General features: G+C 34.7%; 5 protein-coding genes, 1 long non-coding RNA gene and 2 pseudogenes across 8 annotated transcripts in view; 6 read left to right on the top strand and 2 right to left on the bottom strand.

Moving 5' to 3' along the window:
* Positions 1–45,317: 45,317 nt before the first annotated feature.
* On the top strand, positions 45,318–48,202 carry LOC120186380 (annotated as a pseudogene).
* A 16,289-nt stretch (positions 48,203–64,491) lies between these two features.
* On the top strand, positions 64,492–65,892 carry LOC120186391 (annotated as a pseudogene).
* A 2,881-nt stretch (positions 65,893–68,773) lies between these two features.
* Positions 68,774–85,235, top strand: LOC120186413. Its single transcript, XR_005522199.1, has 3 exons — positions 68,774–68,911; positions 84,675–84,677; positions 85,219–85,235. It is a non-coding gene; the product is annotated as an uncharacterized LOC120186413 (long non-coding RNA).
* Positions 72,304–75,492, top strand: LOC120186412 (protein ABA DEFICIENT 4, chloroplastic-like). Its single transcript, XM_039190350.1, has 6 exons — positions 72,304–72,498; positions 73,271–73,493; positions 74,243–74,343; positions 74,721–74,849; positions 74,987–75,075; positions 75,180–75,492. The coding sequence occupies exons 1-6, from the start codon at positions 72,454–72,456 to the stop codon at positions 75,328–75,330; spliced, it is 738 nt and encodes a 245-aa protein (XP_039046281.1). The 5' UTR covers positions 72,304–72,453; the 3' UTR covers positions 75,331–75,492.
* Positions 76,192–82,040, bottom strand: LOC120186410 (zinc transporter 5-like). Of its 2 annotated transcripts, none has more exons than XM_039190348.1 (11): positions 81,850–82,040; positions 80,829–81,021; positions 80,623–80,708; positions 79,250–79,334; positions 78,937–79,015; positions 78,635–78,765; positions 78,423–78,509; positions 78,188–78,297; positions 77,717–77,847; positions 77,021–77,147; positions 76,192–76,537 (listed from the first exon to the last, which is right to left on the bottom strand). In XM_039190348.1, exons 1-10 carry the CDS (start codon positions 81,894–81,896, stop codon positions 77,035–77,037), a joined length of 1,062 nt encoding a protein of 353 aa, XP_039046279.1. In that variant the 5' UTR covers positions 81,897–82,040; the 3' UTR covers positions 76,192–76,537; positions 77,021–77,034. The 2 variants fall into 2 exon arrangements, with proteins under 2 accessions (XP_039046279.1, XP_039046280.1); XM_039190349.1 differs by having other exon boundaries at positions 76,192–76,494.
* On the bottom strand, positions 83,949–88,589 carry LOC120186409 (mannose-6-phosphate isomerase 1-like). 2 transcript variants are annotated; one of them, XM_039190346.1, is made up of 6 exons: positions 88,017–88,572; positions 87,345–87,512; positions 86,528–86,740; positions 85,569–85,680; positions 85,190–85,344; positions 83,949–84,465 (listed from the first exon to the last, which is right to left on the bottom strand). In XM_039190346.1, the coding sequence occupies exons 1-6, from the start codon at positions 88,323–88,325 to the stop codon at positions 84,148–84,150; spliced, it is 1,275 nt and encodes a 424-aa protein (XP_039046277.1). In that variant the 5' UTR covers positions 88,326–88,572; the 3' UTR covers positions 83,949–84,147. The 2 variants fall into 2 exon arrangements, with proteins under 2 accessions (XP_039046277.1, XP_039046278.1); XM_039190347.1 differs by lacking the exon at positions 85,569–85,680 and having other exon boundaries at positions 85,190–85,456; positions 88,017–88,589.
* A 14,263-nt stretch (positions 88,590–102,852) lies between these two features.
* Positions 102,853–106,969, top strand: LOC120186363 (elongator complex protein 5). The gene is given in 10 exon segments (XM_039190317.1): positions 102,853–103,106; positions 103,203–103,295; positions 103,441–103,552; positions 103,555–103,612; positions 103,731–103,777; positions 105,309–105,378; positions 105,685–105,911; positions 105,999–106,085; positions 106,277–106,352; positions 106,517–106,969. Coding segments are annotated over 10 exon segments (1,131 nt in total). The 5' UTR covers positions 102,853–102,939; the 3' UTR covers positions 106,711–106,969.
* A 10,516-nt stretch (positions 106,970–117,485) lies between these two features.
* The window catches only part of LOC120186423 (pentatricopeptide repeat-containing protein At3g12770), a 2,328-nt gene continuing 332 nt past the window's right edge, over positions 117,486–119,481 (top strand). Inside the window, exon 1 of the mRNA XM_039190359.1 lies at positions 117,486–119,481. This exon is cut by the window's right edge and continues 332 nt beyond it. Within this exon, the coding sequence (XP_039046290.1) occupies positions 117,545–119,481 (1,937 nt within the window). The 5' untranslated portion in view covers positions 117,486–117,544.

Genomic DNA, 119,481 nt, shown 5'->3' with positions numbered 1-119,481 from the left:
CATTAAAATAGTTAAACTATTATAATATAATTTTTTAATTATAAAATAGTTTAAGGGGTGTATTTTACAGCATTAGTTTTTTAATCCGTTGATGCAATAGTTATTAACTTTATCAAATTTTATAAATTATAAAATAGTTATTAACTTTATCAAGTTGATATAAAAGGATGCAAATCTCTCATCTTAATGGTATCTCAAGTAAAAAGAGATGATAACGGGTCAAGTGTTCAACCAATATGACTCGACTTAAGAAGTATACCTCATCCACCATAATTCGATCTAATCTGATAAGCATATCCATTTCACCAAAATCTAACATGATTTCATTCAACACAAGTATATAAGAATAATAATAGTTTTTGGGTAAAATACACAAATTGTCCCTCGACTATAGAATATTATTTTATTAAGTCCATCGATTATTAAAAGTTACAAAAGGTCCTCCAACTATAGAGTGTTTCTTTGTTGAGTCCCTCGACTATTAAAAATTACAAAATGATCACTCGATTATTCATTATGTTCCAAACTCGTCATTTTTTTGTAAAAGAATTTAGCGTTTGTCTAAGCTGAACATTAGCACTTAGCATGATGATTGACATATGATAGTCGTTCGAGATTATGAAATCAGATTTTACCATATCATAGTCAGCATGTTAATGTTCACTCATAATACCATCAATTTTTAACGAAAAAAATGAATTTTGTAACTTTTAATAGTCGAGGGACTCAACAAAGCAACACTGTATAGTCGAATGATCATTTTGTAGCTTTTAATAGTCAAGAGAATTAATAAAGTAATATTCTATAGTCGGGAGACCACTTATATTATACCCTAAATTCTTTTACATAGTTTCCTTTGAATCTTATCGGTTGGAAAAAGAAAAGAAAAAACAAAAGTTTGGTAGACATTACACAAATTTGGGGGCTCATTCATTTGGTGGACTGGTGACAATTAAAAGCATACTCAAAATTGAGTTTTGCATCCTTAATTTTACCTTTGGCTTTTGGAAAAGGAAATTCAAGTTTTTCTTCATGCTTTTCTATTACTATTTTTTCTAATGCACGCCAATGCATATGTAAGGAATAGATATTAATAAACTATATATATTTTTCTTAGTTTTTTTTAGTAATATTTTAATAATTTAATCATTGTTTTCTTTATATATATATATATATATATATATATATATTAAATCAATTTAATATCTTTATCTTATTAATCTTAAATAATAATTCTATTACTATATATTGTACAATAGAAAAAAATTCACACAAATTTTAGTTTAAGTAATATTTTTTTTTCTGCTTATCTTTAAGTTTAGAATTTTATAAATTAAAACTCAACTTAAAAGATTTCTATTAAAAAAAAGAGAAAATAATCTCAATGATCGAAAATGCCATATAATATACGATTTTAACCATTTTTTTTGGAATTTGCGAAAATAATCAACAAATTCACAACGCGAACTCAATTTCACAACTCAGTTTTAAAATTCGCGATTCGCAACGCTAATTCCGAATTCGCGACGCTGATTTCGAATTCACAATTCGCGACGCTAATTCCTAATTCACGATTCGCAACGCGATTTTATAATTCGATATTAGGGTCGCGAATTCGGAATTAGGGTCGCGAATTCGGAATTAGCGTCGCGAATTAGAAAATCGTGTTGCGAATTTTAAAACTGAGTTACGAATCTGAAAAATTCGTGTTGCGAATTTGAAAACTATGTTGCGAAATTAAAGTTCGCGTTGCGAATTTGTTGATTATTTTTACAAATTTAAAAAAATAATTAAAATCATATATTATAATGTATTTTCGGTAACTACGTTATTTTCTCTAAACATAAAAAATAGAAAAGTTCACGGGGGAGATTATTTCACTACTCTCATTAGGGTTTTTTTTTTGTCGTTTTTAGCAAGTTCTGAAGATCTTTTGTTCGTTAGAGATTTCGGTGATTATTGTGACTTTGTGAGTGAGGATTTGTCGAGATGGGAGATATTGTTAGTGGATTGGGGAAGGGTTGGAAATAGGAGAAGAGGAGGAGATTCTTCAATTAGAGAGAACGGGTTTGGAGGCTTTGGTTTCTTTCGAGAACTGCTTGGTAGGGAGATTCTTGACTACGGGAAACGTGAATTTCCAGGCGATGAAGACAATGATGGTGAATGTGTGACACCCAATTGGAGGAATCACCATTACTAAATTGGAGAATGGGAGCTATCTTTTTCGATTTTATAATGAAATGGATGTGGAGAGGGTGTGGTATGCAGGGTCCTGGTATTTTAATTCCCATCTGTTGATGGTTCATAAGCTAAAAGAAGGGGAAAATCTGAATATGGTTGATCTGATTATGGTGGAGTTCTGGGTTCTGGCGAATGATCTTCCGATTGGATTTATATCGGAGGAAGTGGCTAATCAGTTGAGAAATTTCCTTGGAGAATTTATGGATTTTGATGCTTTGGCAATAAATCTGGGTAACAAGGGTTCGCTTCTGGATTCAGACTAGGTTGGATGTTAGGAAACCGTTGAAACGTAAGAAAAAGATTGCTTTGGCAAATGGGGGATTCACATATGTTATATTTGAATACAAAAAATTGAGGGTTTTTGCTTTCTATGTGGAAGATTAGGACATGGGGAAGGTTTTTGTCAACTATTGGTTATGAAGCAGAAACATGAATTGGTACCGCAGTGGGATCTTTCCTTGAGAGCTCTAACACGAAGACAAATGTCGGCACACAGCCCATGGTTGCGTGAGGAAGGGGAAGTTACTGGAGTTGGTAGAAGTCTGGGTATAGGGTCGAATTCGACAACAAAACAGAGTGGGTCAAGAGGATGGAAGCCCCAGCGCTGGATTGATACATCGAGGATAGGAAGTGGTAGCATGCAGGTGAATATGGACATCACAATGACTCTGACAGATGAAGGTATTCCATTGCACAAAAAGGAGGTGGAAAGAGGCAAAGGGGTATTTCTAATGATTTGAGTATAATTGAAGGAAATGAAGTTGACAAAGAGAATTTATCGGCAGCAGACCTGCATACACAGGCCAGCTGGTCGCAATGAGGATCTTTAGTTGGAACGTTCGGGGGTTGGGGAATACCCGGAGGTTCGTCTCCAACATACGTTGAGAGATGAAAATCCCTCTGTAGTTTTTCTGATCGAGACAAAACTACAGTAAGAAGGTATGGAAATGGTCGAAAATCTCGTGGGTTCACGTAGTTCGTGTGGAGGACTTTGCTTAGCTTGGAAAGCACACTGTACTATTTCTTTACGGTCTTTTTCGGCATCGCATATTGATGTTATGGTGGTGGATGATGCAACTGAGTTTTCATAGTGGTCAACGGGTTTCCACGGGGCCCAGAAGAAGGTAGACGTGTAGATTCCTGAAATCTATTACGAAGTTTGAATGACATGTCGGATGTACCTTGGTTGGTTTTAGACTACTTGAATGAAGTAATGTTTTCTTTTGAGAATGAAGGCGAGTTAATCAGAAGTGAGCGACAATTGAAGAATTTTTGTGAGGCTTTGGATGACTGTGGATTGAGCGATATAGGGTATACGGGTACTTGGTACACATGGGAGAGGGGGTTGCGGGTTAAAACAAATATAAGAGAAAGATTGGATTGTGGAGTTGCTACTGGTTCTTGGAGATCGAGTTTTCCTCAGTACTCGTTGCGTCATTTAGCACATAGTATGTCAGATCATTGCCCTCTTTTACTTAGTTTGGTGACCAAGGCAGTTGTTCTTAGACGGTGGCATTTCAAATTCAAGGCTTCATGGTTATTACTTATTAGAGGACTCATGTGGCGATACAATTTCTCGACTTTGGAATGAAGCTTCAGGTTCAGTTTCGGAGAAACTGAATTTCGTGTGTCATGGATTGGATAAATGGTTCAAAGATATTTGCCAGACAAAAAGACTGACAACAAATGATCTGAAAAAGAAATTAGCAGATTTGGTGGAGTTGGCTCCAACAGATGAGGTTATGGGCAACATTGTTGATACGAAGTTGCAATTGAATTTGGAGATGGATAAGGAAGAATTGTATCAGGAACAACGAGCTCGGGCAAATTGATTAAAGAACGAAGATAATAATACGAGGGTTTTTCCCCCATAGGTTTGCCTCTAATAGAAAAACACAACCGAATTAGATCTCTTGAGAACGAATGACGGTGTGATGATTGATGAGGAAGGGGAATTGGAACGCTTGGCAACCCGGCATTTTCTGAATTTATTTAAATCTGATTTTATTGTTGTCAATAATGATGTGTTTGAAGGTATTGAAGCGGTATAAAGAGTGAGATAAACTCAATTTTACTTCGGTCTTTCGCAATGGAAGAGGTTATGACGGCAGTGAAATCCCAATGTCCTTTGAATGCATCGGGAGAGGATGGTTTGAGGACGTTGTATTACCAACGATATTGGTATCTGATCGGTTCAGAGGTATCCAAATATTGTATTGACGTTCTCGAAGGGAGGGATGCGATAAAGGTAATAAATCATACCCTCATTATTTTGATTCTGAAGATTGCATCTCAACTACACTAACTCAGTTTCGCCCAATCAGTCTACGTAATGTCATTTACAAAATTGTGTCTAAGATAATTGTTCTTAGAATGCAAAGCTACCTGACTGCCTGTATTGATGAAGCTCAGAGTGCTTTCGTTCCTGGGCGACTGATTTCTATCATCATCGCCTATGAATTTTTACACTCATTCATGAAAAAAAAGTGATGGGAGAAAAGGTATTTTTGCTCTGAAATTATACATGAGCAAAGCTTATGATAGAGTTGAATGGGAGTTTGTCTGGGTAGTAATGAGAAAGATGGGCTTTGATTTGAATTGGATTGAAATTTTAAAATGATGCGTCACTATTGTCTCTTATTCGATTATTTTAAATGGGATTCCAGGGGAACATTTTGTGCCTCATAGGGGTCTTAGGTAGGGAGATCCTCTCAGCCCTTACATTTTTTTATCTGTAGCGATGGTCTTTCGACTTTACTAAAAAGAACAGTGCAGCGGGGAGATTATAAAAGGGTGAGAATTAATAGGTATGCTCCGGTTATATCACACCTATTATTTGCTAATGATAGCCTTATTTTTGGCGAGACCACTTCTCATATGGCAGCTCAGGTCAAGAGGATTCTTGCAGTTTATGATGAAAGTTCCGGGCGATTGATAAACCTTGATAAGTCCAACATTTTCTTTAGTTCGAATGTTATTGAGCAAAATCGAAGAGATGTCAATCGTATCCTTGAAGTAGAGAGTTCAGCGAACCTGGAAAAATATCTTAGGCTTCCGGCTATTGTGGGGAGGGATAAAAAGGAGCTTTTGCAAACTTGAAGGACAAGTTTGAAAACAGAATTTGGAATTGGTGTATTCGAGCATTGTCTCAGGGAGAGAAAGAAGCCTTTATTAATCTGTTCTCTAGGCAATCCCAATGTATGTTATGAATTGCTTCCTTCTACCCAAGACGCTTTGTAGAGAGTTAGAAGGCATAATGACCCGATTTTGGTGGTAGAAATCGGAGAATAATCGAGGCATTCATTGGTGTTCGTGGTAGGTATTAAGCAGGTTAAAAGGAGGGTTGGGTTTTCGAGACAGAGAATTTCAACATTGCCTTGTTAGCAAAACAAGGGTGGCGATTATTAATGAATAATGTGTCTCTGGTTAGTCGTCTGTTACGGGCGAAATATTTTCCCACTGGATGCTTTATGGAATCTTGACTTGGTTCTTCAGCGTCCTACATATGGCGTAGTATTTGGAGTGCCCGGGGATTATTAGAGAAGGGCTTACGGTGGAAGGAAGGTAATGGGAATTCCATTTCAGTTTGGAACGATTATTGGCTGCCAGGGTCTAGGGATCAGCAGGTGGTCTCGAATCAACAAGATTTGATCGTGAGGGTCTCGGATTTAATAATTGAGAACGAAGGCAATTGGAATAACTTATATAATATAATTTGTGACTAAATAAAAGTAAATTTTTTCAAGGTCGAATCATAATCTAGTTTAAAGTGTGCGTAAACTTATATTATACATTATCAACAATGAATCATAAACTTATTTTAAATATTTTGGATAAACATGTTTAATTAATCTGGTATCTTGATTTGTGAATAGAAAATGTCTATGTTCGGTAGAAAATCGTTGTTCTACTTAATTGACTAAACAAATAGGAACAGTATATTTTAAAATGCAACGTGTTTTGCTTTAATTAGGAAGAACAATAATGCTTAAAATTTAAAATCATCTAAAAACGTGGCCGCTTGACTTTAAAAAAGTGGTAAGTTGGAGGTCCACACACGACTGATGTCCATGATTCACGAAGGCAACCGGCAACACAAATTTAACAAAAAATAATAATTAAATGTTGACATCATCTATAATAAAATGAAGGTATAAAATGTGCTGAAATTTATACAAAGATAATATCGTCATATTTCACAGATATTTAAATTTATTATTATTCTTACAAATATATTCGGATGAATATCCTAATATCAGTATTTATATATGTTTTGATGGATAAAATTAAAATTCGATCAAAACATATGCTTTTAATCCAAATAAACAAATCCTAGTATGATAAATGATGTGAGGGACAAGTCAAAGCTGACATGGAAAAGTCTAAAAACTTAAGGGACTGGATTTGGATTAGCATATGATGTGGAGAAGGACCGGCTGCTAATATGGTTGGTGCGTGCACCTATCCCATTAACTTAAATAGTTTATACATGGATATATTATCTAGTGAATATTAAATTTGTGGATCACGCCAACAAATGGTTGGAAATGGAAAGATTACTACTTGCCGTTTAAGTACAAATTCACCTTTTTATTGAGGATAAATTATATAAATGGGTCACTTAAGTATGAGTAAATTTCTGTTTTTGACATCGAAGTTTAAGAATTAATGAAACAATCAATGACGTTGTCGTTTTTTAATCGGTTACTCATTTGTTATCGTAGTCATGGAAGTCTGATGTGATATATTTGAACGGTTGAGTTGGCATGTTTGATCACGTTGGAGTAACTCATATTACTAAAGCGGAGGTAACTCGACCCCCTGGTGGATTTAGAAAGTCGTAAGCTGAGGTGGAGACAAATCTACGTCCTTGTAGAGAGATTGTAGAATGTGCAGAGGTATATCGACGCTTTTGGAAGAAATGTTACATGAAGTGAATGGAGACATCTCAACGTTACTTATTCGTATTGGAGGCATCTCAACTCTCTTGGTCAGACGATAGACAATGAAAAATCCTTTAATAAGAGCATATATATATATAACGGAGGCAACTCATATTCTTGACCAAGGAGGAGACATCTCGATGCTCTTGGAGAAATAATGTAGAATGAGCGAAGTCATCTATACGTTATGGCTACACAGTAGAGGAAATTAAAATTTCTAGAGAAATAATGGGAAAATATCCTTGAAGAATATCAATTCTTAAACGGAGGAACTAGTACTCCAGTGTTTGCGTGTATTGGAGATGCTTCACTGTTAGACAATATGTTAAGAGGAAGTTTTCTCCGTAAATAAGTGAGGAGTGGCCTAGAGAGCCATTGAGGGAGTTGTTCTTGTCATTAGAGACCAAACGTCGATTACCAAGGTTACCCGTACGAGAAGTAGTATAGAGATCCATTACGGGAGGTTTTCATGTCATCGTAGGTTAGACCTACGTGTCTTAGAAAATTTCCTCATTATATCTATTAGGAGCGTTTATAATTCAATCTCTCGTGTTATAGTCGAATGGTATAAACACATATGGTCAAATATGAAGCCAGAATCAAATATTGGAAGAGGCAATATACTTAACTTCAAAATAATAAGGACAATCTATTTAATTTAAAAATTGTGGGAGGCAAAAATCCAATTTTACTTAAATTTAAACGGATAAGGACCTAAAATTCTACAAAACCAAAATTTTTTATAGAGGCTCCCTATATAGCTCGGACCCTGCATACGGTAGAAACATCCATTAAGAAGTGATTAGCTCTAGAGAAGTGAATTTTGCATCGCCTTTTCAACACCAGAATTTATTTGATAACTCCTGGAGTAGGTCTGCCTCTATATGCCTCCAACTGGACCGCATTCTTGTGCCTGTCACTTTCCACAAACTGGTCTAGCTAATTGCCTCTTCCACCACGTCCTTGAGGGGTTTACAACGCTCGATAACATGATCATCCCTCTGCTTATAATGTTTACAGTGGTGGGTGGTGTCCTCTCGGGGGGTCACACCTCATAGGGGGAGGAGACTTGAGAATACCAAAGTCCTCAAGTTGACAAATGATCTCAGTCAATGATGTGTTGATGGGGTGTATTCCCCTAGCAAACTCTAGCTAACTAAACAACGAAATGTAAATTTTTCTTCTTTTCTTTTCCTTTTTTCTCAAACAAAGTAAGCTTGAAAAAATTTACTAAGTCTGCATGTCAATGTAGTGTGTAGTTGAACTCCTTAGAAATAAAACTAGACATATTCTAACTAATCTTATAAAGATTACTCAATTCTATTTTATCAACACCTAAAAGTTCTATTTCTTCATCAATTATCATCAGTATTGTGCTTAGGCAATCAATTTCCAAAAGAAAAGCAGAATTCAAATTCATTATAATTGTCATAGCAGTGTTTCCAATGTAATGCAATGCAACAGTTCAATACATCTCCCAAACTTGAAGAATGCATTATCCCCAATGCATGATCATACTGTTGACGAAAACGGGTAAAGAAAACGAAAGAACACGAGAATTTTACGAGGTTCGGCAATGTGCTTACGTCCTCGGTGCCTAGGCGGCGCTAGAAGTTTTATTCAATGATCTTTTAGGTCTAGGTTACATCTCTATTTATAATAGAAAACCCTGGTACATAATTACAAAATCAACCCTGTACCGTACCGCGGGGGCTGCGCCCCCACACCCCCAACCCACATAATTCGTAACCCCACAACGAGACTTTTTATGAGCCATACATAACAAATCTCCACCTTGGCGAATATCCTGCCCCTTGGAAACTTCAATGTGGGTTGGGTTACCTTGCTTCTTTAACAACTCGAAACATTCAACAAGTCCAAGCAATGCTTGAACTTGTCTGTCGTAACTGGCTTGGTGAACATATCAGCGGCATTCTCATCAGTATGTACCTTCTGAAACAAAACCTCTCCAGATGCAACCAACTCTCTGATCTTGTGGAACCTTACATCAATATGTTTAGTTCTAGCACGATACACCTGATTCTTAGCCAAGTGAATAGCACTTTGATTATCACAAAGCAACTGAACTCCACCTTGTTGAACACCCAACTCCTTCACTAAACCAGTAAGCCATAAAGCTTCTTTTGCAGCTTCAGCCGCTGCCATGTATTCAGCTTCAGTTGTAGATAGTGCCACGACAGATTGAACAGTAGACTTCCAGCAAATAGGCCCTCCACCAAGAGTAAACACATACCCTGTCGTAGATCTTATATTATCCAAGTCACCTGCATAATCTGAATCCACATATCCTACAACCAAAGGATTATCCCGCTGACTCCCAAAAACAATTCCATGTCCCACAGTACCCTTTAAGTACCGAAAGATCCACTTGACTGCATCCCAATGTTGCTTACCAGGTTTAGACATGTACTTACAAACTTGACTAACAGCATGAGCTAAATCAGGACGAGTACATACCATCGCATACATCAAGCAGCCAACAGCATTAGAATACGGAACCTTTGCCATATTTTCAGCTTCCTTATCTGTCTTAGGGCACTGTTCTGATGAGAGCTTAAAGTGATTCGCCAATGGAGTGCTAACTGGTTTCGCGCTGCTCATCGCAAACCTTTCTAGCATTTTCTCAACATAACCCCGTTGAGATAGCCGCAGTTTCCTTGAGTCTCTGTCCCTGCAAATTTCCATTCCAAGAATTTTCTTTGCAGCACCTAAATCTTTCATATCAAATTCCTGACTCAATAAAGTTTTCAAACCGATAACATCATCCATGTTCTTCGCAGCAATCAACATATCATCAACATACAGTAATAGAAAAATAAAAGAACCATCATCAAGGCTCTTAACATAGACACAACAATCATACTCACATCGGTTGTAGCCAATCTTGATCATATAGGAGTCAAACCGTTTATACCACTGTCTCGGAGACTGTTTTAACCCGTACAAAGATTTCTTCAATCTGCAAACTAAATGCTCGTTTCCAGGTTGAGTGAAACCTTCAGGTTGCCGCATGTAGATCTGCTCCTCTAAATCACCATGCAAAAAAGAAGTTTTAACATCCATCTGCTCTAAATGCAAATCCCAACTAGCCACCAATGCAAGTACTGCTCGGATTGAAGTGTGCCTGACCACAGGAGAAAAGATTTCATCATAATCAACTCCTTTCTGCTGTGAAAAACCCTTCGCTACCAAACGAGCCTTGAACTTCTCCCCCTCTTTTTCTGTTACTGCTGGTTTCTTCTTATACACCCATTTGCAACCAATCGGCTTCTTACCCTCAGGAAGGGAACTAACTCCCATGTGCGATTGTGATTCAAAGACTCCATCTCCTCAACCATGGCTGCCATCCACTTGTCGTTTTCCTGACTAGTAACGGCATCATGAAAAGTAACTGGATCATCACTGCTAACAGTAAGTGCAAAAGATACCAAGTCTTCAAAACCCAATCTGTTCGGAGGCTTTATATTCGTCCGTCTCACCCTGTCTCTGGCGAGACTATAATCCTGCAAATCATCCGTAGTGGAACCACCAGAAGTCGGTTGAGAAGTTTCTGGTTTCTCAACTGGAAACTGCTCGAAATCTACCACTGTCGTGTCTTGCTTCTGCTGCAACATAGACTGTTCATCAAAAATGACATCTCTACTAATCACAACTTTCTTCGCAACTGGATCCCAGAACTTGAATCCTTTGACACCTTTCTTGTAACCCAGAAAAATGCACTCCTTCGATTTTGCATCAATTTGGATCTCTCATCAGCAGGTACATGCACATAAGCAGGACAACCAAAAATCCGTAAGTTATCAAAACTAACATCATGACCAGTCCATACCTCTTCTGCAACTTTCCCAGCCAGCGATGCCCTTGGCGATCTGTTGATAAGGTAACACGCCATGTTAACAGCCTCAGCCCAGAAGTGTTTGGGAAGCCCCGCATTCAACCGCAAACATCTGGCTCTTTCATTCAACGACCTGTTCATTCGTTCCGCAACACCATTCTGTTGTGGTGTCTTGCGCACTGTAAAATGCCTCTGAATCCATGCTCCTTACAGAATTGTAGGAACTGTGAATCTGTGTACTCCGTACCATTATCAGACCGCAAACACTTGATTTTTCGTCCTGTTTGGTTTTCTACCTCAGCTTTCCACAACTTGAACTTCTCAAAAACTTCAGATTTCTGTTTCAAAAATACACCCAAACTTTCCGTGAAAAAACATCAATAAAAGTAACATAGTACCTAGATCCACCCAAAGACGATGTCGTGGAAGGCCCCATACATCAGAATGCACATAATCAAGAATCCCTTGAGTTGTGTGCTTACAGTCTTGAAACGGACTTTAGTCTGTTTACCAAGAACACAATACTTGCAAAAATCGAGCTTACAGCTTTTGACACCATGCAACAAGTTTCTCTTGTGTAATTCTGCCATACCACGTTCACTAAGATGAGCAAGGCGCATATGCCACAATTTTGTCGTATCATCACAGGACTCAACAGAGTGAACTCCACCTGCAACGGTACTCCCTAACAATCTGTAGATATTCCCTGCAGTCATCTTGCCTTTCATCACAGTCAATGCTCCTTTAACAATCCGAATGGTTTCCCTATCCTCGTCAGCCTTAGGGATAAAACCATTCTTGTGCAAAGTGCCCAAGGAAATCAAATTCTTCTTCAAGTCTGGGATATGTCGAACACCACTCAACGTCCGAACGGAGCCATCGTGCATCTTAATTCTGACATCACCAATACCAACAATATTGCAACATCGATCATCACCCAAATAAACCGAACCAGAATTAACCGGCCTGTATGTCGAAAACCATTCCCTATTTGGCATGATGTGATAAGAACATCCAGAATCAAGAATCCAAGCATCCGTCAATTGTGTCGTTGAAATAGAAAGCATATCACCCTCACTGCAATCAGAAGTATCATCCTCGACCACGTTCACAGACTTGGATGAGCCATCACGCTTCTCATCGGTCTGCTTTTTCAACTTCGGACAGTCTCGCTTCATATGTCCCGCCTCCTTGCACTTGTAACAGTGAATCGTCTTCTTATCCCTGGATTTGGATCTGGAATTCCGCTTCCCGGACCCTGCCTTCTCTGGCTTCCGTCCACGATCTCGATTACCCTTGACATATAAGCTATCGGCTTGAGAGCTTTCCCCTGCATTCTGTTTCCGCTGGTTGTGAGCCAACAAGGCTGCAGTAATCTCCTCAACGTTGATAGTCTCTTTCCCATATGTAAGAGTAGTCACCATGTGTTCGTAAGAGGAAGGCAACGAACACAACAGAATCATCGCTCTGTCTTCATCCTCAATTTTCACATCAAGCCGAGCCAGATCAGAAACGATTTGATTGAAGACATTCACGTGTTGCGCCAAATCGTGATCGTCCTGCATCTTCAGCCCATACAGCCGCTGCTTCAGATACAGTTTTGTCGTTAAGGATTTGGACATAAACTGACTTTCCAACTTCCTCCAAATTTCGTCTGGAGACGATAGATGCATGACGTGATACATGACCTCGTCCGCCAAGCATAATCGTATGGTTCCTGCCGCTCGCTGCTGCAATTCTTCCCAATCTTCCTCATCCATCGACGCCGGCTTTGTAGGTCGCAAAGCCTTCAAGATCCCTTGCTGCGCCAATAGATCCTTCACCCTCGTTTGCCATAATCCGAAGTTACCCTGACCATCGAATTTCGCGACTTCGAATTTTGCTCCTGACATCTGATACCAATTGTTAACGAAAACGAGTAAAGAAAACGAAAGAACACGAGAATTTTACGAGGTTCGGCAATGTGCTTACGTCCTCGGTGCCTAGGCGGCGCTAGAAGTTTTATTCAATGATCTTTTAGGTCTAGGTTACATCTCTATTTATAATAGAAAACCCTGGTACATAATTACAAAATCAACCCTGTACCGTACCGCGGGGGCTGCGCCCCCACACCCCCAACCCACATAATTCGTAACCCCACAACGAGACTTTTTATGAGCCATACATAACACATACAGAAAAAATGAAAAAACAAACATAATTACCAAGGATGGTTGACACCGCTGACACACTATCCAGTAGGCTACGACCATGGATGAAAAGGATGGTGCATGATGAACTTTTCAGACAATGGATGGTGGCTGCTAGTCGTTGAAGGAAACGATTGTAATTAAGGAAAATGGCAGACTTTGTGGAATTAAGAGTTATTCTCATTTTGCAATCCTGCCAATCCAAAGAATTTGAAATCTTCTATACAAGAGATAACTTCAGCTGTGGTAAAGATCACTTCATCCCAGGTTTATGGTAATAATGGTTAATCCAGGATGGAGGTGGCAAGTGGTTCAAATAGTAAGGGAAAGAACAAGGTTATTCATAAAGAAGAAAATATAGGTGCATTAAATGTGCCCATGCATGACGTCTACGTAGAAAGAAAGAAGAATGGGACGAATTATGGACTGCTTACCTACGTAGAAAGAAAGGACAATGGGACGAGTAGGCTGGTTACCGTGCCTTCTGTAGGGCATCGTTGTTGCACCAAGGTCCACGGGGGATCATAACAATATCTTACATGTTACGGAAGGTGAGAAGCAAATAAATTTTTTTGTAAGGTGATAAGCACAAGGTATTTTCATGCATGCATAATGTGTGGAAGGCGGAGTAACTCGATTTTGGCCTTAAAAATGTAAAATGGCGATTGCTGTACTGATCAATACAATTTGAAACAACATGCCTTGCAAAAAGTGAGGATCAATGTAAGGTTAAAAATCTTCTTTAGCTGGTGCCTAGTGGACTTGGAATCAAGTGTATTGGCTTGACAGAATGAGACTTCCCTTATGAAAATTTTGTCCATATTTTTTAAAAATATCATATTTAGGTACAAGTTTTGCAGTCCAAATGTGGCGCAGCAGTAGAGGATATCACCAAAGGACTCTAACTCGATTAGCCGGAAAGGAAAAACCATGCGACAATTATTGATCAAATGCGTAAACAAAAATAAGTAATAATAATGATTAAAAAACAAGATCCAGACTGGGATCGTACACCTAAAGTTGCTATAAAACATGTATCAAATGTGGTGCTGTAACACCCTCAACCCGTACTGACCCGGATACGAGTATGAGGTGTCACATTGACTTTTCAACCTTTGACTCTTGACGAAAAATCAAGGAAATTTAAAACTTTCATTAACATAAAAGTGGTTTACTTACAAGACATGACTAAAACAATCAAAATTGATCAGAGCAATCATAACTGACACTTTACTTACATGCCAACATACTATACACGACAAAATACATACTTTATCAGTTACTTCTGATCTGATCTTCTGGCAGTGCTGCTGTTATTGCCACTCCTTTTTCGGTTCTGCTCGATTCTTGGTACCTACGTGTAAATCACTTACACGCTAAGTCATAGACTTAGTTAGGCATAACGTAAATATATATATATACACATGTATAACAATGAATTTATGAACATGCATCCTTACCATTGATCATGACATCTTAACTTGCATATATTTACTATACTATAACATATATGATGATAGTATGCACATATAATACATATATTTTTATTCTGATTTCGCTTTAATTTATCTTTGGATTGCCCATGTACATTATTGAGAACAAAAGTATGTGAGTACATAGAGGTTGTGCACTATGTTGTCACCACAGCTCGTATAATTCCCTCAAGGGGCACTGAATATTTGTCCCGAAGGACCACTATGTCCCGAAGGACCACTGATTATTCCGAAGAACCACTATGTCCCGAAGGACCACTGTATATGTTTCGAATGACCACTCCTTAAGAACCATATACATAATACAATGGACCAAATAAGTGTACCAAAGTACCACATATATATTCCACAGAATTACATATATGCCCCGAAGGACCACGTAGAACCCTCGACTCTTGGCATACCAATTATACCTACAGCTCTCATATTAACTCACATGGGCTTAAATATGAATACATTTCTCATTTTTCATATATTCTCATCACTTTTCATATAAACATGTATTTCACTTCATATACACACATGTGATCACTTTCATTATTTCACATACCTGGATTGATCCTCTGACAATTTTATTCTTTCATATAATATCATATTAAAGTATACATGAACTATACATGAAATCAATGTATCCAATATATATATGTGGATGCATGCACATGAATATGAAATCAGGAATTCAACTATAAGAGATAGACTTATCGCAAGTCTTATCTCCATACAATTCTATCCAGTATGGGCACTCACCTTAGCCTTGCTTTGACTCAATTCTAATCTCTCGACTATTCCGGAACGAGATTACGTTCTAAATCTACATAGTAATACATTGATACATATCAGTATACTAATTGATATATTCTAAACTATCACTCCTTAGGCTAAAAAGAAAGCTATTTTTATCTTTTAATGAAGGTATGTATCGATGCACTACACCATGTATCAATGCATCCCTTGACGGGTGCATCGATGCATTATCTATGCATCGGTGCATAAATCTCATTCGAAGTTTATATTTTAAGTAGGTGCATCGATGCACTCCTCATGCTTCGATGCACTCCTTATTCATCGATGCACTAATTGCATTCGATGTTCAATTATTTGATAGTGCATCGATGCACAATGTGCATCGATGCACACAACCCAGAATTTGTATTTTAAGCCCGAAAATCATCAATTCTTCACTCAATTCTTCTGTTTAAACCCATATCATGTCATTAAACTCAACCATCATTACTTAAATCAACTTATATCCATGAAAATCATCTTTAACCTCAAAATCCTATCCCTCATATGTAATTCAAGAATCATACTCAAATTTCAATATGTTCTAAATACAATTCTAACACTTCATATTCCTTAATTAGCATGATGACAAGTCAAATTTATCTTCAAATTCAACTTATCAACTCTTTTCCATAAATTCAATTAAAACCCATTTTCTTTAATCTCTTATAACTTGTTCATCTGGTTACTTTAAAACAAATTAAGCTTTCCATAAGCTTAATTAGCATCTAAAGATCAAAACCAGACTTAAATTTCATCAAACCATTAGCTTTTAAGAAATCTCACCTTTGTTTTGTCTTCTTCACGTGTGGAGAAAGAAGAGAAGAAGAGAACTCTGGAATCTTGTTTTTCTTTATTCTCTTCCACTTAGAGTTAATATATAAATATCTATTCTTTAATTATTTCCCATGCAAATGACCATTTTACCCTTCTATTCATTCTTCCTTGTAATTTAACCCTATACCAATTACAATACTATTCAATTATTATGCTTTATTCACCAAATTCTAAAGTTTTACAATTTAGTCACTAACCCGGTATTGAGGCTATTACAAATCTCCCCCTTAAGAAAATTTGTCCTCTAATTTTCATTATGCAAATAGATGGGGGTACTGAATCCTCATGTCCTCTTCACGTTCCTATGTTGCTTCCTCTATTTTACGATTCTGTCATAATACTTTAACTAATGGAATGGTTTTGTTTCTTAGTTGCCTAACCTCGTAACCTAAGATTTTAACCAGTTCCTCCTCATAAGTCAAATCCGATTGAACCTCAACCTTTTTTGGTGTCATAATGTGGGAGGGATCAGATCGATACTTCCGAAGCATTGAGACATGAAAGACATTGTTAATTTTCTCTATTTCAAGTGGCAACGCCAGCTGATATGCCACTGGTCCAACTCTCTTTACAATCTCATATGGTCCAATGAATCTAGGACTAAGTTTTCCCTTACGTCCAAACCTCAAAACTTTCTTCCATGGAGATACTTTGAGAAACACTTTATCTCCAACTTGATATTCTATCTCTTTTCTCTTTAAATCTACGTATGATTTCTATCTATCAACTGCTACTTTGAGATTTCTTGAACTTTTTCTTCCACTTCCTGGATCAACTTCGGACCTAGAATTTCTTTGTCTTTAAGCTCGAACCAATTTAAAGGCGTACGACATTTTCTTCCATAAAGAGCTTTATAAGGAGCCATTTTGATGCTTGATTGATAATTATTGTTGTACGCAAATTCAAAAATAGGCAAGTGCCTTTCCCATGATCCTTTAAGCTCGATAACACAAGCTCTCAACATATCTTCCAAAATTTGGATTGTTCTCTCCGATTGCCCATCGGTTTGAGGAAGAAACGATGTACTAAAATTCAACCGGGTCCCCAACTCTTTATGTAATAATTTCTAAAACCGTGAAGTAAATCTAGGATCTCGATCCGAAACAATAGAAACAGGTACTCCATGTAGATGTATAATCTCCCTGATGTATAACTCTGCATACTTGTCCATGGTAAAATCAACTCGTACCGGAATAAAATGAGCTGACTTAGTCAATCTATCTACAATCACCAAGATGGAATCTCTTTTATTCGTAGTCAAAGGTAACCCCGTTACAAAATCCATTGTTACATTCTCTCATTTCCACTGAGGAATAGACATTGGTTGCAATAATCCTGACGAAACCTGATGTTCATCTTTGACTTGCTGACACGTCAAACATTTAAATACTAAATCCGTAATGTCCCTCTTTATTCCAGGCCACCAATATCGACTCTTGAGATCCATATACATTTTATTTCCTCCCAGATGAATAGTCAATGGACTACAATGAGCTTCCATTAACAAGTCTTTCTTTAACTCATCATCATGTTGAATCACCAACCTCCCTTGATAATATAAGTTCCCATCAACTTTCATTACATAATCCGTGACCTCTCCATTCCTTATCTGCTGTAACTTCTTTAAACACTTTTCATCTCCAACTTGCAATTCTTTAATTCGATCTAGCCATGATGGCTTGAGAGTCAATTCTGCACATATGGCACCATCTTCTCTTAATGATAGTCTGGTATCCAAAGCTCGTAAGGCTGCAACCGTCTTTCGGCTTAAGGCATCCGCTACCACGTTCGCTTTCCCCGGATGGAAATCAATCACTACATCATAATCCTTTAGGAATTTCACCCATCTTCTCTGTCTTAAGTTTAACTCATTCTGAGTCATCAAGTATTTCAAACTCTTATGGTCTGTATACAAATAACATCGTTCACCATACAAGTAGTGACGCCAAATCTTAAGAGCAAAAACTACCGCAACCATCTCCAGATCATGCGTTGGATAATTCTTCTTGTGCGGTTGTAGTTGCCTCGAAGCATAGGCCACCACTTTGCCTTCTTGCATTAACACGCATCCCAACCCGTTATGAGACGCATCACTGTAAACTACATAAATTTTTCCAGATTCAGGTTGAATCAATACTTGAGATTCTGTTAAAATCCTCTTTAGTTTTTCAAAACTCTCATGGCACTCTGGAGTCCAAGCAAATTTTACCTCTTTTCTCAATAACTTGGTTAGGGGTAATGCTATTATTGAAAAGTTTTTAACGAACCTTCGGTAATAGCCAGCTAACCCTAGAAACCTCCGGACTTCTGATACATTCTTTAGAACTTCCCATTCTAAAATGGCTTTGATCTTTTGAGGATCCACTCGAATTCCTTCCGCAGAAATCACATGTCCTAGGAACGCCACTTCCTTCAACCAAAATTCATATTTAGAGAGTTTGGCATAAAGCTTCTTTTCTCTCAAAGTCTGTAGAACGATCTTCAAATGCGAACTATGCTCTTATTCTGACTTCGAATACACTAAAATATCGTCAATGAATACCACAATGAATTGATCCAAATAGGGTTGAAATATTCGATTCATCAAATCTATAAAAGCAGCCGGTGCATTCGTAACTCCAAAATACATTACGATAAACTCATAGTGACCATATCTCGTTTTGAATGCCGTCTTTGGAATATCTTTATCTTGAATCTTCAATTGATGATAACCCGAACGTAAATCAATTTTTGAAAACACTGAAGTTCCCTTTAACTGATCAAATAAATCATCAATTCGGGGGAGTAGATATTTGTTCTTGATGGTCACTTTATTGAGTTGCCTATAATCAATGCAAAGACGCATGGATCCATCATTCTTTTTGACGAACAAAACTGGAGCTCCCCATGGTGAAACACTCGGTCTGATAAACTCTTTGTCCAATAATTCTTGTAATTGAATCTTTAATTCTTGTAATTAAATCTTTAATTCTTGTAATTCTTTTGGGGCCATTATGTATGGTGACAAGGCAATAAGTGCAGTTCACGGCATGACTTCAATATGAAATTCGACTTCTCTGTCTGGAGGCAAACCCGGTAACTCTACAGGAAAAACGTCAGAAACTTTCTAACTATAGAAATTTCTTCAATTCCCCTCTCTTTTGCTCTCACATCCAGCACACTTGCAATAAACCCTTGACATCCCTGTAGCAATAACTTCTTTGCCGACATCACTGATATTACATTAGCCAACGGATTCCATCCTTACTAAATACAATAACTTCTATACCTTCTAAACTTCTCAACGTTACTCTTTTCAGTCTACAATCAACATTAGCATAGTAACGAAATAACCAGTCCATTCTCAGTATCACCTCGAATTCATCAAAAGGTAATTCCATCAGATTAGCAGGGAATTCAATTCCCTGAATCTGTATGGGACACCCTCGACACACCATATTGACTCGAGCACTGCGTCCTAACGGATTAGTCACTATTACCTCACTGCTAGTAGATTCTAACGAAATATTCAATTTTTTCACTAACTTGCTACAAATATAAGAATATGTAGACCCTGAATCAATCAATACAAACACATTCTTGTCATACAATTGGAATATACCTTCTATTATCTCTGGGCCATCTATATCCTCGCTAGTCTTGAGATTATGCACACGAGCTGTAGAACGTATTTCTTGCGGAGCTGACGACTCTGATTGACTTTTGCATTTACCTCTACCTCTTCCTCTCTGGGTAGCCAAGGCAGACCTCTCTGGTTGAGTAGATTCACCAGCTAATATGGGACAATCCCGAACAAAATGTCCGGTATCCCCACATTTAAAACAGGCTCCAGAAATCATCATGTATATCCCTGAGTGATTCTTTCCACAATGTGGATATTGTCTGACTTGGCTCGGGTTAGATCTCCCAGCTCCAGATCCCACTAACTGTGTTTGTCGACCCCTCATCTGATTTGATCCCCTTGCAGAAGATATAATTGACTTTGATCTTGTTTGGGGTCGAGAACTCACATCTTTGCCCATTTTTTACGGTGCAGTACTCGATGATGCTCCCGATCTTTTTGAAGTCTAAACTCGAGAATCCCTGAATCTCTCATTTTAAGCTATTTCCATAGCTTTAGCACGGTTTACCACTTCTTGAAATAAAGATAAATTCAACACAATAAGCATCTCTTTCAGGCGAGGACGCAATCCCTCAACAAACCAATCGCAAACATCCTTCTCTGTAGGAATTAATTCCTCAGCGAAGCGGCTCAACTTGTTGAATTCACATTCGTACTCATACACTGTACGATTCCATTACTTTAGGTTCATGAACTCTTACTTCATTTGTCGAATGAACTGATCTCTGATGTATTTATTCTTGAATTCTTCTAAAATCAAAGAACAAGTTACTTGATCACCGAGTATTCTCAAGGTAACGTTGGTCCACCAAATCCTTGCTTGCCCTCGGAGCAACGAGACTATTCCATACAGTTTCTTTGGATCGGAACAATGAAGTCCCTCAAGCATGATTTTTACATCATTAAGCCAAAGGTTCATAGTAACAGGACCTTCTTCGGCTTCACCTCTAAACTCTAGTGCTCATAAACCCTTCAACTCCTTTACAACATTCATTCTCGGAGTTGAAGTAACAGAAGGTTGAAAACGCGCCAATACCGCGTCCAGTGTTCTGAAGAACACATCTTGATCACTTACAGGCACTTCAGAGGGTGTCTGATCTTCACTCTGCCTGGCCAGGGCAGGTGAATTATAGCTTTCAGCAGGCCTATCCTCTCTCGCTTTACTTCTAGAGGTACCATGTCCGAACATCTATAAAAACATACTCATATCATTCTATCAGCAAAACATCATACTTACTATTGTATCAGATCATAAGTTTTCACTATTTTGTTGGCGTGTATACTTCATAGGACACTCTAGACTTCGGTTTATGCCAAGAATCGACTAAACTGTAGCTCTTATACCATTAAATGTAACACCCTCAACTCATACCCGACCCGGATACGAGTCTGAGGTGTCACATTGACTTTTCAACCTTTGACTCTTGACGAAAAATCAAGGAAATTTAAAACTTTCGTTAACATAAAAGTGGTTTAATTACATGACATGACTAAAACAACCAAAATTGATCAGAGCATTCATAACTGACACTTTACTTACATGCCAACATACTATACACGATAAAATATAGACTTTATCAGTTACTTCTGATCTGATCTTCTGGCAGTGCTGTTTTTATTGCCATTCTTATTTCGGTTCTGCTCGATTCTTGGTACCTACGTGTAAATCACTTACACGCTAAGTCATAGACTTAGTGAGGCATAACATAAATATATGTATACGCATATATAACAATGAATTTATGAACAATCATCCTTACCATTGATCATGACATCTTAACTTGCATATATTTACTATACTATAACATATATGATTATAGTATGCACAAAATACATATATTTTTATTATGATTTCGCTTTAATCTATCTTTGGACTGCCCATATACATTATTGAGAACAAAGGTATGTGAGTACATAGAGGTTGTGCACTATGCTATCACCACAGCTCGTATAATTCTCTCAAGGGGCACTGAATATTTGTCCCGAAGAACCACTGATTGTTCCAAAGAACCACTATATCCCGAAAGACCACTCCTTAAGAACCATATACATAATACAATGGACCAAATAAGTGTACGAAAGTACCACATATATGTTCCACAGAATTACATATATGTCCCGAAGGACCACGTAGAACCCTCAACTCTTGGCATGCCAATTATACCTACAGCTCTCATATTAACTCACATGGGCTTAAATATGAATACATTTCTCATTTTCATATATTCCCATCACTTTTCCTATAAACATGTATTTCACTTCATATACACACATGTGATCACTTTCATTATTTCACATACCTGGATTGATCCTCTGACAATTTCATTCTTTCATCATATTAAAGCATACATGAACTATATATGAAATCACTGTATCCAATATATATATGTGGATGCATGTACATGAATATGAAATCAGAAATTCAACTATAAGAGATAGACTTATCGCAAGTCTTATCTCCATACAATTCTATCCAGTATGGGCACTCACCTTAGCCTTGCTTTGACTCAATTTTAATCTCTTGATTATTCCGGAACGAGATTACTTTCTAAATCTACATAGTAATACATTGATACATATCAGTATACTAATTGATATATTCTAAACTATCACTCCTTAGGCTAAAAAGAAAGCTATTTTTATCTTTTAATGAAGGTATGCATCGATGTACTACATCATGTATCGATGCATCTCTTGACGGGTGCATCGATGCACTATCTATGCATCGGTGCATAAATCTCATTCGAAGTTTGTATTTTAAGTAGGTGCATCGATGCAGTCCTCATGCATCGATGCACTCCTTATGCATCAATGAACTAATTGTATTCGATGTTCAATTATTTAATAGTGCATCGATGCACACAACCCAGAATTTGTATTTTAAGCCCAATCATCAATTCTTCACTTAATTCTTCTGTTTAAACCCCTATCATGTCATTAAACTCAACCATCATTACTTAAACCAACTTATATCCATGAAAATCATCTTTAACCTCAAAATCCTATCCCTCATATGTAATTCAAGAATCATACTCAAATTTCAATATGTTCTAAATACAATTCTAACACTTCATATTCCTTAATTAGCATGATGACAAGTCAAATTTATCTTCAAATTCAACTTATCAACTCTTTTCCATAAATTTATTTAAAAACTCCATTTTCTTTAATCTCTTATAACTTGTTCATCTGGTTATTTTAAAACAAATTAAGCTTTCCATAAGCTTAATTAACATCTAAGGATCAAAACCAGACTGAAATTTCAGCAAACCATTAGCTTTTAAGAAATCTCACATTTGTTTTGCATTCTTCATGTATGGAGAAAGAATAGAATAAGAGAACTTTGGAACCTTGTTTTTCTTTCTTCTCTTTCACGTGGAGTTAATATATAAATATCTATTCTTTAATTATTTCCCATATAAATGACCATTTTACCCTTCTATTCCTTCTTCCTTGCAATTTAACCATATACCAATTACAATACTATTCAATTATTATGCTTTAGTCACCAAATTCTGAAGTTTTACAATTTAGTCACTAACCCGGTATTGAGGCTGTTACAAATCTCCCCCTTAAGAAAATACGTCCTCGAATTTTCATTATGCGAAGAGATGGGGGTATTTAATCCTCATGTCCTCTTCGCGTTCCCATTTTGCTTCCTCTATCTTGTGATTCTGCCATAATACTTTAACTAATGGAATGGTCTTGTTTCTTAGTTGCCTAACCTCGTAAGCTAAGATTTTAACCAGTTCCTCATCATAAGTTAAATTCGGTTGAACCTCAACCTATTCTGGTGTCACGATATGGGAGGGATCAGATCGATACTTCCGAAGCATTGAGACATGAAAGACATTGTGAATTTTCTCCATTTCAAGTGGCAACACCAGCTGATATGCCACTGGTCCAACTCTCTTTACGATCTCATACGGTCCAATGAATCTAGGACTAAGTTTCCCCTTACGTCCAAACATCAAAACTTTCTTCCATGGAGATACTTTGAGAAACACTTTATCTCCAACTTGATATTCTATCTCTTTTCTCTTTAAATCCGCGTATGATTTCTATCTATCAGCTGCTGCTTTGAGATTACTTTGAATTACTGACTTTTTCTTCCACTTCCTGGATCAACTTTGGACCCAGAATTTCTTTGTCTTTAAGCTCGAACCAATTTAAAGGCGTACGACATTTTCTTCCATGAAGAGCTTCATAGAGAGACATTTTGATGCTTGATTGATAACTACTTTTGTACGCAAATTCAGCAAGAGGCAAGTACCTTTCCCATGATCTTCTCTCTTCCTCTACAAAAACAGAGCAAGAAACAGGGAGGACCTAAAAGTTCACCAAAAATGGCAGGGACAAGGAATTCTCTACGGCTAACCCATCAGCCAAATACATATTTACGGTCTGTTAGTCATGTACTTGACCCAATTTTTCTCATTCTCTCTCTGAATTCAACCCAATTAACCTGATTCCTTTAAGGCTTACAACAGACACTTGTATATTGGAAAAAGGTCCCAGATATAGAGCATACGCAGAGTTGAGAGAGACAAGGCTGAGATGAAACGTGAGAAGCAACAAGAAAGCGAAGAAATCAAATTTCAACAAACTCATATAAAGAACCTAGTGAAATCCATGTCAAGTTTGGGGATTCCTAAGAAAGTTTTCTCTGCTTTGGGTCGACCAGTGCCTAAATTTTCAGCAACTTTGAGGAAAGAGAATCGGAAGCAGCCAGTCAGCCGGGAGAGAAATGGTCAAAGGGGAATGACGTTTCGTTGTGAAATTAGAGGGGGACTAAGTCAGGGGAGAAGAAAGGAAGGTTGACGATGATAAGAAAGAAGAGTAGTGCAAGTATTGAAGAATTGAAACGGGTTTCATTATCTGCTGCTAATGCTATTAATGGTGAAAACATAGGAGGTAAGACTACTGGTAACAGGTAGAGAGTATTGAAAAACAAACAAGACGTTGAATTTCAAAGTTGTTTTCTTCTTCATTTGGTTTCTTGATTGGATTTGTTTTAGAAAAGGGACAAGGAATAATGGTTTACTTATTGGTTAGAAATATAAGTAGAGAGGTTCCATTTATCTCTGCAATTGTGATCCTGCACATAATCCATAAACGAACCGAACGAATACGAATAAGGGTATCTTCATATTCGTTCGTTTAATTTTAACCGAACAAATGAATGAGTACGAATAATTGAACGAACAAAATTATTTATTTGTTCGTTCCTTAAGGAAAGTAGCTTGTTCATGTTCGTTAATGTTAATTCGTTAAATGAAAAACGAACACAAACAAAAAAACGTAAATGAACATAAATGAACGTAGACAAATAAAACAAACGAACATAAATAAATATAAAAGAACGTAGACGAATGAACATTAAATTAATTGAATTTATATTTTAGAATAGCTTATTCCCTTCCAAATAAATTTAGAATTTATATTATTTTAATTGTGAATACACTAAATTTCGTCCTTATATTATAATATATATATTTATATTATAAATTATATTATATATTTATTTACAGGGCCCAACAGTGGACCAAACCCAAGTCCCACGTGACCCAACAGCAGCCCAAGTCAAGAAACTCTATGGCAAATTAGGGTTTCAGCCGCCTCTCTCCACCAGCGCAACAGTCCTCCTCTCGCACGCCTTTATCACGTCCCCAACAGTCCGAGTCCTCCGGCGCAAGAATCACAGCCATCATCAACAACCCACATTAGTATTTTACTCGAATTAGAACACTAAATAGGCTGGTATTTTCACTATAAATAAAGATGTAAATAGAACACTCAAAAAAAAAAGAAGGGAGGAGATACGAGTGATACACAAAATACGCAGAAGGAATACTGCAAAATACTAAGGGTTACACAATTTCAGAGCACTTTGCTGTAAACATTCCGAGAGAAATAAAAAGGTAGTGTTTTATTTTTACCTTGTTCGTTCGTTTGCTTCCCTTGCATGTTGATTTTGCGTGATATTTGGCTCGAACTAAACCAAAACCGAACGGTCGAGGATCCGGGGAAGGGGGTTTCTTCCTTCGAAATCCCTCTCTGGGGCTATGTATCTTGAGAAATAAAATGATTTTTAGAGGGGAGAAGGAGCTATCGAATTTTTTTTTTAAAAGAAAACTTGAACGTGAAGAACCCAGTGCTTGTTCAAATAACCAGAGAATTCTCAAAACAGGGAGGGGTTTTTTAAAGGTTAAAATAAAAAGATGATTCTTTTTTTCTAGGGCCACACGTTGGGCATTATATGACCCATAAAACATGTGTGTGTCTAAGCCAAAGTGGGATAATCCCCATGTAATCCCCTGTAGCTTTTTAAAATCTTTAATTTGGCCATTTGATTTGTTTTGCTTTTCAATTGAACCCTTTTTAAAATTCAGTTTATGTTTTAATTTTTTTACTTTTTATTTAATATATTACGTTTTATTATCTATTTTATTATTATGGTATGTGTATATATATATGTATTTTTATTTTCATTATTTCTTTTACGTATATATTTAATTAAACATTTCTATTCGTCTTCTATATTTTTGTTTACTACTATTATATTATGCTATTTTTTTTACCGTATTGTTATTCATTTTTGTCTTCATTACTTATATATTTTTATATTACTATTATAGATTATATTAAATATTTATTTTATATTTTATATTTTAGGTTATTTTATTTATTTATTGGTTTTCTCATTTTTGCATTTTCCGGTTTCTTTTTATTAATATATATATATACTTAACATTTTATGTACATGCATACTAATTTCATCTATTTACTTACCTTTGTTCTTCCCCTTATTCCGTTTATTTATCTTGCACTTTTATTATCATTTTATGTATTTCTATTACTTTTTTTCCTTTCTTAATTGTATTATTTCATCGCCTTTTCCTCTAATGCTTTTCGTGACATATTGACATATTAAGGGTATATCTTTAATTCATCAGAGGTAAATAATTCGGATCGTTATTTTACATTTTACTTTAACTTACAATTTTCTTAATTAAAGACAACTGGAAATTACGTAGTACCGAAAGGACGGTTCAAGGGTGCTAATCCTTCCTTGACCGTAACCGACTCCCGAGCCCGACATATTTCTGGTAAGACGCAGATCAGGCAAGAAATAGGGTATCCGATCAACCCATTTATCTTTAAATAAATGATCGGTGGCGACTCCAATCCATATTTTTCAAGTCGAAGCCCAATTCCGGGGCCCAATCGAAAAGACGGTTACGACAGCTTGGCGACTCCGCTGGGGAAAGGTAAGTGAGTCAGGCTAAGGTAATTTCCAGTTGTCTTTTTAACGAAAATGGTAAGTTTAAATTTTAAGGTAATATTTCGATCCTTTTTACTTACTTTTGATTATATTTTCGAGTAAATAGTTGTACTAATCGTTTTCTCATGATTTCAGACTTCAAAGTTTTTTTTTCCATCTAAGGCTCTATACCCGAGCTCCAATTCCTATTTTAAGTGGGGGTGAAAGCGACGCCTTCGTGTGAATTTATTCACCGTGCGGGCCTAGCAAGTAGCCTTCGGGATTCATATATCTTATGTCTTCGTGTGAATTTATTCACCGTGCGGGCATAAGGGAATGTGTCCCCTCGAGTTTAACTTAGTCCATACAAGCCTGTGATGGGTTTAGGACTAAGGGTCTGGCAAGCCCAAGGGGGCACCGACAAGGAGAACTCGGGTACCGTTTTTTTAAAACCTAAACCGGGAGACCATGAAGAATTAGAGCCTACCCCGAAACCACGTTCCAAAACTTAGGATATTTTTACCCTAACCATGTTTTTTTTTTTTGCGCTTTTTCCTTCCGTCATTTTTTGTATTTTATTTTACTAACGTTTTTGCCTTTGTGTTTGTTTTCTAGCATTTGCACCATTACAAGAGGCTATTGATCCCTAAAAAGCGTTTGTTATACACAAAATAATTCGAATTAATGGACAAAGGTGTTGTAATACAAGAGATTGAAAACGCTGAGGCACGACTATGGTCCGAGAAGGCTCAGAAAGAGAAGGGAGACAGTCTTCAGGGAAACTATGTGTCAGAACTGGTTAGTTATGCCGCTGTCAGCCTGAAACAGAATAATGTCCAAGAGCTGCGAAACATTTGGGACAGTTGGAAGAATGACAGAAAGCAGAAGTTTAGCCAACGATATGGTGATATCTCCCTCTTGCTCCATGTCAAGACTGATGAGCCCTTACTCCGAGCATTAATTCAATTCTGGAACCCGGGATATAGTTGTTTCACCTTTAACCAGGAAGACATGGTGCCTACTATCGAAGAGTATACTACTCTATTGCACTGCGAAAGCATCAAACTAGAGAGGGCATATATTAAACATATCAAGAGTCAGCCCTTCAAGAACGGACTGGCCAAGATTGCAGGGGTTGATGAAAAGTGGGTGACTGATCGACTCCGGCATAAAGGTAGCGGGGAAGGAATCGAGTGGATCCATATAAAGCAACTAATGAAAAACCACCCTGATGAGTGGAAGACTATAGACCTTTTTGCACTGGGTCTGTACGGTTTAATCATATTTCCGAAGGCTTTGGGGTGCATTGATGCTGTCGTGGTGGAATTATTTGAGCAACTTTCTAAACGAGTTAACCCAGCACCAGCCATCTTGGCCGAGACCTTTCGATCACTCAACCATTGCCGAAGAACTGGCGGAGGAAGATTCACCGGGTGCATTCAGCTCCTTCAGGTCTGGATTCACAGCCACTTCTGGAAGACTGACGGGGTTGCCTACCGCCGTTTCAGCACCACCTATTCACCTCTAGGTGAATTTATTACCTTAAAATGGCATGAAGGCGCTTCAAAAGAAAAATGGATGAAGGTCTTTACGCATCTTCAAGACCGAGATATTGTCTGGAGAGCCCCTTGGTTATTCCTCAGTGATGTTCTTTTTCGATGTGGTGACTCCGACACTGTGACCTTACTTGGACTTTGGGGAGCAGTCGGGTATGCTCCGCTATTAGCACTTAGACAATATGGAGCACGTCAGTTTGTCCCAGCAACATGCGGGTTGGCTAGGTCAGAGTTTGAGTATCACGGCGACAGCTATAAAAAGATGATCAAAGAAGCAGCCGATTCGTGGAGGAAAGTATTCCGGATGGATGTTGTAGCTGCCAGAAGTATGCTCACTCCGGATTATGTGGAGTGGCGAAGATTGAGAAAGAATGACAATATCCCTGTGCCAGACTGTGATGACACCCGGACCATGGAGGAACATCTCAGGCATGTCCCTTCTGAACTAGAGATAGCCAAGACCGAGTTTGAAGCAGTGAATAATGAGCTGAAGCAAAGGATAAAGGAACTTGAAGCTGAACGTTATCAGTGGAAGCTTGATGCTGACTCTCAAAAAGATCGGGCAGAAAAATTGGAAAAAGAACAAAAAAGAGTCCGTTTTGAGCTCGAAGACTTGAGAAAGGGGTATCAAGATAAGGTCAAGGACAACTCCAAGTTGAAGGTAACCTCTGAATACTGGAAAGACGAAGCTCATAGCCTGAAAAGGAAGTTTGAGGGGCCTGATGAGAAAGCTTGGAAAGAACAAACAAAGATTGCCCAAAGACGCTTGGCAGATAGTCAATATCAGAACCAACGCTTGAGAGTTCGGGTAGCTGACTTAGAGAAACAGCATGAGAAAGATGGCAAGACGATAGCTGAGTTAGAAGCTATTATAGATGGGTTCAACAGGCAAGCAAACGAGCTTCAGATGGTGCCCTTCGACGGAGGACTACAATGGCGTTTCCGTTGGGAACAAGCACAACGAAGGGTGAGGGCCCGAGACGCAACCATCCGAGATTTCCTGGATCAAGTGCAAAAAGCAGCCCGTCATCTTCACGGCCTAGCAAGGGAAGCTGGTGTGGTCCGACAAGGCATCCTACCAGTGACAGAGGAAGGCAGAAGACTTGTCAACCTACTGGAAGCTGTTCGGGGTCTAGAGGATTTAGTCCGAATGTACCTTTAATCTGTTTTTATGTCTCTTAAAAGATAAGACATTTTTGTCTGAATAAGGGTTATTTATAATAATGAACACTTTTCTGGATCAATGCCTCCAATTGCATACATCATGCATTGCATTTCTTGCATTTTATATTTCATGTCTATTTATTTTATGTTTTTCCATGTTTTTACATTCGTATTAACTAACAGAACATGTCTCAGACACCGAGCTTACCACCACAAGCATCAGATACACATCACCCGCACAATACTCGAGCAAAAAAGAGACAAATGGAAGCCAGAATGGAGAAAATCGAAGAGCACATGGCAAGACTTCAAAAGGAACTAGAAGATAAGATGGCTCAGAACAGTGAAAGCACTCTTGAGTCCATCAAGAAAAATCAGGAGTCCTTGGTCGACCAAATCGTAGCCAAGTTGTCAGGTCTACAGCAAGCTAGTGCATCAGGGGGCATCTCTTCCGAGGGGGTGACCATACCACCAACCCCGCAAGTGGTTCTCTCACCCGAAATATTACCCGGGGACGCATCTGCTACTAAGGGGAAAGCAGCATTACCCGGGGACTCATTCGCTACCAAAGCGAAAGTTGCACCTGCTGTGAAGATACAAACTTCTACAATCATCCCTGATGATCATCCGGATGATTATAATGTCCCAGACTTTGACGAGGAAGATAAATCCAAAAAGATGGAAGAAAAGATAAAAATATTAGAAGATCAAATAAAGATGGTCCAGGGAGACCATGATTATTATGGAGTGGACGCAATGGAGCTAAGCCTAGTTCCAGACTTGGTGCTTCCACCAAAGTTTAAATTCCTGAGTTTGAGAAGTTCGACGGGAACAGTTGCCCTTCAGCCCATATCACTATGTTCTGTCGAAAGATGACAGGATATGGCGGGAATGACCAACTCCTGATCCATTGTTTTCAGGAGAGCCTGTCCGGTTCAGCTATTCGGTGGTACAACCAGCTTAGCCGAACTCATATCAAGACGTGGAAAGACTTAGCCAAGTCTTTCTTGGAGCAGTATAAGCATATCAACGATATGAGACCAGACCGGGTCATGTTACAAAGCCTAGAGAAGAAACATAATGAGAGTTTCCGACAGTACGCACAGAGATGGAGGGATTTATCTGTGCAAGTTCATCCACCCTTGGATGAAAAGGAAACAAGAAAGCTATTGTACAGACCTTGAAGGCACCTTACTTCGGGCATTTGGTAGCAATCACGTCAGGGAGTTTTTCAGATTTAGTCATGGCCGGTGAAATGATCGAGTTGGCCATTAAACAAGGGAAGATTGAGGGAGGAGACTCCAGTAAAAAGCCTCCCATGAAAAACAAGGAGCGAGAGATCAACAATGTGAACACCTACAATGTCAGCAAAGGGGTTACGATCTCAAGCTCAAATTCCACAGCAGCTGTACCATCCGGTACTTCTAGACAGAACCAGAGAGAACCAAGAAGAGAAAGGGAAAGGGAACAGTTTGACCCCATTCCCATGACGTATAAAGAATTATACCAACAGCTCTTCGACACTCATGCAGTGTCGCCTTATCCTATGAATCCAATAAATCCCCCTTACCCGAAATGGTATGACGAGAGCGCCCACTGCGAATACCATGGCGGTGTGCAGGGGCATTCGATTGAAAGTTGTCTCGCATTCAAGAGACTTGTGCAACGAATGCGTAACAAGAATTGGATCACTTTTAACTCCGGAGCACCAAACGTCGCCCAGAATCCCTTGCCCAATCATCAGGAGACAGGAATCAATGCCGTTACCACCGAGGGGGGCAAGAAGGTTAAATCAAGTGTTTCAGAGATCAAGTCTCCTTTGGCTTGGGTATGGAGCCAAATGGTGAAGGCAGGGCTTCTTGCACCATATCCAGATACGACAGAAAATGAAGATGGTAACCATTGTTGTTACCACAATAAAGAAGGGCATAAAGTGCAAGATTGCCCAGAGTTCAGATTGTTAGTCCAGCTCATGATGGATCGAAAGGAGCTGGAGTTTTATGAAGAAATTCAAGATTCTTGGGAAGCAGATGTTTGTGCCACCGGAGAATCATCAGATAGAAAACTTGGTAGGGGTAGTCCTTTGATAATTACCCCTAAGGCAAGCATGACAGTGACAACACCAGCCAAGGTGGTAATCTCCGCACCGCGGCCTTTTCAATATAAGGACAATCGGCAAGTGCCATGGAAGTACGAGTGTCAGGTGAGCACTTCCGGAGGAGGTAATAGTAAAGTGGGGCAAAGACCACTGGAACCGTTCAAGGAAGATGTGCTAGTTGTCAATGAACCTATAAAGGAGGAAGAAGCTAAAGAGTTCCTCAAGATCTTGAAGCACAGCGAGTACAACATTGTAGAACAGCTCCACAACTTACCTACACGTACTTCAATGCTAGCGCTATTTTTAAGCTCGGAAGCACACAGAGAAGCGTTGTTGAATGTCCTTAATCAAACGTTCGTGCCACAAGACATACCAGTCAGCAAGATGGATCGACTGGTGAACAATATTCAAGCTGATAATCTCATCTCGTTTTCAGATGATGAGATTCCATCAGGAGGAAGAGGCCGAACGAAGGCGTTACACATTACTACCTACTGTAAGGGGCACGCTTTACCAAGTGTCTTAATCGATAATGGTTCAGCCTTGAACGTGATGCCTTTGATTACATTGAAGAGGCTACCAATAGATACCTCTCATATGAGAGCTTGTCAGAATGTGGTCCGAGCATTTGATGGGACCAAAAGAGAGGTAATCGGAAAGATTGAGGTACCATTGACCATCGGACCAGCCACCTATGATGTTGAGTTCCTTGTGATGGATATCATGCCGTCCTATAGCTGTCTTTTGGGAAGGCCGTGGATTCATCAAGCAGGTGCAGTACCCTCCACGTTGCACCAGAAAGTTAAATTTGTCATTGACGGGGCCTTGGTAATTATCAACGCTGAGGAAGATATCGTGGCAAGCGTGACCACGGAAGCTCCATACATCGAAGTAGACGAGGAAGCGGTAGAATGTTCGTTCCGCTCCTTGGAGTTTGTGAATGCCACATTTGTGGCAGAAGGAAAGAGAATCCCAAGACCTCGACTCTCCGAATGCACAAGGATGGAGATCAAGCAAACCCTAGGCCGAGGCGCCAGAACCGGGAGAGGTTTTGGGAAATATTTGCAAGGGATGATCAATCCTGTCCGTCCTATCCCAAAATTAGACCAATTTGGGCTCGGTTTTCAGCCCGGTTATCATGAAAAGAGAAAGGAAATTCAAAAGAACCGGGAGAGAAGGTTAGCCAGATTGACTGGAAACGAACTCCAATGGAAGCCTATGACATTCCCGCCGCTCTTCAGAACATTCAAGTCAGGTGGTTATGTGTTTGAGACCACCATGTCCGAGTTACAAACGGCTCTGGAAGATCTGAACGTTAATGCCGTGACCACAGAAAATGTTGACAACGGAGATAGATCTGAGATATGCCTTCTGCCACATGGGTTCGTGCCTAGCAGTTGGTCGGTGGAAGAACTACCTGTGGTTTACAAGAATCTTTCAGAGTAATATTCGAACTATCCCTATTTGCCTATACCCGGGGCAATAGGTGATCTTTTGTAAGGGTGAATAAATATTTTGTTTAAGTTTAATAAAAGATGCATTTTTCTTTTCCATGGCAAACAACTTTTTTTATTTTTGAATTCATTCTCTATCTCCTTCATTCCAGTACTTCATTTTCAGTTACTCTCAAAGTTAGTTCTTGACCGTTCCGTGTGGGATATTATCCTCTCACACATGCACATTTTCCTTCTTTCAGGTTCCCAGATAACGATAATGGGGGCACTAATGATCCTGATCCGGAAGTGGATTTTGAATCAACCATTTGTCTTGGGGAATTTGAAGAATGCGATAATGAAGAAGAATACAACTTGCCTACTGAATTGTTGAGAATGATAGAAAAAGAAGAAAAGCAAATACTGCCACATGAGGAGGCGATCGAAATATTAAATTTGGGCACTGAGGAAGATCGAAAGGAGGTTAAAATCGGCACAACTCTTTCGACTGAAGCAAGAAAAAACCTGATAGCCTTACTTCAGGAGTACGAAGATGTGTTTGCTTGGTCGTATCAAGACATGCCGGGACTAGACACAGATATGGTAGTTCACAAACTGCCAATCAAACCAGAATTCAAACCTGTGCAGCAAAAACTGAGAAGAATGCGACCAGAAATGCTCCTTAAGATCAAGGAGGAAGTCAAGAAGCAATTTGATGCCGGTTTTCTCCAAGTAGCCAAATACCCTGAATGGGTGGCCAACATAGTGCCTGTGCCGAAGAAGGACGGGAAAGTACGCATGTGTGTCGATTACCGGGACCTTAATAAGGCCAGTCCCAAGGACAACTTTCCTCTGCCACACATAGACACTCTGGTGGACAACACGGCCCGGGAACGCCTACTTTTCATTCATGGATGGATTTTCGGGGTACAATCAGATCAAGATGCATCCCGAAGACATGGAGAAGACCACTTTCGTCACAATGTGGGGAACTTTCTGTTACAAAGTGATGCCTTTCGGATTAAAGAATGCTGGGGCAACATATCAGAGAACTATGGTGACCCTGTTCCACGACATGATGCATAAAGAAATCGAGGTTTATGTCGACGACATGATTGTCAAGGCACAGACCGAGAGTGAACATGTCAAGAATCTGAGGAAGCTCTTCCAGAGATTGAGAAAGTTCCAACTGAGACTAAACCCTAGCAAGTGTACCTTTGGGGTAACATCTGGAAAACTACTAGGCTTTATAGTCAGCGGGAGAGGCATACAGGTCGATCCTGATAAGGTTAAATCTATCCAGAATCTACCTCCACCACGAACCCAAAAAGAAGTCCGAGGTTTTCTGGGCAGACTAAACTACATAGCTCGGTTCATCTCTCAGTTACCGACAAATGTGACCCTATCTTTCGTCTCCTCCGAAAGAATAGCCCTGGAGCATGGGATAAAAACTGTCAGATCGCATTTGAGAAGGTAAAAGAGTACTTGTCTCACACTCCTGTCCTGATGTCCCCTATCCCAGGAAAACCTCTGTTTTTGTATCTCTCCATATTCGAGAACTCCATGGGGTGTGTTCTGGGTCAACACGATGAGTCTGGGAAGAAGGAAAGAGCCATCTACTACTTAAGCAAGAAGTTCACCGATTGCGAGGTCCGATATCCTCCTATTGAGAAGGTTTGTTGTGCTCTGATATGGGCTACAAAAAGACTTCGACAATACATGTTGTATCACACCACTTGGTTGATTTCCAAGTTAGACCCTCTAAAATACATGATGGGTGTACCTGCTCTATCCGGAAGGTTAGCCCGATGGCAGATGCTTTTGTCTGAATTTGACATCGAATACGTGAGCCAAAAAGCCGTAAAAGGCAGTGCCATATCCGATTTTTTGGCAAGCAGAACTGATGAGAGCTATGAGCCGCTGGACTTTGATTTCCCAGACGAGGACTTAATGGCCATATCTTTAGAGGAAGCAAGCATTTCAACGGACGGTTCCTGGAGAATGCACTTCGATGGGGCATCAAATGCACTAGGACATGGCGTCGGGGCAATTCTAGTCTCCCCAGAAGGGAGTCACTACCCATTTACCAGCAGACTGAACTTTGATTGTACCAATAACATGGCAGAATATGAAGCCTGTGTCTTGGGAATTCGGGCTGCACTGGGGCAAAATATAAAGACTTTGCGGGTGTATGGAGACTCAGCCTTAGTAATCTATCAGCTCCGAGGAGAGTGGGAAACCAAGGATATAAAGCTGTTAGAATACCGAAAACTAGTGTTGGATCTGCTCGAAGAGTTCGACGAAGTCACCTTCCACTACGTGCCTAGAGAAGAAAATCAAATGGCTGACGCTTTAGCTACCTTGGCTGCCACATTCAAGGCTGGCGGGGAGTCTGAAATGATGCCAATTAACATGCAGTCGTATGAGTATCCAGCTCATTGTTACCAAATTGAAGAAGTGAAAGATACTAAGCCTTGGTACTACGACATTCTGCAGTATATCAAGCATCGGAGTTATCCAGAAAAAGCCACCGAAACCGATAAGAGAACCCTTAGAAGATTGGCAGCTGGATATGTCCTTGACAGAGAGGTTTTATACAAGAAAAGCCATAACCAAGTTCTGTTAAGATGCGTCGACGTTGAAGAGGCAAAAATGATAGTGGAAGAAGTACATGATGGGGTTTGTGGAGCACATGCAAATGGGCATATGATGTCAAGACAAATAATGAGATGCGGATATTTTTGGTCCACACTGGAAAGTGATTGCATCAACTATGCTAGGAGATGTCATAAATGTCAGATTTATGGAGACAAGATAAATGTTCCACCCCATCCACTTCATGTAATGACGTCACCATGGCCTTTTTCTGTGTGGGGCATGGACGTTATCGGGCAAATCCATCCGAAGGCTCGAATGGTCACGTTTCATTCTCGTAGCAATTGATTATTTCACGAAATGGGTAGAGGCCGCGTCATACGCCAGTGTCACTCAATCCACTATTTGCAAGTTTCTGAAGAAAGAAATTATATGTCGGTATGGTCTACCTGAAAGGATTATCACCGATAACGCAACAAACTTGAACAACAAGATGATGAGTGCTGCTTGCGAACAGTTCAACATAAAACATCACAATTCCACTGCTTACAGGCCAAAGATGAACGGAGCAGTAGAGGCAGCAAACAAAAATATTAAGAAGATAGTGGAGAAAACAACTGAAACCTACAAAGACTGGCATGAGAAGTTGCCTTTTGCTTTGTTCGCCTATCGAACCTCGGTACGTACATCGACTGGGGCAACTCCATTTTCACTAGCCTATGGAATGGAAGCAGTGCTACCCATTGAAGTCGAGATTCCGTCTCTCAGGGTCTTGTCAGAAGTCAAACTAGATGATGCAGAGTGGGCACAATCCAGATATGATCAGCTTAATCTGATAGATGAAAAAAGACTGAAAGCCATTTATCACGGTCAAATCTATCAGAAACGAATGATCCGAGCACACGACAAAAAGGTGCGCCCGAGAATATTCCGTGAGGGGGATCTAGTGCTAAAAAGAATTTGGCCAGTCCAGAAAGATTTCCGAGGAAAATGGACGCCAAATTGGGAAGGACCTTATGTCGTGAAGAAGGCTTTCTCCGGAGGAGCCCTTATCCTGGCTGAAATGGACGGACCTGAGCTGCCACATCCCATTAACTCGGACGCAGTCAAGAAATACTTCGCTTAGGATGAAAACCCGAGAGGGCGTCCTAAGTTGAAAAAAAAAAAAAAAAAAAAAAAAAAAAAAACGTTTGGGGTGAAAACCCGAAAGGGCGCCCTAAATTAAAAAAGAAGAGAAAATAAGGTGGGTTCAAGATGAAAACCCGCAAAGGGCGTCTTGCAACTAAGGATGGGTCCAAGTTGAAAACCCGGAAAGGGCGATTTGGATATCAACGGTGGAAACATCCCGGCACATGAATCTTCTACGAACTCAACAAATCGGAGAAATGTTGCACCCTCCCAAACGTTGTCGCATTTTCAAAGATCCTTTGGCAAAGGCTGCATTCAAAGTCACCAAATGGCTTTTCAGCTCAGAAGTGCCCACGTTATCGAGATCTAAGACATTCATTTACACATCATCGTGTATTCGTTTTTAGTATGTTTTCCATGTATTATTTGTCCTTCTCCTCCCTTGTGAATAAAGACAATATTTCCTCTAATTCCTTCTGAGCATCTTGAATTAGATTTAAACCTAATGATTTATTTATTTTTTGTGAAAGATAATCGCATATTACTGTACAAAGATTCATTGAAAAGTACAGGTACCAGAAGCCGATCAAGGCTCATGCACATGCTTGAGATAGTTGAGAAGCATCTCCAAAAAAAAAAAAAAAAAAAAAAAAAAAAACCAGAATGTGCACATCAGATTCAAACATTTGAAGAATTCAAGATCAGAGATCGGAACTTCAAGCTTTCAAAATCAAGAGTCAACAACGACAGGCCACCGGAAATCAAGATTTCTCTCCAGAGCCCATAATAACATATGTTGCCCATACATTTTAGGCATACCTAAGAGCATGACATCCATACCATCGCATATATGCATATCTTTGCAGGTTTTACCCAGAGCCAATTTCAACTTCACAACGAAGGATATTGGACTCCAGACAACGCAAGTTCAACTTCACGACGAAGGGACCGCTGGTTGTCAACAAACATTTCTCAAATTCAGAGCCAATTTCAACTTCACAACGAAGGATATTGGACTCCAGACAACGCAAGTTCAACTTCGCGACGAAGGGACCGCTGGTTGTCGACAAACATTTCTCAAATTCAGAGCCAATTTCAACTTCACAACGAAGGATATTGGACTCTAGACAACGCAAGTTCAACTTCACGACGAAGGGACCGCTGGTTGTCTACAAACATTTCTCAAATTCAGAGCCAATTTCAACTTCACAACGAAGGATATTGGACTCCAGACAACGCAAGTTCAACTTCACGACGAAGGGACCGCTGGTTGTCAACAAACATTTCTCAAATTCAGAGCCAATTTCAACTTCACAACGAAGGATATTGGACTCCAGACAACGCAAGTTCAACTTCACGACGAAGGGGCCGCTGGTTGTCGACAAACATTTCTCAAATTCAGAGCCAATTTCAACTTCACAACGAAGGAGATTGGGCCCTAGACAACACAAGTTCAACTTCACAACGAAGGGACCGCTGGTTGCCAACAAGTAATTTCCCGGTTTTAGAGCCAATTTCAACTTCACAACGAAGGATATTGGCCACGAAACAACGCATCTTGCATTGGATTTCAACTTCACGACGAAGGATATCCAATTCTCAGGCTCAAATTCACGACGAATGAGCCATATACAATTCCAACTTCACAAACAGATTGACTCAACTTCACGACGAGAAAGTCATCTGTGACACCACAACACCAAAGTCTTCAGGTCAAGTTTCACCTTCACAATGAAGTACCTTGAGCCAGAAGAGGATTCAGAGATCACTTGCCAAAAGCTTTGAGCTCGTTCTCAACCTCACAACGAGGGAATTCGTGCTCAAAATATTCCAGTTTTGACTCAACCTCATGACTAGGGAGTCATTTCGTGATTTAAAAACCAGTTTCAACATCGAATTTCAACTCTACGACAGAGGATATTCGATATGGACGAAATTTATGTCTTTTAATCTTTGCTCTATTTCGTTACACGACAATGAGCAAAGAGGGGCAGCTGAATACACTAAATTTCGTCCTTATATTATAATATATATATTTATATTATAAATTATATTATATATTTATTTACAGGGCCCAACAGTGGACCAAACCCAAGTCCCACGTGACCCAACAGCAGCCCAAGTCAAGAAACTCTATGGCAAATTAGGGTTTCAGCCGCCTCTCTCCACCAGCGCAACAGTCCTCCTCTCGCACGCCTTTATCACGTCCCCAACAGTCCGAGTCCTCCGGCGCAAGAATCACAGCCATCATCAACAACCCACATTAGTATTTTACTCGAATTAGAACACTAAATAGGCTGGTATTTTCACTATAAATAAAGATGTAAATAGAACACTCAAAAAAAAAAGAAGGGAGGAGATACGAGTGATACACAAAATACGCAGAAGGAATACTGCAAAATACTAAGGGTTACACAATTTCAGAGCACTTTGCTGTAAACATTCCGAGAGAAATAAAAAGGTAGTGTTTTATTTTTACCTTGTTCGTTCGTTTGCTTCCCTTGCATGTTGATTTTGCGTGATATTTGGCTCGAACTAAACCAAAACCGAACGGTCGAGGATCCGGGAAGGGGGTTTCTTCCTTCGAAATCCCTCTCTGGGGCTATGTATCTTGAGAATAAATGATTTTTAGAGGGGAGAAGGAGCTATCGAATTTTTTTTTAAAAGAAAACTTGAACGTGAAGAACCCAGTGCTTGTTCAAATAACCAGAGAATTCTCAAAACAGGGAGGGGTTTTTTAAAGGTTAAAATAAAAAGATGATTCTTTTTTTCTAGGGCCACACGTTGGGCATTATATGACCCATAAAGCATGTGTGTGTCTAAGCCAAAGTGGGATAATCCCCATGTAATCCCCTGTAGCTTTTTAAAATCTTTAATTTGGCCATTTGATTTGTTTTGCTTTTCAATTGAACCCTTTTTAAAATTCAGTTTATGTTTTAATTTTTTTTACTTTTATTTAATATATTACGTTTTATTATCTATTTTATTATTATGGTATGTGTATATATATATGTATTTTTATTTTCATTATTTCTTTTACGTTATATTTAATTAAACATTTCTATTCGTCTTCTATATTTTGTTTACTACTATTATATTATGCATTTTTTTTTACCGTATTGTTATTCATTTTTGTCTTCATTACTTTATATATTTTTATTATTACTATTATAGATTATATTAAATATTTTATTTATATTTTATATTTTAGGTTATTTTTATTTATTTATTGGTTTCTCATTTTTGCATTTTCCGGTTTCTTTTTTATTAATATATATATATACTTAACATTTATGTACATGCATACTAATTTCATCTATTTACTTACCTTTTTGTTCTTCCCTTATTCCGTTTATTTATCTTGCACTTTTATTATCATTTTATGTATTTCTATTTACTTTTTTTCCTTTCTTAATTGTATTTATTTCATCGCCTTTTTCCTCTAATGCTTTCGTGACATATGACATATTAAGGGTATATCTTTAATTCATCAGAGGTAAATAATTCGGATCGTTATTTTACATTTTACTTTAACTTACAATTTTCTTAATTAAAGACAACTGGAAATTACGTAGTACCGAAAGGACGGTTCAAGGGTGCTAATCCTTCCTTGACCGTAACCGACTCCCGAGCCCGACATATTTCTGGTAAGACGCAGATCAGGCAAGAAATAGGGTATCCGATCAACCCATTTATCTTTAAATAAATGATCGGTGGCGACTCCAATCCATATTTTTCAAGTCGAAGCCCAATTCCGGGGCCCAATCGAAAAGACGGTTACGACAAATTGATTTGAGTATTTTTTTTATTTGGCCTTAAATCAATTGAGTTTAAAATATTAATGGGTTTAACGTTAAAATTTATTACGTCTTAATATTTTAACGAGTATAAGATTAATTTATTAGGTTGAATATGAACGAATGAACTTAAACGAACATAAACTAACGAATTATCGAACATTCACGAATGTTCACGAATGTAACATAAACGAACGAATTATCAAATGTTCACGAACGTAAATGAACGAAAGAGTCATATATTCGTGTTCATTCATATAATTAGACGAACGTAAAATCTTATTCATGTTAGTTCGTTTAATAAATAAACGAACTTCTTGCCCAATGGTTCAAGAAAGATTCGATTCGTTTACAGGCATACTTGCAGAAATGTTTGAGAAAATAATATCAATATATTTCATGTTTTTATGAAAATATAATTATCTATTAAATATATTTTAGTTTCAAAAATATATTTTAAAAATTAAAAGATCTTTCCATCTCATCCACTTCCTTCAATTTTCCCATTTAATTTTCTCTTTTATAGATTTAAAACTAATCTATGGTTTATGTTTTTGTTTTAAATAATATATTCATTTTTATGAAAATGTTGAAACTTTAATCCTACTTTTGTAAGTATTTCTTCTAAGGTTAGATTTATTGTTGTTCCATCATAATGGATATTCGGATTTTTTATTGATTTATTTTCTTTTCTAAATTCTAATATTGATTCATTCATCTTGATAAGTATAATACTTTAAATATCATGTTAAATTAAAGAGTCATTTGTAATACTATATTATTATTATTGAGATTAAATCTTATTAAATTGACGTCACTTATTTTTTACTGTTAATAAATAATATTTGTTATATATTTTTGAAATATTTTATTGTTTAGTTTTATAGTGTCTTTGGTCATACTCTATAAAGGAACATTGAGGGCCTAACTTGATTACACCATAACATGACTTGTTTGAATGGAGATGGTCGATCTTGTTTGACAAATGAAAATGGAAATATTAAGTTGGCCTATTCAATATATATATATATATTGACCTATTCAATAGTGAATGTGGAATTGAAGTCGGCAAACATTCAGTCAACTTTGCATTTAATTTGTATAAATTCTTCTATTTTTGCCACCTGGATAAACAAAACACATATCAGCGTATCTTACCTTCAATATATATTGAAATTAATTTCGATGGTGACCTTAAATATTATTACGGTGAGGTTAAATACGATAAAATAAAATTAAAAGACAAAATAATATTCAATTATTTCAAAAGAAGAAACAATGTTATAAAAGCAAAGATGGTGGGTGTGGAGGGGGCTGACATGGACAATATTATTAAACCTGGGATAGCTGAGAAGTGTTGAGGTGATGGATTTAGGGGCTGATGAAGGTATCCTGGTAAATGGGCTACTAACATAGTGCAAAGATTGTTTAGATTTATCAGGTATGGGCTTAAGGGCTGATGCCTTAATGGATTTAAGTGTCGGTGGCTTCAGAGGGGAAGTGTGAGGGTATTATTAAGGGGATTTATAGTCAGTCCACATGAGAGAAGTTAAGAAGAAGAAAACAAAAGTTAAGTGTCTTGTGGGTGATTTGAGGAGGAATCGTGCTTTCCAAACTCTCCCAGTGAAAAAATAAGAATTTAAGAAGTATGGTTCTCTATTGCACATTCAGGACAAATTACTTTCGAATGCTGAGCGAAGAAGAAGAGACCAGGCGTTGAAGAAAACCAATCTGAAGAAATCTGATGTAGTTTTCATTGAATTGTCGGGGAGATCGCTCTCTCATTCCGACTGAAAAAAGGAGTGGGCTGCAACCAAAGAGGCGACGATGTACAAAAGCCCTATGTTTTCTTCTTTTCACAAAATACCCCAAATCATAAACCCCCCAATACTCCCAATCTCTACCCAAATTCCGCAAACCCCACCCCCGACAGCAGAAACCACTACCGACCATCCCTACCAAGTCCGATAAAGCCCACCCACCGTCTTGACCGATTTACGCATAATTTATCGTCGATTGGGTTTCAAAATCTTACGAGTCATTTTGATAATTTGAAACATTGAGGTTTTTTAATAATAATTTGTTGTTATTTTTAATAAAAAATTTAAAATATGAGGGTAATACTTATCAATTAAGAGTTGATTAACAGGTTATTACAATCTAAATATTTAAAAGTACAAAAAAAACGATAAATACTTATTTAGGGCAAAAAAAATTAAACACATATATCAATTCTAGGTATAATTAATGATTAAAAGTATATTAAGTTTAAAATAAATATAAAAGTTATAAAATATAGGTAAATATGAGTTTATCATTTAAATTATAGTTTTATTTGTATTAGTATAAACTTTTATTTTTTAAAAATCTATAGTTTTTGTTTTATTTTAATATTTTATTAAAATTAACATTAATTTTTAAAAAATAAAAATTTAAGTACTAAAATGAAACAAAACTAATAGATTTATGTACTAAATGCATTAAATTTTTAATGACATTATATTAAAATAAAATAAAAATTAAAATTATATATAATTTAAAAAAATAAAAATTTAAATATATAACAAATTAAAATTAATAATTTATATAATAAATACGTAATTTCTCTAAAATATATCATTAAAAGTTTGGCCCGCTTATTCATTAAGTGATTTGATGAGTTGCCGACACCTATCTAATTCATAAATGAATTTGTAACACGTATTCTTAGGAAATAAAAAAAAGATAAATTATACGCTTAGTCACTAAATTTTTTTTTATTTCACTTACTATTTTTAATTTTTTTAATTTATTCACTAAAATTTAGACATTGAATTTTTTTATTACTCGACCGTTATTCAGTAACAACAAGAGACATGATATTTTATTAAATATAATGATATTTATATTTTTATTAATATTAAATATGAGTGTAATAATTAAATAAAATAAAAAAAACTTAATCACCCCATTCTCCCACCCCACCCCACCCCACCCCACATCCTATTCCGAAGACCATCGTCCCAATCAAGCTTTAAAAAACCCCTAAATTGTATCATCACTATCTCTCAATCGAACCCACTGTTTCCATTTCCCAACAAAATCTCCAAAACACAAGCATAAAAACACAACAGAATCACTATTCTCTCAATAGAATTTTTTAACATTAACATATTTATCAGCATCAAAACACAACAAACTCAACAACTAAATTCAAAAATCATACACTGAAACACAAAAGTATCCAAAAACAAACAAAGAGAGATAAAAAAAAAGGCAATGAACGTTTGCCACTCTATTGTTTAGCCTTCGTGATGGCGGACGACAATGTGAAATGGTGATGGTGAGAAGTAAAAAAAACAGAGGGGAAATCATAAATAAAAATAGAAGAAGAAAAAAACAGAGAAAGTAAAAAGGTTGAAAGTTTTACCTTCGATTTTTTTAACGTGGTGGTCGAAAAACCATTCCACATGGTGAGAGAAACACAACCGTGGAGGGAAAGCGACGTGATGATCGGGATTTAGGGTGTTCATGTAGAAGACAGAAATGGGAGGAGAGAAATGGGGTAAATGGAGTGATTTGGAGATAGAGGAGGGAAGGAGGTGGAAGAGAAAGGCATAAAATGAAAAAGAAAAAAATTAATTTTTTTATTTAGACCAAAACAATGTCGTTTCATCTAAATTTTACTTTCAAATATTCAAAACTACAAACTACGTCGTTATAGTACAAATTGTCACGTTATAACGCCGATAATATTTAACAGTAGAGTGGTCAAAAAAATTCAATGTTTAAAGTTCAGTAGCAAATTGAAAAAATTAAATTAAGATGAGTGAAAAATAGTGTAAAGCTGGACGAGTAAGCGTGTATTTATCCTTAAAAATATTCAAGTGATATAGTCCTACGTAGTCAACTCTGATGGACATTAAACGGGTTAAATGTAAATGGCAAATACAACTACTCTTGCATAAAACTTTCACTGAATTTACCGAAAATCAGAAGAGTAGAGGTAAAGAAAAGAATCCACTGAGTTTCTATGTCAGTAAGGCCATTCATGGACAGCTGAAAACTTCGTTTTCCCATATGTAAAGTAAAACTACCAATTGCAGTCAAACCTTTCATGTTATTATTGCTTCTACCGTCCCATTCCCGGTTTCCCATTTAACTAATCAATTTGAATTGCATATTTGAAACCATGCTTATATTAATTTTCCATTTCATCCCTTCTTAGTGCATAAACAATGTGCTCCATACTCGTTGGTCGAAAATAGCACGGCTAGTTGTACTATAAATTGTTTCCTAGCAACATTAGTGAACCAACCAAGAATAATGAGATCACACCATGGCTGCTATGGTAGTGTGTTTCACTACCCTTTCGGTTCTATTATGATTTCCTTGTTTAAACTTGTGTTGAACACCATCTCATGTTACCTGCTAATTCCCAGACGAATAAGGAAAGCCATGGAGAAACAAGGAGTGCATGGCCCAAAACCCATCGGCTTAACCGGTAACATACTCGAAATGTTCAAACTAACATCGGAATCGATCTCGAAAGACATGGAAGCCATCCACCACGACATCGTCGGCCGGCTTTTGCCTCATTATGTCAAATGGTCCAGATCATATTGTATGCACATGTATATCCTTAACTCACACCATGCTTGGTTTCAGTCTTATGGTTATTCTTTCTGGGAACTTTTGGACAGGCAAAAGATTTATATACTGGCACGGGATCGAGCCGAGGATGTGTGTGACAGAGACTGAATTGATCAAAGAACTGATGACCAAACACCACCTGGTAACAGGCAAATCATGGCTACAACAGCAAGGCTCGAAGCATTTTACTGGGAGAGGTTTGTTAATGGCTAATGATCGGAACTGGTACCACCAGCGCCGTATCGCTGCTCCGGCGTTCATGGGGGATAAGCTTAAGGTACTCTATTCTAATCCAATCCAAGTTTTCCTGTTTTTTTCTCCCTAATGTACTTTGATGATTTCAACAGAGTTATTCCGGATACATGGTGGAATGCACTAAGCGCCGTATCGCTGCTCCGGCGTTCATGGGGGATAAGCTTAAGGTACTCTATTCTAATCCAATCCAAGTTTTTCCTGTTTTTTTCCCTAATGTACTTTGATGATTTCAACAGTTATTCCGGATACATGGTGGAATGCACTAAGCAGATGATCCAATCACTGGAGAATGCAGTACATTCAGGCCAAAGCGAGTTCGAAATCGGAGAATACATGTCTCGTCTGGCAGCAGATATAATCGCAAGAACAGAATTCGATAGCAGTTACGAGAAAGGGAAACAAATATTCCATCTTTTGACATCTCTGCAACACCTTTGCGCTCAAGCAAGCAGGCACTTGTGCTTTCCAGGAAGCCGGTAAGTAATTTTTTCCTTTTTTCCGATTCTTTCCAGGTAATATGAACTTAAAGAGAAAATGTATTCAATATTTTTCCAGGTTTTTCCCAACAAAATACAACAGAGAAATGAAATCCTGAAGATGGAGGTGGATAGATTACTGTTAGAGATAATACAAAACCGGAAAGATTGTGTTGAAATTGGTCGGAGCAGTTCACATGGAAATGATTTGTTGGGTGTTTTGCTTAATGAGATTGAGAAGAGAGGAGACGAGTTCAAACTAAACATGCAGTTGATAATGGATGAATGCAAGACTTTCTTCTTCGCCGGCCATGAAACGACGGCTCTTTTGGTTACGTGGACTGTCATGCTGTTGGCCACAAACCCTGCTTGGCAAGATAAGGTTCGAGCTCAACTCCAACAGCTCTGCAATGGCGGTGTCCTTCTCTCAGCAACTCAATAAACTAACTGTGGTGAGACTTCTTCTTTCATGTCGAAACCCTGTAGGGAAGGAGATGATTTTGATTTTATTTTATGATGTTATTTATTTATTCATTCATTTGTTAATGGCATTTTAATATGAGGTGGTTTTCTTGAAAGACTCTTCCACTAGTAAAGTCATACATAGCGATAGGCATTTTATTTAGATTTTATAGCTTTTGATTTAATTTAATTAAATTTTTAAAACTTTTATTCAAATAATGTTAGATTTAAGTTTAAGATTAAAATTTGATTTTATATAACTCAAGATAATAACATAATTATTTTATCGATAATAGAGATAATTACAATAATAATTTTTTATATTTTTAATTAAAATTTTATTTTAATTTATGAAAATGAATTATATATATATCTAAGTAAAGCGTAACTGTAGACTTTAACTTTAAAACAGATCAAATTTCAAATAAGGTAAATCTCCATTTTTCATTATTTGATCCTATATCTAGCCGCCTAGCGGAGAATATAGCCATTTATTTATTATTATTATATGAGGCCCAAAGCATGCATAATCTATTTTTGAATTGAAAATCGTAGGAAAAAGATCTTTCGGAATGACAAACAAGTCTTAGACAAACACTTAATTATAATGGTTTATACCCTTAGATATCGCTCACGGCGAGGATTTAAGTTATGGTTATAGTTGCATTTTCAGTAGTATTACGTTTATTGCAATTGCATTTATAACAAATGTTAGTGTGATCACTACGATATCAAAATCGTGTAATAATGATTTCAAGCGATATCTTTACCGTATAAATAGTCGTATTTTAATACCGAACCTCTATTTAAATCTATATTCAATGGCTTTCTTTTAATGTTTTTTTTTATTTTGTAGCTACACATGGTTATCAACGAGTCGTTGAGACTGTATCCACCAGCAACGGTGTTGCCAAGGATGGCATTCGAAAACATTAAAATTAGGCGATCTTTCATCCCCAAGGGACTATCGATATGGATACCAGTGTTGGCGATACATCACAGTGAAGAATTGTGGGGGAAAGATGTAAATGAATTCAATCCTGATCGGTTCAATTCGAGACCGTTCGCCTCCGGTCGGCATTTCATACCCTTTGCCGCCGGCCCTCGGAATTGTATAGGCCAATCTTTCGCCATGATGGAAGCTAAGATCATATTATCCATGTTTATCTCACGGTTCAGATTCACGATTTCAGAAAGTTACCGACATGCTCCGGTCGTTGTCATGACTCTAAAGCCGAAATATGGAGTTCAAGTGCATTTGAACCCATTGGAACCTTGAAACAAGCAGAAAGTTACCTAGTTTTGATACACTAGCATTACAATAACAAGTTTATGAAATCGAGCTTATAACATAATATCATTTGTATTTTTAATAGTATGGGTGATTACAAACATCCGCATATGTATGTATTTTTATGGTGGCGGGTACGTGTCCATTTTGAAATCCGAATTCATTTATGTTAGTTGTCTATTTACTGAAAGTGTTAACTTGAAGTTTTATTTGTGTCTACCCCATACAAAAAAATGTTATTAATACGTATATATCTACTTTGAAAAATATTTATGGATCTTTCACTGATTTAAGGTAGTATTTGTTCAAAAATTCTTGACAATGCACACACATCTTGCAAACATAATTGTCAAACCTAAACCTCTAGAGAGAATATTACTTCCTATTACTAGTGAAGTCTTTAATGGGTTTTATAATATAATATTAATTAGGGTAAATTACACAAATGGTCTACTAATTATAAGGAGCTATTTTTTTAGACCCTCGACTATCAAAAGTTACAAAATGGCCTCTCAACTATAGGGTGTTGCTTTATTGAGTCATTCGACTATCAAAAGTTAAAAAATGACCATCTCACTATTCATATATTCCAAACTCGTCCTTTTTCGTTAAATAATTGGTAGTTGTCTGAGCTAAACACTAACATGTTGGTTGAGATACGATAAAATTTGATCTCATAATTATTTGAGTTGTATTTTGTATATCGACTCTCTGTTTATATTATGTCGTCGAGCCAATTCTTAAAACATTATGTCGTCGATCAAGCGTTTGAAAGTAACGACAGTGCTAGTAGACATCATTAAAATATGATTTTATCATATCTCAATCAGTAGGTTAACGTCCAGCTCAAACGACCGTCGATTTTTTAACGTAAAATGATTAATTTGAAACATATGAATAGCCGAGTGACCATTTTATAATTTTTAATAGTCGGGGACTCAACAAAACAAAATCTATAATTGAAGAACCATTGATTTACTTTAATAGTTAATCAATTATGGTCCATAACATATATTCATCCCCCCTCTACCTTCATTTAAATTTTCACAAAGTGCCTAGCTTTACATTATATAAAAGATATTGCAACTTGTATTTCAATTTCTTAGCCACCCCATATCTGCTTGTGAATATGCTCCTCCACTCTCCTTTTCCCTTTCTTCAAATCTCTTATTTTCTATTATCATTTTGTGTCATCGTCCACCAGCACTGTGTACGAGAAATTCCTACGCACACGCTCGTCTTTTCTTCTATACTCTGACCCATTGATTCCTTCATCTTCACGTGAATATACACATAAATTTATTTTGGGACAATCTCAAATGTACTTAATTGTTTGCTGCCATGGATCAAATATTCATATTGATATTGAATTGTACCAATTAAATTTACGATTTGTGGGCGTATGTAATAATGCTCTCCTACAAACGTAAAGACATTATTTGGTTGGTAAATTTCATGAATAATATAAACTTACCCTTATTATCATTAGTATCCCACTTTGACAGTTTCTTTTTTTCCTTTTATTTAATCTCTTTATGCTTATATTTTTATTGTACACACTAAATAAATAGAAATTTATAGATTTGACAAACCGGATTCAATATGTATAATTCTATATTAGTGAATTGCGGCAACTAACTTAAATTTTATAAAATAAACGCAAGCTGCCTTATTTTTATATTGTGTTTTTTGTTTGTTTTATATATAAAAATACACTATCAATACATAGGATAAATATCATTAGTGATGACTTATTTTCAGCTTGTTCGATTTTGATTATCAATTTTGAAAAAAATTTGGTTATAGTCACTTTTGTTTTTTGTGTCTTATTTTGGTCACTGAACTGTTAACTTATGTTACTTTGTTGACGTGGTACGAAAGGAAAATTTGTTAAATTTTAACTTGACCCCTGAATGTTAGACAAAATACTAATTTGATCTTAAACTTTACATAAATATTAATTTAACCCTAATTTTTATATAAAATATCAATTTAGATGTTGAATCCAATCAAAGTTCACCTCCATGGTCTCCACTCATCACCTTGGCCGGTTACCGTCGAGTCTCGTCACTGAACCATTTGACCCCAAATTTCCAATTTATCCCTTTTTGACCTGTAACACCCCCAGCCCGTACCCGACCCGGATACGAGCCTGAAGTGTCACATTGACTTTTCAAACTTTGACACTTAAAGAAAAACATGGAAATTTTAAATTTTCATTAAAACAAAATGCGTTAATTTACATAAAAGAGACCACAAAATACAAAATTGATCAAAGCATTCATAATTAACAACTTATTACATGCCAACACTCTATACACAACCCAAAATACCTACTTTGTCAATTACTTCTGATCTGATCTATTAGTAGTGCTGTTGTCCTTGCCACTTCTAATCCTGCTCTTCTTGTTTCTTGGTACCTACGTGTAAATCATTTACACGCTAAGTCATAGACTTAGTGAGGCATAATCAAATATGGAAGAAAACTCTAACTATTTAAACATGCATGAACATGTAATCTTGTAATGTCATATCAAACAATTATAACATCATAATGTAAGGTATATTCATATCACATCTGTATCTTGTAATTATATCCTCTTGTACCTAACCTTTTGATCAACATCTGATTCATTTAACCGAGCAATACATATACCATCCGATAAATCATACAATTAATATCACAAAACATATACAACACATGTTATTTATTCATTAGCCCATGTACACACGTGAAAACTGTAGATATGTGAGTCTATTGAGGTTGTGCACTATGCTGTCACCACAGCTCGTATGGGGTCCTACTAGGGGCTATGAGATTTGTCCCAAATGACCACTATGAAATATCCCGAAGGATCACTGTATGTCCCGAAGGACCGCGTAGACCCTCAACTCTTGGCATGCCAACTATATCTATAGCTCTCGTATCATAACATGGGCATATTATTTATTATTTCATATCTTCACATGTACTTATCACTGCTCATACGATTTCATATGCATATATTACGCAACTTATAACACTTCTCTTGTGTTCATCTAACATGTAAATCATTGTTTATTGTTCACATATGTTTCTATAAATCTCATAATACTCTTATATCCTTTTTCATATCATCATGTGTTCACATATACTATATAAATTCATCATATATCATATGAACCTGTATTCACACATATCATTTAGCATATGCAATAACCAATAACACACATGTATCATGTCACACATATGCTCATATTAATGTGTTCATGCATTCTATTATAGGAAATAGGCTTATCGCAAGTCTTATTTCCATTAAACATAACACACTATCTAATATGCACTCACCTTGTCCTCACTGATTACTAATTATTCCTATGACTTCCTTTCGATCGAATTCTAACTCGGTGATCGTTCCAAAGCTTGTTCGATTTCGGTATCTACATAATCATACATGGATCCATATTACTATTATAATTGATATATTCTAAACTATCACTCCTTAGGCTAAAAAGAAAGCTATTTTTATCTTTTAATGAATGCATGCATCGATGCACTACCTCATGTATCGATACATCCCTTGACGGGTGCATCGATGCATTGTCTATGCATCGGTGCATAAATCTCATTCGATGTTTTTTAAAGGAGTGCATCGATATACTTCAGGTGCATCGATGCACATTGAACAATTTTTGGGTTTTACCCTGATGCATCGGTACACATTGAATGTGCATCGATGCACATAGCCCAGAATTCCCATTTATGCCCGAAAATCCACTCTTTTTAGCTTAATTACTTTATATCATCCTCTTTCTTATTCTTAACTTACATACTCATATTCAAATTCATTTCTATTCATTAATCACCTCTTTAACATCAAAATCGTATTCTCCATATGTAATTCAAGAATTACACTAAATTTTCAACATGTCCCAATTCAATTCTATTGCTTCTAACTTCTTAATTAGACCCTTGACAAGTCAAATTTAACTTCCAACTCTAATTATGAACTCTATTTCACGATTTCACCCAAAAATATCAAATCTTTAATCCCTCCTAACTACATCATACTTTGATTTTAAGATAACTTAAGCTTTCCTTAAGCTTAGTTATCAACTAATAATCAAAACCCAACCTTAAAATCAACAATTAATCCATAAACAAAGAAACTCACCTTTGAGCTTGGTGATACGGGAGGAGGAGGAAGAATAAAGAAAACTCTGGATAATTCTCTCATTTTCCACGTGGTTCCTTATCTTATAAAAGGAATATAAAAAAATCTTACTTGTCAATTGACCATTTTACCCTTTAATTCATTCAATAATTAAAAACCTTCGTCACATTTCCAATAAATCATTGAACTATTCAATTATCCTACTTTAATTACCAATTTCTGAAACTTTACAATTTGGTCACTAACTCGGTATTGAGGATGTTACATGACCTCCCGAAAGCGAATCTAATGTTCGTTCATTAGTGGTCCGCCTTTTGATTATGATCTCTTTTAGAAAATACGAATGAAAACAGGAATTCAAAATTGATGTAGGTGGCCTCAATATTTGAAGTGTGTAGGAAGTGACTCCACCTTTCTGTCTTGGTGTTTGTTTTGCAGCTATTACGGTGTGATGGGCCGCAGCTGCAGCGCTTGTACCCGCAATGCAGAAAGGGAACGAGACTGCAAGGAGCTTCACAATGCCTTGAATGCGGTTAATGTTATTCTCTTTATCTGGCAAATCCCACGGGTATAGAAATAGGTTTTTGAGTTCACTAAACGGCCTTGATCTTGCCTGGTACCGTGTTATTTTCTCTGCTTAGGAGTTTGTATCATCAAAAACTTGCCCGTTAAGCATATAGTGGATAAGTAGGGGAGTTATGATTATTGTGCTTCAATCTTAGTACGAAACCAATAAATAGTGCTTCATTCCTCACCTTGAAATTTCATGGAAAAAATACCAGCATGCTTATTCGGTACTTGGATTCCTCAAAGGCACCTAATCACATGATTGAAATACTTAAATGCACAGAGCAATAGCTCGAGTCGATACCATGAATTCGTATATGAACAGACTATATTGCTGAAGCTTGTTATTAGTTGACATTTAACCTGCAAATTCAAGTATTTTCTCGAGTAGAAGTGCTTATAATGCAAGAATCTTTGTTAAAGGTTAGTTGTGGCCTGTGGGACAAAATATTCGTTGAAAAAGTTTTTGTTAAGAATACATATTAAGTGCAGGAATTAATATGCCAGCCAGCTCAACGAGAGCTTCATCAGTGTAAGGCTTCAGCCATTGCAATGGACCAAGAGCGAAAGCAAATATAAAGTTAAGGGTAAATTATGTTCACGTGAAAGCAGAAACTTGGGTTTAAAACCAACCTGGTAAGGAAGAGTATGATATCGTTTCCAATTTCTCTAGCTTTCAGCCTTTGCAATATTAGGTGTATGCACTCCTCCATTTGATCTTTGTATGGATCCCCGGCATCTGCGACATAACTGATGGGCACGCTATCAACACTAATGAAAAAACACTGGATTCAAATTCGGGAGGCTTAAAAGGGTGTGTGACGAAAACCAACGGTGACCTATGATGGTGATGGCCATGGTCAATAACATCAACTTTTATTGGATTTAAGGATCAAATTGATATTTTATATAAAATTTAGGGGTTAAATTAGTATTTATCTGAAGTATTATGTTTGAAGTTTAAAAGTCAAGTTAAAATTTAATCATTTTTAGTAACATGTCATGTCAGTAAAGTAACAAAAGTTAACGACTTAGTGATCAAAATAAGACATAAAAAAAGTGACTAAAATCAAACTTTTTCAAAATTGGTGACCAAATTTAAATAGACTAAAATATAAGGGAACACCAATGTTTTTTACCCTTGTATCAAAATATACATATTTTTTTTTGAAAAAAAAGCAACTAATTTTATTCAAAATAAATCACAATCGTAAATTAAACACATAATTAAGAAAATTTCCTATAATCATTGAAACAAAACTAGTAACTTAAGATCACACAATGACCATACAAGGAAAGATTAAATCTAACAAAAAAACTCGAACAAAGATAAATACAAACAGATTTGATCGCTTTGTCAAACAAACCACAAAAACGGATCAAGCTATTGAAAGATCGTCAACAAACCACAAATCAAACTCGAGCGACGTGAAAAACTATCCATGAACGTAAATCGGGTATCCAAATCCAATCTGATGGTCCAAAGTAGGAAAGATCACAATATATTAGAGAAGTGTCATCTTGATCAGTCGGGACGATGTCAAAACAACCCTTAGAAAAAAAATAAATGAAAATATGGTCAAAGAACCGAAAAATGTCAAGAAACATAAGAAAATGTGCCATAAAGCCAGATGAAAACGTGAAACACACGCAAACTTATTGAAAATAAAAAAGCAAAAGAAAATAAAGATACGATATAGAAAAGAAAAAACAATAAAAAATATTGACGATTGACAACTAACATTAAAATTCATGTCATCGTCGATTAAAAAAAGAGATAAACGGCATAACAATTAAAGAAAACTTCAAAATATAAAATTTCAATTTATATACTTTAGTAACAAATAATATGAATAATTCAAAAATGAAAATGAATATAGTTTGCAAACATTATATAAAGTGAGCAGTAAAAAATATTTTATTAGAATTGTAAATGAATAGTGTTTGATGAAATTGCGTGAATAAACCATGCATTATTCGTTTAGTAAGCTAGATAAATAAGTATAGACAAAATAAATTGTGTTCATTTATTAAATGAATAAATTAGAATACAAACGATTATGTTTAATCAGGACAGAGCCAGAATTTCAATTTGAAGGAGCAAAGTATAACTTTTCTAAAATTAAGGGGATAATTTTATAATTATCCCATAAATATTTAAATTTTACATATAAATTAAAGGTATTTTTTTTTGGCTGGGTGGTGTGAGAACCACAGCCCTCCCAAACCCTTAATGGCTTCGTCCCTGTGTTCAATAACAATCTCGTTTATTATCTCGTTAATTTGTTAGGGTATACGATCTCTCCTTATGAAGGGACGTACATTAACGATGGAATACCATCAAGAAAGATATTGTTGCTCATAGATTATCATGAATTTTCTTCTTGACTTCCTTAAAAAGAGGAAATTGGGGGGAATAAAATATGGATAAAATGAAGATGTTAAAAGACAATCCTCCCGGACATAGGTCGGTATAAAAGCTAATATAGTTTACGTAACAATTAACAAGAAAGCAAGTAAATACGGAAATCATTATGTGGATAAACTTAAAAGTCATCCGTATTATTCAAGTAATTTATTAACTTTTCTAATTTGGAAATAATTATAATTAATTTAGCATGACATGGGGTTGCCAAGTAGATCCCAAATGTGTATTATGTGACGATGACTTGAAAGTTAAGGATCATTCGGCTGTATATCGCCCATTGTTAGGGAGCTATGGGAAAGATTTTACAGATAAATAGGGAAAATGCAGTTGGCAGGATGCCATTAAATGGCTTGAAAAGAATAGGAAAGGAAAATCCTTAAGACTTTCGGGGAATGCATCTGTGTACATTGTCTGGCAGGAGAGGAATGGGAGGATTCCTGGTGGTTCTTAAAAAACAGGTTTAATTTTTTTGTAATAATTTGAGGTAAATATAAAATCATATTTATTCAAAATGATTTTCTGTTGTTGACAATGAGTACATTCTATAAATACAGTTGCTCGAACTCAGGATCAAAGAACGATATTTCTTTTAACCATTGAAATCAATTGATGAGTTTAGAAGGAAAAAACAGGTTGAGTTTCTTCTATGACAAATAGTACGGAAAATAAACACAAAAAATAGATGAAAAAAAACAAAAGCCAACGGGATGGATAATTGGGCTTGAGCTATGCACAGCTTGCACCCAAAGTCGAGAGAGTTGGGTCCGCATCAAATACTTATCCTTGATTGAAGCGAGGGAAGTGCTGTTGGAGGCGATGCTGAATTTCTCAGGAAAAGTGTTGATTAGTTTGGGTGAATATAAGGGTAGTATTGTTAGAAAAATTCTCAACTATTAACAATATACACTTATACATCAATACATAGTCATGTTTGAATATGAGGTCTTGAAAGAAAGAAAGAAAAAATTATAACTATTGAGATCATTTGGTTCGTGTTGGTTTCTAAGTTAAGGTATGATACGTGAAACAAGTGTGTGAGCTTCTAATCCAACCTTAGCCATTACCAAGAAACGTCCAAAATCTTGGACCCAACTTATAACATGTTCTTTAAGCACTTATTGTTGTATTATGTAAAATTCAATTCTACTTGGAAAATTGATTTTTCGCTATACTCCAATCAATTTAGATTTTTTGTTCAGATTGTGTTCGAGTCAAATTTAAAATTACAAAGTTCAAACATTTGTAATTTGATCATTTAATTTTATATTCAATTTGGCATGTATTTGCAACTCTTTCCAAATTCTTTTTCCTGTCAAATTCTTATGCTTTTAGTACTCTCGTCACCATTTTTCCTCAAAATCTCCTTTTTAGAATAACATTATAAAATTATATAATCTTAGATGAATTTGATTTATTAAATAACATACGAAACTTTTACACGTGTGAAAAAGTATATATATTCTCAATAACTATCATATCTCAGTTAGTATGTTAACGTCAAATTCAATTGACTATTAATTTTTAACTAAAAATTATAAGTTTGAAACATAATTAATAGTTAGGTAACCATTTTGTAACTTTTAATAGAATGGTGAATTCAACAAAGTAAAGTCATATAATTGAGGTACCATATGTGTATTTACCCTTATTTCTTTAATAACTAATACATGATGAGGCCAAATTGAAGTAATCTAAATTGAAAGAGTGTGTGAAAATAAATGATCTGACGTGGAATAGTTAAATATGAAATAATTAATAATTGTAAAGCAGTTCCAAGTCCTAATCCAAAACATTTTAGAAGCCAAAACCAGCTGAGCCACCGCCATCGGTTTTCGTCAATCCACCGGTAAATAATAGTAGTAACTCTCCTAAAAATATGGAGCTGCATGATGCCCACGTGGCGATTAGGCCCACTGTTACACCAGAAAGTGTATTCCACGCGCTTGCCCACTTTCTGCATGTGCTTTTGGACTCTTCCGAAACTCGTTTCTTTGGGATTATCCTACTCTGCAAAAACCAAACAATTATAAGGGTTTCTATCCGAAATATCACCTTTAGATTCAATAATTACTTGTAAGGCATTATCTCCCCTATATTACTGATCTAAAACTATTTCTCCACATTGTGACAATAAAGCATGGATCTTCAATCACGTCTTCGCGGGTTTGTCGAGTTGGCACAACATAAGGAAAGGTACGATAGCCATCCTTGCATTCATTGAACTTCTGAATATACGGAAATGCGGGGGATATGCATGAATTATTGAGTATTCTATTATATAGAGCATGAAAACTCGGCTTTTAAACGATCTCCTCCCCTATAAATAACTACCCTATCTACCGATATTCAACCAATTTAAAAGTTGATAATACATGAATGCAACCAATTTAACGGGTATTTCGACCACCATTGAAATTAGGCAAGACACCTCCAAGATACTCATAGCACAAAGAATGTCAGTGTCGCCATCCACCACCCTATAAATCACATCCCATCTACCGGAAGCCTCAAATGTAACACCCCAACTCGTATCCGACCCGGATACGAATCCGATGTGTCACATTGACCTTTCAAAACATGTACTTGTATAAAATAGTGAGTAATTTAAAACTTTTATAACATATAAATGACTAATTTATATAAAGAAAACATTTTCATTATTACAAAATCATCAATCAGAGTATATATTTCACTTATTTATTTACATATAACTATTCAAAACATTTATAAAATGTTCATAGCTTAAACAATGTATTCTGTTGAAAACATGCCAACTAGAACTTTATATACTAAATAATATTATTCACCTCTTTTCTGATCGACCTTTAGTAAGGAGAACTGATCTGTCTTGCTCCACATTGCTCTTTACTCTTCTCGAAACCTACGTGTAAAATCACTTACACGCTAAGTCAAAGACTTAGTGAGGCAATAAACATATAAGGTAAACGGTAACTAATAATCATAAACAATTACTACTATCATTTCATACAACTCATATTTTTACATGTAACAATATATGCATACATATATGTCATTATCATTCATATCTCTTGTCTCATGTTCCTATGATCTCTTATGTCCATATCATATATCTTATAGACTTATTATATTCATCATTTCAATCAATATACTCATTCACATATACTTTAACCTGTACTCATGTATCATATAACATATACCATAACCAATTGCACATATATATATATATCATGTCATGTAAACCATATATATACTATCATAAAACACGTACACCCAAGCAACTATATTATCATCTTCATTTCTTTCTTATTTTATCACTATCATTGATTCCTTTTATCATATGGTCTTATAAGTTACCATTTGTACAATCAATATCACACATAAAATTCCACAAGGAAACAAACATATTATCATATCACTTTATTAATATTATCTATTATAGCTCTATGTACTATGATACGAAGCAGTACATAGAGGTTGTGTACTAATGCTGTCACCACAGCGTATAAATGCACCAAAGTGCCACGTAGAATTGCATCGTAATGCCATATAATAATGTCATAAGGACCACATATCATTCCTTAAGAATCATACACATAGACTAGGGATCAAATATGTGTCTTACAAGACTTCACACATGTTCCAAATAATATATATATATCCCGAAGGACCGCGTAGACCCTCTACCCTTGGCATGCCAACTATACCCCTAGCTCTCATAACACATAACATAAGCATTATCTTTTATATCCTTTTACATATTCATGTAACCATATTATATATTCATATAAACTCATGGTTTCATTCACATATACATGTAATCACGTAGTTCATGTCAATTCTATGAGTTCATATTCATATAAACATAGGATTCACCCTCATGTATCACATATACTTTCTCTTTCATATAGCTCATAACATTTCTCATGTGTTCATATGACATGTAAATCATTGTCATCTTATCATTATCACATAAACATATAATCTTACAATACATACAAAAACACAATACATATTCACATATCTATCATTTCATTATCCTTATTATTATTATTCTTATCCTCATCATTAATCCCTTTTACTTACCATATTCATATCGATAACACATATACTCATGCACACATATAAATCATAACAAACACATACTTCTATGAATTCATGCTTTTCACTATTGGAAATAGACTTATCGCAAGTCTTATTTTCCATTGAACCTTATATACTAAATAATGTGCACTCACCTTAGCCTTGTTTGCTTTGAATCAATCTTAATCCTTAGATTGTTCTGGAACAAGCTTCATTTTATATCTACATCATAATAATACATTGATACATATCAGTATACTAATTGATATCTTCTAAATTGTCACTTCTTAGGCTAAAAGAAAGCTATTTTCATCTTTAATAAAGGTATGCATCGATGCACTATACAGTGTATTGATGCATTCCCTATCGGTGCATCGATGCACTACCTGTGCATCGGTGCATAAATGACATTCAATGTTTGTTTAATTGAGAGTGCATCGATGCACATTGAAGATGCATCGATGCACACAACCCAGAAATTCCATTACAAGCACGAAATTCACTCTTTTTTCATCTCAACTCTTCATCTTTCACCTCCTTTAATATCTAACTCTCATACACATGTTTAAACTCATTTATTCATTTATCTCATCTTTAACCTTAATATCCTCTCCTCTTTAGGAACTTCAAGAATCATACCCTATTTTTCACATGTTTCAAATTCAAGTCTAACACTTAATACTTCTTAATTAAGCTGATGACAAGTCAAATTTAACTTCAAATTCAACTTATCAACTTCATTTCAAGATTTCACTCAAGAACTCCAAATCTTTAATCTTCCCTAACTCATTTATCTTTTGATTTTAAGATAACTTAAGCTTTCCTTAAGCTTAAGTATCACCTAAGAATCATAACCCAACTTTTAATTCAACAATTAACCAACTAATTAAGAAACTCACCTTTGAGCTGGGGCTTCACGCACAAAGAAAAAAGGAGGAGAAGAGAATTCTGGAAACATTGTTTTTGGTTTCCTACACTCCCACGTGTAAATATATATCCCCCACTATCACATTTTTAATTCCTTAAATGATCAAATGACCATTTTACCCTTTAGCTCATTTAATAATTACTAACAACTTTTAGGAAATACTTTCAAATAAATCACTGAACTACTCCATTATTCTACTTTAGTAACCAAATTCTGAAACTTTACAATTTGATCACTAACCCATAACTTGGGATGTTACATCAAATATATGAAAATATCCTCTAGCGTAATAGTACAATCTCTACACGGAAGATGGAATGTGTATGTCTCTGGTCTCCACCTCTCAACCAATGTAAAATAAGGTTAGGTTCAAGGTTATAGTAACCTTCATATTTCGATACGTAATCGAATCTAGCTCAGCTAAATACAACTTGACCGAGTAGATATCTATAATTTAACGTTACGAATGAATGGATCTAATATACGGTCTATCTCCTAATTTAATAAATAGTATACAAATTAAAATATAAACTAATACTAAAAAAATTAAACGTAGCATCCTGCCTTCCATTTAAACGTATCGACAAAATACCTCGAGATATGATTCACATTTAAACATAGCAACCTGCCTTCCCTTTTATAACCGTAAAAAGTAATAAAATATTAGTAAAATAAAATTTAATAAAATAATAGATTATTAAATAATTATAATATAATAAAAACATTTTACCTTCTTAATAGAAATATTGATAATAGGAAGAATGAGATATTTTCATATTGAGTGTGGTTTGAGAGTTGTGTTGAGTGAGGTATTATAAGGAGAGGTGAGGGGGCGGGTGGTAATCAATGTGGGAGATGGGCGGTTGAGTTGAATTAAAGGAATGATTTGCGCCTTCCGTACGTGTCAGAGTTTAGCCATCCGTGTCTTTCCTTACATGGTGCCAGGTCGAACGGAACCCCTCGAAGGCACGGCTGACGATCTACGATTTATTGTCACCGTGTTAGAAAGGGTACTAGAACGGTAATATTAAGGGAGAGGGTGTCTGACAGGTAATTATTGAGACTAAGGGTGATTTTGGTAGAAACGCCCATTTATAAACTATATATGTTTAAATAATTGTAATTACATTTAAATTGACGTAAAGTATAATTAGACTGAAAATAGGTATATATAATGACTTATAACAGAACAAATCTAATCAGAGCATATTATTATGGGATTTATGTAATATGTTACATAGCAAATATGAGTAAATATGTAATATATTAACATTTAAATCATCAAATGGATGTAAATTAGAGAATATATAACCAAAAAAGAAAACTTAAAACCTTTTGTAATATTGATTGAGAATATAAAATCTCCATTGATAAAGATCATACTTTTGAATGAAATCTTAACGAGGTTCTTCTAAGACATCGTATCATTTCTAAAATCAAAATCTATAATCTTCAGTATTTTATGCAACTTTTGATAATTAAATCTAATGATTAATGATTGTATTTGTACATTTTATTAACCTATTAATAGGTACAGTGATTCTAGACTCGGGAATGCATCAAAGGGAAAGATGAGGTTGCTATTTCATAAAATTCTTAAATTTATACATGTTTTAAATAATATTTTATATTGAAAACTTGTTTTTGTCTCTTTTACCTTTATAGATAGGCTTATCTTTCAAAAATTATAAGTTTATATCCGGTACGACACCCTATGGTTGGAGTGTTTGTACGCCAAGAGAGACTAAAAGAGGGGACTTCTTCTCTTTCGATTCCTATTTAGTATTTACATTAATTATCTCTTTCAAACCCTCATGAAAACCTATCGACTCATAAGACTTTACACCGACAACATTTTACCCAAACTCGAAGGGTCAACTATTAATGACCGCAAAATAAATTTATTCTCTCAAATTCAACAACCTTAAATATAAATTATAAATATTTTAATTCGAATTATTTATGCACGGTGTCTCTAATAAGCATTAGATCCCTTAAGTAATGTTAAGAGTTCGAATCCTGGTGATTGCGAACGAAGTAAACTGGGGTAGGATGATTACCCTTGCATCTATATTACTCTATCCGGATTAGTCGATCAATAGATCGAATACCGGTGGTTATAAATTTTTTTTTGGAGAAATTAAAGGCCTTGTTTTTCTTATTTTTACTATTTAAAAAATACAGTCTACTTGCTTCAACAAATTTTGAGACTATAATACACCTATAAGGTGTTCCAGAAATATGAAAATATTTAAATTATACGGTCCAACAACTAAGGGGACCCAATTGGAAGAGCTCCCTAGATTCTCAAAACTGACTAACCAATTTAGTACCTTGATTAGCTCAATTAGAGTAATGTTCCTCGGGGGATGAACCTAAGCAAACCCAAGATTTAATTAATTGGGTCATTAGTACAAGATTATGATTAATTAACTCAATGTTCCACAAGTTGGATTTTATGATTAGTTAATAATATATTGTATGCCAGATGGCTGGAAATTAATTATTGAGAACATTAGGGTTAAGAGTCATTATCAAAACCAATTAAGGAAATATTACTGATTAATAAATGATTCATTTCCGTTGGTCAATTTATTTTGATTTAGATGCTATTACAATCTTTCTGCCGCCCAACCCATGTTTGTTAAAACCATATATTACTAATAAGATATTAATGCTAAATTAATATTATTTGATCAGTTAAATTTAATTCGATTGATATATTATTAGCATAAAAATATGAAATCGAATATATTTAAATATTTTATATTTTTAATTTAAGAGTAAGAAAATATTTAAGTAATATCCGCGTCCCATTTCGTATGCTACGTTTGAATCTGACCAAAATTTTGACATTATATTTCATGCAATGATCGAGCAAGAAGACCTAACACGTCTCCTCCCAGTTTTATCTTTTGATGGTAAATAAATGACTTAAAAATTCAAAAGTGGATAGAGAATTCGGAATTCTAAAATAAGTTATCAAAATTTTACCAATTTTAATTAAATTCCGTGTCAATAAATTCGATGATATTAATTTAATTTGTAAAAATTGACAATAATTAAGTTAATATATTAAAATCATTTATATTAATATTTATTTTTTGGGTGAATGTTACATTATCCAGTGAAAAATTGTAGTATTAAAAGTACCCTTAATGAATCTTAGCAATTATGGTAATCTCGTATTAGTGGGATAGATATTAAATTTATACATGGATTTTGATTTAAAATGTAATTTGATCATGACTTTTAGTTTGGCGTAATTATATATATAATGTTAATTTTGATTCAATTATACATTTAAAAATATTTCTTTTTTTTATTTTATATTGAATAAATATGCTTATAACGCATTTTACTAAAATAATAATTTAAAATATAAGTTGGTTACTTTTTTAAAAAGTACTTATTTCCTTATTTAATGTAGTGTAAAAGATGATAAGCACGAGACTAATGCAAATTTTAGAAAATAAAAATACACAAAAGAGGGGGGAAAGGGTATGCAAAACCGTTGGCTGATAAGTCTTGTAGTGCGCCCACAGTCCCATATTCAAATCCGGAAACCGGTTACCGGTTTTGGCATCGCCCTCGTGGTTTTTGAACCGACACGAACTTCCCGAAAACCAGGAGATTTTCTATTCTGTGTTATTTTAATTATAAAAAAACACAAATATGGACTTCCCGGTGGCTCACACTTCACACCCATATGTGGCGATTCGACGGCACTCTGATACCTCGACCTATTTGCCACGCGCTGCTCTCTTCCTTTCTAAAAATTTGGACCCATTTGCATGGCATTTCTTACCTTTTTCAACACCTGTTCTTATAAGCAAATCTCCATCATGTCCTCATCTTTTGGCGGGCCTCCATTACAAAGAGGTAATTAATTGAAGCAATCAGGGCTATTTTAGTGGAAAAAATGTTGTGTACGGATTTCAGCGAGAGGAGTTACGTTTCGTGAATTTGTAGGTTGTCATACGCAGAAGGGACAGTACCTTAAGTACGCCTCCAATGGGGATTCGGAATTGGATTCCTTAATTGGGAGTGAATTACACGAACCAGATGTGAGAGTAGGGAAATATCAAAACATGGCACCGTATTTTAAATTTGGATTAAGATTATAAACTATTTTAAAGCCAACCTCCTTGAATGTGGAAACCAGCGTTTGGAATGGAAATTTAATTGAAAACTGCGTCACCATGGCCCTAATACCTGAAAACCTTGCGACTTTTTTTCCCCCCGTAAAAAAAATAATATTTTTCTACTCCCCTTAAATACTCTACCTTCACCCCTTTTCTTCAACCCCTACTATGCTTTCTTCAATATTGACCTTTCCATTCAAACAGCTTTCTTTCAATCTTCTCAAAATGCGTATGAGTTGTAATGGATGCCGGATTCTTCGTAAAGGATGCAGTGAAAATTGTAGCATTAGGTGTTTACAATGGATCAAAATCTCTGAATCCCAGGCAAACGCTACCGCTTTTCGCCAAGTTTTATGGCCGTGCCGGTCTCATGAACCTCATCAACGCCGGCCCCGAGCACCTTCGCCCTGGTATCTTCTACTTTCATTATGCGTTTCATGATGGTTTATTTACTCTTTCAGTTTTGGATTCAGTGACAGATCAAAAAATTTATAAATGGTGATCCAAATTATAATTTTTTAAAAAAATAATAGATGCAAAAAAAATTTCTTTAACATATATATTAAATTTTACTTTTTTTTTCTAAATTATGGGATGAACTAGACCGGGGCTTAGTGCGTCGGTTGGATTGTTGAACTGACTTTTTGTTTTTGGATGTTCAGCTATTTTTAGGTCATTATACGAGGCCTGTGGGAGGATCGTGAACCCGATTTATGGTTCTGTTGGGTTATTATGGCCGGAAGCTGGCAGCTTTGTCAAGCAGCCGTGGAAGCTGTGTTAAAAGGTGCTCCCATCACGCCGATTGCTTCTGAAGCCGCCCGCGAATGGCCAAGGACCGCCGATAAAAGCATACGAAATTCGTCATGTCTCAAAACATGAGAACTCCGCGGCCTCCAACGATGTTCAACGAGTCAAGACTCGTTGCCGGGTTAAAAGAACTATGAAGCCCAAGGTGGAAAAGCCGGTCTTAGTGGAGAACTGCGAACAACCCGAACCACGAGTCGTCGCTGAGTCACCAGCCTGAGTCACCTGTCACCGCGGTGTTACGCGGTGTTACGCGGAGGAAGGCTGTTATGGATGGGGAAAGCAGAGAAACAGAGAGTATGATCTCAGAGGAAACAGTGGGGGCTTCGCGGCTGTTTCCGGCGGTGCCGGAATTCGGGGGAAGGTTGTTGGAGGGAAGCGGCGAGATAGGGCTGGAGTTGACGTTGGGGTTTAAGCCGGTGGTATCACGTGGTTCTGAGGTGGTGGTGCCCGTAAAGAAGAGGAGAGTGGAGGTGTTGGAGGATAGTCAAAGGTGTAAGGTGGAGCTGGGGCTTGATTATCCGGCGGCTTAAATGGCTTTTAAGTTTTCCCAGTTTTGGCGGCTCGTTTTCGGCTTTTGTTATTTTACTTTTTAGATACAAAAGTTGTGGGCTTTTGTTTTTGTAATTTTTCTCTTATCCCTTTATGTAAACAGAGGAAGCAGATAATTCCAATGCAGTTTACATAAATTGAAATGGTAAATTTTATAAGTGGAATCACAATAATTTTATTCTTCTCAACACGGGATGGGTAAGGTACGGTAGCCTTTTACAGTTAAAAAATTGCTCTACCAAAAATTTTAATAATTTTTAATATTTCTGGTAAATCACAATTTATAATATTATTTTTTTCTTCCAAAAATATTAATATTGGATGGTATTTAAAATGTTTAACATTTTCCGTAAAATGTTACCCAAAATATTATTTTTTTATCGAAAATTAGTTAGCGAAATTAACATTTTCAGTAAAAAAATAATGTTTTAGGTAGTATTTTACTCACAATATTAAAAAGTATTAATATTTTTGGTAGCATATTTTCTAAAAATATTAAATTAAGTAATTTTAAATATATATTTTATAAAAATTAATTATTTAGGATAATAAAAAATTATGTTTAAAGTTTAAAATTTAAATTTTTTTAAAAAATTAATAATAAATACTGTTAACGAGACAGAGGAGTATTCTATTTTTCTATCTTCGCACATGTGTATTTTTATTTAATTTTTTGTACAAATCACTAAAATTAATATTGGCATATAAGCATTTTGGGAGGTAACAACAGTGATGATACTTTGAGTTTAGGGGTGCTTAATGAGATAAGTAATTCGTGAGTTTTTTTTTCGACTCGATTAAAATTTCTCAAAATTTGACTCAGATTGATTTGATTTAATTTGAACTTGAGCTTGATTCGAAACCTTAACTAGTTGAGTAGAACAAAGTTCAACTCAACTCGATAAGTTCGTGAGCAACTTATTAATAGTTTTGATAAATTTTAATAGTTTGGTTATTGTAAGCAACAATGAATGTAATTAATAGATGTAGATTTCCTTGTTTTTATGATTGATTATATATCGTTGAACTTTTTTTAAATAATATTTTTAATATATTAGTTTGATGTATTTGTGAATTGTTATTTTAATTTTAATATGTTAGTTAGGTATAGTTGTAGGTTGTTACTTTAGGGTTTAAACTTTAAAATTACTTTATACATTTTTTATAATTTTTTGATTAAATTTATTAATTCATGTTTATATTAAGTTCTATACCGCATTAGTAGATTTTATCTATAGCCAAAAAATAAAGTAAATTTTTTAGTGAGATTAAAGAACAACGAGTGGAGCAATAAATTTAACGAGTAACAAGTCGAGCTGAGAAGAAATTTTTTTTAAGAAACATGTAAAATTTTAATGAACTTAATAAATAATGAATCGAGATGAGTCGAATAATAAAAATTTTAACGAGCACGAATCCAACAACGTTCAGTTTATGATTTACTTTTTCGATAAGCATCACTATTTGAGAGTGAAAACTGTTACTGGGTCGAAGTTACAGAGGATAGACGCTGGCTTGTTCCTCCTTGAGCAGCTGGACTCCGCCAGCGTCGCTGTGGGGATTAAAGGCTCGATTTCAGTTCTGCTGTGTTTTCCTTACCGTTCATTTCATCGATTTGATTCTCTTGCTGTGACTTCAGGAAAGATCAGCAATGGGGTTCGTCTTGAGGGGTTCCGTCTTTCCCCATATCTTTATTGCTGTACTGCTTTACACCTGCCACTTGTTTTCCTTATTACTCCAATAAAGTCGAAGTTTCTTGTTTGAAAAAAAGAAAAAACACGTTGATAATTAAGTGATTACCCAAATGATTTACCCATATTTTTTTTTCTTTCGTTTAAATGTTTGAGAGTTTTTCAAATTAAATATTGGGCCATGTCTATTGGCCATTAGTCCATTACTCGTTTTGAAACTTAGACCTAATCTTAGCCCAAGAAATTTGGGTTCTTAAGGGCTATGGCAATGCACATCATTTCTTTTAGGGTAAATTACAAATTTGGTAATTGAACTAAATACATTAAATTTTTTGGTCACTCAGTCATTTATTCACTATTGGTGTTATAAATAGACTTTTATATAGATGTGAAACGATGTTATTTTGGTGAAATTTTGAATGATTTGAAGTACTGTTAATGTTTAGGGAGTATATTAACCGTGTCTCTAGTTTGCTTAAGTGCATAATTTTTATGCAGTTAGTTGTCCCTATTGATATTTACTTCTCTTTTTTCTGCCAATGCAGACACCCTATAATGTCATTGCTTGCAAGGACAAATTGCGGACTGCTCTGGAGATGTTGAGAATCGCTGCCGAGATAGAACAAGATATGGAGAAGGTCCAGTTTCCTTTTCCCTTTTGCGCTCTGGTAAAGTTTGTTATCTACGTTTCAAAATGAAATTTGAACCAACAATTCTTTTTATCTCGTTTTTTGGCCCGTGATTCTTCTACTTCCTGCTTGGAGAATTATGTTTGTGTCTGTTTGGCATTGCTTCCGAGTGTATGTTTTTCAAGAGCTATATAATGTGTAATGTTTGATACGAAGGAACCCATGTTTCGCCGTAGTGTCCGCATAGATCCCCCAAACTTATTTTTCCTTAAAAGTCCAAAATGCAAAACATTATCAAATCCTTGCAAGAACCTTTTAGCTGAAGATGAGTCATGCATGTTGCTTAGGATACATGATAGGGACTGCGTCTCGATTACCGTCCTGTTACGATGCCGCCAGCAATATTCCGGGAGTTCAATCATGTTATATGATGGTTTAGTTCTTTCTTCAGTGTTATGAGATCCTAAACCACACAAATTTTATTCCGGAACGATGTTTAAAAATGCATTTTCCTTTCCCATTTTAAATTTAGGACGATATTAGCTCTCGGATATTCTTATTCTGGAGCACGACAAACACCGCCAATTCAACTAAGAGTTGAGATCTTCTTTTGCTTCCAACAATGGTATCATTTAACTTGGAATATGTCGTAGAGCCGGTTTTGATTCTGGGTTTGAATTTATTATGATTTCAGGTTTCACTTCCGATATTAATCTTGCATGGAGAGAACGACATCGTTACGGATCCATCTGTTAGTCGAGCATTGTACGATAAAGCAAGCAGCTCGGACAAGAATATGATCATATACAAGGATGCTGGCCATTCTCTTCTTGAAGGTGAACCAGATGACAGGATTCTTAGAGTTTTCAGTGACATAGTTTCATGGCATGCTAACCCCAATCTCTCCATTTCACACATTTATATATTTGTGCAAAACAGTTCAATAAATGGACTAAACTGGAATAAGGTTCTATTGATTGTGTAAATTCAGGATTTCAAATTGATTTGTGTAAATTTAGGATTTCAAGTTCATTTATACGACTTTTTCTTCAACAATTTTTTCGTCGTCAGTGATCCGACATTTTATTGCAATTAAATGACTACTATTTCACCGTTCATTTTATGTTGAAAAGTACAAAACTTCAACGAGGGAGATTAATTTTTTTGGTAAACTAGCATCCAGAAATATTTTAGGTATATATAAACTAATAGAATTTTTCCGGTTGAAAATATTTAATAAAATGAACAATAAACACAAATAAACTCGGGTTTAAGAGAGTCACCCATCTACATCCACCATTGACTGCAATACCAGTCACTCTATTATCATGTTTCATTTTGTTGCTAGTATTAATTTATCAATCGACGAAGTTATTTTTGTTTCTGTTCAAGTCATGTAATAATAAAAAAATCTCATCTTGTTACTAATATTAAATTATCAGTAGACGAAATTATCCAAATTTTGTTTTTGTTTACGTCATGGATTTATAAAAATTTTCATTTTGTTATTAATATTTTCAACCATTTAATAATGAACGTTCAGTCCATTTTGTTGCAGTTGTTGTTATTTGAATCAAAGACTTCCAGGAATAACGGTTAACCATCAAGATAGTTTAATTTTTATAAGATATTCAAATTTTAAGAGTACACTCTTCGTAGGATATTCAAATTTTAAGAGTACACGTTTAGTAGGATTTTTGTTTTGGGATGGCTATCTTCACGTGCATTCCTTCGTTGAAACATTGACTACAGTTGCATAAATTTGCGAAACACTATAAAACGTGAATACATAATGGATTTCTATAAAAGGAAATCATAGAACGAGGTAACGTCTATAAAATAGCCATCTTCATATGCTTACCTTTCATACACCATTCATTACAATTAAATAAATAAATTTGCAAAAAACAACCAGAATATGGATAGATGGCATCCATCACAACCCTCTTTCCGACTTCCTCGTCCGTATAGGGTTGTGGAAAAAATGATTTTTCCATATAAGGTATCCATCAAATTATTTTATGAACTAATGTTTCTTATTGGTTTGAAGACCCCGTGCACTCCTAGGATATTTTTTATTTGTCTGAAGACGTCATGCAATCGTTGGGTCTTCTTCATTTGCCTGAAGACACCATGCAATCGTTGGGTCTTCTTCATTTGCCTGAAGACACCATGCAGTCGTGGAGTCTTCATATTTAACTTGAAAATGCGTGGAACACATGGCGTCTTTAGGTTAATACTGTGCAATTCACCCTAGATGGAAAAATAATCATCATATTAGATTATATTGAGAATTAAAAAATTCACTTACACTATCTCATCCATTTTGTTCATTTTTGTCCCATCTTTCCTTTACCATAAAATGAATGGTTAATTTTCAAATAAATAAATAAAACGAATGGTTAATTTCCAAGAGAAAAAAAAAAAGTTGTTGGATACAGGTGTCAACTTCCAGTTGGACAGAAAGAATAAAAATACACCAATGATTTATCCATGCACCCAATATAGACAAACAATAGTTTAAAGTTTGATAAAGAGACAAGACAAGCTTCAAGGGAACCCCCACTGTCCTTGTTTTAAGTTTTAACTTGTAAATTTGTGAAGGTTAGGCGCTGGAGCATACTTATACTGATAGTGAATGCTTAATTCCTGTCTCCTACTAAATTCCATTACAGATAAGAACTCGGGATCATTTATATTATGGACAATTAATAATAATCAAGCAAATCAAGTTTGGAGCATTCCCCATCTACATGCCAACAGATACCAACACAAGACCAATGACGATCTAAAAATGACCTACATACATGTATTAATAACACAAAACCTTTCTATAAATAAAAATTTAAAATAAAAACGATTAATAAAATAAATAACTTAAATTCAAATTTAAAATAGATATATACCTACCATAGATATTTTTAGTCCTTAAAACTTATACATTGTACCAAATTGGTCCTAAATTGAAATAATTTAATAAATCCTCAATATTTTAAAATTCTATCAATTTGTTCCTCGTTTAATTTTAGTTCGACAACCTGACGGGGTTTGTGACAGACAACGTTTGGAGTGCTAAGAGGCTAATGGAAAGGACAATTGATGATGAGTTTTTGGAAGAAGAGAATGAGTAACGAGTGCAAGTGGCTAGAGTTTTGATACAGAGGACAGAGGTTTCGAAAGACGTTTGGGATTCGTCAACGTTGCATAATCCTCAATCAAAGAAGTAGTTTATGACAGGCAATGTTGTGGTGTCGAACAATGGGCAACGAGGGTTAAGGTTTTGGGAATATGATTTTTAAAGATGTTTGGGGTTCATCGGAATTGCATAGTCCTTGATCGGTAAAAGAGTTCATAACAGATGGCGTTTGTGGTGCTGAACAGATGATAAGAAAGGGTAATCGACAACGAGTTTTCAAAAGAAAATAGAGTGATGAGCGATTATAGTTTCGAGACAAGATACAAGGTTTCAGAGAAAGGAAAAATTCTAGTATAAATCCTTGCAAAATATTAGGTTTCACATGATTTATCCCTGAACCAGTTATATTAGATTTAATCCCCAATTTTAAAAGAATTAAAATTCTATGTTCGAATAGAATACCCTTAACTTTTGACACGTGTAGTCATCTTATTAGAGGGATAAATTCACTGTTTTATTAAATTATTTTAAATTAAAACAAGAATCAAAATAATATAATTTTTAAATATTGTGTATATATTGAATTGTTACAAATTTTGATCAATATGATAAAATATGTAAGTTTTGAAAACTAAAAATAACATTAAAATATAAAAAAAATTGAAACATATTAAAATATTTTTTAATTATTAGAATTTTAAAAGTTATAAAATAATTATATAATTTTTCAATAATTATTAAATTTTATCAAATTATTATAAAATAGTTATTTAATTTATTAGGTTATTATAAAATAATCTTTAAATTTATCAAAATTTATTACTGTTCTATAACGTACAATGAACATTTATAATAATTAGATAAATTTTATGATCATTATATAACATTTTAAACTTTAGTTACTAAAAAGTTATTTTAATATAATGTAATAGCTATTTGTGTATTATATCCAAAAATAATTATCGGAGTCGGATATGGTTACATTATCCTTTTTTAAATACAACTCTGGCAAGCAATGTCTCTTTCCTTCCTCTTTTGCCGGTCTTAGTGGGATTTCTGGCCAAAGTCTAAACCATTACCGAGCTCACCATGTTTTGTTTTTTAATCTCATCTCCTTTTTAAAGTTCTTTGCTGTAGTAGTGCTTTAATTGCCAACTATTGAGCAATAGCGTGCTATATAAAGCTCATGAAGAAGCCATTGTTGTTATTTTTCTCAAAGGACATTTCAGTTTTTCTGCAACCATGTTCTTGTCCTCTTGCATTTCCCATCCTCTAATCTCACCCAAGGTTGGTTTTCTTTCTTTCTTTTTCTTTAAAAAAAAACCTTTTGAGGCTTCTGAAGCTTTTGATTTTGCTTCTTAATCTGTATGTTGCGTAAAGTTTCTATATTTTATTGTTTAATGAATCTGTGATTCGCTGAAAATTTCTTTTGGGACAATCTATTTGGCGATTTCATAGGCACATCTCACTCTAGTTTCTGCTAAATCTGAGACGTGGGTTTTGGTTTTGGAGAGATTGTCTAGCTGCGAAAAAAATTAAGACTTTATGTATTAGAAAAGAAATTAAGGGATTTCTGCTAATCAGCGTGATAGACATAACTTTCACCATGTAAAATTCTGCAGTTAGGCTTTCAAAATGATTATATTTTCATGTAAAATTCTCATTCTGAAGTTTATGCTTTCCATTGAACTTGGTTCCTTCTGTTGGTTTCTCTAACTTTTCCTCTCTTTTTTTCTCACTTTCAACTTAAACTAATAATGTATACATCAAGTAAATAATAGGCCGGGGTAGTATCCCTTAATGAATTTTATGAGAAAAAGTTGCCCATAATATGAGGGAATATTATGAGTTAAAACTGAAAATAAATGGTCTGCTTTCTTTCATTGATTCTCTCACATGTTATCAATTACCAGATCATGTTAACGGTTAAAGAACTTGTGTTATGATGAGCCATGTAGTGGACTTTGTGTAATTATGCTGCTTATTAACATGTTGACATTTTGGTATTTAAACTTAAAGCTAAAGAAGTATCCTTAAATTTGGGGTTTCTTTCTTTTAGATTAGTCACTTTGGTCAGCCAAGTAATCTTCGCCGTAATGTGGAAGTGGACAAAAGATTCACTTCTGCTCTCAAAACCAGGGGCACAGATCAGCCCAGTCAGCAAGCAAGCATTGGAGCTGGCTTACTTGGTGAATGGAGTTTTGCTAGAGGAACAAGACTTGTTGGAAAAAAAGTTTCAACGTTTGTTCCCTTTAGAAAAAGCTTTGAAGTACAAGCTTCATGTAATTCTTTTTAGCACTTTTCATTTGCTTTAATTGTTTCCTGGTTTTCATGCATGTCACATGGTCAGAATTCTGTGAATCATCCACTATCTTGAAACAGGAGGTGCGATTTCATAGAGTTTCTTACATTCTTCTTTGCTGCTAACCATTGTTAAACTCGTTTATCTTAACATAAATTCAACTCGAGGATTTCTATGAATATGCTCTTTTGGCTGTTAAAGTCATGCCTCTCTTGCTACTAGTATAACTTTGGATCAATTCCTAGTATTTATCTGATAACAAAGTTTATCTGCATTAGGTCCTTCATGCTGTTACTTTTTGGTGACCATGTGATGAAAGAGAGAAGAAAATGGAATTGATCTGTTTTTGGCATTAGGCTGCTAAATGACGCGTCTGACATATTCTAGAGGCATGTTCCACATGTTATACTTTCCTATATAAATTATTGCTGCTCAAAGGGTGTGAAAAGGTCTAAATCAGATAGTTCAATTACCGTTTCCTTTGTTCTGTCTGTGCTGATTTGTGCTTGGCCGTTGGAACAGTTATTTCATTTTGCTGCTGCCTTGGTGCTTACTAATGTCCTACTTGCACCCCTCTGTGGTTTACAACAAGTATGCTTATGCTGAAGTGCAATTTAAATGTACTTATTTTGTAGCATGCACGCTATATGTTGAATATTGTTAGAAATCGACGTTGCTAAGCATTTTCTTATGTTCTTCTAACTGGTATGTTTTGCAACACTTTTACAGGGTTGACAACTTCTCAAATCGCCAGCAGCATGTTTACCTTGGGAACGGCAGCGGTTCTTCCATTCTATACTCTCATGGTTTTTGCTCCGAAAGCTGAATTGGTAAGTTTCTAATTATTACTAGGGAAATCTCACATTTCATTAGTCTCAAATCTGAACTTTATGTCGGTGCAAATTCTATTGGAACCTAAGTTTTTCATTCAAATTTTCCTTGTCGGGGACATTGTTTATGTGTTTTCTATGAGAACCATTTCAATATATTCCAAATGGTTTAAACCTTTACGGAGAGAAGTTTTGGTTAGTCTTTATGTTGGTTTGTATATATATTGATACACGCCTGAGATTCAGCTTTTGCTTATGCCGTCTTATAGTCTTAAAAATCTTTTCTTCGTTTCAATGATTTGTGTAAAATATTTTGAGCCGTGCTGTTATACATCTAGGGGAATTCATGTGTTCGGCTTGCATAATTATGAATACAGACTAAAAAGACCATGGAAAGCGGTGTCCCCTTTATAGTGCTTGGGCTTCTCTATGCATACCTGCTATACCTGTCGTGGACGCCTGATACATTAAGGCTGATGTTTGCTAGTAAATACTTGCTACCAGAGGTATATGTTTACCGGAACTTGCATTATTTAACCTATCTTCTGTTTGTTTTAGATGTGTACAATTGTTGATGATGACTGCAACTCGTCTGCTCACTTTTACGTGTGCTGTATTTTGTTTTTGGTCGCCTGAGTTTTAGCTATCTGGTATGGCCAAAATGTTCTCTAGTGAAATGACGTTGGCTTCTGCATGGATTCATTTATTGGCTGTAGATCTCTTTGCTGCTAGGTATCCATCTCTCGTTTCGTTTCTCTCTTGATTTTTCACGCTCACGCAAATAATCAGTTCGAACTTTCGAGTTCTGACCATTTTGCTTCATTGTTCAAATCCAGGCAGGTTTTCAACGATGGACTGCAAAACCAAATCGAGACTCGGCACTCGGTTTCTCTTTGTCTGATGTTTTGCCCCATTGGAATTGTTACTCATTTTGTTACCAAAGCAGTTGCAGGAACTGCTGCTGCAGATGACAGACATAGGCACTGAGATTTACTGTATTTCAGTAACATTCAACTACTAATCCATTTGTATGGAACAAATTGTGTTGTTTCTGTAATTTCACTTGGAACATCATCAAAAACATCAATTTCCTATGTTTCTTCATGTTTATCAAAGCAATTCATTAATGGTCCCCTTTCCCTTATCAAAGTCCCATTTTTTAATGTGATGGGAACCGAAGGAAAAAAACTCCCTGAGAGGAGTTTCCAAGCACAAAAAGGTTAAACTTGGTGAGAATGAATACATGAACAGTAAGAAAATCCACATTTCATTAAAATGGAAAAGATTAGAATTCATAGTTGGTGGGTAGATGCCATTATAATTTCACTGTTTGTAAAACCTATACGGTTCCAATATCTTAAATCTTAACCAAATATAGACCTCGAAACGATTGATTTGGGTTGTGAATATTATCTTCATCTTATCAGGTTGCATTACTAGATGATTATGACAGGATAACTCATGGATGGTAAGTTTTCTAACTCTTAAGACGTTGATTCTTTTACCGGTGGGGGTATGATTACTAGAGAAGCTACCAACCGAAGATTATGATATCCAAATCCTTTTTTAAAGTATACGGTTTGACAATTTCACGATGGTTGCCGAAAGTTGTAGTTTTACTCGATTGTGCTCAAGTAAAACAAGAAATTTCATTTTATTTGTTTCAGTTCAGTGTCAAGCTCTGGTTTACGAGGGTATTAATAACTTCTGCTTTGTTTGTAGAAGAATGAAGCGTAAGAAGATTGAATGTAAACCAGATTATAACCGTGGAACAAATTTTGATCAATTAGCAAAAGTCTTCTTGAGAAGTAGATGGAGCTGTATCTAACACCAATAAAAGATTGAATGTAATCAGTTAAACCCTTCAAGGGCAAGTACAAGCATTATCTTTTTACTGGGTAGCTGTAAACTATAAAAGAAAGGTAAATTTGAAACAATATTACAACCTTAGAACCTACTAAATGCTACAATAGGGTCAAACGTCTAAATTTGTTTTAGCATTTCAACGTTGGCTCAGATGCTAAACCATTTTGACAGTAAAGAATTCGTGCAGGGTATTACCTGGCTGGCAAATGATCAAAGCAATGGCATTTTATCACCCATCATGCCCCATAACTAAGGGTAACAAAATCAACATCCTCAGAATAAATGCTGCAAGAAAATTGCATATTCATGCATAAAACCTTTGTTGTCACTGCACAAAAAGGTAGAACAGTCGGCAAAAAAAATCTACCACAGAAAAGAGGACGAATGCTAACTCAGAGCTACCCTAGTGTTTTCTTGGTGAATGTTTCCACAAACTCAAGAGGCCAGGTCTTACTCATCTCTTCCCCAAAAACATTTTAACTGATGGAAAATGTCAAAGTATCTTTGACTGGCTACTTAGGCTTCCCTTAATTATATTCAGCTAACCTTGATAGTCTACATCCTTTCTTTAAATTAGTAAAAATAATAACTTCTTATCATTCAGAAAACAGAAAATATTTTACTCAAATGACCTGCCTCCCCATACCAACATAGTGTGGTTTCAAGTATCAGAATGAAATGACCATTAATTGATATAATTCACTTCATACAACCCACCCAAAATCCCAGTCATGCAGTATTATGCTTCCAAAACCACAGGTAATAGAAAGACGAGAAATTTGATGTGTACACAAGAACATTCTTCACATACCAGAACAGCACAAATTAAGTCGGAAGAGAAGGCATCTGAAGTTCATCACTCAGCATCCCATTTGACATATCTGGCTTTTGAAGAGAATCTTTCCTGCCACGTTCCAAGGTAGTTGCTTCATATATCCCTACAAAGTTATGGAGAATCAAAGATAAGATCTATTGAAATTTAGTCACAAAAACATTGCTTTGCATTGAAGCTTTTTGCAGTTTTTTTCCAGAAATTTCACTAACGAGTCAAGAAAATCAAATTTTACTGCAAAAACAAACATGAGAAAGACCTCCTTCATGGAATTAATGAGAGCTGATAAGATGGAAGGGAAGCAGAATGAGATTTCATTATGGTAGAATATGATTTGAAATAGATATAATAATCTATAGTCTATATTCCTTCTGGTGATATATTTGCCTGGCAAGATGTGGTACACCCAACTTCTTGATTTTTTTTTTACAAATAACAGACAAGATCTGTGATATAAAATAAATAAAAAATTGTGGCATATCCAATGATTAATAAAAAAAAATTGATACATGATCCTTTCCTATGCGTTTACTGTCTTTTGGGGGGTCACCCTATGCATAAACGTTGAAAGCAGCACAATTTAGATCAAAAGGGGAAAAAGATACTCCAAAGGAGATGCAGCCTTCTTTATCCATAGCTTATTCACTTAAAGAAAAATGAAGAAGTTATACATACCAATGCCTAATATTGAGGAACAAATTAAAAAGCCTGTCAAGGAGAAGTCCATTTTATACGCAATCTCCATGACAATTAAGCATCCTCCAGCTGCCATTAAATGTCTTGGAGAAGAGAAAACCACATGCAACCTATGAACGGATGAAGTAGCTGCAGTTATATACAAGTCTTACATTGTATTTAGTCAAAAAGCTTAAAGCTGAAATAAATGGAAGTTATCCAATCAAAATTACAATCAACAAAATAACACCTCTCCCATCTTTTTCTTTTTGTTTTTTAAAAGGATTACTTGAATGAGTGTATGCACTATGCAGAACCTACAGGGAAAAAGGGGATGCAAAGGAATGTAGAATGAGGCTTCTAGCACATTATATATGCACAAGTCTGGAATTTTTTATGAAATAATGCAACAGTTCTTAAAAACTAGAAAAAATTATAAAAGCCATAGCAGTGCTTTAGCTACTGTCATACTTCTCCTCTGCGATGCTGTCAACGTAGAATATCAATATTATTCCAAAGAGAATAGTACTCAAAAAAGGCCAGGCAGAAAATGGCAGTTCCACATTGCTGTCAGAGGATCCCTGAAGTTTTCAATTTACGCAGAGAAGAACAAAAAATTGTCAAACTAGATAAGATCCATAAGATGAAACTAAACATGTACACTCAATGAAATTACAGCGATGAATAGAAATAGCAGAACCCTTACTATGATAAAGTCCCACATGGCCACAGGGAATAAAAATGATGTTGCAGAAGCAATGGTTATTCCATGAAGACGCCTTTTGAGTTGATTCTAAAGGCAGAAAATGACAACAATAAGAAATTATGTTAGTATTGAGGGGGTTGGAGGCTAGTAGATGATGACTTTCAGTTGAAAAAGAGTCTAGAAGATAACTACAGATGCATTAATATCAATACCTTGAGTGAAACCCGCCTAGCAATCACCCTTCTCAGAGCTGATAAGATCCCAGCCAAGATGGGAACCATCATATGACTCATGCCCAATACTTGTTCAGTCTGAACCTCTGAATCAAGGCTATCTTTGAATGGTATTTTATTGTTAAGTTTATCAAATCAAACTGGAATAATCAGAGCATGAAAATAAAGATACCTGTCTAGAGATTACAGAGAAAAATCAAATAAGATGATATTAAACAGCACGCCTAATGGATAGTTATATCCTAGGGACCAAGATTTGAGGAAAGCCTATAATAGGATATAGAATGGAGAAAGTGTTGCAACAGCCCAGCCTTGAGATAAGAAATAAAAAGATGCCATCATCGCAATAAGCCCACCAACCTGGTAAACCATAAGAAAAGACATCAATTATCAGATATTTCAACCATCAATGTTGATGCTGAGGACATATTAAATTTGATCCTAATAGCATCACTGATCTCAATTCTAAACAAACATGGCATGTGATGTCCAAATACTTCTGAAGTAAGACAACCCCAGACTATGGAGGCACAAATCTCTTCTACATGAATATAAATAACGAATTAGCCATAGACTGTAGTCAAATGTGTTTACCTTTTTCCAGACATGGCCTTTTCTACCATACAATACTGCTGATAATACTCCAAGAACAGCACCAGAATACTCCGCCAATATAGCTCTAGAGAAAACAAAAAATGAAAATTAATGCAGCCATGGAAACCATTAAAAGTTTCATACGGGTTAAAGACCATGACAAGATTGATGATAAGCCGCAGAAACAAAAAAAGAAATGCTTTGAAACCCGAACTCTGCAACTGAGCTAATTTGACATAAATGTTAAATATATATAATATTAATAAAGCATATTTAGTAAAGTATGTAAATGTCAGTATATATTTGTAAACTTAATTTATATTACAAATTATTTTTTCCTAAAATTTATAAAATTATTTTAACAAATGTATTTGATTGATGAAATGGCGCATCAACTGATCAATGTTCTTGGGCAGTTGACAGCTTCCTCTTTTTCCTCCTTGGGATAATATTAGAAGGAATGCTCGAAGGGGATCCAACTCAAGAGGACCACAAATAAGCAACAGGCCTCCCAAAAATGTGTGTGTGGTGTGTATGTTTGAGAGAGTTGAAAATAGAGCCTAAGAGAAAGAGGGAGTTCAAAATAGAGCCTAAGGGGGGAGAGAGAGTTGGAAATAGAGCCTAAGAGGAGAGAGAGTTCAAAATAGAGCCTAAGAGGTCATAAATTAATGAACTTTTAGAGTATTGCCGGGAAATTTAAAGATATCATAGAAATTGGAAGGACCGCAATTAAAAAAATTGCACAGTTCAAATTAAAACAATATGCATTATATTGTGTCAAACATCTGGCCTAAATCAAATAGCCTATAAGCGACGAGTCACAACCTAACCTAAGGCTATCAAGTAATCCATGGAGATGATGAAACCCAAATTATCATGCGCATGCTTGCCAGTATTTGGAACAAATTCTCATAAGGCTTGGACTTGGGGGTTAGAATTTGTGAAAGATGCATTTTTCTAACAACAGATCAAATAGGGTTCATTACAGGAACTGTCCAAGCAAGACAAGAGGTTTGACACTAGAATAAGACATTTACATGCATTTTGCACAAATATAAATAATTAAAAATGGAAACAGGAAATTTCAGGATTCCTAAAATGTTTTGAGGTTGAAAGCATAATGATATTTCATAAACTCAATCAATAAATATTTACATGTCTGCATTTACTAATAATTCTGACATAGGAGAAAATGGAAAGGAAAATAAACAGGTACTATTTCTATACAAAAGTTATATCATGTTTATAAAGCAAACAAAGTTTCAAAGATAACGATACCCTCTTATATGCTCAATCTAATTACATTAAGCATGTTTGAGACATGTAAACATAAACAGAAGTACAAAAGAATTTCTAATGCAGAAGAAAGGTACCTAAGTGGTCCACATGATTTAAGCCCCTTTCCCCACAAGATGAAGTATAAAGCTGTTATTGCTCCATTAATTACAGAAGGAACAATCTGCAAGTTAACAAATAACGATGACTTCAAAAAGGAACAAACTAAGGAAAATTATACAAGTTAACACTCTTTCTTCCAATCATTATTTCTTTTTCGTGAAAAGAAGCAATTCTACTACACCTGTGTATTAGAGAGAGGTCTTCCCTTCCAAGGCTTTTGTAAGAGTAAAAATAAGATAGATGATGGAACCAGACAACTGAAGATAAAAAGTATCACTGAAGCTCCAGTCTGGTTCAGGTACCGATACATGGAGTAAACTGACCATACTCTCAATAGGTTCCCAACAATGTGGATTATCTGCAACGGAGTTTGCCTACAAGTAAAACAATTAATGGTAAAATCATCTAAGATCTAGCAAACTAAAATATAATACAATTAATCCATATCCAAGTATATTGTTTGTAACGGTGTTTCAAATGTACTTTAGTATTTACATTTATTTATATAAGAAAACATTTATTTTAATCTCTAAATAAATAGTTCATTCATTGTTAAGAGTTTAATACCTCAATGATCATACTTAAGCTGCACCTTATGCTTTTGCCTTTCAAATCATTACTTTAACTAAACTAAGCTAAATTCTCCCATAAACTACGTAGTAGCACTCAACACTGGTAGAGACAATCATTCAATCAAGTTTCTAACAAAGTATTTCTTCAAGGGAAATATTCTCTTAGCCTAAGCCATATCAACAATGAAAAGTGAAATCCCACCGACGGAACAAACGTGTAAAATACAAAGGCAAAGCTCTCAACCAACATTAAGCCAAGCAGATAATTAAAAAAAGTCAGTCGAGAGCCTTTAACTGCTTACTTCTTTAATCAAGCAAATTGATAAGCTACAGTATTCTGTTCAGTGATGCTAAACATGCATGATGCTAAAACAAAGTAAGGCGCCGTTTAGTTGCCAAGAAAATGCCGGAAAACGGAAAGTTAATCAAATTTTTACGAATTTTATAACATCATTTTAAGTAAAAAAATCAGTTGACCTAAAATCTGCAATATAAACATAAGATTCCAGCTTCTCATTCTTCCACAAATTTCCTTTTTTCCCCAGAAAACCAAACAGAAAATCTAGGGTTCTAAAGAAAATCAAATTAAAAATGAAAAAAATGATAGATTTGTTTTATTTTAATACATACCTGAAATGAGGCGATCCGCGAACCTCAAAGATTGGCCTTGGGGACATGATCTTCAAAGAGAAAAAAAAACGAATTTGGTATCCGAAAATGAGAATATTTATAGCTTATTATGAGAGAGTGGACTAATTTAGATTAGACAAAGCTTAAACAGAGATTAATTACTGATAATCAGTGTTTAACAAGCAAAATTAAAAAGAATAAAAGGCAAAAATAGAGAAAAAGGTCACATAGGACTCAAATGTTTTGGGCTGGGCTTTAATGTTCAATTCCTTCTTGTTTTCTTTTTTTCCTTCATAGTTGGGCCGTTCTTAATTCAATTTCAAGTTTTCAAAAATACTTTGATACTATATTTTGTTTGTAGAGGTGTTATTTATTTCTTGAATTTAATATATGATTTAATAGTAACTTAATTTATCCGTTCAATATCTTTCTAATTTTTGATAAATTATTTTTAAACTAACGTATCTGTTATCCGTTAAGGCCATCTACAGCCCTCATCTCTACTCTACAACATCTCTATCTCTGTTCAAAACATGAAACATTAATTCATCTCCAGCACCATATCTACATTACCACCAACTCTACTTTATTCACAATATATAACTATTATAATATTAATTTTACAAATATAAAATAAAACATATACATTTTTAATAAATATCAAGATAAAAAGCATAAATAAAACATTCATAAATAACATTACGAAAATACAAATAAATAAGAAAATTACGATTCATAATAATAATGCGAAAAAACACAAGTTATATAATTATATATTTTAATTCTCCAAATTAGAATATTCATTCAACAAATTAACAAAAAAATAACAAAAGAAAGTAAAAAAATAAATTAAAAAAAATAAAAAATCAAAAAAATAACAAAAAAAAAGTAGTGCAACACTAGATGTAGCGTATATTGTAGCCCGACGCCACAATCCAACTTAAAATTGACGATGGGCTGGAGTAAAAAGCAATCTCCAAAGTGGAGATTTAATCCACTCCAGCGAGATGGCCTAAATTCCTTTCTAATTTCAAGTTTTGTTCTAGTTTCAATATGTATGTAACCAAACATAGCATCCGAAAGTCAAAATTGTTTTTTTTCAAACAAGAAATTGGGTTTTCAAAGGTAAGATCCAGTAATGATAATATAAATCTAACATAAAAATTTAAATGGCTTGCAGAAAAATAAAATTAAACCTTCTCATAAATATATGTTTTATTTCCAAAAATAAAACTAGTAATTATCAACAATCACAAAGTCTCCGAGATCTATTAATTGGTCGAGTGGTCAAGAATGTTCATATTATCTCTAGCTCAAATCTTGACATTTGTCTTGAAAATATAATGCACCCCTATTTAATCGTAAAAATAATTGTCATGCATTTACGAAAAGAAAAAAATATAACGAGAAAGATATTTATTTAGATTTAAATAAAAAAATTAAGTAAAAAAAGTAGAGGAGGGTACTGAACCGCCGTTAAGGGACATTTAAAAGAAAGAAAAACTACAAAATTGTTTTAATGAGAAAATTAGGGCTTAAAGGTACAAAATATTTTTGTTTGAAATAAAAGTTATAAAAGAATTATATTTGGACATAATTGTATATAATTATAATACATTTGTGACCTTTTTATGTCAACTATTGTAATCAGTGGGTTCGGTTGAATCGAATGTAATCCCAGCACCATGATTAGACTCTTCAGTTGAATCGAATAATTATGTATTCAAACCTTTCTTTATTCAATTTTTAATTAACGAGTCCCACTAGATTGTGTAATCACACTTTACAGCCATACATATATATTGAATTATAATCACTTGTAGATTTCGAGAGGATGTAATCAGTACCTAATGAATGATTACATTTCTTGCAATTGCTTTCAAACATACCTCTATTTTATCCATTACTTTTCAATACATAAATCTGACATATAGGTTATGTAAATTATACTTATGAATGATGAGGAATGGCGATTATGATTGTTAAAAGGCTTTTCTAAATAAATCAAAAGCTTTCTTTTGATACATAACCTAAAAAAACTCCAGTCAGTAGAATTGCATAAACTATTATTCAAGGAGAGATCAAATTTGAAGTACAGATAAATAGGAAATGGATTTTAATTTATTCATTTTCATATTCTAATAAACATGAATGGTATTACCTTTGACTATATATGCAAGTCCTAAAATTACACTATAATGCATAAAAAAAGCTGATGGCGTAAATACATGCAAAATTATATGATTAACAAACTATTTACTCCCTAAGGCTGCTGATGGCTCCGGTTCAGATCTAAAGTCATAAGGCAGCATGAAAGAACCTGCTATTCACTCCTGCCCTGTAAACCTGCAGTTCAGACGTAGCAGTAATGTTAATCTCCGTGTTCGAAGTTGCAAAGAGCACATCTCCTTCTTTGACTACGTCTTCCCATGATCCGGTGCACAATGTTCCCTTCCCAAGAAATACAAGGAAAATAGAAGGGCCTGGGATGGCGGGGAAAACTGTCGATGCTCCTTTTGGAAGAATGCAAAGATCGACTTCAAACTCTTCAAACGGCGGGAGATACCTGGTAATGTATTGACTCAATGGAAATCCTTTCAGGATTTCAGGATAGCCCTGGAACGGAAACAATGAAGAATCAAAATTTGAAGATGCAGAACTTCGGTTACCTTCTAATTCATAGAACTAATACAAAAGTCAAATAAGAACATGATAGAAGAAAGCATATATGTTGACTTAACATGATAGAAGAAAACCAAAAGTCTTAACATGATAGAAGAAAGTATATATGTTCAGATATTAAATCCCAAATCAGGTAAGCCAAGGTTGTTGATATCAACAACAAATAGCCACCTCTCCTGAAGTCGTAATTCTACAGCACATAATACGTAGCACAGACACAAGCATACAAGCTAACCAGATTTCCCGGAAAATTTGTTTTGTATATGAAGCTGAATGCACAGAAACATAGGTGATGCAACTGAAGAGACCAATGCTTTTTTATGAATAAATTTAAATGAATACACGAGAACGAGCGTTGGGGTAATTTTTGTTTCATAATGAGATACCTTTTTCTAAATCCAAGCAGTTGTGCATATTTTTCCACCTTACATTATCAAGGAAAATGCCCCATTGAGGAAGACAAACAAATGTCGGAAATCCGGCCACAGAAATAAAACATAAGCCAATAGCATTGTATAATCAAATTCCGTAAAGAAGAAATGAGTTGAGCAAAAAAAAATTGCGTACGAGGTATTACTCAAACCCACACACAAGAAACATTATGAATAATTTTAATCTCAAATAGAAAATTGTCAAAACCTTGATTAAAAACTTGTACCTGCTTATATGTTAGCATGGAACAAAGAGTTTGGATATCACGGTGTTTGGGAGTGAGACCTGCTCGGACAACATTGTCTGATGTTGCCATGCATTCAATGCACTCCCCACTTAAGTATGCATGGGGTTCATTTGCCCCAAGATACAATGCTTCACCAGGATTAAGTTTCACGTAATTGAAGAAAAAGGCTGATATAACACCTATGTCGCCTGGGTATTGCTTATCCAAGTGCAACACCAACTGTTCCTTCTCCGTCAGACACCGTAACTGATTCCGAAGAAAAAAGAAACGAAGTGTAAAGGATATGCCAAGAAGACCATCAACAACTTTAAATGCTGGAAAGAAAAGAGAACATAATCCCCAAGATACAATGCTTCACCAGGATTAAGTTTCACGTAATTGAAGAAAAAGGCTGATATAACACCTATGTCGCCTGGGTATTGCTTATCCAAGTGCAACACCAACTGTTCCTTCTCCGTCAGACACCGTAACTGATTCCGAAGAAAAAAGAAACGAAGTGTAAAGGATATGCCAAGAAGACCATCAACAACTTTAAATGCTGGAAAGAAAAAGAGAACATAATCTATTAAAGATATTAGTACTATAGTAATAAACAAAATTAATTAAGAGAATCAGCCATGCCAGGCTGATTGGGGAGGGAGGCACAAAAGCATACCATGCACTCTTTGCAACCAAATTTACAACTCAATGGCATCTTTGTCCCTGGCAGGTTTTGCTAGACAGAACAAACATTTGCGAAATAAGCACTGTTTATGTTTAGTCCCCTTAGAAATTGCAACAGTTTAAATTAGTACAATGGTGAAATTATATGACCCCCCCAAAAATGATAACTTTATGATTTAGCACCTTCAAAATTTGAAAATTTTTAAATTAATACATGTTAAAAAAATTTATTTTGCCCTCTTGACAATTAATTCAACTCCACTCTCCCTCCCAACACCACATTTTCCCGGCTTCATTCCGACAACTAGATGACATTTTTCTGTCAGTGCAGTTGGTACTGAAGTGACATTTATGCCAAGGAAAGAAGATCTAGAAAACTAAAGCCTAGAAGGAAATTTTGTTTATTGTCGTCTGCATGAGGTTAAAGGGTTTCTTTAAATAAATAAAAACTTGCTTAAGAGCCACTTTTTGTAATTATGTGGACGGAAGCCTAATCAGACTAATAAAAAAAATTCAAGCCTTCAGAGCAGCCACTTTATGAAGGAACACAAGGGTAGGACCACATCAATCTTCCTGTCCATGTCATTTTTTGAAGGAACATAACCAGGTTATGATTTTATGCCCCTATGCAGTAAATAAAAGAATTTTATAAACCTGACTTTCTACGTGCAGCCGACTTTTCAGTTTTGATATTGCTTTCGTTGCCATATCCTTGCTAGCTGACATAAGTTGTGTAAAAACCGACCGTAGAGCATATTTTGCTTTCTCTGCACCATCTTCCTTGTCAATATCTAAGACTTGCTTTGCCGATGCATTGCCAACCAATTCTACGATCTCCGGAAAATCTTTAAGCACACCCTTAAGCTCCTACAAAGAAGACAAATACTTGCTTCATATATATGACAATAGTTGGCAGAATCAAAGAAAATGGTAAGTACAAACAAGAGGTATCCATCAACTAATACAAAACAAATATTGGTAACCTGCAACAATCCTAAAGATATTTCAGACATTATTTGGAAATAACAGAAAATAAGCGGTACAGGACAAAGAGAGGCTAAACAATACACTCGAATATTTATGCCTAATATATTAGTAATCCTCTAATATCAATAGACATGAGAACGTTCTGGCACGGTGACATTAAATATCACCTAAAGATAACAAGTATAATATTTATGCCTAGGCGGTTTAGGCAAAAACAACACCAACCAGAAAAGGTGACAGTGGATTCACAGAAAGTCGAGATCGATTACCTTATGTCTCGATTCCAGATGTGATTTGGACTCAATGTTTCATCATGCATATCATTTCCATAATTATGACTTGACAGCATAGATGACAAATATAGTTGCAAAATGTGACTACCAAGAATTTTAGCAAACCTAAAGGCAAGAGTAATTCACTCGAAGAAGACAACCAGGAAAGGGAAGTTCCACCGCCAAAAAACCGAGCATGATTCATGTATTACCTCAAGAGTAATGAACCCACAAAGGGCCCTGAATTCTGTTATGGCCAAAGCCATCTCAGGTTTATGATTAGCATCCTTATAGAGATTTGGCTTCAACTTATGCAATTCTTTGGCCAATTCTTTATCCGGATGTGCCTGTATTGAAAGGGGTTTTGCCACTGAAAGTACCTATATTAAAGCATATGAAACACGGTATCAGGTTGGGATTTTACTTGCAAAAGATAAATACCAAAAAGTTATGTTGGTTGCCCTTTTTAACTGTCAAGCTTAATTCTTTGCCATTAACTTTTCCAAGATCCATTCCAGTTCCCTAATTTCTATCTTGACCGCTTTGATCTAAACTTAAATTGAGATGAAAACAACCCAAAAAGTAAAATTTTACACTTCTAAATACCAAAAGAAGCAGAGGGGGAAATTATAATGGACATCACAAAAATGGTAAAAATGGAAATTTTAGATGAATGGTGAGAATTCAATTTCCATGAATACTGAAGCAAAAGTTCTGGCTATTACCATTAAAATGAAAAAAGAAAACTCATTAACCCAATACCAAATACACGCACACAAAAATCAAAATTCAATTTCCCAGTAATCAAAGGAAATGGGAGAGAAAAAAAAAAAGAATTCCCCAGAAAGAAAGTAGAGAAATACGTGTAAAAGAAAAGTACAAACCTTGAACAGAAAAGGAATATCAGGCCCCCATTTTTTCAAAACCTTGTGACCAAGCACATTCGGATTCTTCCATATCCAATCTTTTAAACCCAAATTCCCACCTTCTCCATTGTCATCAGCCATAAAACTTGGCCCTGAGTCATGGGTTCCCATCCAAAACTCAGCATATGGCCTATCAGGCTTAATCTCAGCCCCAGAATTCAAAGCCAAAAGCCTCGCCACCTGTGCCTCCGTCCCACATCTTCCCCAATCGTAGTTTTGAACCCAAGCTCTTAGCCGCTTCACCTTGTCGACATTAGCCTTCTCCATTTCTGAACAGAACCCCCAGAAACGAAACAGAGGAAGCTGATTTTGAAGAAAAATGAGAAGAGAAGAGAAAGGGCTACGAGAGAATGGTAATGCGGAAGGGAAGGGGTATTTTTTGCTGGTATTTGAAGAGTTTGAAAGGGTACGTAGAGAGAGGGAAACAGACTGGAAAAAGAGACCGAAAAGAAGTGAAGATGAAGATTTTAGATAGAGAAAGCGTGGAAGAAGACGATTTGTATTCGTAGGGTCTCATTTAACTGTGGCTGCTTCGCTTTGGTTTTCCTGTTTGCTGTTTTCTTAAGATCTTATCTCTCCACTTCCGCACGAAATTTCCATGATTGTTATTGTATTTTCCATTTCTTAAATAAAATTTGTTTAGAAAATACCAATTACAGGCTTTTCTTTCCATTTTATTACAAAAATATAAATCCGTTTATTTCATTTTTTTAACATCAAAATATATTCTATAATATAAATATTTATATTCATGGTGTAGCTCAAAATACAATATTTTGTAACATCAGTGTTATTCATTTCAATTCAATATGATAGAAATCTCAATTTTATCTATAATTAATGAATAATAAAATATACAAGTATGATAAAAATTAATATTATGAAAATTAATTAAGTAATCGAATTTATTAGACCACTCATTTTTATTCTATGATAATGAAATAACAAAATAAAAAACTAATATGAATTAAAATTACCTCATTATTGACTCGCCAATTACTGCAAGGTAGTGGTAGATTCATTTTCTTTCTCCTATGGCGTTTTCTTTAGCTGGTTTAATCGGTTTATATACTTTTTCTGTATTTTTTAATCATTTATAATAATTCATTAATTTTTAATTTTATTTTATTAATTAAAATGATTAAATCATTGGTGCTTTTATACAACCTATCGATTCAGATCAATTCATCGTTAGAAAATGTAAATGATAGTAATAAAGTGGAAGCTAACCGTAAAATTATTAGTTTAGTATCGCCTTAACCAAAACCGGAATAAATGAATATCTGTTAAATAATTATTTTCAGCTATGTTAAGCAGATTTTGTTGAACAATGTTACATCTCCAATTAAATAATAAACAATGTACATAAAATTCATTTATTTCTCATTAATTGTCATCAACATTCATCATATAATCTTCGTTCTATAATTCTACGAATAGGGATAATTTTACACGAAAGGTTCTAAATAGGAGGAATAAGTGTTACACCCTTATTGTTAAAGCGGAGTGTTCCTATGTCCAAATCATAATACGTGAATCATTTCTCGTTTTAACTTATAAACTCATTATAACTTTTTTTAGTTACCCTCTAATTCTAAGGTTTCGTCTTGATTAATATGGATTGATTTGTGTCTCACACCTGACTTTGGTATTTGAGTCTCCCAGCATGGATTTTTTACATACACAAAATATTGAACATGAGATATCGCTTAAGCGATATCAAATTACTTACCACTTGAACCAACTCATGTTGATTAACTCATTACAATTTTTTACTAACATAGATAATGTTTTAAATTTGTTTTATGTTATTATCCTGTCGATATATAGCACTCTCTTAAAAAAGTGTTACATTCTTAATAAATAAATAATAAATAATATAGATGACCCATTCATTTTTCATCAATAATCATCTTATTATTGTCACCTTATGCTTAGGGATAGGAGAGTAATTTCCATTTCTTACTCTTCAACAAAAGGGTTTCTCCTTTCAACAAGTCTCTAAAGAGGACTCTCTTCCTCTTATTCTAGAGCTCTCAGGTATGCTCTCACAGTACCCTCAAGGATGGATTTGACGCCACCGTTGTTCAACGGCTTTTCGTCCACGTAAAAAAAACGATGACTCGTCTACTATTAACGCAAATCACCATTGCATTCGTTTTACATCAACAGCTAATTGTATAAGTTTTTAGTTCAGATTTTATTATGAGTAAAACTTTATTATATATAAATTTTATTAAAGTTTAATTATATACCAATTAGTAATATAACCATATGATATAATAATTATTTAACTGCAATTAAAAAAAATTGTTTTCGTTGTGGTTACACCTAATAACCCAAGTCATCCCCGGGAAATTCAAAAGTAAAAGTGTGCAAAAAGAAAACGTAAACATGGAATTAGTCTTTTATTTTGGGTCCTACAATTTATATAAAATTCAATATTTTTATTTTAGGATAAAATAAATCAAAGATTGAATACAGAATTGAAAGAATTTATCTTTTTCATAAGGTTGTAAAATTAGAAAGTTGACCATATCAAACTTTGGTTGGCTTAGTTCCAATTTGGCCAATTCCATTCCATTAACTAAAGTTGAAAAAAAAAATCATGAATAGAATTCAAGACACGATATCAATCAAATTCTAATTTAACTAAAAATAAACTACACCATTAGTCATTAATTTATCAAAAAATACACAATTAGTCATTAATTTATTTATTTATTTCTATTTTGGTCATGAAATTAATTTTTTTTGACGAAAGAGTCATTGATATTATCTTTTTCTATAATCTTTTATATTATTCACACAATTTTCTCTCTCCTAATCGATATCAACGTATCTTTTTATTTTAATTTATCACAATTAGTGACATGACAAATATACATATAGATGTTTTGTTATACAATTGAATTCGCTTTTTTTTCAAAGGATCATTAAAATGCAAACAGACAAAAGTTAATGTTGTCGTATTACTAGAACTCATTGAGGTTTTCTCTTTTGTTTTTCATTATCGGAAATTTATTCGAATCATATCAAGTATATGTTTTACGATGTACTCCATCAGATGAAAACCAGTAACATGATCGTTTCGAGGCAATTGATCATGGACGTTGGCTTGAAATTCATGTCGCTCATGAACATTCCATAATTATTATATTTTGTTGTTGTTGTTCATCTTCGTCATTATGATTAGTTAATGTTAATTATTATTTTTTACTTATATAACTTTATTTTTAGTTTTAATTCAATTTGTCATCTATTTCATAATTTAAACTTTAAATGAATTAATTCAACATTTGAAAATGAAATTTAAATTTCGAAGAAATGATACTGACTTGTACGGAAAGTTTTGAAAAATCCCACTATAGCAATGATAGATTAAAAATACGTCGAAAATGTATTATCCTTTTAATATGATATCGAAGTCGAAAATTATAGAACACAGTTCGAGGAAATAACTAAGGTTGTTGTCGGGGAACTATCACAGTTCGAGGAAATCAATAAAACAAGATGCAGTGTTAAAAAATACTATATTTTTTAATAGTTTACCAATCACTAGAATGAATCTCTCGTTTATAAATATATTCTATCATTTTATTATTAAGTTTAAATATATAAACGAAAACTTATTACCGCTTTTAAACACCTTAAATATATAATTTATGTAATTTTCTCTAAAAATAAAATAAATTATATTACTTAATTGTGAGTTTAATAACAAAACAAATTTAAATAAATAATATATTTTTTAATTATTTATCAAAATAATATCTCAAAACAATTATTTATGAAATTGATCTTTTTTTATAAATAATAGCATGATTAAGATGCACCATGTATAATTGTTGTAAAAAAATAGCAAAAAACGAGAAAAAGAAAGAAAAAGAAAAATAATATGTTAAAAATATATGAATCTTGTTTTAAAAAATTCCATATGGTACATTATGAAGGCGACACATATTAACAAGTATACAAGTAACAACATACATGTATACTTTTTTTTATCTTCAATCACTTGATAAATATAAAATTTAAAAAATATATATTAAATATTTGACAAAAAAACAACACAATAAAAGGCAGATTACAAAACCAAGGAAGAGGATAAAAAACTGATAATTTTCGTAAACAAGTAGGTTGACCGGGGGTGGCCATGTGAAGTTATTGTAAGAAAGATCTCTTAATACGAGAAGAAAATAAATTTATTTTCTCATAAATCTTTGTATGCTGAAAATTCAAATATATATTATCATATACAATTAAACGTCTGCTTTAATCTATAAACAAGCACAACATTTATGAATAATTTTAACAATAACAAGATATATTCTCTCCGTCCCATAATTTATGTTTTATTTTAATTATCTATAAAAGTAAATAATAGATTTAACTGACTTGTTTTGATAAGTATAAAAGAGTAAGATATATAAGGGTAAAAAAAATAAATATAAATATTGTTGTTTATTGACAGTTTGGATGTGATAATTTTAAAAATCAAAATAGACATATTTAGTGTGATCGAGATAGTATTTATAATAATATTTTAATTTAAATGATTTATTTGTAATTTTATAAAAAAATAATCTGTTTACCTAATAAAATATAAAACTGAGGTGGCAGAATTTGATGAAAAATATGGTATTAGGAGAATTTAATGAAAAATATGGTATTAGGAGAATTTGATGAAAAATACGGTATTTGGAAAAGCGGAGAGAAAGGAGGTAATGGAAACGTCACCAACAGATTAACACCCCGTTGTAATCAATCAATGACGTGTCGGTCGAGATAAGTTGCTTCCTTTGATTTTCATGACCTTTGCTTGGGACCCACATTTTCATGTGGTCTACATCTACAAGACACCATAGAATAGAATTTGTTATAATTACTTTGGGTAAATTACAAAAATAGTACTCTGACTATAACGAATTATTTTATTGAGTTCTCTAACTATTAAAATTTATAAAATGGTATTTTAACTACGGGGTACTGCTTTTTTAAGTCTTACAACAACTATTAAAAGTAACAAAATAATCATTTGAATACTACACGCTCCAAACTTGTCCTTTTATATTAAAAGTCATATGAGTTGGGCATTAAATTATTGACTGAAATATGATAAAATTTGATCTAGAATCATTTGAGCTATATTTTATGAACTGACACTACGTTTATATTATGTCATCGAGTCAGTACTTGAAATTTATGTCGTTAAGTCAGTGTTTGAAAGCAACAGCAATGCCAATAGACATTATTAAAATATAACTTTATCATATCTCAGTCGACATGTTAATTTGAGGCCCCACGTGAAGCATGGGGATTTTCACGTTCTGCATCTGTCCGATCACCAATGCCTTTTTGCCCTCTTTCTTTTATTCAAAGATTTCCCTTTTTAATTAAGAATTAGTTAATTAGAACTTTATGTACACTTTAAAAAATATTCATAAGTTATTGTAATTTATACGATTCACTTAAATTATTATAAAAATATCATGATTTATGTAATTTTATAATGATTCTAATAATTTGATAACCTTATACATAATTAACGTTAAATCAACTTCATTTCAACGTTTTTATCGTAGAAGTTTTCGGGTATTTAATTTGTTTAATTAAAACATTACAATTGTCGTCGATCAATGGTCCAAAAGGGTCAATTCAACTGTCAATCCTTTATAGTTTGAGTAGTATCTATGTTAGTCCATAATTGCTTGGTTTAGACTCTATTTTATCAACATTAGCTTTCAATTTTGTCAACTGAACCCTTTAAAATTATTATTTAATAGTTGGTGAATAATTTGAATGTTGAGTGTAATTAATTTGGGATTGTGTTCGTGATTGAGACTATCCGCCTTCGTAAAAAAGGCTAATAACTTATATTTAAGGCTAGAAAGATCAAATTCGAGAGACTAATGTCAATATATCTTGAACTTTGAAAATTTTCATGATTTTTGTAAGTGTGATACTTCATTTGTTTGATGCAATTACATGATATGATATTCTATGGATATGTGGGTAAATTATTAAAATATCACTACTTATAATTAAATATGTTTAAGGCCTGAAACTCAAAATAAAATAGGATAAGATTTTTAGTGTCTATGAATTAGGTTATTTACTCTTAAATTAGCAAAATGACCAAAAAAATTCTTTTTATGTATGAAAATGACCTAAATATTATCGTGGACTAAAAAGTTAGAACACGCTCGATAATTAAATATTTAATTTGTACTTAACTGGAAAATGGTTGAAATACTCATATGAGGGTAAAAGACTCAAAAGCCCCTACAAGCGAAATTATCAATATGCCCCCATGATATCTAGTCGAGGTTTAAATGACGTAGTGTTATGGGTGAAAGCATCAATAGACTTGTGGATCGGGGTTTGGTGCAAAAACCTTTGGCCAGAATCTATTCCATCCATAAACGATTTCATATGTTGTCCTCAAGAAGCTACCATCATCAAGCACCCAAATAAGAGGACGGCCGCTGGGTCGTGGAACCACCCACCCTCTGCAAAACTTAAGTCCAATGTTGATGTAACCGTTCCTGGGTGCATTGGTAATACAGGGATCAATGGTTTACTAAGAGACAACAATGGTTCTAGGCTTATGTTTTTCTCAAAATCTATTGGCATTCCTAAACCAATGGGAGCTGAACTTATTGTTATTTTTGAAGCATGCACTTAATTTGCAGATTCCAGGTGGGTTGACCAGGAAAAATCTGATTATCGAATCTGACAGTAGCGAGCCTGTTGCTAGGATAAATAATCCAAGTTTAACTCCTTCTCACCTAATAGATTTAGCTCGTAAATGTTAAGTTTTCAAAGAATCGTTCATACCGGGGATGCGCTTTCTATATAGAGAATTGAACCAAGAAATTCACTCTTTAGCAAAAGAGGGTGTTGCCATACTCCAAGATATAGCGTGGGTAACGCGAATTGATCATTGATTAACTGGTCATTAGTTAGGTTGCGTAGGTTTGATTGTTCCATACTATGCTGAGGTGCCTGATATCACATTGGTTGGTGAAGGCATGGTCTGTCCCCATGCTACTTGTTTGTTATCAAATCGTATGGTTGGTTACAATCGAGTTCCAGTTTCAGATTCCCAGGGCCTACAAGGATGCTTCTTATACCACCGTGTTGGGATTAATCATACGAGCAGGGCTTTTTGCCACAGCTAAGAAGGCTACCAAGTCTTTAAGGGGTTTACTGTCAAAGTGGCGACTAGCAAATCCATCGCATGAAGGATTAGTGTTCATGTCAGAGGTTACCAAAACTCCATCACGATAATTGCATCACTACCTATAATCACCTACTCCTATCTAATTAATTCATAAGAAATCATTCATTACACGTCCAAATTCTCTCCCAACAAGCAACTGTCAATAACCATCTACTCCCACCTAATTAATTAATTAATTCATAAAGAAATATTATGCCTCCAAATTCTCCCCGGACAAGCAACTTTCAAAACTCTCTATGCATGCTGCATGCAGCTAAACTAACAATATTCAATTAGTCAATTCTCCTACTTACTTGTGAGTCTTAATTTAATTAATTAAATAAATATAACACGTATTTTTCCTCCCCCTCGGTAATTAATCTTTGTTGTGTTCTTAGAAATGTAATCTACAGCATTAGAACTCAAATTTCTTTACTATAAATTATTTGGAGACTCATTCATTTAGTAATGCACGTTCAAACATCTTATAGTTAATGACGCTCGGACATAAGAATTCTAGAGATAACAATCATCTATTTAACCACTCAAGTCATTTGATTCATGCTATAAATTGATTAGATTTATATTAGAATAGAGTGATGTTATTATATAAATATAAGTATGAAATTTTAATTATAAATTCTTTTAGATATATCATTTGTAATCTATATGAGATAGACGGAGGATTTTTTAATCAAAATTGAAGGTAACGGAATTGATAAAGATTGAATGCATGTCTTTATCCTACTTTTTCTTTTGAAAATACATCCTTTTAAAATATCAACGTTATTGTCAATAAAAAAGTGTAATCTCATTGTCTCGCCCACTTTTTCACTGACAAAGGAAAAAACTGATTTAAATTCAATCACTAATTTATTAAAATGCAAGTGACATAAAATAGTGTACAAACTAGTTTTATTTTATTTTTTACATTTACATTAATGTAAGTAAAATCAAAGATAGACCAAAAGAGAATGACAGTGGTAGTCATTAGTTTTAAATATTTTAAATTCTCATATAATATATATATTATTTAAATAATTAATATGATTGTAAGATAATATTTATTTAATTTTTTTAATTATTGATAATATATACACCCTACAAACGGTAAGAAGAAATGAAAGGGAGAAGAATAAAACCCTAAAATTTGAGTAAAAGGACTTCAGCTCTTCCTAGCTTGACTATGCATTGGACCCATTAGCTAACTTGGAATATTTGATCTATTGGACCTTCACCAAGTGTTGGGTTTAAAATGTTGGTCTATTTGGACTTCCCAAATCATGCACTTCGACTTTTAAAACACCCAATTTCACCATTTAATCAATAACTAATTATGAAAAAAACTAACTACCAAGTAAATTCTTAATTTTGAACCCTTAATTTAAAAAAAAAATTGGTCCATGAATTACATTAAGTTATGATTTCCCTAAAACTAAATTGAGATTTAGTTTGAATGTAATTTATCGTGTCAAACAGGGCTGTGGCTAGGTATAAAGGGACCCTGTGCAAATTCTTATAAAGATACTCATATTTTCTAAATATATTTGATTTCGGGACCCATATTTTTATGATTCTTAATAGCAACAACTGAAGATATACTCGATTTTGGGGGCCCTATTTTTATGCTTATTAATGGCAACAACTAATAAATATATTCGATTTCAAAACCCCTAATTTTATACTTATTAATGACAACAACTAATAGATATATTCGATTCGGTGCCCCTATTTTTTGAGGGCCCTGCGGTCGCGCACCAGCCACGCCCCTGGTGTCAAATAGCACAAGGCGACATCCTCGTTCAATCATATATTTGCTTTTGTACTAACATCCCGCTTGGGGATTGTCTCAGGAAAGACGGGCTAATATACGGCGTTACCGGATACATTATAATATATTTAATAAATTCGGTTTAGCCCTACCTGAAATATCGAGTAATAACAATGTTGTAGGTGGAAATCATGAATAAAATATTTAAAAAATTGGCAATCGGCAAACTTAGCTTGTCGGTTTGTGTCGATACAAATGAAAAATGTATCGATCCATAGCAATATAACAGGTAAAAATATGATAAAACCGGTGTCATTATGATAAAACCGGTAAACCGCTACTGGATATATTGAAAGTGTCGATAAATTAATATAAGTATCGACACTTTTGTAATTTAAAAGAGAAGAAGTTATAGCACCTATAAAGTGTCGATGCTTTATACAAATGTATCGATCCATAGCAATATAACAGATAATAATATGACAAAACCGGTGTCATTATGATAAAACCGGTAAACTGCTATCGGATATATTGAAAGTGTCGATAAATTAATATAAGTATCGAAACTTTTGTAATTTAAAAGAGAATAAGTTATAGCGCTTAAAAAGTGTCTATACTTTATACAAATGTATCGATCCATAGCAATATAATAGGTAATAATATGACAAAACAGGTCTTGAAATGATAAAACCGGTAAAAAGCTACTGGATATATTGAAAGTGTCGATAAATTAATATAAGTATCGACACTTTTGATATTTAAAAGAGAAGAACAATGCATGATCGATAGCAGCCTTACTTACAACTCTATTAGAACGCATAAATGGTGTCATAGCAGGTGTGCACAATGCATGATTATGTTTCTGATAAGACTTACTTATAACCCACTGATCGTTTGTATTTGTTGTTGTAACTACGATTCTAGCCTTGCATCATGTTCTTGTGATTGGCGTATGAGCACGATGACGATCAACATTATTGACTTTTGATACTCGAAACCCTTCTTTTGAACAACAAAATTCTTGTGTCTTCACATTCCCTTCCATGTCAAGCCGTGTTGTTCCCCGACGTACACTAAACCCATGTTCCTGTGCGAATTCCTTGTAAAAGTACCAAGCTTGATCACGTGAAGAGAATAGCTTACCAACCAATATGTCATATTCATCAACATTATGTACTTTATGACATTCCTCGGTTGGCTTAACATTGTCTGCATCAGTATGATACATGGCAAAAATTTTGTTGTGCAATTTCAGTAGTCCCAACAGGAGTTGATGGAGATGTATGTAAGTAAAGATTCATTGAATAACATGTTTCAGCGGTGCTTTCAATAGGATGTGGTATTGGTAGTGGTGGTAGTTGAAGGGTGGGTACAACATTAAATTTGCATGACATATTCAGGTATGTACAATAACTACAGAATTCAATAACTTGAAAGTAATAGTTAAAATTACAATGTAGGTGGTAGAATTAGACTATTTTAATGACAAATAATTATAATGTAATAGGTAAATTGATAATGTAACCAGTATACATATACCGTTTAATTATAAAACAGATTAACATAAAGTATCGACACTATTAGATTTTGTGTCGATACATTTATAACAAGTATCGATCCCAAAATCAAAGAGACCGATAATTATAATGTAATAGGTAAATTTCAAATGTAACCGGTAGAAATATACCGGGTTCATGAGAGAATAGGTCAACATAAAGTATCGACATTTTTTAATTTGTGTCGATACATTTTTCCAAAATGAATAGCAAACGAGGTGTACGCATAAAGTGTCGATACCTTTGTAAAAAGTATCGATCATCGAAACATCGAAATCGATAATTATTATGTAACAGATAAATTTACAATGTAACTGGTTAAAATATACCGGTTAATTAGCAAATAGGTTTACATTATGTATCGACACTCTTTAAATATGTGTCGATACTTTTTTCCAAAATAAAGCACAAACGAGTTGCACGCATAAAATGTCGATACATTTAAAATTGTATCGATCCCGAAAATATCAAAACCGATATACATAATGTAATAGGTCAATTTATAATGTAACCGGTTTAATGAGAAAATATGTCAATATAAGCGCTACCTATTACATTATATAAGCGCTACATAATTTATTATTGTACTTAATAATATTTCCGGTTAAATGCCTATTTTATTATATAAGCGCTACCTAATATGTTATTGTGCTTGATAATATTTTCGGTTAAATGGTATAATATAACCGGTCTAAATTTTAACCGGTCACTTGTTTAACCGGTCACACCGTTTTTTAGCCGTTTTTTAGGCGCCGCACAACAGAACTTCCTATCGGGCTTGGTTGTTTAAAACCAACAACTGTCCAAACGTAACATCCGACCTCTAACGATAATAACAATGACGGTTAAATAGTGTACAAGTACAACTCACTAGTTTTATTTTATTTTTTACATTTACATTAATGCAAGTAAAATCAAAGATAGACCAAACAAATTTTTGAGGGTAAGTATTGGGATGGGCATAGGACATGAACCCGATCGAATCATTTTTTTTAAAAAAATCGGGTTCGGGTCAGATTTAGGTTTATGGTAAAAAATATCTGACTCGACTCGACTTGAAAAAAATATAATTTTATCTTATATATTTAATAATAATTATAATAATACCATATATATATATATATTTCCAATTAAATCATTGTTTTTATTGAATAAAAATAATATTTTATTATTATTTCGGGTCGGATCGAGTTCGGATTTTATCTCGAAAAGTTGGGTCAGGTGAATGATGTAAAATTTTCGGGTCGGGTCGGTTTGGCCGAAACCTGACCCATGCCCATCCCCAGGTAAGTATGTGTTCATTCATAAATTAAATTTTTTATTGTTAATTATTTATTTTATTGACGATGATTATGATGAAATTTTATTTTTGTCAATCTCATTTAAAAATTTTATATTATTAATATATATGTGTCAATCTTCAAAAATATATTTTAATCTCTTACTATACACTAATAATTAAACAAGAACTTTGCGAGTTTGAAATCCACCTTACTAGGACAATACTAGTTATTTGATCATACATATCTACATTTTTTGGTGTTTAAGCTATACCTCAAATTGACTTTTGATATCTCAAGAATTTTTCACTAAAGATATGTGTCTATCGTTTTCAACATTACCCTTTTAGTACCAGGATCGTAATGACAATTAAATTTGATTGTTATGTAACAATTGTCACGCATATAAAATTTCAAAAAAAATTATAATTAAAATTATAATTAATAAACCTCAAAATTCCTCCGTCAATCACCCATCGTCGGTCAATGGCTGTCATCGTTTACACCATTAGAACCGTCTCGTCGCCGCGACCAAAATCCAGTTCTCCACCCATCGTGAAATCGCTTCTATCGTTGTGAATTGTGCAACGAAGGATCACCTGTTTTCTAAAATTTCCTTCGATGTTTTTCGATGATTCTGACAAGTACAGTTGATTGTACATTACACGACTGCCGCCATTAAGTTTCTTACCATACTTAGAAAAAAATTCAGTTGGTGATAACCCTTCATTGTCATGAGATATAGGAGGATTGAAGGTAGAGGGACGATGCGGGGATGATTTTTTTAAAAAAATAACATTTTTATTATTAACAAATAAAAAATTTAAAAATATAATGATATGTACTTAAATTTGTAATAGATAAAACGCCAGACACCTATGCAATAAAAAAAATTTAAGCACAAAAAATTGAGATATGATTTAAGCACCTAAAACATATATTTTTTAAATATTTTTTTAATTTTATATGTATGACACACATCAAATAACGACTAAATTTATTGGTTATTACGATACATACATCTAAAAATATAACGCTAAAAATATTAAATATTTTTAGTAAAAATCAAAATTTAATTTGAAGTATAATGTATTAAGCTTTAAGGGGCTTTTGGTTCATGGAATGTAAGATTACATTTGAGAATAACATTAATGGAATGTAACATTACTATAGGAATATTGTATTACCTTGTTTGGTTTGTTTAGCAGGAATGTAAGATTACAGTGTTTGGTTGGAGGAATATAAGATTACTTGGATGCATATTTTATCAAATTATCTTTGTGATAATTTTTTTTAAAGTTAAACTTTAATATTAATTTATAAATATTTAAATAAAAGTTCATAAAAATATTTTAATCGTTATACTATCTAACTTTTGAGGAGAAATTATATTTAATATATAATTAATATATTAATTTTATATTTTAAATAATGTTCATAAGTATCATATTTATTTATATAAAATAAAAAATAATATTATGGTAGTAAAATATTATTTTAAATAATTACATCTTTACAATAATACTATTTTTTTCATCCCATAAAATTATAAATAGTAAAATATTAAATATTAAAAATCTAAAATCTAAAATATTTTAAATTCTCAAAATTATTAATATTTTAGTAAATCAAACTCTTTGTATATTATTATTATTTGTACAATTTTGAGTAAAGTATAAAAAAAAAATTAGAATGATCATTATAAAAAGAATTTATTAGTTTAAGGGTATTATTGTCAAAAGCGATGAGAATGTAAGATTACGTAAGAATTTGAATTTTAACCAAAAAATACTACTATTGAGAAAATAGTATTTCCAGTACTATAAGATTACGTGAACCAAAAGTAATAGATAAAACGTCATACACCTATTTTTAATAAAAAAAAATTAAGCACCAAAAAGTTGAGATGTGATTTAAGCACCTAAAACATATATTTTTTATATATATTTTTTAAAAATTTTATATGTATGACACACATCAAATAACGACTAAATTTACCGGTTATTACAATACATACATCTAAAAATATTAAATATTTTTAGTAAACATCAAAATTTAATTTGAAGTATAATGTATTAAGCTTTAGGGGCCGTTTGGTTCACGGAATGTAATATTACATTTGGGAACAACATAAATGAAATGTAACATTACTATGAGAATATTATATTACCTTGCTTGGTTTGTTTAGCATGAATATAAGATTACAATGTTTGGTTTGATGAATATAAGATTACTTGGATGAATATAAAATTACTTGGATGCATATTTTACCAAATTATCTTTGAGATATATTTTTTTTAAAGTTAAACTTTAATATTAATTTATAAATATTTGAATAAAAATTCATAAAAATATTTTATTCGTTATACTATCTAACTTTTGAGGAGAAATTATATTTAATATATAATTAATATAATAAATATAATAAATTTATATTTTTAAATAATGTTCATAAGTATCATATTTATTTATATAAAATATAATATAATATAAAAATAATATTATGGTAGTAAAATATTATTTTAAATAATTACATTTTTATAATAATACAATTTTTTTCATCCCATAAAATTAGAAATAGTAAAATATTAAATATTAAAAATACAAAATATTTTAAATTATCAAAATTATTAATATTTTAGTAAATCAAACTCTTTTTATATTATTATTATTTTTATAATTTTGAGTAAAGTATAAAACTAAGAATTTAGAAGTATATTTATAAAAAGAATTCATTAGTTTAAAGGTATTATTGTCTAATGTGGTGGAAATGTAAGATTATATAAGAATTTGAAATTAATAACATTTACACCCTTTTAACTAAAAAATATTATTATTAGAAAAATAGTATTACTGGTAATATAAAATTAAGTGAACTAAACGTGGGAATACAATTTGAAAAAAAAAATTACCCTTAATAATGTAAGATATAATGTAACACTCCACAAACCAAACGCACCATTCAAGAAAATGGGGATCCTTTGTAAAACCGCTTCAATATTTTTCTCTAGGGTTTTTGTCACTCTGAAAAAATTCCAACTCAGTTGCAATGGCGGAATCAATTTGCAGAGCACTAAGAGACGGAGCTCTAGAAGGAGAGCTGGCGCCTGCGCTCACCATAAAAGACTCCGTCGCTTCTCCCTTTGGTGTCCAAGTGCTCGATCACGTGCTTTCTCAGTTCTTCTCCTGCATTTTGGCAGGAAAATCGCCGTCACGGTTCGCTTTCCTTCCTTTTTTCCTCTCTGAAAACCGTTTGATTAACCGTTATTATCTTGAAATTAGGGTAATTGTTTAATTATTTATTTGTAGCAGAGGCCTTATCGTCGTTTCATTTTCCCGGAGTCCATCGTTTTATTTTGAGTTGCTGAAAATAAAAGGAATTAGTGTCGATTCGTCAGATAAAAGGTGAGTAAATTTTGGGTCGAAATTATTTTTATTTTGTTTCTAAATGAAGAAACGGAATTTAATTATTTTTCTGATAAATTAAAGTTATAAATCTTGTTTTGCTTTATTTTCTTCTTTAAAATTGATTTTTTTGGCTACATGTTAGGATTCATATTTTAGATTGTTACAATGATCCTCTTGGTTGGAAGGATCGGTTGGCAGAGACTGGAAACTTCAGGGCTCCTTCTCATGAAGCTTCGATTTTGAGTAGTGCTACTTTTTTCGGGAAGTGAAAAATATGGATAAGTTGTACAATTCAATTATTGAACTTGGAAGAGGTAAATCTTTTTCAAATCCTTTTCAAGTTTGAAAGATCAACATAAGCTTTCAATTGTTTGTTTATCATTTGTGGTTTTTCTTTGAGTTGCTTTGATTGTTTCTTTTGATTGTTTGTAGGACTAGTAGGAGGCGGAAAAATCCGGTTTTCTATTGCCATAGACTCGGTAATCCTCTCTATTGTGTTTGCTAACATTTGATTGAATGAAATTTGAACTTACTTTAACTACTGGCATTTTATCGACAAAGTAGGTGAAAGGAAAAAAATAGTGAAGTATGGACAAAGTCCATATCAGCATGGCGTCCTTGCATGATTATTGATTAGTATTTCTTTCAAAATATTTCGTTCAATATATAGCTGGGAGTTTTTCTAGCTTGCAAAGGAGTACAATCAATAAATTTGAAGGTTTTTTTTGTCTGATGTGCTATTTTTATTAATGCATAGAAACTTCATTAAGTGCCAATATGTGCTGAGAACAATAAATTTTCACCAAGTTTCTATGTGGGAAGTGCTATGTTTTCTTGAGAAGGTGCAGGGAAGATTCCCATCTAATAACAACAAAGTACCAATAAACATAATGATTGATAGGCAATAGGTAGACTTAGTATTGTTAAGGGCAGAATGCGCCGCTCTCTAGGTGCTAGAATTCTTATATTGCCTGAGGTGTGAGGGCCAAAAGGAAAAAGCTTGGTGTAAGTGAAGTAAGGCACAATATATGTGTCTATCTTTATGTTTAAATATTGAGAACTATATGATCCCCTCTTAATGGTAAAGGCACATTAATAAAAGAAAATTTAAAAGACCATCGGTAAGGTGTTCTTTTTGGTGCCTGTTGCTTTTCAAGTATATGCATCCAGACAGTGGCAGATGCATGAAATTCGAATTTCTTTATGTTAGTTGTCCATTTTATTGATGATGTCCACTTTCATACGAAAAATTTATGTTATTAATATATATGTGCCTATCCTCAAAAAATATTTATAGATCCGCCACTGCAGACACACCAAGTGTGGGCATGCCAGATCAAGTGTACTTTACCCTAAAGGCTCTAAGGAGCTTTTATTGTTTGGTGCTACCCTAAAGGCTTTATTGCACTTTTATTGTTTTGTGCTAAGGGACAATGCTTAGGCTACACCTTGACAACACTTGTTGAAGGTTGCAATATTGGTTAATGCTCACTGCTTTGTTCTAAAATGTATTGAATTTTGAGTTGCTGCTCATGCAGATAGAATATCCTAGAACTTAAATAAAAGAAAAAATAGGAAAAAGAAGAAGAAGAAGGAACTTGGATGAGCTGACATTTTTTGGTGTTGTAATAGAATGAGATAAAGAGGTACTATCATGTTTCATTTACTATATGAAAATCTGAAGGTTATGACGCAAGTAGGAAAAAAAAGTAATGTCTATGTTCATTTATTTCTGCATTTCATAATTCGGAGGTCTTCTACGAAGCTGCTCTCAACCTGGTGTTGGGGGCAACCTACTATCTTACCTCCCCCTACCCCATTACATATGGGAACAAGGGACAACCATTTTATTATTTTAAGTGCTCTAGGTTTGGTTAAATAGAAGAATAGATTCCTGTTAGTTGTCAAAAACCTACTACTATGAAATGAGCTTTGAGTTGAGTTTGTGCTGAATTCACAATATTAGAATTTTCAACTCCAATCTTCTGTTGTTTCTTCTATTTCTACCAGGTAGATGAAATGTTGAGACATGCATCTGTGTCGTCAGTTGCACGTCTGTTAAGCAATCTCCGTAGCCATGGTATGTGTATGCTTTTCTGCTATAATCCTTCTCCCTGAAGTTGATCAGTTCTTTGAAATTTCTCAACTTTTCCAGTCATGTGGTTTGTCTTCAGTTCTCTTGGAATTGTGGTTGGTTTTCTATGGCATTTCCCCCTTAAAGTTTTCAGTTATGGCTGCAAATTTCTATGTCAGCACATACCTTTCTCGATTTTAAAAGGACATCTTCATGGATTTTAGTGGAAACTTTTGAAATTGATGAATGGTATAAGTGATACCTGTAGTGGGTCTTTTTGGATTGTTTCTTAATGTTATTTTATGGTTGCAGATCAGATTTCCAGTATCTTTTGGCTATTACATTCAGACCTTCACACGGGCAGAGTTACATCTGTTCTGGAATATTTGTCATCTATGGTGGCGAGTTTAGAACCATCAATTGAACTTGCAAATGGACAGAGAGGTGACATGGAAAATTTCTCTTTGATCGAGCATAACTCCAAGAAGGGAAAGTTCCATGTTAGATTTAAGAAGAGAAATGGACGGGTCCGTGTGATGGTAAATTCCCTTTTCCCTGTGTGTGGACCATTCTGTACTGATTAAGATTGCAGCAGACTGACATGATAATTTTAAACCTATACGTAGTCGGAAGAAGTTCACATTGAGCAGTCAGGCATCAACTTTACATCACTGTCAACTGAAGGAGCAATTAATCATGGTCTTGTACCAAAGGTCATAGCTTAAACTCTCCCTCTCTGCTTTTTCATCTTTCTTTGATGTGTGAGGATACGTAATACCTACAAGAATTCTTTCCTCTGCTCCACAAATTAGCGTTCGCAAGATGCAGAATTATAGTGTCGTAGCCTATTATTCCATGTTCTGGCAGAATCAAGTTTCAGTTTAAGGTTAAGTTTCTTTTACAGGTACAGTTCAATTTGCAATTGTCAGAGAAAGAGCGAATTGATAAGGCTAATGTTGTACTTCCTTTTGAACACCAAGGTAGGAATATGAATGGGTTATAATTTCGTTCTTGAACTTTAGCTTTTATTTGCTTTATCTTGGGGTTCCATTTTTACATCATTTGATGACTTCGTAGCTTTGGGGTCTCTCGCTCTCTCTCTTTCTTTCTTCCTTTCATTTGGATTGACTTTTGCTTGCTTTAGGTAACGGTAAACCGATAGAAATTTATGATGGCCGGAGATCTCTGGTGAATAGCAAACATGAGAGACCAGTTGCTGCAGTGGAAAATGTGCAGACGAACGAGGACTCCAGCTGGGGTGAAATTATTTATTACCGTGATTCGGATGATGAGATGCCTGATTCTGATGAGGACCCAGATGATGACTTGGATATCTAATTGTGCTTACCCAATCTGTGATGTGGGTTATGCACAACATTGCAAATTGGTAGTATTTTTTTTCTCTTTCTTTAACCAGGAACGAGTTAGATCTCTTAGGTACCATCTACATAGAAGTGTATTTTGCCTTTAAAGGTGGGAATTTCGTACTAGTTACAACTGTGAGTCTGTGATATTGAAGTTAACGAGTTGTAGTTTTTTCAAACTTTGTTCTCGTGTTAAGGGAGAGGAATGGGATAGAAAACTTCATTTTGTTCAACTTGAGCATCTTCAAACACTGAAAAGTAGGAAGTTAAGCACAATAATGGAAGCTTGTGCCTGGGAATAGACATCTCGAACCTGTGGGTTAATATTGCCACATACTAAACGGCTACGTCATCATCTGTTAATAATGTAAGACAGATTTGATTAATTTTTGGGATCAAATTGAAAATATGAAAATATTGAGGATTATTTGTTACAATTATAGATTAAATTGATGAACAGTGCCAATTACTAAACGGCCACGTCATAATTTGATAGAAGTTACTGGGTAATATTATGATAATATTAGTTTTTTACGTTTTCTTTTTAAAATGTCATCCAAATCATGTTATTGACCAAAATGACACCCTTTTTACTAAGGTACAGTAGAAGTATTTTGGAAATGTGCGTCTTACTTACGGGATATGTTATTTATATCGTTTTTCTCATATCGATGCCATTTATATAAGGGGCGGATGTACTAAGTGCCTTAGGGGTCAAGTACATCTTCATTATTTAAGAAAAAAAAAGTGAAATTTAGTATAATATGTTAAAAAAATAGAAAAAATAAAATTTTACATCCTATTATTTTTAAGAAAATAAAATCAAAATTTTAGACCCCATTCATAAATTTTTGGATCCGACATTGAATTTTATAGTCAAAATGAAAGAAATGAAGAATAGTGAGTCAAAAATACAAAAATACAAAATTGATTACATGAATTTTATTAAAAAAAATAACGCGCACAATATACGTAGAAGACATATTTACATGAGTCGGTCAGATAATGATGACAATATACAGGTGTAGGTCTTATCTTCAATCACTTTATAACTGCATGTTAGAATCGTATATTTAAAGATTAAAAAAAAACCTTAAATATAAACAATGTGTGGGGGGGGGGGGTGGGGTGGGGGGGAATATCTCATGAACGGCGGGTTAATATACGATTAATATACGGTGTTATCGAATATATTAAAAGATATTTAATAAATTCGGTTTAACGCTATCGAAAATGTTGACTAATAATAATGTAGTAGGTCTAAGTCATGAAGAAATATTAAAAAATTGTGCAACCGGCAAACTTAACTTGTCGGTTCGTGTCGATCCAAATTAAAAATGTATTGATCCACAACGATATAACAGGTAAAACTATGACAAAACCAGTATTGAAATGATAAAACCGGTAAAGCGGTACCGAATATATTTAAAGTGTCGGTACTTTAATATAAAGATCGACACTTTGTTAATTTAAAAGAGAAGCAGTTTTAACGCCTATAAAGTGTCGATACTTTCAAAAAATATATCGATCAACAACGATATAACAGGTAAAAATATGATAAAACTGGTATCAAAATGATGAAACCGGTAAAACGCTACCGGATATATTGAAAGTGTCGAAACTTTATATAAGGATCGACACTTTGTGAATTTAAAAGAGAAGCAATTTTAGCGCCTATAAAGTGTCGATACTTTAAAAAAATGTATCGATCAAACAACGATATAACAGGTAAAAATATGATAAAACCGGTATCAAAATGATAAAAACGGTAAAATGATACCGGATATATTAAAAGTGTCGATACTTTCGTAAGTACGTGTAATAAATTATCGATACTTTCAAAGAAATACGTAATTATTCTTTCGAAAGTATCGACACCTGACATAAAAGTATCGATACTTTTGTATTTGTATCGATTAAATATAAATAACATATCCGAGGAAAATATAAAGGTCATAGCTAAATATCCTCTGAAAATAGATAGAACGGACGAGTTTTTGAAATCGAAGCGTAATTGTTGCTGCATTTCAGAAGGCGTTTCTAAAGCGAAGTTTGTTTGTTTGTTGCTGTAGTCGAATCGAAAAGTATGTTGTCGAAACCTTAATTTTTTATTATTAAAGTAATCGCGATAGGGTTTTTATGTGTTGTTTGGGGTTTTGGAGTAAAGAAGCATTTGGAACCGATTGCAGGTAGAAAGTGATATTCAAGAAAAAATATAAATGTCGATACTTTTATTAAATATTATAGGTAGAAAATGATATTATAGGTTGTATAAATGTGCCGACACATTTTGTAGTGGCCATTCAAATTCTTTTGAAGAAAACCGTTTTACCACAAAAGTAGTTATCTATATTTGTATATTGAATAAAGTGTATGTAACAAAATAATTTGATTTGCGTAAACTGATATATAAAGGCCAGGAAAAATGGAGTCAATGGGTTGGAAAATTGTTGGTGGCGCATATGACTTTGAAATTGAGGCCGAGACTCGAAAGCAACCAAAGGGTGGATATATGTACTTCTAGTAAGTATCAATGTCTTTTTGTTATTATTGTTGAAATGATAATTGGATTAAAGTATCGATAAACTTTAAATTTATTACAAATTTTAAATGTTGACAGTATGGTCGAATGCAAAAGGATGAAGGAAGATGACACACAGAGCGGTTCGGTATGTAAAATGAAATTGACATTGAGTATTTTTTAGTGTTAATGTATTGATTAAGAAACGTTTATGTTTAATATTAGGTGACAAAAGATGTGAGGTCCAAATGGAATTTGATGAGTGATGCTGAAAATGAACCTTACATCACACAATCAAGGAATGATAGTAAAGAATACAAAGAACGGAGGAAAGCACATGAAAATAAGGTATTCATTAAACTTGTAAATACGTTGATACAAAATATATAAGAACTATAACATTATATATTGTTAAAAAATGTAGGAACTTGTAATCCGATCTCGATGTAGAATCCGACCAAATAAGATTATACAATGCCCCCGATTCATCTATCGAGTATGTCATAAAAAACCCGGGATCATCATGTTTCTTATATCAAAGTAGGCAATAAGCGCATTCACATCCCCATCGACGATTTCCTTTGCTTTACCTCTTTGAAGTGCATTGTAGATGTCTTTATGTGTAAATCCAACATTATGATGCCCCCCTGCCTGCTGCGTTAAATAGTTCATTACTTGTGACGTGCCAACACCGACCTCTTTCAATGTTGTTGCCTCATCGATATCAACCTTACTTACAGCTCTATTAGAGCACATAAATGGTGTCATAGCAGGTGTGCACAATGCATGATTATGTTTCTGATCATACTTACTTATAACCCACTGATCGTTTGTATTTGTTGCTGTAACTAAGACTCTAGCCTTACATCATGTTCTTGTGACTGGCGTATGAGCACGTTGACGATCAACATTATTGACTTTTGATCCTCGAAACTCTTCTTTGAAACAACAAAATTCTTGTGTCTTCACATTCCCTTCCACGTCAAGCCGTGTTGTTTCCTTACGTGCACTAAACCCATATTCCCATGCGAATCCCTTGTAAAAGTACCAAGCTTGATCACGTGAACAGAAGAGCTGACCAACCAATCTGTCAGATTCATCAACATTATGTATTTCATGGCATTCCTCGGTTGGCTTAACATTGTCTACATCAGTATGATCCATGGCAAAAATTTTGTTGTGCAAGTTCAGTGGTCCCGGAGTTGATGGAGATATAAACAAATGTTCATTTTGAACATGTTTCAGTCGTGCTGCTTTCAATAGGATGTGGTATTGGTAGTTAAAGGGTGGGTACAACATTAAATTCACAGTACATATTTAGGTATGTACAATAACTACCTAAATATGTGTCAATACATTTTCTACCTAAACATATTGTTAAATTTAAATTATAAATAATATTTTATAAAATATCAAAACAATCAAATAATTTTTTGTGTAAATGAAATTATTAAATTAATATTGTTGGTTGAAAACATGAAACACTATTAAAAAAAATTGAAACATAAATTACATAACTTTAAAAAAAGTATGGATCATTTTTATAAAAAGTATGGACACTTTCAACATATCAAGTAAATTTTACCTTTTTTAAAAGAGAAGAAGTTATATAGTCAATAAAGTGTCGATACTTTATAAAAATGTATCGATCTATAACAATATAACAGGTAAAAATATGACAAAACCGGTCTCGAAATGACAAAACAGGTAAAGCGCTACCGGTTATGTTGAAAGTGTCGATAATTTATTATACGTATCGACACTTTTGGAATTTAAAAGAGAAGAGTTATAGCGCCAATAAAGTGTCGATACTTTATAAAAATGTATCGATCCATAACAATATAACATGTAAAAATATGACAAAACCGGTCTCGAAATGTCAAAACAGGTAAAGCGCTACCGGTTATGTTGAAAGTGTCAATAATTTATTATAAGTATCGACACTTTTGGAATTTAAAAGAGAAGAAGTTATAGCGTCAATAAAGTGTCGATATTTTATAAAAATGTATCGATCCATAACAATATAACAGGTAAAAATATGACAAAATCGGTCTCGAAATGACAAAACAGGTAAAACACTACCGGATATGTTGAAAGTGTCGATAATTTATTATAAGTATCGACACTTTTGGAATTTAAAAGAGAAGAAGTTATAGCGCCAATAAAATGTCGATACTTTATAAAAATGTATCGATCCATAACAATATAACAGGTAAAAATATGACAAAACCGATCTCGAAATGACAAAATAGGTAAAGCGCTACCGGTTATGTTGAAAGTGTCGATAATTTATTATACGTATCGACACTTTTGGAATTTAAAAGAGAAGAGTTATAGCGCCAATAAAGTGTCGATACTTTATAAAAATGTATCGATCCATAACAATATAACAGGTAAAAATATGACAAAACCGGTCTCGAAATGACAAAACAGGTAAAGCGCTACCAAATATGTTGAAAGTGTCGATAATTTATTATAAGTATCGACACTTTTGGAATTAATAAGAGAAGAAGTTATAGCGCTAATAAAGTGTCGATACTTTATAAAAATGTATCGATCCATAATAATATAACATGTAAAAATATGATAAAACCGGTCTATAAATGACAAAAGGTGAACGCATATAGTGTCGATACATTTATAAAAAATATCGATCCAAAAAATATCGAAACTGATAATTATATTGTAATAGGTAAATTTGCAATGTTACCGGTATAAATATACCGATTTACTTATAAAATAGGTCAATATAAGCGCTACCTAATATGTTATTGTACTTGATAATATTTCCGGTTAAATACCTATTTTATTATATAAGCGCTATCTATTACATTATATAAGCGTTACCTAATATGTTATTGTACTTGATAATATTTCCGGTTAAATAATATAACATAACCGATCTAAATTTTAACCGGTCACTTGTTTAACCGATCACGCCGTATATTAACCGTTTTTTAAGCGCCGCACAATAGAACTACCCAAACAATGTGTGATTTAAAAAAAACATGATAACATTTTTTCTGCTCTTGTGGCATATTTTCCCTCTGCTTTTGTAGCACGCTTTTGGTTTTTCTTCTTGGCTTTTCCAAGTTTCTTCCCCTTTGCTTATCACTAAGACTTTTGTTAATTATGATTTGGCACAAGTCTCTATTAACGATGGTGAGGATGATGATCTCACGGTGGATCAAGAGGATGCTCAACAAGAGGCATATTTTCAGTTCTGTCTTGTAGGCAAGTTTTTGACATCCAGCGTGGTGAATCCACAATCTATGAAGGCTACTCTCGCCAACGTTTGGCATCCGATAGACGGCATTGCGATTTCTGATTTGGGTGAAGGAAGATTTCTATTTCGTTGTTTTAATTCAGGAAGCAATATTCATGCGTTGCCAACTATAGATTCTCAGTCAAATCTGTCTACAGATTTTCTCCAAATGGGGTCAACACAATTACAGGATTTGAATGGTGCTCACTCCTTGACATCGGCAGACCTTGTTCAACAGGCCAGTCGATAGCCATGAATATCATTAGTTGGAACGTCCGCGGTCTGGGGAAACTACGGGCTGTTAAACATTTACGTAATAAACTACGTGACGCTCATCCTAAATTTTGTTTCTTCGTGAAACAAAACTTTCTGCTACAAAAATGACTCGTATTCGTCGTAAGTGTGGTTTTAATAATGGTTTTGATGTTGGTGCTGATGGTTCTCGCTGGGGGCTCTCCTTAGCTTGCACCAATGAAGTTGATGTTACTATTAAAAGTTTCTCTAATAATCATATTGATGCTGAGGTTGCTGGTATAAGGTCTAATTTTTGTTGGAGGTTTACTGGTTTTTATGGCAATCCAAATGAAAGTCAACGTGAAGCATCCTAGAACTTCCTCCGATCACTTTTTTCTGAACCTGCTGCTCCCTGGTCGGTAGCAGGTGATTTTAATAAAAGTCTCCTCGTTGTTGAAAGAACAGGTGGACATCCAAAGTCAATTCGTAATATGGATGCTTTTCGTTCTGCTCTTGAAGATTATAATATTTAAGACCTGGGATATTCGGGGAGATGGTACACTTGGGAAAGAGGTAAATTTCCCTCTAACAACATTCGACAAAGACTCGACAGGGCTGTTGCTAATTCACACTGGATAGAGCTTTTCCTGATTTTCTATTCGCCATCTTATTCACACCATTTCGGACCATTACCCTCTTCTTATTAATCTGGTTGCTGATATCTCTGCTCCCAATCAGACTCATTGTTTTCGTTATGATGCAGACTGGGTTCTTGAAGAAGAATGTGGAGAGATAATTTTCAGCTTTTGGCCTAATAATAATGACCATCTCCTTATTAAACAGATCTGATTGGTATTACTCTTCAGCAGTGGAGCTCTCGAAACAAAACCAAACGTGTTAAAAGGAAAAGAAAGCTTCTGTATAAACTGAAGGAGTTGTCTATTCTCACTCCGGATGAAGATTCCTTGGCCGAAATTGACAATATTAAGTTGGCACTTAATTTGGAGGCGGATAAGGACGAACTCTATTGGGAGCAACATGCCCAGGTCAATTGGATTAAGTATGATGATTGCAATATTAATTTCTTTCATAAATGGGTTTCTTATCAAAAGAGGAAAAATAAAATCTCCCAGCTCCAAGATGACGAGGGAATGTGGCATTTCGAGGACTCGGCTATGGAAAAAATTGCCTTTGAATTTTTTCGGAATCTTTTTGCTAGTTTCAACCCTAGTAATACCGAGAATCTTGTTGCTCATATTGATTCCAAAATAACCGATCATGATAACAAATCCCTCTTATGTCCATTCCAAGCTTCTGACATTTGGGCGACTATTTCTGGCATTGCACCGTTGAAAGCGCCTGGTGATGACGGTTTCCCAACCTTATTTTTCCATAAATACTGGAGCATCGTGGGTAGCGAAGTTACTACTTTTTGCCTTGCTATCCTTAATGGTAAGGCTATATTATCCTGCATCAATCATGCCAATATAATCCTCATTTCGAAGGTTGATTCTCCCTCTTGTATGAGCTATTTCCGTCCCATCAGTTTGTGCAGTGTGCTTTATAAAATCATTACTAAAGCCGTGGTGAACAGAATGTGCCTGTTACTTGATAAGTGCATTGATCATACCCAAGGGGCGTTTATCCCTGGGAGACATATAACGGATAATATCCTCGGACATGAGTAAGGCTTACGACAGGGTGGAATGATCCTTTGTCTTTGTTGTGATGTTGAAAATGAACTTTTCTCTTGATTGGGTGAACATCATTATGCAATGTATCTCCAATGTTTTTTACTCGGTGGTCTTCAATGGAGTACCTGGAGAAGCTTTTTCTCCTACCCGAGGTTTACGCCAGGGTTGCCCTCTTAGTCCCTATCTATTTTTATTTTGCTCAAAAGGGTTGTCTTATCTTCTTTATGCAGCTAAGGCTGATGGGCGGTTAAAGGGTTGTAAGGTTGGTAGAAGTGGGATTTCCCTCTCTCATCTAATTTTTGCTGACTACAACATCCTTTTTGGAGAGGTGTCTCATTCAAGAATTACAACTATTAAAGAAATCCTTTCGACTTATGAGGAAGCTTCAGGTCAACGTATCAATTTTGAAAAGTCTCTTATCTATTTCAGCGCCAATGTGGATAGGCAAACTCATTCACTTGTGGGTAATCACCTCGGTGTTCAAATCTCTATGAGCCCAGAGAAGTATCTTGGTCTCCCAACTATGATTGATAGACACAAAAGGGGCTTTTTTGCTGACCTACGTGACAAAATTAACAGTCGTGTTGAGGGTTGGAGCACAAGGTATCTTTCTATGGGGGTAAGGAAGTGATGGTTAAGTCAGTTCTCCAAGCTATTCCTATTTATGCCATGTAGTGCTTTCTTTTTCCTCTAGATTTGTGTCGTGATCTAGAGTCTATTATGTGTAAATTCTGGTGGCAAAACAACAGCTCCAAAAAAGGCATTCATTGGGCTTGCTGGAAGGAATTGTATTCCCCTAAATCGATGGGTGTTTAGTCTTTCTTGACCTAGCCAAGTTCAATATTGCTATTTTAGTAAAACAAGGTTGGAAGATTCTATCGAATCCTAACAACTTACTTGCAAAAGTTCTTAAGGACTGATATTTTCCAAATAAGTCTTTCATGGAAGCTGACTTGGGTCCTTACCCCTCATACTCCTGGTGCAATATTTGGTGTACTAGACGTTTACTTTAGCAAGGTCTCTGTTGGAGAGTAGGTAACAGTGATTCTATTAACATCTGGAATGACACCTGGGTTTCTGGTCCTGGCAATGGCAAATTCTATTCAGTGATTCCCACCCCACAATTCAGTACCGTAACAGATCTTATCAACAAGGAAACATACTATTGGGAAACGTCTATTATTATTAATCTCTTTCAGCATGATCAGGCTACAAATATCCTAAGTATTCCTCTTTTTAATTCCCCACGACAAGATTTCTTATATTGGTCCTATGATAGAAAATGACTTTATTCTGTTCGAAGCGGGTATAAAAATTGATGGGTGATTTCCCCCAAGACCATGGCGTTGTGATTTCTAATTTTTATTATACTCTCTGGTCTCTTCCTATCCCTCCTAAGGTTAAAATTAACTTTTGGAGAGTTTGCAGGAACTTTATACCTACGACCTCTAATCTTATCAACATGCATATCAACATTTCCCCCTTCTGTCATATATGTGAGCAATATCTAGAAACTGTAACTCACCTGGATTCAGAGTGCCTTTTCACAAAGGAAGTCCTATCCGAGCTCGATCTTCGCCTCCCAGTTATCTTTGCGGAACAAATATGGATTCAATGGTTAGCTAACCTCTTCGAGGGTTTCTCCAAATCTCAATGTTCCATGTATATCATAGCTATTTGGGCAATATGGTCCTATTGCAACAAAAGAGTCTACGAAAATAAAGTCCAACACCCAAAGGAAGTTGCAAAATTTATTCGTGATTATTTTAATGAAACAGAAAGCAATTCTATTTTGAATTCAGTATCCAGAAATTATCAAGTGGCTAGTTGGAGCCCTCATCCAATGGATTTTGTCAAAACAAATTTTGATGTCTGTTTTGACTATTCAACTTCAACCTCAGCTATGAGAGTCATACTAAGGAACTCAAAGCGTTTGATTATGTCATTAAGCTCTTACTCGAGTCAACCATCTCTAAATCCGGAGTTAGCTGAAGCTCAAGCTTGTGAATTTACCGTTCGCCTATCCTGTAACTTGGGGTTTCGCAACGTGATTGTCGAAGGAGACACCGTGAATGTCATCCGTAAAATGTCATCACCTACAACATATAGATCAGAATTAGGGGTGATAATGGGTAATGTGCAAGAGATGGTTGTAAATTTTGATATCTTATCTTTCAGTCACGTCAGCCGATCTGCTAATTTCGTTGCTCACAAGCTAGCCTCGGTGGGTCGTTCCCTCTCTCAGATGTGGGTCTGGATTGAAGAAGTCCCCCTCGAAGTTGAAGATGTATGTACAAAGGATCGTTGGTGGTCGATCCCTCGGATTGACAGCCTCCTTTCATCGTTTTGCATCGAAAATTTACGTTCTTTCACTCCGATACTTTTGTAATCCATCTGCCTGCAACCTTTTTTCACCGATCTTTTCTCTCCTCTGTTGTAGAGCTCGTTCTCGGTTGGGCCTGTTTCCGGTCTCTCCCTCCCTCTAATAATCGATCGGCAACTTTCCTTCAAAAAAAAATGACAAAAATTTATTGCTTTTGAACTGTCAAAGATAATTCTTAAATGTAATTAGACTCTTATCAATACGATAGTCAAATATTAATCTCGACGAACACATATTCGACTACACTTATCCTATTTTTCTATTCATCTTATTCTTCAATTTTTTGCTTCGTTAAAAATTACTTTCCGAAATCAAGAATTTCTATCAATAAACAAAAGATATATATATTTTTAAAGTGAGTCAAAATAATTGGCCAAAAGGTTCTAATATGATTAAATTATATTAACTCGTCCGTCCAAACATTTCATATCAGACTTTTGTGACTGACTGTGATAAGTGATAAAAGCATTTAATATTTAAGTGATTGATTTGTTATTTGTTACAAAACGATATTATTGATGGCCGTTTTGTTTTGGTTTGAAATTTTAGTGATGAAAATGAAAGTTACCATACTTCAATGACCATTTGTATAGTTTAGCCTCCTAAATTTTCTGGCAAAATTCTAAAGAGTTCTTAAAAAAGACAAAAACATAATTATGCATCTCTTAACGATGTTCTCTCCGTCATCCTCCTTCGTGTTCTTATTGGTCCATGGCTTCAAGTCCTTCACTGCTTACGAAAATTTCACACCCTTTTCATTCGCTTACTTCTCTTTATCCCACAAAAATCACACTTTTCGACTTCGCAGCAGTTCAATCATTCAATTTTCTGAAAAACTTATCGTCAAATGCCGATTCAACCATTTTTCACAATGTCGATTCCTTTTTTGCCAATTTAATCGACAACTCTTCTCAAAAAACCTGCTTAGCACAAGTTCATGCTAAGTTTTTCCTCCTCGGGATCCAGCAACACGGGTTTTTAATCACAAAATTAATAAATGCAGCTGCGAACATTGGGGAAATCGAGTATGCACGTAAAGTGTTCGATGAATTTTCTGACCCTGATGTGTTTTTATGGAATGCCGTCATTAGAGGTTATTCTAAGTATAATTTGTTTGCTGGTGCTATTGAAATGTACTCCAGAATGCAAGTTTTATGGGTCAGTCCTGATGGTTATACCCTCCCTCATGTTCTTAAAGCTTGTGGTGGATTACCAAGTCTCAAAATGGGGCAGCAAGTTCATGGACAGATATTTAGGCTTGGGTTTGAAAAGGATGTATTTGTGCAGAATGGGGTTGTTGCATTTTATGCAAAATGTGGAAAAATGGCAAGTGCCAAGGTTGTTTTTGAGAGGTTAGGGATTAGGAATGTCGTTTCTTGGACTTCCATGATTTCGGGCTATGCTCAGAATGGACAGCCTGTAGAGGCTTTGAGGTTTTTTGATGAAATGCGGGAAATGGGTGTAATGCCAGATTGGATTGCTCTTGTTAGTGTTATTAGGGCGCATACAGATGTAGAAGATTTGGAACATGGGAAATCTATTCATAGTTTTGTGATTAAGATGGGGCTTGAACTGGAGTCCGATTTGCTCATTGCGTTGACTGCTATGTATGCAAAATGTGGGCAAGTGATGGTTGCAAGAACCCTTTTTAATCAAATGAAGGTTCCTAATTTGATTTTGTGGAATGCCATGATCTCTGGTTATGCCAAGAATGGTTATGCTGATGAAGCTGTTGAACTTTTCCATGATATGATTTCCCGCAATATCAGAACTGATTCCATAACAGCCAGGTCTGCTGTTTTAGCATGTGCACAAGTTGGTTCTTTTGAGTTAGCTAGATGGATGGACAATTATATTAATAAAAGTGAGCACAGATATGATATTTTTGTCAACTCGGCTCTCATTGATATGTATGCAAAATGTGGAAATGTTGATATGGCCCGTATAGTCTTCGATAGAACACTTGATAAAGATGTTGTTGTGTGGAGCGCCATGATTGTGGGATATGGATTGCATGGTAGGGGGAGAGAAGCGTTAGACCTTTATCGGTTGATGAATCAGGCTGGTATCCACCCTAATGAAGTAACTTTTCTTGGACTTCTTATAGCTTGCAACCATTCAGGTCTTGTGGAGGATGGATGGCAACTTTTCCACTCTATGAAAGACTATGGAATCGAGCCCCGTCACCAGCATTATGCATGTGTAGTTGATCTTCTTGGACGTTCTGGTTATCTGGATCAAGCTTATGGTTTTATTATGAAAATGCCAATAGAACCAGGTGTATCGGTATGGGGTGCACTTCTAAGTGCTTGCAAGATTCATCGCCATGTGACACTTGGAGAATATGCCGCAGAACGGCTTTTCTCAGTTGAATCTTATAATACAGGGCATTACGTGCAGCTTTCCAATCTCTATGCATCTGCAAGAATGTGGGATCATGTTGCAAAGGTACGAGTTTTGATGAGAGAGAAGGGACTAAGTAAGGACCTGGGGCATAGTTTAATCGAGATCAATGGGAAACTTGAAGCATTCCGTGTAGGAGACAAGTCACACCAGAGATCAAAGGAGATTTACGAGGAACTTGAGTCACTAGAGAGGAGGTTGAAGCAAGCCGGATTTGTTCCAGATAAAAATTCTTCCTTGCATGA

The sequence above is a fragment of the Hibiscus syriacus genome, unplaced genomic scaffold (genome assembly GCF_006381635.1).
Source record: "Hibiscus syriacus cultivar Baekdansim isolate YM2019G1 unplaced genomic scaffold, ASM638163v2 tig00113338_pilon, whole genome shotgun sequence".
In the NCBI taxonomy this organism is placed as follows: Eukaryota; Viridiplantae; Streptophyta; class Magnoliopsida; order Malvales; family Malvaceae; genus Hibiscus; species Hibiscus syriacus.
The sequence above is the reverse complement of the archived record's forward strand: the minus strand, read 5'-3'. Positions and strand labels throughout refer to the sequence as shown.

Bases quoted from the DNA above. Each gene is read 5' to 3' on its own strand.
- LOC120186412 (XM_039190350.1), top strand. From the start codon at position 72,454: ATGTTCTTGTCCTCTTGCATTTCCCATCCTCTAATCTCACCCAAG. The intron at 72,499-73,270 runs GTTGGTTTTCTT...TCTTTCTTTTAG, and splicing joins ATCCTCTAATCTCACCCAAG to ATTAGTCACTTTGGTCAGCC. The intron at 74,850-74,986 runs GTATATGTTTAC...CCTGAGTTTTAG, and splicing joins GTAAATACTTGCTACCAGAG to CTATCTGGTATGGCCAAAAT.
- LOC120186410 (XM_039190348.1), bottom strand. From the start codon at position 81,896: ATGTCCCCAAGGCCAATCTTTGAGGTTCGCGGATCGCCTCATTTCAG. The intron at 80,709-80,828 runs GTGTAGTAGAAT...GTTAACTTGCAG, and splicing joins GACCTCTCTCTAATACACAG to ATTGTTCCTTCTGTAATTAA. The intron at 78,510-78,634 runs GTATTGATATTA...TTCTGCCTTTAG, and splicing joins CTAGGCGGGTTTCACTCAAG to AATCAACTCAAAAGGCGTCT.
- LOC120186409 (XM_039190347.1), bottom strand. From the start codon at position 88,325: ATGGAGAAGGCTAATGTCGACAAGGTGAAGCGGCTAAGAGCTTGGGTT. The intron at 86,741-87,344 runs GTAATACATGAA...TCTTCTTTGTAG, and splicing joins GTGGGTTCATTACTCTTGAG to GAGCTTAAGGGTGTGCTTAA. The intron at 84,466-85,189 runs GTACAAGTTTTT...TTTCCGTTCCAG, and splicing joins CCATGCTAACATATAAGCAG to GGCTATCCTGAAATCCTGAA.